The sequence below is a fragment of the Falco cherrug genome, unplaced genomic scaffold, assembly GCF_023634085.1.
Source record: "Falco cherrug isolate bFalChe1 unplaced genomic scaffold, bFalChe1.pri scaffold_32, whole genome shotgun sequence".
NCBI classification, from domain to species: Eukaryota; Metazoa; Chordata; class Aves; order Falconiformes; family Falconidae; genus Falco; species Falco cherrug.
In genome coordinates, this window is record NW_026599478.1 from 750,499 (window position 1) to 886,586 (window position 136,088).

Genomic DNA, 136,088 nt, shown 5'->3' on the forward strand with positions numbered 1-136,088 from the left:
GTGGTGGGTTGTGGTGAGCTAGAACGGGTTGTGGTGGGCTGGGACGGGCTATAGTGGGCTGGGACGGGATTGTGGTGGGCTGGGACGGGCTCTGATGGTCTGCGGCGGCCGTGGTGGGCTGGGACGGGCTGTGGTGGGCTGGGACGGGCTGGGAAGGGCTGTGGTGGGTTGTGGTGAGCTGGGACGACCTCTGGTGGGCTGGGACGGGCTGTGACGGGCTGTGGTGGGCTGTGGTAAGCTGGGACGGGCTCAGGTGGGTTGGGGCAGGCTGTGGTGCGCTGTGGTTGGCTGGGACGGGCTGTGGTGGGCGGGGACGGGCTTTGGTGGGTTAGTGGTGGGCTGGGACGACCTCTTGTGGTCTGGGACGGGCTGTGGTGGGCTGTGGTGAGCTGGGACGGGCTCTGGTGGGTTGGCACGGGGCGTGGTGGGCTGTGGTGGGCTGGGACAGGCTGTGGTGGGCTGGGACGGGCTCTGGTGGTCTGGGACATACTGTGGTGGGCTGGGACGGGCTGGGACGGGCTGTGGTGCTCTGTGGTGGGCTGGGACGTGCTGTGGTGGACCGTGGTGGGCTTGGATGGGCCGTGGTGGGCTTGGATGGGTTGTGGTGGGCTGTGGTCTGCCGTGGTGGGCTGTGGTCGGCCGTGGTGGGCTGTGGTGGGCTGTGGTCGGTTGTGGTGGGCTGGGACGGGCTGTGGTGGGCTGAGATGGGATGTGGTGGTCTGGGACAGGCTGTAATGGGCTGGGATGGGCTGTGTTGCGCCTTGGTGGGCTGTGTTGGTCCCGGATGGGCTGTGGTGGGCCGTGGTGGGCTGGGACGGGCCGTGGTGGGCTGGGACGGGCAGTGGTGGGCTGTGGTGTGATGGGACGGGCTGTGGTGGGCTGGGATCGGCTGGGATAGGCTGTGGTTGGTTATGGTGGGCTGGGAAGAGCTGTGGTGGTCTGGGACAAGCTGTGGTGGGCTGTGGTGGGCTGGGACGGGCTGTGGTGGGCTGGGACGGGCTGTAGTGGGCTGAGGCGGGCTGTGGTGGGCTTCACGGGCTGTGGTGGGCTGTGGTGGGCTTTGGTGGCCTGGGACGTGCTGTGGTGGGCTGTTGTGGGTTCTGAAGGGCTGTGGTGGGCTGTGGTGGGTTGGGACACGCTGTGGTGGGTAGGGACGGGCTGTGGTGGGCTGTGGTGTGTTGTGACGGTTTTGCACGGGCTGGGACGGGCCGTGGTGGGCTGGGATGGGCTGCGGTGGGCTGTGGTGGCTGTGGTGGGCTGGGACGGGCTGTGGTGGGTTGGGACGGGCGGGGACGGGCTGGGACTGGCAGTGGTGGGCTGGGACGGGCTGTTGTGGGCTGGGACGTTCTGTGGTGGGCTGGGACGGTCTGGTGAGGGCTGTGGTAAGCTGGGACGGGCTGTGGTGGGCTGTGATGGGCTGTGGTGGGCTTTGGTGGGCTGGGACGGGCTTTGGTGGGCTGTGTTGGGCTGTGGTGTGTTGTGACGGGTTGGCACGGGCTGGGACGGGCCGTGGTGGGCTGGGATGGGCTGCGGTGGTCTGTGGTGGGCTGTGGTGGGCTGGGACGGGCTGTGGTGGGTTGGGACGGGCTGGGACGGGCTGGGACGGGCAGTGGTGGGCTGGGACGGGCAGTGGTTGGCTGGGACGGGCTGTTGTGGGCTGGGACGGTCTGTGGTGGGCTGGGACGGTCTAGTGTGGGCTGTGGTAAGCTGGGACGGGCTGTGGTGGGCTGTGATGGGCTGGGACAGGTCGTGGTGAGCTGGGACGGGCCGTGCTGGGCTGTGGTGGGTCGTGGTTCGCTGTGGTGGGCTGGGAGAGCCCGCGGTGGGCTGTGGTGGGCCGTGGTGGTCTGAGACGGCCTATGGTGGGGTGTGGTGGGTTCTGGTGAGCTTGAGACGGGCTGTGGTTGGCTGGGACGGGCTGGGATGAGCTCTGGTGGTCTGGGACGGGCTGTGGTGGGCTCGGACGGGCTGGGACGGGCCGTAGTGGGCCGTGGTGGGCTGGGACGGGCCGTGGTGGGCTGGGACGTGCTGGGATGGACTGGGACGGGCTGTGGTGCGCTGGGACGGGCTGTGGTGAGCTGGGACGGGCTGTGGTGGACCGTGGTTGACCGTGGTGGGCCGGCACAGGCCGTGGTTAGCCGTGCTGGGCTGAAACAGGCTGGGACCATCTCTGGTGGGCTGGGACGGGCTGTGGTGGGCTGGGACGGGCTGTGGTGGGTTGTGGTGGTCTGAGACGGGTTGTGGTGGGCTGGGACGGGCTGTGGTGGGCTGGGACGGGTTGTGGTGGGCTGGGATGGGCTGTGATAAGCTGTAACCCGCTGTGGTGGGCTGTGGTGGTCTGGGACGGGTTTTGGTGGGCTGAGACGGGTTGTGGTGGGCTGGGACGGGCTGTGGTGGGCTGGGACGAGTTGTTGTGGGCTGGGATGTGCTGTGATAAGCTGTTACCGGCTGTGGTGGCCTGTGGTGGGCTGGGACGGGCTCTGGTGGGCTGTGGTGGGCTGGGACAGGCTGTGGTCGTCTGGGACGGGTTGTGGTGAGCTGAGACGGGCCGTGGTAGGCTGGAACGGGCTGGTACTTGCTATGGTGGGTTGTTACGGGCTGTGGTGTGCTGTGACAGGCTGTGGTGGGCTGGGACGGGCTGTGGTGGGCTGGGACGGGCTGTGGTGGGCCGTAGTGGGCTGTGGTGGGCTGGGACGGGCTGTGGTGGTCTGCGACAAGCTCTTGTGGGCTGTGGTGGGCTGGGACGGGCTCTGGTGGGCTGGGACAGGCTGTGGTGGGCTGGGACGTGCCGTAGTACGCCGGGAAGGGCCGTGGTGGGCCGGGACGGGCCGTGGTGGGTTGTTACAGGCCATGGTGGGCTGGGACAGGCTGCGGTGCGCTGTGGTGGACCGTGGTGGGGTGTGATGGGCTGTGGTAAGCTGGGACGGGATGTGGTAAGCTGGGATGGGCTGTGGTGGGCTGTGGTGGGACGGGACGGGCTGTGGTGGGCTGGGACGGGCTGTGGTGGGCTGGGACGGGCTGTGGTGGGCTGTGGTGGGACGGGACGGGCTGTGGTGAGCCAGGACGGGCTGTGGTGTGCTGAGACGGGCTCTGGTGGGACGGGACGGGCTGTGGTGGGACGGGACAGGCTGTGGTGGGACGGGATGGGCTGTGGTGTGCCGGGACGGGCTGTGGTGGGCTGGGACGCGCTGTGGTGCACTGGGACGAATTGTGGTGGGCTGGGACGGGCTGTGGTGAGCCGTGGTGGGCCGTTGGGGGCTGGGACGGGCCGTCGTGAACTGTGGTGGGTTGGGACGGGCTGTGGGGGGCTGGGTCGGGCTAAGACGGGCTGTGGTGGGCTGGGACGGGTCGCAGTGGGCTGGGACGGGCTGTGGTGGGCTGGGATGGGCTATGGTGGGCCGGGACAAGCTGTGGTAGGTTGGGACGGGCTCTGGTGGACTGGAACGGCCTCTGCTGGGCTGGAACAGGCCGTGGTGGGCTGGGATGGGCTGTGGTGGGGTGTGGTGAGCTGAGACGGTCTGGGAGGGGCTGAAACGGGCTGGGCCGGCTCTGGGGGTCTGGGAGGGGCTGGGAAGGCCTGTGGTGGGCTGGGACGAGCTGGGACGGGCTGGGACGGGCAGTGGTGGGCTGGGACGGGCAGTGGTGGGCTGGGACGGGCTGTGGTGGGCTGGGACGGGCTGAGGTGGGCCGCGGTGGGCCGGGACGGACCATGGTGGGCTGGGACGGGCGGTGATGGGCCTGGACGGGCCGTGGTGGACCGTAGTGGGCTGGGACAGGCTTTGGTGGGCCGGGACGTGCTGTTGTAGGCTGTGGTGGGCTGGGACGGGCTGTGGTGGGCTGGGACGGGCTGTGGTGGGCTGGGACGCGCTGTGGTGGGCTGGGACGGGCTGTGGTGGGCTGGGACGGGCTGTGGTGGGCTGGGACGCGCTGTGGTGGGCCAGGACCGGTCTTGGTTGGCTGGGACGGGCCGTGTCGGGCTGGGAAGGGCCGTAGTGGGTGGGGACAAGTTGTGGTGGGCGGGGACAAGTTGTGGTGGGCCGGGACGGGCCGTTGTGGGCTGGGACAGGCCGTGGTGAACTGTGGTGGGTTGGGACGGGCTGTGGGGGGCTGGGTCGGGCTAAGACGGGCTGTGGTGGGCTGGGACGGGTCGCAGTGGGCTGGGACGGGCTGTGGTGGGCTGGGACGGGCTATGGTGGGCCGGGACAAGCTGTGGTAGGTTGTGACGGGCTCTGGTGGACTGGAACGGCCTCTGCTGGGCTGGAACAGGCCGTGGTGGGCTGGGATGGGCTGTGGTGGGGTGTGGTGAGCTGAGACGGTCTGGGAGGGTCTGAAACAGGCTGGGCCGGCTCTGGGGGACTGGGAGGGGCTGGGAAGGCCTGTGGTGGGCTGGGACGAGCTGGGACGGGCTGGGACGGGCAGTGGTGGGCTGGGACGGGCAGTGGTGGGCTGGGACGGGCTGTGGTGGGCTGGGACGGGCTGAGGTGGGCCGCGGTGGGCCGGGACGGACCATGGTGGGCCGGGACGGGCAGTGATGGGCCTGGACGGGCCGTGGTGGACCGTAGTGGGCTGGGACAGGCTTTGGTGGGCCGGGACGTGCTGTTGTAGGCTGTGGTGGGCTGGGACGGGCTGTGGTGGGCTGGGACGGGCTGTGGTGGGCTGTTGTAAGCTGTGGTGTGCTGGGACGGGCTGTGGTGGGCTGGGACGGGCTGTGGTGGGCTGGGACGCGCTGTGGTGGGCCAGGACCGGTCTTGGTTGGCTGGGACGGGCCGTGGTGGGCTGGGAAGGGCCGTAGTGGGTGGGGACAAGTTGTGGTGGGCCGGGCCGGGCCGTAGTGGGCGGGGAGAAGTTGTGGTGAGCGGGGACAGGCTGTTGTGAGCAGGGACGGGCTGTGGTGGCCTGGGACGGGCTGTGGTGGGCTGGGGTGGGCTGCGGTGGGCCGGGACGGACCATGGTGGGCCGGGACGGGCGGTGATGGGCCTGGACGGGCCGTGGTGGACCGTAGTGGGCTGGGACGGGCTTTGGTGGGCCGGGACGTGCTGTTGTAAGCTGTGGTGTGCTGGGACGGGCTGTGGTGGGCTTGGACGGGCTGTGGTAGGCTGTGGTGGGACGGGACGGGCTGTGGTGAGCCAGGACGGGCTGTGGTGTGCTGACACGGGCTCTGGTGGGCCGGGACGGGCTGTGGTGTGCCGTGACGGGCTGTGGTGTGCCGGGACGGGCTGTGGTGTGCCGGGACGGGCTGTGGTGGGCTGGGACGGGCTGTGGTGGGCTGGGACGCGCTGTGGTGCACTGGGACGAATTGTGGTGGGCTGGGACGGGCTGTGGTGGGCCGTGGTGGGCCGTTGGGGGCTGGGACGGGCCTTGGTGAACTGTGGTGGGTTGGGACGGGCTGTGGGGGGCTGGGTCGGGCTAAGATGGGCTGTGGTGGGCTGGGACGGGCCGCAGTGGGCTGGGACGGGTTGTGGTGGGCTGGGACGAGCTATGGTGGGCCGGGACAAGCTGTGGTAGGTTGGGACGGGCTCTGGTGGACTGGGACGGGCTCTGGTGGGCTGGGACAGGCCGTGGTGGGCTGGGATGGGCTGTGGTGGGCTGGGACGGGCTGGGACGGGCTGGGACGGGCTGTGGTGGGCTGGGACGGGCTGTGGTGGGTTGGGACGGGCTGTGGTGGGCTGAGGTGGGCCGTGGTGGGTTGGGACCACCCGTGGTGGACCGTGTTAGGTGGGGACGGACCGTGGTGGGCTGGGACGGGCCCTGGTGGGTTGTGGTGAGCTGGGAAGGGCTGTGGTGGGGTGTGGTAAACTGGGACGGGCTTTGGTGGGCTGGGACGGTCGGTGGTGGGCTGTGGTGGGCCGGGACGGGCTGTGGTGTGCTGGGACAAGCTGTGGTGGGCTGGGACTGGCTGTGGTGGACTGTGGTGGGCTTGGACAGGCTGTGGTGGGCTGGGATGGGCTGTGGTGGGCTGGGATGGGCTGTGGTGGGCTATGGTCGTGTGGAACGGGCTGGGACAGGCTGGGACGTGCTGTGGTGGGCTGAGACGTGCTGTGGTGGGCTGAGACGTACTGTGGTGGGCTGGGATGGGCTGTGGTGGGCTGTGGAGGGCTGGGACAGGCTGTGGTGGTCTGTGGTGGGCTGGGACGGGCTCTGGCGGGCTGGGATGGTCTGTGTTGAACTGTGGTGGGCTGGGACGGGCTGTGGTGGGCTGGGACAAGCTGTGGTGGGCTCTGGTGGGATGGGACGGGTTGTGGTGGGCTGTGGTGGGCTGGGACGGGCTGTAGTGGGCTGGGAAGGGCTGTGGTGGGCTGGGACAGGCTGGCACGGGCTGTGGTGGGCTGGTATTGGCTGGCACGGGCTGGGGTGGGCCGTGGTGGGCTGGGACGGGCCGTGGTGGGCTGGGACGGGCCGTGGTGGGCTGGGACGGGCCGTGGTGGGCTGGGACGGGCCGTGGTGGGCTGGGACGGGCCGTGGTTGGCTGGGACGGGCCGTGGTGTGCTGGGACGGGCCTTGGTGCGCTGGGACGAATTGTGGTGGGCTAGGACGAGATGTCGTGGTCCAGGTCGGGCTGTGGTTGGCTGGGACGGGCTGTGGTGGGCTGGGACGCGCTGTGGTGTGCTGGGACGAGTTGTGGTGGGCTGGGACGGGATGTCGTGATCCGGGTCGGGTTTTGGTGGGCTGGGACGGGCTGTGGTGGGTTGTGGTGGGCTGTTGTCGGCTGGGACGGGCCGTGGTGAACTGTGGTGGGCTGGGACGGGCTTTGGGGGGCTGGGTCAGGCTAAGACGGGCTGTGGTGGGCTGGGACGGGCTGTGGTGGGATGTGGTGAGCTGGGACAGGCTAGAACGGGCTGTGGTGGGCTGGGACAGGCTGGGTCAGGCTGTGGTGGGCTGGGACATGCTCTGGTGGGTTGGAACGGGCCGTGGTGGGCTGGGACGGGCTGTGGTGGGCTGGGACGGGCTATGGTGGGCCGGGAGAAGCTGTGGTAGCTTGGGATGGGCTCTGGTGGACTGGGACGGGCTCTGGTGGGCTGGAACAGGCCGTGGTGGGCTGGGACGCGCTGTGGTGGGCTGGGAAGGGCTGGGACGGGCTGTGGTGGGCTGGGATGGGCTGTGGTGGGCTGGGACGGGCTGTGGTGGGCTGGGACGGGCTCTGGTGGTCCAGGACGGGCTCTGGTGGGCTGTGGTGGGCTGGGACGGGCTGGGACGAGCTCTGGTGGTCTGGGACGGGCTGTGGTGGGCTGGGACGGGCCGTGTTTTGCTGGGATGGGCTGTGGTTGGCTGGGATGGGCTGTGGTGGGCTGAAAAGGGCTGTGGAGGGCTGGGACAAGTTGTGGTGGGCTGTGGTGGTCTGAGACGGGCTGTGGTGGTCTGTGGTAGGCTGTGGTGTGCTGTAGTGGCCTGTGGTGGGCTGGGACGGGCTGTGGTGGGCTGGGACGGGCTGTGGTGGGCCGTGTTTGGCTGTGGTAGGTTGTGGTGGGCTGGGACAGGCTGTGGTGGGTTGGGACGGGCTGTGGTGGGCTGGGCCGGGCTGTGGTGGGCTGGGCCGGGCTGTGGTGGGTTGGGACGGGCTCTGGTGCGCTGTGTTGGGTTGTGATGAGCTGAGACAGTCTGTGGTGGGTTGGGACGGGCTGTGGTGAACTGTGGTGGGTTGGGACGGGCTGTGGTGGACCGTGACTGGCTGTGGTGGGCCGGGACTGGCTGTGGTGGGCCGGGACGGGCTCTGGTGTGCCGGGACGGGCTGTGGTGGGCTGAGACGTGCTGTGGTGCACTGTGGTGGGCTGGGACGGGCTGTGGTGGGCTGGGATGGCTGTGGTGGGCTGGGATGGCTGTGGGTGGGCCGTGGTGGGCTGTGGTGGGCTGCGACGTGCTGTGGTGGGTAGGGACGAGCTGTGGTGGGCTGTGCTGGGCTGGGACGGGCTGTGCTGGGCTGGGACGGGCTGTGCTGGGCTGGGACGGGCTGTGGTGGGCTGGGATGGGCTGCGGTGGGCTGGGACGGGCTGGGACATGCTGTGGTGGTCGGGGACGGGCTGTGGTGGGCTGGGACGGGCTCTGGTGGTCCGGGACGGTCTGGGGTGGGCTTCGACGGGCTGTGGTGGGCTTAGACGGGCTGTGGTGGGCTGTGGTTGGATGGGACGGACCGGGAAGAGCTGTGGTGGGCTGGGAAGGGCTGTGGTGGGCTGGGACAGGCTGGGACGGGCTGTGGTGGGCCGTGGTGGGATGGGACGGGCCGTGGTGGGCTGGGACGGGCCGTGGTGGGCCGGGACGGGCCGTGTTGGGCCATGGTGGTCAGGGACGGGCTGTGGTGGGCTGGGACAGACCGTGGTGGTGCGTTCTGGCCCGTGATGGGCCGGGACGGGACTGTGGTGGGCCGGGACGAGCTGTGGTGGGTCGGGACGGGCTGTGGTGCGCTGTGGTGAGTTGTGGTGGGCTGGGACGGGCTGTGGTGGGCCTGGACTGGCTGTGGTGGGCCGGGCCGGGCTGTGGTTGGCTGGGACGGGCTCTGGTGAGCCGGGACGGGCCGTGGTGGGCTGAGACGTGCTGTGGTGCGCTGTGGTGGGTTGTGGCGAGCTGAGACGGGCTGTGGTGGGCTGGGACAGGCTGTGGTGGGCTGGGACAGGCCATGGTGGGCTGTGGTGGGCTGCGGTGGTCTGGGACGGGCTGGGACGTTCTCTGGTGGTCTGGGACGGGCTGGGACGGGCTGTGGTGGGCTGGGACGGGCTGTGGTGGGCTGGGACGAGCTGAAACGGGCTGTGGTGGGCTGGGACAGGCTATGGTGGGCTGTGGTGGGCTGCGGTGGGCGGGGATGGGCTGTGGTGGGCGGGGACGGACTGGGACGGGCTGGGACGTGCTGGGACAAGCTGCGGTGGGCTGGGACGCGCTGGGACGGGTTGTGGTGAGCCAGGACGGGCTGTGATAAGCTGTAACCGGCTGTGGTGGGCTGTGGTGGTCTGGGACGGGTTGTTGTGAGCTGAGACGGGCCGTGGTGGGCTTTGGTGGGTCGTGGTGGAATTTGGTGGGCCGTGGTGGGCTGGGACGGGCCGTGGTGGGCTGGGACAGGCTGGGACGGGCTGTGGTGGGCTGGGACAGGCTGGGACGGGCTAGGATGGGCCATGGTGGTCAGGGACGGGCTGTGGTGGGCTGGGACGGGCTGTGGTGGGCTGGGACGGGCTGTGGTGGGCTGGGACGGGCTGTGGTGGGCTGGGACGGGCTGTGGTGAGCTGGGACGAGCTGAAACGGGCTGTGGTGGGCTGGGACAGGCTGTGGTGGGCTGGGACAGGCCATGGTGGGCTGTGGTGGGCTGCGGTGGGCGGGGATGGGCGGTGGTGGGCGGGGACGGACTGGGACGGGCTGTGGTGGGCCGGGACTGGCTGTGGTGGGCCGGGACGGGCTCTGGTGTGCCGGGATGGGCTGTGGTGGGCTGAGACGTGCTGTGGTGCACTGTGGTGGGCTGGGACGGGCTGTGGTGGGCTGGGATGGCTGTGGTGGGCTGGGATGGCTGTGGGTGGGCCGTGGTGGGCTGTGGTGGGCTGCGACGTGCTGTGGTGGGTAGGGACGAGCTGTGGTGGGCTGTGCTGGGCTGGGACGGGCTGTGCTGGGCTGGGACGGGCTGTGCTGGGCTGGGACGGGCTGTGGTGGGCTGGGATGGGCTGCGGTGGGCTGGGACGGGCTGGGACATGCTGTGGTGGTCGGGGACGGGCTGTGGTGGGCTGGGACGGGCTCTGGTGGTCCGGGACGGTCTGGGGTGGGCTTCGACGGGCTGTGGTGGGCTTAGACGGGCTGTGGTGGGCTGTGGTTGGATGGGACGGACCGGGAAGAGCTGTGGTGGGCTGGGAAGGGCTGTGGTGGGCTGGGACAGGCTGGGACGGGCTGTGGTGGGCCGTGGTGGGCCGTGGTGGGATGGGACGGGCCGTGGTGGGCTGGGACGGGCCGTGGTGGGCCGGGACGGGCCGTGTTGGGCCATGGTGGTCAGGGACGGGCTGTGGTGGGCTGGGACAGACCGTGGTGGTGCGTTCTGGCCCGTGATGGGCCGGGACGGGACTGTGGTGGGCCGGGACGAGCTGTGGTGGGTCGGGACGGGCTGTGGTGCGCTGTGGTGAGTTGTGGTGGGCTGGGACGGGCTGTGGTGGGCCTGGACTGGCTGTGGTGGGCCGGGCCGGGCTGTGGTTGGCTGGGACGGGCTCTGGTGAGCCGGGACGGGCCGTGGTGGGCTGAGACGTGCTGTGGTGCGCTGTGGTGGGTTGTGGCGAGCTGAGACGGGCTGTGGTGGGCTGGGACAGGCTGTGGTGGGCTGGGACAGGCCATGGTGGGCTGTGGTGGGCTGCGGTGGTCTGGGACGGGCTGGGACGTTCTCTGGTGGTCTGGGACGGGCTGGGACGGGCTGTGGTGGGCTGGGACGGGCTGTGGTGGTCTGGGACGGGCTGTGGTGGGCTGGGACGAGCTGAAACGGGCTGTGGTGGGCTGGGACAGGCTATGGTGGGCTGTGGTGGGCTGCGGTGGGCGGGGATGGGCTGTGGTGGGCGGGGACGGACTGGGACGGGCTGGGACGTGCTGGGACAAGCTGCGGTGGGCTGGGACGCGCTGGGACGGGTTGTGGTGAGCCAGGACGGGCTGTGATAAGCTGTAACCGGCTGTGGTGGGCTGTGGTGGTCTGGGACGGGTTGTTGTGAGCTGAGACGGGCCGTGGTGGGCTTTGGTGGGTCGTGGTGGAATTTGGTGGGCCGTGGTAAGCTGGGACGGGCCGTGGTGGGCTGGGACAGGCTGGTACTTGATGTGGTGGGCTGGGACGGGCTGGGAAGGGCTGTGGTGGTCTGGGACAAGCTGGGAAAAGCTGTGGGGGGCTGGGACGGGCTCTAATGATCTCGGACGGGCTGTGGTGGGCTGGGACGAGCTGTGGTGGGCTGGGACAAGCTCTGGTGGGCTAGGACAAGCTGGGACAGGCGGCAGTTGGCTGGGACAGGCTAGAATGGGCTGTGGTGGGCTGGGGCGGGCTGTGGTGGGCTGGGGCGGGCTGTGGTGGGCTGGGATGGGCTGTGGTGGGCTTTGGTGCACTGGGACGGGCTGTGGTGAGCTGGAACGGGCTAGGACGAGTTGTGGTGGGTGTGGTGTGCTAGGACAGGCTGGGACAAGCTGTGGTGGGCTGGGACGGGCTGTGGTGGGCTGGGACGAGCTGTGGTGGGCCATGGTGGGCCGGGACGGGCCGTGGTGTGCTGTGGTAAGCTGGGACAGGCTGCGGTGGGCTGGGACGGTTTGTGGTTGGCTGTGGTGGGCTGGGATGGGCTGGGACGGGCTGCGGTGGGCTGGGACGGGCTGCGGTGGGCTGGGACGGGCTGCGGTGGGCTGGGATAGGCTGCGGTGGGCTGGGACGGGCTGCGGTGGGCACGGACGGGCTGCGGTGGGCATGGACCGGCTGCGGTGGGCACGGACATGCTGCGGTGGGCTGGGAGGGGCTGCGGTGGGCTGGGACGGGCTGCGGTGGGCTGGGACGGGCTGTGGTTGGCTGGGACGGGCTGGGACGGGCCGTGGTGACCTGGGACGGGCCGTGGTGGGCCGGGACGGGCCGTGGTGGGCTGGGACGGGCCGTGGTGGGCCGGGACGGGCTGTGGTGGGCCGGGACGGGCTGTGGTGGGCCGGGACGGGCCGTGGTGGGCCGGGACGGGCTGTGGTGGGCTGGGACGAACTGTAATGGGCTGTGGTGGGGTGGGACGGGCTGTGGTGGGCTGGGACGGGCTGTGGTGGGCTGGGACGAACTGTGGCGGGCTGGGACGGGCCGTGGCGGGCTGGGACGGGCTGTGGTGGTCCGGGACGGGCTCTGGTGGGCTGTGGTGGGGTGGGACGGGCTGTGGTGGGCCGTGGTGGGCCGTGGTGGGCTGTGGTAAGCTGGGACAGGATGTGGTAAGCTGGGACGGGCTTTCAAGGGCTGGGACGGGCTGTCGTGGGCTGGGACGGGCTGGGACGGGCCGTGGTGGGCTGGGACAGGCTGTGGTGGGCCGGGACGGGCCGTGGTGGGCAGGGACGGGCTGTGGTGGGCCGGGACGGGCCGTGGTGGGCTGGGACGAACTCTGGTGGTCTGGGATGAACTGTGGTGGGCTGTGGTGGGCTGGGACGGGCTGTGGTGGGCTGGGACGGGCTGTGGTGGGCTGGGACGAACTGTGGCGGGCTGGGACGGGCCGTGGCAGGCTGGGACGGGCTGTGGTGGGCTGGGACAGGCTGTGGTGGGCTGTGGTGGGGTGGGACGGGCTGTGGTGGGCCGTGGTGGGCCGTGGTGGGCCGTGGTGGGCTATGGTAAGCTGGGACAGGATGTCGTAAGCTGGGACGGGCTTTCAAGGGCTGGGACGGGCTGTCGTGGGCTGGGACGGGCTGGGACGGGCCGTGGTGGGCTGGGACAGGCTGTGGTGGGCCGGGACGGGCCGTGGTGGGCAGGGACGGGCTGTGGTGGGCCGGGATGGGCCGTGGTGGGCTGGGACGAACTCTGGTGGTCTGGGATGAACTGTGGTGGGCTGTGGTGGGCTGGGACGGGCTGTGGTGGGCTGGGACGGGCTGTGGTGGGCTGGGACGAACTGTGGCGGGCTGGGACGGGCCGTGGCGGGCTGGGACGGGCTGTGGTGGTCCGGGACGGGCTCTGGTGGGCTGTGGTGGGGTGGGACGGGCTGTGGTGCGCTGTGGCGGGTTGTGGTGAGCTGAGACGGGCTGGGACGGGCTGGGATGGGTTGTGGTTCGCTGGGACGGGCTGTGGTGGGCTGGGACTTGCTGTGGTGGGCTGTGGTTTGTCCATCAAACAGCTTCTCTGTTTTTCTGTCTCTCAGGTCAACAGTTTACCGTCTCCTCGGTCTCTGCCCCCTCTTGGCTTCATCGTTTCATTATTGGAAAGAAAGGACAGAACCTGGCCAAAATAACTCAGCAGATGCCAAAGGTATGGGTGAGCTGGTTAGCCTAGCACCCCCCGCGTAGAAAAAGGTTTAGTCCAGATCACTCGTCACGAAAGAGAGAGGTGTATTCTAGCGTGGGTAAACCCAGGGGGAAATGACACAGATCTTTGCTGTTCAAGGGAACCCTCTCTTTTACTGCTGCAAACACTGCTCCTCCTATGTTATTGTCATGGGTTGAGCCCTTCCAAGGAAGCTTTATGTGGTGCTGTTTTGAGAACTGATGTAGTAGGATACCTGGAAATGGCGAGTGCAGCAAGGCTTCTCCCTGGGGAGTTAGACGGTATCTAGATAAAGGCTAAATGAGTAAACTTCTCCAAAGCCCTTGCAGAAACCGGGACGGCACCAGAGCCTTGGGCTCTAGGCACTGCCATATGGCCGAAATTGTTAAGTTTCTGACTTGTAAAATTGTGGGGATTTGGTCTGGGCTTTTGGGGAAGGAGCACATCTCTCAGTGGCAGGGATCGATGGTGTAGGCCTGACCAAAAGCATTGGCCTGGCTTGGATCTTGGCAAATTCTGAAGAGATTCATTGTCCTTCACCTCAAGGTTCACATCAAATTCACTGGAGGAGAGGATAACATCACTTTGGAAGGACCTACAGAAGATGTGCATGTGGCTCAGGAACAGATTGAAGCCATGCTCAAGGAACTGGTGAGCTGCAGTTACTAGTTCCAGTAAGAAACTGGGGAAAGAAGGGGCAACAGAGCAGAGGTGATGAGGTGTTTGTCACATCCATAGGATGTCTTGGCATGCTTAATCGAACTTGCAGGAGACAAATTGTGTGGCAGGTGGATGACACCCCTTGGTTATGAACCTCATCCATAGCATCCTTGAAAAGTCAGCATTAGTTTTTTTGGTGCAGAGAAGGAAGGATTCTCTTGGTTATAGCTGGAGAGGCATAGAAGTGAGTCTTTTCAATGTTTCATGAGCACAATGCTCTCTTCTCAAAGCAGAGGAATGCTTGTGCTCTGCTGAAGAGCAGAAGTGCTTGTAGCTGACCGCTGGCGAGTCAGTGCCAATACTGGCAGTAGGCAGTTACTTAGGGCACGAGACAGAAGCGGTGGCCTGTCCTACCTGGCCCTATATAATATAATATATAATAGTGGACATACATACATATATAGATATAGATATAAAAATATAATTCTTTTTAGATCCACGGGATGGATTACGCAATAATCAAGGCTGACCACCAATTCCACCGACACCTCATTGGCAAGAACGCAGCTAAACGGTAAGTGGAGTGCCTTTCTAGTCCTTCCCATGCTCACACTCTTCGTGTTTAGTAGATGGTATCAGGGGCTCTGTAGCTCACCCAGTGTGCTGTCTCCATCACGTTTCCTCTGCTTTCCTGGAGTGGTGGTGGTACAAGGAGAGAAATGGGCCGTGAGGCCTTGCGATGGCTTTAACGTGTGAAAGTACCTTGGGAGCCTGAACAGTAGTGGAATTACTTTGATGTGTCCTGGAGGAATTTTTTTTTTTTTTTTTCCACACGTTGCTCTGTGCGAATGACATTTTAGCAGCCAGTTGTGGGTGGTGGAAATGTGCTTGGTGAGCTTCTCCTTGTAAAGGAATGAAGGCGGTGGGTTGATTAGCATTGATAACACGCAGCTGTGGCCTTGCCTCAGAGGCAGTGGGTTGATTGACGTGGACGACGTGCAGGTGTAGCTGGTTCCCCCTAAGTGGTTAAATAGCCCTGTGGCTTGTGGGAGAGGGTGTCAGCTGGAGGAGGAGCAGTGTGGTCTGGCCTCTGGAGGAAGGTGCTACAGCACTGGCAGTAGAATATGGCCAACGGTAAAGCCTTGTTGTGGTCTGCTAGTTTGATAGCACTGCAACGTGACCCCAGCCAAGAGTTTGGGGTAGAAAGGAACGATTATCCTCTGCTCTAAATGTGATACTGTTTGGGGAAGAAACACGCCTCGCTCTGACAAGGGAACAATGGGCTCTGTAGATGCCACGGTATTTACTTGGGCAGGCTCTCGTGTGGCACAGGTCTGCTCTCAGTGAACTCCAGGGGGAAGAGGCAATTTCCCCTGGCTCAACCCTACCCCACTGAGCCCTTCCCAGAGGCGGCTTTACTTCTTCAACAGCCTCTGAGCAGTGATAATCAAGGTGCCTTGCTTCCAGGTCTTTGCCTAGCAGACGGCGTCACCACAGTCCTTGCCTCGAAGTGAACAGGATGAAGGATCTGTACAAGGTGTCTGTGCGCATTCCCCCGGACAACGAGAAGAGCAAGCCGATCAGAATGGAAGGAGACCCACAGGGGGTCCCACAGGCCAAGAAAGAGCTGCTGGAACTCGCTTCCCGTATGGTGAGTGGGTAGGACGTGATGTTTGGGAGACTGCAGGGTTTGGGCTCTCGTGTTCCCTTGTAACCTTCTGGTGCGAGTGTGTGCCCCTTGCCCACCGAGCACTTGGATCTCATGACAAGTGCAAGTTCCTCTTCACAAATGTCTTCCCCTGTTCCCTCGGGTAGCCCTTCTCTGTCAACGCAGAGTGAATTTGGTCTGGAGAAAAGAGGGACAGTGCTGGCAAGTAAACCGTCGGGCAGCAAACCGCTAAGTCAAAGTAGATGGCTCTCCGGCTGAACACTCAGTGTGCCCTCTGTTCCCATCAGGAAAATGAACACGCTGCGGACCTAATCGTTGAGCAGAAATTCCACCGGACCATCACTGGGCAGAAGGCTGAGCGGATCTGGGAAATCCGGGAGCAATTCCCAGAGGTAAGGCTTTGTAGGAGAGGAGGAATCCAGAGGGGATATTTCCTACATGGGTAGTAGGCCTGTCGTCACAGAAGTCGTAACTTTAGTGGCTCTGTAGCGCAAGTGTCTGAGAAGATAGTTCTTTTAGCCAGAGGCCGCTAACACGGTTCCCCATTTCTGAATGGGAAAAGGGCATGAGTAGGATCCCCCCAACCTTTGCATGTGTCTGACACAAGGGTTCTTGCTTTTGCTTGAGCTAACTAGAAATGACCGCTCCTGCAGGTTATCATCAGCTTCCCAGACCCTGCACACAAGAGTGACATCGTCCAACTCCGAGGTCCCAAAAACGAGGTGGAGAAGTGCACCGAGTACATGCAAAAGATGGTGGCAGACCTGGTAAGGAGGTCTTCTGCCTGCTCTTCCCTCCTACGTGCCTGGATAACCCTGGGGCAAAGCAGAGCTCTACTGGCTTGGGTAGAGCTAAAACACCTCAAGAGGAAGGAGCTGTCGGCGCTGTTTTGGCTGAATGGAGGCAGGGGGATAATACCTGTTATGGGAAGGCTATAGGGGAACGTCCTTGCCTTTGTTTAGTCTTACAAAAGTCCCTCGTATAGAGAACTTCCTTGGGTCTAAGCCTGTTTTCAAAAGCTCGTTTATCAGAGCTCCTGAAGTCGGGCCTCCCTTGCCACGACAGTGTAAACTTCATGTCTCCCTTCCTTTCTCCCTTAGGTTGAAAACAGCTTTTCTATTTCTGTCCCCATCTGCAAACAGTTCCACAAGAACATCATAGCGAAAGGAGGTGCCAAAATCAAGAAGGTGAGATACTGTTCCTAACACAGGTGAGCCGGGACGGGCCGCGGTGGGCCGGGACGGGCTGGGACAGGCTGTAACCGGCTGTGGTGTGCTGTGGTGGGCTGGGACGGGCCGGGGTGGGCTGGGACAGGCCGGTACTTGATGTGGTGGGCTGGGACGGGCCGTGGTGGGCTGTGGTGTGCCGTGATGGGCTGGGACGGGCCGTGGTGGGCTGTGGTGTGCCGTGGTGGGCTGTGGTGTGCCGTGGTGGGCTGTGGTGTGCCGTGGTGGGCTGTGGTGTGCCGTGGTGGGCTGGGACGGGCCGTGGTGGGCTGTGGTGTGCCGTGATGGGCTGGGACGGGCCGTGGTGGGCTGTGGTGGGACAGGGACGGACTGTGGTGGGCAGGGACGGGCCGTGGTTGGTTGTGGTGGGCTGGTACGGGCTGTGGTTGGCTGGGACGGACTGTGATGAACTGAGACGGGCTGCGGTGGGCCGTGTTGGGATGGGACAGGCCCTGGTGGGCTGTGGAGTGCTGGGACGTGCTGTGGTGTGCTGGGACGGGCTGCGGTGGGCTGGGACGGGCTGCGGTGGGCTGTGGTGGGCTGGGACGTGCTGTGGTGTGCTCGGACGGGCTGTGGTGGGCTGGGACGGGCTGTGGTGGGCTGTGGTGGTCTGGGACGGGCCATGGTGGGCTGTGGTGGGTTCTGCTGAGCTTGAGACGGGCTGTGGTGGGCTGGGACGGGCTGAGACGAGTTCTGGTTGTCTGGAACAAGCTGGGACGGGCTGTGATGGGCTGGGACGGGCCGTGGTGGGCGGGGACGGGCTGTGGTAGGCTGGGACGGGCTGCGGCAGGCTGCGACGGGCTGAGACGGGCTATGCTGGTCTGTGGTGGGCGGGGACGGGCTGTGGTGGGCGGGGACGGGCTGTGGTGGGCTGGGACGGGCTGTGGTGGGCTAGGGACGGGCTGTGGTGTGCTGGGACGGGCTGTGGTGGGCTGGGACGGGCTGTGGTGGTCTGGAACAGGCTGTGGTGGGTTGGGACAGGCTGGGACATGCTGGGACGGTGTGTGGTGGACTGGGATGGTCTGTGGTGGGGTGTGGTGGGCTGGGACGGGCCGTGGTGAACCGTGGTGGGCTGTGGTGGGCCGTGGTGGGCCGTTTTGAGCCGGTATGGGAAGGGATGGGCTGTGGTGGGCCGTGGTGGGCTGGGACAGGTCATGGTGGTCTGAGATGGCCCGTGGTGAACTGTGGTGGGCTGTGGTGGGCCGTGGTGGGCTGGGATGGGCCGTGGTGGGCCGTGGTGGTCTGCGACAGGCTGTGGTGGGCTGTGGTGGGTTCTGGTGAGCTTGAGACGGGCTCTGGTGGGCTGGGACGGGCTCTGGTGGGCTGGGACGGGCTGTGGTGGGCTGGGACGGGCTGTGGTGTCCTGGGACGGGCTGTGGTGGGCTGGGACGGGCTGTGGTGGGCTGGGACGGGACGGGATGGGACGGGCTGGGACGGGACGGGCTGTGGTTGGCTGGGACAGGCTGGGACGGGCTGTGGTGGTCTGGGACGGGCTGTGGTGGGCTGTGGTGAGCTGGGAAAGGCTCTGGTGGGTTGGGACAGGGCGTGGTGGGCTGTGGTGTGCTGGCACGGGCTGTGGTGTGCTGGCACGGGCTGTGGTGTGCTGGGACGGGCTGTGGTGGGCTGGGACGGGCTGTGGTGGGCTGGGACGGGCTGTGGTGTGCTGGGACGGGCTGTGGTGTGCTGGGACGGGCTGTGGTGTTGGGGGACGGGCTGGGATGGGCTGTGGTGGGCGGGGACGGGCTGTGGTGGGCTGGGACAGGCTGTGGTGGGCTGTGGTGGGGCGTGGTGGGCTGGGACGGGCCGTGGTGGGCTGTGGTGGGCCGTCGTGGGCGGTTTTGGGCCGGTATGGGAAGGGATGGTCTGTGTTGGGCCGTGGTGGGCTGGGACAGGTCATGGTGGGCTGAGACGGCCCGTGGTGAACTGTGGTAGGCTGTGGTGGGCCGTGGTTGGCTGGGACGGGCCGTGGTGGGCTGTGGTGGGCCGTGGTGGTCTGGGACAGGCTGTGGTGGGCTTTGGTGGGTTCTTGTGAGCTTGAGATGGGTTGTGGTGGGCTGGGACGGGCTGGGACGGGCTGTGGTGGGCTGGGACGGGCTGTGGTGGGCTGGAACGGGCTGTGATGGGATGGGATGGGCTGGGACATGCTGGGACGGTCTGTGGTGGACTGGGACGGTCTGTGGTGTGCTGGGATGGGCTGTGACGGGCTGTGGTGGGCTGGGACGTGCTGTGGTGTGCTCGGACGGGCTGTGGTGGGCTGGGACGGGCTGTGGTGGGCTGTGGTGGTCTGGGACGGGCCATGGTGGGCTGTGGTGGGTTCTGCTGAGCTTGAGACGGGCTGTGGTGGGCTGGGACGGGCTGAGACGAGTTCTGGTTGTCTGGAACAAGCTGGGACGGGCTGTGATGGGCTGGGACGGGCCGTGGTGGGCGGGGACGGGCTGTGGTAGGCTGGGACGGGCTGCGGCAGGCTGCGACGGGCTGAGACGGGCTATGCTGGTCTGTGGTGGGCGGGGACGGGCTGTGGTGGGCGGGGACGGGCTGTGGTGGGCTGGGACGGGCTGTGGTGGGCTAGGGACGGGCTGTGGTGTGCTGGGACGGGCTGTGGTGGGCTGGGACGGGCTGTGGTGGTCTGGAACAGGCTGTGGTGGGTTGGGACAGGCTGGGACATGCTGGGACGGTGTGTGGTGGACTGGGATGGTCTGTGGTGGGGTGTGGTGGGCTGGGACGGGCCGTGGTGAACCGTGGTGGGCTGTGGTGGGCCGTGGTGGGCCGTTTTGAGCCGGTATGGGAAGGGATGGGCTGTGGTGGGCCGTGGTGGGCTGGGACAGGTCATGGTGGTCTGAGATGGCCCGTGGTGAACTGTGGTGGGCTGTGGTGGGCCGTGGTGGGCTGGGATGGGCCGTGGTGGGCCGTGGTGGTCTGCGACAGGCTGTGGTGGGCTGTGGTGGGTTCTGGTGAGCTTGAGACGGGCTCTGGTGGGCTGGGACGGGCTCTGGTGGGCTGGGACGGGCTGTGGTGGGCTGGGACGGGCTGTGGTGTCCTGGGACGGGCTGTGGTGGGCTGGGACGGGCTGTGGTGGGCTGGGACGGGACGGGATGGGACGGGCTGGGACGGGACGGGCTGTGGTTGGCTGGGACAGGCTGGGACGGGCTGTGGTGGTCTGGGACGGGCTGTGGTGGGCTGTGGTGAGCTGGGAAAGGCTCTGGTGGGTTGGGACAGGGCGTGGTGGGCTGTGGTGTGCTGGCACGGGCTGTGGTGTGCTGGCACGGGCTGTGGTGTGCTGGGACGGGCTGTGGTGGGCTGGGACGGGCTGTGGTGGGCTGGGACGGGCTGTGGTGTGCTGGGACGGGCTGTGGTGTGCTGGGACGGGCTGTGGTGTTGGGGGACGGGCTGGGATGGGCTGTGGTGGGCGGGGACGGGCTGTGGTGGGCTGGGACAGGCTGTGGTGGGCTGTGGTGGGGCGTGGTGGGCTGGGACGGGCCGTGGTGGGCTGTGGTGGGCCGTCGTGGGCGGTTTTGGGCCGGTATGGGAAGGGATGGTCTGTGTTGGGCCGTGGTGGGCTGGGACAGGTCATGGTGGGCTGAGACGGCCCGTGGTGAACTGTGGTAGGCTGTGGTGGGCCGTGGTTGGCTGGGACGGGCCGTGGTGGGCTGTGGTGGGCCGTGGTGGTCTGGGACAGGCTGTGGTGGGCTTTGGTGGGTTCTTGTGAGCTTGAGATGGGTTGTGGTGGGCTGGGACGGGCTGGGACGGGCTGTGGTGGGCTGGGACGGGCTGGGACGGGCTGTGGTGGGCTGTGATGGGCTGTGGTGTGCTGGGACGGGCTGTGGTGGGCTGGGACTGGCTGTGGTGGGCTGGGACGGGCTGTGGTGGGCCGGGACGGGCCGTGGTGAACCGTGGTGGGCCGGGATGGGAAGGGGTGGGCTGTGGTGGGCTGGGACAGGTCGTGGTGAGCTGGGACGGGCCGTGGTGGGCTGTGGTGGGCCGTGGTCGTCTTGGACAGGCTGTGGTGGGCTTTGGTGGGTTCTTGTGAGCTTGAGATGGGCTGTGGTGGCCTGGGACGGGATCTGATGATCTGGAACGAGCTGTGATGTGCTGCAATGGGCTGTGGTGGGCTGGGACGGGCTGTGGTGGGCTGGGACGGGCTGTGGTGGGCTGTGGTGGGCTGGGACGGGATGTGGTGGGATGGGACATGCTATGGTGTGCTGGGACGAGCTGTCGTGGGCTGGGACGGGCTGGGACGAGTTGTAGTGTGCTGGGACGGCCTGGGGAGGGCGGGGACGGGCTGTGGTGTGCTGGGACGGGCTGTGGTGTGCTGGGACGGGCTGTGGTGGGCGGGGACGGGCTGTGGTGGGCTGGGACGGGCTGTGGTGGGCGGGGACGGGCTGTGGTGGGCTGGGAGGGGCTGTGGTGGGCTGTGGGGGGCCGTGGTGGGCTGGGATGGGTCCTGATGGACTGGGACGGGCCGTGGTGGGCTGGGACGGGCCGTAGTGGACTGGGACGGGCTGTGGTGGGCTGGGACGGGCTCTGGTGGGCTGTGGTGTGATGGGATGGGCTTTGGTGAGCTGGGACGGGCTGTGGTGAACCATGGTGGGGTGTGCTGGGCCGTGGTGGGCTGGGACGGGCTGTGGTGAACTGTGGTGGGCTGTGGTGGGCCGTGGTGTGCTGGGACGGGCCGTTGTGGGCTGTGGTGGGCCGTGGTGGTCTGGGACGGGCTGTGGTAAACTGGGACGGGCTGGGACTGGCTGTGGTGGGCTGGGAAGGGCTGGGACGGGCTGTGGTGGGCTGGGACTGGCTGTGGTGGGCTGGGACGGGCTGTGCTGAGCTGGGACTGGCTGGGACGGGCTGGGATGGGCTGGGACGGGCTGTGGTGGGCCGTGGTGGGCGGGGACGGGCTGTGGTGAACCGTGGTTGGCCGTGGTGGGCTGTGGTGGGCCGTGGTGGGCTGTGGTGGGCCGTGGTGGGCTGTGGTGGGCCGTGGTGGGCAGGGACGGGCCGTGGTGGGCTGTGGTGGGCCGTGGTGGGCTTGGTCGGGCCGTGGTTGCCTGGGACGGGCCGTGGTGGCCTGGGATGGGCTGTGGTGGGCTGGGACGGGATGTGGTGGGCCGTGGTGTGCTGTGGCGGGCCGTGGTGGGCTAGGACGGGACGTGGTGGGCTGTGGTGGGCCGTGGTGGTCTGGGACGGGCTGTGGTGGGCTGTGGTGGTTTCTGGTGAGCTTGAGACGGGCTGTGGTGGTCTGGGACGGGCTGTGGTGGGCTGTAATGGGCAGGGACGGCCTGTGGTGGGCTCGGACGGGCTTGGACGGGCTGTGGTGGGCTGGGACGGGCTGTGGTGGGCTGAGACGGGCCGTGGTGGGCTGGGATGGGCCGTGGTGAACTGTGGTGGGCTGTGGTGGGCAGTGGTGGGCTGGGACGGGCTGTGGTGGGCTGTGGTGGGATGTGGTGGGTTTTGGTGATCTTGAGTCGGGCTGTGGTGGGCTGGGACGGGCTGGGACGGGTTTTTGTGGTCTGGGACGGGCTGTGGTGGGCAGGGACGGGCTGTTGTGGCCTGTGACGGGCTGGGACGGGCTGTGGTGGGCTAGGATGGGCTGTGGTGGGCTAGGATGGGCTGTGGTGGGCTAGGATGGGCTGTGGTGGGCTGGGCCGTACTGGGACGGGCTGTGGTGGGCTGGGACGGGCTGTGGTGGGCTGGGACGGGCTGTGGTGGGCTGGGACGGGCTGTGGTATGCTGGGACGGGCTGTGACGGGCGGTCGTTGGCTGGGACGGGCTGGGACAGGCTGTGGTGGGCTGTGGTGGGCTGGGACGGGCTGTGGTGGGCTGGGACGGGCTGTGGTGGGCTGGGATGGGCTGTGGTGGGCTGGGACGGGCTGTGGTGGGCTGGGACGGGCTGGTACGTGCTGTGGTGTGCTGGGACGGGCTGTGGTGGGCTGGGACGGGCTGTGGTGGGCTGTGGTGGGTTCTGCTGAGCTTGAGACGGGCTGTGGTGGGCTGGGACGGGCTGAGACGAGTTCTGGTTGTCTGGAACGAGCTGGGACGGGCTGTGATGGGCTGGGACGGGCTGTGGTGGGCTGTGGTGGGCTGGGACCGGCTGCGGTTGGCTGTGGTGGGTTGTGGTGAGCTGGGATAGGCTGTGGTGGGCTGGAATGGGCTGGGACGGGCTGTGGTGGGTGTGGTGGACTGGGACGCGCTGTAGTGAGCTGAGACGGGCTGTGGTGGGCTGGGATTTACTGGGACGGCTGGGACGGGCTGTGGTGGGCGGGGACGGGCTGTGGTGGGCTGGGACGGGCTGTGTTTGGCTGGGACGGGCTGTGGAGGATTGGACCGGGCTATGGAGAGCTGTGGAGAGCCGTGGTGGGCTGGGACGGGCCGTGTTGGGCAGGGACGGGCCGTGGTGGGCTGGGACGGGCTCTGGTGGTGAGCAGAGACGGCCTGTGTTGGGCTGGGACGGGCTGTGATAAGCTGTAACCGGCTGTGGTGGGTCGTGGTGGGCTGGGACGGGTCGTGGTGGGCTGGGACGGGTCGTGGTGGGCTGGGACGGGCCGTGGTGGGCTGGGGCGGGTTGGGACGGGCTGGGACTGGCTGTGGAGGGCTGTGGTGGGCCGTGGTGGGCTGGGACGGGCCGTGTTGGGTTGTTATGGTCCGTGGTGGGCTGGGACGGGCCGTGGTGGGCTGGGACGGGCCGGGACAGGCTGTGGTGGGCTATGGTGGGTTCTGCTGAGCTTGAGACGGGCTGTGGTGGGCTGGGACGGGCTGAGACGAGTTCTGGTGGTCTGGAACGAGCTGGGACGTGCTGTGGTGGCCTGGAACGAGCTGTGGTGGGCGGGGACGGGCTGTGGTCGTCTGGAATGGTGTGTGGTGGGCTGGAACGGTCTGTAGTGGGCTTGGACGGGCTGCGGCAGGCTGCGACGGTCTGGGACGGGCTGTGGTGTGCTGGGACGGGCTGTGGTGTGCTGGGACGGGCTGTGGTGGGCTGGGACGGGCTGTGGTGGGCTGGGACGGGCTGTGGTGGGCTAGGGACGGGCTGTGGTGTGCTGGGAAGGGCTGTGGTGGGCTGGGACGGGCTGTGGTGGTCTGGAACAGGCTGTGGTGGGTTGGGACAGGCTGGGACATGCTGGGACGGTGTGTGGTGGACTGGGATGGTCTGTGGTGTGCTGGGACGGGCTGTGGTGGGCAGGGACGGGCTGTGGTGGGGCGTGGTGGGCTGGGACGGGCCGTGGTGAACCGTGGTGGGCTATGGTGGGCCGTGGTGAGCCGTTTTGAGCCGGTATGGGAAGGGATGGGCTGTGGTGGGCCGTGGTGGGCTGGGACAGGTCATGGTGGTCTGAGATGGCCCGTGGTGGGCTGTGGTGGGCCGTGGTGGGCTGGGATGGGCTGTGGTGGGCCGTGATGGTCTGGGACAGGCTGTGGTGGGCTGTGGTGGGTTCTGGTGAGCTTGAGACGGGCTGTGGTGGTCTGGGACGGGCTGGGACGGGCTCTGGTGGGCTGGGATGGGGTGTGGTGGGCTGGGACGAGCTGTGGTGGGCTGGGACGGGCTGTGGTGGGCTGGGACGGGCTGTGGTGGGCTGGGACGGGCTGTGGTGGGCTGGGACGGGCTGTGGTGGGCTGGGACGCGCTGTGGTGGGCTGGGACGCGCTGTGGTGGGCTGGGACGCGCTGTGGTGGGCTGGGACGGGCTGTGGTGGGCTGGGACGCGCTGTGGTGGGCTGGGACGGGCTGTGGTGGGCTTCTATGGGCTGTTACTTTATGTGGTGAGCTGGGACGGGCTGTGACGGGCTGTGGTCGGCTGGTATGAGCTCTGACAAGCTGTGGTGGGCCGGGACGGGCTGTGGTGAGCTGGGACGGGCTGTAGTGAGCTGGGACGGGCTGTGGTGGTTTGTGGTGGGCTGGGACGGGCTGTGGTGGTCTGGGATGGGCTGGGACAGGCTGTGGTGGGCCGTGGTAAGCCATGGTCGGCTGTGGTGGGCTGGGACGGGCTGTGGTGGGCTGTGGTGTGCCATGGTGGGCTGGGACAGGCTGCGGTGGGCTGGAAAGGGCTGTGGTGGGCTGGGACAGGCTGTGGTGGGACGGGGACGGGCTGTGGTTGGTTGTGGTGGGCTGGGACGGGCTGGGACGTCTTGGAAGGGCTGTGGTGGGCGGTGACGGGTTCTGGTGTTCTGTGACGGGCTGGGACTTTCTGTGGTGAGCTGCGACGGTCTGTGGTGGTCTGGAACGGGCTGTGGTAGGCCGGGACGGGCCGTGGTGGGCCGGGACGGGCCGTGGTGGGCCGGGACGGGCCGTGGTGCGCCGGGACGGGCCGTGGCGGGCCGGGCCGGGCCGTGCTGGGCTGGGACGGGCTGTGGCGAGCTGGGACGGGTTGTGGCGGGCTGGGACGAACTGTGGTGGTCTGTGGTGGGCTGGGACGGGCCGTGGTGGGCTGGGACGGGCTCTGGTGGTATGGACCGGGCTGTGGTGGGCTGGGAAGGGCTGGAATGGGCTGTGGTGGGTTGGGATGGGCTGTGGTGGGCGGGGACGGTCTGTGGTGGGCTGGGACAGGCTGTGGTGGGCTTGGACCTGCTGTGGTGGTTGGGGACGGGTTGTGGTAGGTCCGGGACGGGCTGTCGTATTCCGGGACGGGCTGTGGTGGGCTGGGAAGGCCTGGGACGGGCTGGGACGGGCTGTGGTGGGCGGGGACGGGCTGTGGTGGGCTGGGACGGGCTCTGGTGGTCTCAAACCGGCTGTGGTGGGTTGGGAAGGGCTGGAATGGGCTTTGGTGGGTTGGGACAGGCTGTGGAGGGCTGGGACGGGCTGTGGTGGGCTTAACCTGCTGTGGTGGTCAGGGACGGGTTCTGGTAGGTCCGGGACAGGCTGTGGTGGGCTGGGACGGTCTGTGGTGGGCTGTGACGGGCTGTGGTGGGCTTCTATGGGCTGGTACTTTATGTGGTGGGCTGGGACGGGCTGTGACGGGCTGTGGTCGGCTGGTATGAGCTGGGACAAGCTTTGGTGGGCCGGGACGGGCTCTGTTGGGCTGGGACGGGCTGTGGTGAGCTGGGACGGGCTGTGGTGGCCTGTGGTGAGCTGCGACGGTCTGTGGTGGTCTGTAACGAGCTGTGGTGGGCCGGGACGGGCCGTGGTGGGCCGGGACGGGCTGTGGCGAGCTGGGACGGGTTGTGGTGGGCTGGGACTGGTTGTGGCGGACTGGGACGAACTGTGGTGGTCTGTGGTGGCCTGGGACGTGCCGTGGTGGCCTGGGACGGGCCGTGGTGGCCTGGGACGGGCCGTGGTGGGCCGGGACGGGCCGTGGTGGGCTGGGACGGGTTGTGGCGGGCTGGGACGAACTGTGGTGGTCTGTGGTGGGCTGGGACGGGCCGTGGTGGGCTGGGACGGGCTCTGCTGGTATGGACCGGGCTGTGGTGGGCTGGGAAGGGCTGGAATGGGCTGTGGTGGGTTGGCATGGGCTATGGTGGGCTGGCACGGTGTGTGGTGGGCTGGCACAGGCTGTGGTGGGCTTGGACCTGCTGTGGTGGTCGGGGACGGGTTGTGGTAGGTCCGGGATGGGCTGTCGTGGTCCGGGACGGGCTGTGGTGGGCTGGGAAGGCCTGGGACGAGCTGGGACGGGCTGTGGTGGGCGGGGACGGGCTGTGGTGGGCGGGGACGGGCTCTGGTGGTCTCAAACCGGCTGTGGTGGGTTGGGAAGGGCTGGAATGGGCTGTGGTGGGTTGGGACAGGCTGTGGTGGGCTGGGACGGGCTGTGGTGGGCTTGGACCTGCTGTGGTGGTCAGGGACGGGTTCTGGTAGGTCCGGGACGGGCTGTGGTGGGCTGGGATGGGCTGTGATAAGCTGTAACCGGCTGTGGTGGGCTGTGGTGGTCTGGTACGGGTTGTGGTGAGCTGAGATGGGCTGTGGTGGGCTTTGGTGGGCTGGGGTGGGCTCGGACGGGCCGTGGTGGGCTGGGACGGGCTGTGGTGGGCTTCTATGGGCTGGTACTTTATGTGGTGGGCTGGGACGGGCTGTGACGGGCTGTGGTGGTCTGGGATTGGCTGGGACAGGCTGTGGTGGGCCGTGGTAAGCCATGGTGGGCTGTGGTGGGCTGTGGTGTGCCATGGTGGGCTGGGACAGGCTGCGGTGGGCTGGAAAGGGCTGTGGTGGACTGGGACAGGCTGTGGTGGGATGGGGACGGGCTGTGGTTGGTTGTGGTGGGCTGGGACGGGCTGTGGTGGGCTGGGACAGGCTGTGGTGGGCTGGGACGAGCCGTAGTAGGCTGGGACGGGCCGTGGTGGGCTGGGACAGGCTGTGTTTGGCTGGGACAGGCTGTGGTGAGCTGGGACGGGCCGTGGTGGGCCGGGACGGGCCGTGGTGGGCCGGGATGGGCCGTGGCGGGCTGGGACAAACTGTGGTGGGCTGGGATGAACTGTGGTGGTCTGTGGTGGGCTGGGACGAGCTGTGGTGATCCGGGACGGGCTGTGGTAGGCTGGGACAAACTGTGGCGGGCTGGGACGGGCCGTGGCGGGCTGGGACGGGCCGTGGCGGGCTGGGACGGGCCGTGGTGGGCTGGGACGGGCCGTGGCGGGCTGGGACGGGTCGTGGCAGGCTGGGACAGGCTGTGGCGGGCTGGGACGGGCTGTGGTGGGCTGGGATGGGCTGTGATAAGCTGTAACCGGCTGTGGTGGGCTGTGGTGGTCTGGTACGGGTTGTGGTGAGCTGAGATGGGCTGTGGTGGGCTTTGGTGGGCCGTGGTGGGCTGGGACGGGCTGTGGTGGGCTTCTATGGGCTGGTACTTTATGTGGTGGGCTGGGACGGGCTGTGACGGGCTGTGGTTGTCTGGGATGGCCTGGGACAGGCTGTGGTGGGCCGTGGTAAGCCATGGTCGGCTGTGGTGGTCTGGGACGGGCTGTGGTGGGCTGTGGTGGGCTGGGACGGGCTGTGGTGGGCTGGGGCGGGCTGTGGTGGGCTGGGACGGGCTGTGGTGGGCTGGGACGAGCTGTGATGAGCTGAGACGGGCTGTGATGTGCCGGGGTGGGCCGGGACAGGCTCTGGTGGGCTGTGGAGGGCTGGGACGGGGTCTGGTGGGCTGGGACGGACTTGGACGCACTGTGGTGGGCTGGGACGGGCTGGGACGGCCTGTGTAGGGCTGGGAGGGGCTGTGGTGGGCAGTGGGGGGCTGGGAAGGGCTGTGGTGGGCTGGGACGGGCTAGAACAGCTATGGTGGGCTGGGACGGGCTGTGGTGGGCTTGGATGGGCTGTGCTGTGCTGGAACGGTCTGGGACGAGTTGTAGTGAGTGTGGTGGGCTGGGACGGGCTGGGACGGACTGTGTTTAACTGGGACGGGCTGTGGTGGGCCGTGGTGGGCTGGGACAGGCTGTGGTGAGCTGAGACGGGCTGTGGTGGGCTGTGTCGGGCTGGGACGAGCTGTGACGGGGTGGGACGGGCTGTGGTGGTCTGCGTTAGGCTGTGGTGTGCTGTAGTGGCCTGTGATGGGCTGGGTGGGGCTGTGGTGGGCTGGGACGGGCTGTGGTGGGCTGGGACGGGCTGTGGTGGGCTGGGATAAGCTGTGTTGGGCTGGGACGGGCTGTGTTAGGCTGGGACAGGCTGTGGAGGATTGGGACGGGCTATGGAGAGCTGTGGAGAGCTGGGACGGTCTGTGGTGGGCTGGGACAGGCTGTGGTGGGCTTGGACCTGCTGTGGTGGTCGGGGACGGGTTGTGGTAGGTCCGGGACGGGCTGTCGTGGTCCGGGATGGGCTGTGGTGGGCTGGGAAGGCCTGGGACGGGCTGGGACGAGCTGGGACGGGCTGTGGTGGGCGGGGACGGGCTGTGGTGGGCGGGGATGGGCTGGGACGAGCTGGGACGGGCTGTGGTGGATTGCGGTAGGCTGTGGTGCTCTGTAGTGGTCTGTGGTGTTCTGTAGTGGTCTGTGGTGGGCTGGGACGGGCTGTGGTGGGCTGGGCTGGGCTGTCGTGGGCTGGGAAGGGCTGTCGTGGGCTGTGGGGGCCTGGGACATGCTGGGGTGGGCTGTGGCGGCCTGGGACGTGCTGTGACGAGCTGGGACGAGCTGTGACGGGCTGGGGTGTGTTGTAGTGGCCTGTGGTATGCTGTAGTGGCCTGTGGTGGGTTGGGACAAACTGTGGTGGGCTGTGGTGGGCTGGGATGAGCTGGGACAGGCTGGGACGGGCTGAGACGGGCTGTGGTGGGCTGGGACGGGCTGTGGTGGGCTGGGACGGGCTGTAGTGGGCTGTGGTGGGCTGTGGAGGGCTGGGACGGGCTGTAGTGTGCCATGGTGGGCTGGGACGGGCCGGGTGGGCTGGGATGGGCTGGGACGGGCTGTGGTGGGCTGGGGCGGGCTGTGGTGGGCTGGGACGGGCTGTGGTGGGCTGGGACGAGCTGTGATGAGCTGAGACGGGCTGTGATGGGCCGGGGTGGGCCGGGACAGGCTCTGGTGGGCTGTGGAGGGCTGGGACGGGCTCTGGTGGGCTGGGACGGACTTGGACGCACTGTGGTGGGCTGGGACGGGCTGGGACGGCCTGTGTAGGGCTGGGAGGGGCTGTGGTGGGCAGTGGGGGGCTGGGAAGGGCTGTGGTGGGCTGGGACGGGCTAGAACAGCTATGGTGGGCTGGGACGGGCTGTGGTGGGCTTGGATGGGCTGTGCTGTGCTGGAACGGTCTGGGACGAGTTGTGGTGAGTGTGGTGGGCTGGGACGGGCTGGGACGGACTGTGTTTAGCTGGGACGGGCTGTGGTGGGCCGTGGTGGGCTGGGACAGGCTGTGGTGAGCTGAGACGGGCTGTGGTGGGCTGTGTCGGGCTGGGACGAGCTGTGACGGGGTGGGACGGGCTGTGGTGGTCTGCGCTAGGCTGTGGTGTGCTGTAGTGGCCTGTGATGGGCTGGGTGGGGCTGTGGTGGGCTGGGACGGGCTGTGGTGGGCTGGGACGGGCTGTGGTGGGCTGGGACGGGCTGTGGTGGGCTGGGATAAGCTGTGTTGGGCTGGGACGGGCTGTGTTAGGCTGGGACAGGCTGTGGAGGATTGGGACGGGCTATGGAGAGCTGTGGAGAGCTGGGACGGTCTGTGGTGGGCTGGGACAGGCTGTGGTGGGCTTGGACCTGCTGTGGTGGTCGGGGACGGGTTTTGGTAGGTCCGGGACGGGCTGTCGTGGTCCGGGACGGGCTGTGGTGGGCTGGGAAGGCCTGGGACGGGCTGGGACGAGCTGGGACGGGCTGTGGTGGGCGGGGATGGGCTGTGGTGGGCGGGGACGGGCTGTGGTGGGCGGGGATGGGCTGGGACGAGCTGGGACGGGCTGTGGTGGATTGCGGTAGGCTGTGGTGCTCTGTAGTGGTCTGTGGTGTTCTGTAGTGGTCTGTGGTGGGCTGGGACGGGCTGTGGTGGGCTGGGATGGGCTGTCGTGGGCTGGGAAGGGCTGTCGTGGGCTGTGGGGGCCTGGGACATGCTGGGGTGGGCTGTGGTGGGCTGGGACGTGCTGTGACGAGCTGGGACGAGCTGTGACGGGCTGTGGTGTGTTGTAGTGGCCTGTGGTATGCTGTAGTGGCCTGTGGTGGGCTGGGACGGGCTGTGGTGGGTTGGGACAAACTGTGGTGGGCTGGGATGAGCTGGGACAGGCTGGGACGGGCTGGGACGGGCTGTGGTGGGCTGGGACGGGCTGTGGTGGGCTGGGACGGGCTGTAGTGGGCTGTGGTGGGCTGTGGAGGGCTGGGACGGGCTGTAGTGTGCCGTGGTGGGCTGGGACGGGCCGGGTGGGCTGGGATGGGCTGGGACGGGCTGTGGTGGGCTGGGGCGGGCTGGGGCGGGCTGTGGTGGGCTGGGACGGGCTGGGACGGGCCGTGGTGAGCTGGGACGGGCTCTGGTGGGCTTGGACAGGCTGTGGTGGGCTGGGACGAGCCGTTGTAAGCTGGGACGGGCCGTGATGGGCCGCGACGGACCGTGGTGGGTTGTTATGGGCCGTGGTGTGCTGGGACGGGCTGTGGTGGGCTGTGGTGGACCGTGGTGGGCTGTGATGGGCTGTGGTAAGCTGGGACGGGATGTGGTAAGCTGGGACGGGCTTTCATGGGCTGGGATGGGTTGTCGTGAGCTGTGCTGGGCTAGGACAGGCTGTGGTGAGCTGGGACGGGCCGTGGTGGGCCGGGACGGGCTGTGGCGGGCTGGGACGAACTGTGGTGGGCTGGGATGAACTGTGGTGGTCTGTGGTGGGCTGGGACGGGCTTTGGTGATCTGGGACGGGCTGTGGTAGGCTGGGACAAACTGTGGCGGGCTGGGACGGGCCGTGGCGGGCTGGGACGGGCCGTGGCGGGTTGGGACGGGCCATGGCGGGCTGGGACGGGCCGTGGTGGGCTGGGACGGGCCGTGGCGGGCTGGGACGGGTCGTGTTGGGCTGGGACAGGCTGTGGTGGGCTGGGATGGGCTGTGATAAGCTGTAACTGGCTGTGGTGGGCTGTGGTGGTCTGGTACGGGTTGTGGTGAGCTGAGATGGGCTGTGGTGGGCTTTGGTGGGCTGGGGTGGGCTCGGACGGACCGTGGTGGGCTGGGACGGGCTGTGGTGGGCTTCTATGGGCTGGTACTTTATGTGGTGGGCTGGGACGGGCTGTGACGGGCTGTGGTGGTCTGGGATGGCCTGGGACAGGCTGTGGTGGGCCGTGGTAAGCCATGGTGGGCTGTGGTGGTCTGGGACGGGCTGTGGTGGGCTGTGGTGTGCCATGGTGGGCTGGGACAGGCTGCGGTGGGCTGGAAAGGGCTGTGGTGGGCTGGAATGGGCTGTGGTGGGCTGGGACAGGCTGTGGTGGGATGGGGACGGGCTGTGGTTGGTTGTGGTGGGCTGGGACAGGCTGTGGTGGGCTGAGACGGGCTGTGGTGGGCTGGGACGAGCTGTGACGGGGTGGGACGGGCTGTGGTGGTCTGCGCTAGGCTGTGGTGTGCTGTAGTGGCCTGTGATGGGCTGGGTGGGGCTGTGGTGGGCTGGGACGGGCTGTGGTGGGCTGGGACGGGCTGTGGTGGGCTGGGATAAGCTGTGTTGGGCTGGGACGGGCTGTGTTAGGCTGGGACAGGCTGTGGAGGATTGGGACGGGCTATGGAGAGCTGTGGAGAGCTGGGACGGTCTGTGGTGGGCTGGCACAGGCTGTGGTGAGCTTGGACCTGCTGTGGTGGTCGGGGACGGGTTGTGGTAGGTCCGGGACGGGCTGTGGTGGGCCGGGACGGGCCGTGGTGGGCTGGGACGGGCTGGGACGAGCTGGGACGGGCTGTGGTGGATTGCGGTAGGCTGTGGTGCTCTGTAGTGGTCTGTGGTGTTCTGTAGTGGTCTGTGGTGGGCTGGGATGGGCTGTCGTGGGCTGGGATGGGCTGTCGTGGGCTGTGGGGGCCTGGGACATGCTGGGGTGGGCTTTGGTGGGCTGGGACGTGCTGTGACGAGCTGGGACGAGCTGTGACGGGCTGGGGTGTGTTGTAGTGGCCTGTGGTGGGCTGGGACGGGCTGTGGTGGGCTGGGACAGGCTGGGGTGGGCTGGAACGGGCTGTGGTAGGCTGGGACAGGCTGTGGTGGGATGGGGACGGGCTGTGGTTGGTTGTGGTGGGCTGGGACGGGCTGTGGTGGGCTGGGACGGGCTGTGGTGGGCTGGGACGAGCTGTGATGAGCTGAGACGGGCTGTGATGGGCCGGGGTGGGCCGGGACAGACTCTGGTGGGCTGGGACGGACTTGGACGCACTGTGGTGGGCTGGGACGGGCTGGGACGGCCTGTGTAGGGCTGGGAGGGGCTGTGGTGGGCTGTGGGGGGCTGGGAAGGGCTGTGGTGGGCTGGGACGGGCTAGAACAGCTATGGTGGGCTGGGACGGGCTGTGGTGGGCTTGGATGGGCTGTGCTGTGCTGGAACGGTCTGGGACGAGTTGTGGTGAGTGTGATGGGCTGGGACGGGCTGGGACGGGCTGTGGTGGGCCGTGGTGGGCTGGGACAGGCTGTGGTGAGCTGAGACGGGCTGTGGTGGGCTGTGTCGGGCTGGGACGAGCTGTGACGGGGTGGGACGGGCTGTGGTGGTCTGCGCTAGGCTGTGGTGTGCTGTAGTGGCCTGTGATGGGCTGGGTGGGGCTGTGGTGGGCTGGGACGGGCTGTGGTGGGCTGGGACGGGCTGTGGTGGGCTGGGACGGGCTGTGGTGGGTAGGCACGGGCTGTGGTGGGCTGGGACGGGCTGGGACGGGTTGGCACGGGCTGGGACGGGCTGTGACGGGCTGTGGTGGGCTGGGACGGGCTGTGGTGGGCTAGGACGGGCTGTGGTGTGCTGGGACAAGTTGTGGTGGGTTGTGGTGCGCCGTGGTGGGCCGGACAGGGCTGTGGTGGGCCGGGACGGGCTGTGGTGGGCTGGGAAGGCCTGGGACAGGCTGGGACGAGCTGTGCTGGGCGGGGACGGGCTCTGCTGGGCGGGGACGGGCTGTGGTGGGTTGTGGTGAGCTGGGACGGTCTGGGACGGGCTGACACGGGCTGTGGTGGGCTGGGATGGACAGGTACGACCTGTGGTGGGCTTGGACGTGTTGTGGTGGGCTGGGACTGGCTCTGGTTGGCTGGGACGGGCTGTGGTGGGCTGGGATGGATAGGTACGACCTGTGGTGGGCTTGGACGGGTTGTGGTGGGCTGGGACTGCTTCTGGTTGGCTGGGACGGGCTGTGGTGGGCTGTGGTGGGCTGGGATGGACAGGCACGAGCTGTGGTGGGCTGGGACTGGTTATGGTGGGCTGGGACGGGCTGTGGTTCGCTGGGACAGGCCGTGGTGGGCTGGGACGGGCCGTGGTGAATTGGGACGGGCTGTGGTGGGCTGGGACGGGCTGTGGTGGGCTGAGGTGGGCTGGGACGGGCCGTGGTGGGCTGGGACGGGCCGTGGTGGGCTGGGACAGGCTGTGGTGGGCCGTAATGGGCTGTGGTCGGCCGTGTTGGGACGGGACGAGCTGTGGTGAGCCGGGACGGGCTGTGGTGGGCTGGGACGGGCTGGGACGGGTTGCGGTGGGCTGGGACGGGCTGCGCTGGGCTGGGACGGGCTGCGTTGGGCTGGGACGGGCTGCGTTGGGCTGGGACGGGCTGCGGTGGGCTGGGACGGGCTGCGGTGGGCTGGGACATGCTGGGACGGGCTGTGGTAGGCTGAGACAGGCTGGTACGTGCTGTGGTGAGCAGAGACGGGCCGTGGTGGGCTGGGACAAGCCGTGGTGGGCTAGGACGGACTGGTACTTGATGTGGTGGGCTGGTACGGGCTGTGGTGGGCTGGGAGGGGCTGTGGTGGGCTGGGACGGGCTGGGACTGGCTGTTGTGGGCTGGGACGGGCTGCGGTGGGCTGGGACGGGCTGTGACGGGCTGTCGTGGGCTGGGATGGGCTGGGATGGTCTGGGACGGGCTGTGGTGGGCTGTGGTGGTTTGTGGTGAGCTGTGGTGGGCTGGGATGGGCTGTGGTGGGCGGGGAGAGATTTTGCTGGGCGGGGACAGGCTGTGGTGGGCGAGGACAGTTTATGGTGGGCGGAGACGGGCTGGGACGGGCTGTGGTGGGCTGTGGTGGGCTGGGACAGGCTGTGGTGTGCTGGGACGAGCTGTGGTGTGCTGGGACGGGCTGTGGTGGGCTGGCACGGGCTGTGGTGGGCTGGGACGGGCTGCGCTGGGCTGGGACGGGCTGTGGTGGGCTGGGACGGGCTGTGGTGGGCTGGGATGGGCTGTAGTGGGTGTGGTGGACTGGGACGCGCTGTGGTGAGCTGAGACGGGCTATGGTGGGCTGGGATTTGCTGGGACGGCTTGGACGGGCTGCGGTGGGCTGGGACGGGCTTCGGTGGGCTGGGACGGGCTGCGGTGGGCTGGGACGGGCTGCGGTGGGCTTGGACGGGCTGTGGTGGGCTGAGACGGGCTGTGGTGGGCTGGGACGGGCTGTGGTGGGCTGGGACAGGCTGGGACCAGCTGTGGTGGGCTGGGACGAGCTGGGACGGGCTGTGGTGGGCTGGGACGAGCTGGGACGGGCTGTGGTGGGCTGGGACGAGCTGGGACGGGCTGTGGTGGGCTGGGACGGGCTGTGGTGGGCTGGGACGAGCTGGGACGGGCTGGCACGGGCTGTGGTGGGCTGGTACGGTCTGACACTGGCTGGGACGGGCTGTGGTGGGCTGGGACGGGCTGTGGTGGGCTTGGACGGGCTGTGGTGGCCTGGGAAGAGCTGTTTTGGATTGAGGCGGGTTCTGGTGGGCTGGGACAGGCTGTGGTGGGCTGCGGTGGGCTGTGGTGGGCTGGGACGGGCTGTGGTGGGCTGGGATGGGCTGTGGTGGGCTGGGAAGGGCCGTGGTGGGCTGAGGTGGGCCATGGTCGGCTGCGACGGACCGTGGTTGGCCGGGACGGACCGCTGTGGGCCGTGGTGGGCCGCGACGGGCTGTGGTGGGCCGCTACGAGCCGTGGTGGGCTTGTTCGGGCCGTGGTGGGCTTGGTCGGGCCGTGGTGGGCTGGGACGGGCCGTGGTGGGCTGTGGTGGGCCGTGGTGGTCTGGGACGGGCTGTGGTGGGCTGTGGTAGGTTCTGGTGAGCTTGAGACGGGCTGTGGTGGTCTGGGACGGGCTGGGATGGGCTGTAATGGGCGGGGACGGCCTGTGGTGGGCTGGGACGGGCTGTGGTGGGCTGGGACGGGCTGGGACGGGCCGTGGTGGGCTGGGACGGGCTAGTGGTGGGCTGGGACGGGCCGTGGTGGGCTGAGACGGGCCGTGGTGGGCTGGGACGGGCCGTGGTGGGCTGGGACGGGCCGTGGTGGGCTGGGACGGGCCGTGGTGGGCGGGGACGGGCTGTGGTGGGCGGGGACGGGCCGTGGTGGGCTGGGACGGGCCGTGGTGGGCTGGGACGGGCCGTGGTGGGCTGGGACGGGCTGTGGTGCTCAGGGACGGGCTGTGGTGGGCTGGGATGGGCTGTGGTGGGCTGTGGTGGGCTGGGACGAGTTGTACTGGGCTGGGACAGACTGTGGTGGGCTGTGGTGGGCTGTGAAGAGCTGTGGTGGTTTGGGACGGGCTGTGGTGGTCTGTGGTGGGCTGGGACGGGCTGTGGTGGGCTGGGACGGGCCGTGGTGGGCTGGGACGGCCTGTGGTCAGTTGTCGTGGGCTGGGACGGGCCGTGGTGGCTTGGGACGGACTCTGGTGGGCCGGGACAAGCTCTGGTGGCCTCTGAAGGGCTGTGACGGGCTGTGGTGTGCTGTATTGGGCTGTGGTGGGCTGGGACGGCCTCTGGTGGGCTGGGAAGGGCTGGGTGGGCTGTGGTGGCCTGTGGTGGGCTAGGACGAGTTGTAGTGGGCCGGGACGGGCTGTGGTGGGCTGAGACGGGCTGTGGTGGGCTGTGGTAAGCTGGGACGGGCTCTGGTGGGCTGGGACGGGCTGTGGTGTGCTGTGGTGGGCTGAGACGGGCTGTGGTGGGCTGAGACGGGCTGCGGTGGGCTGTGGTGGGCTGGGACAAGCTGGGACGGGCTGTGGTGGGCTGGGACGGGCTGTGGTGGGCTGGGACGAGCTGGGACGGGCTGGCACGGGCTGTGGTGGGCTGGTACGGTCTGACACTGGCTGGGACGGGCTGTGGTGGGCTGGGACGGGCTGTGGTGGGCTTGGACGGGCTGTGGTGGCCTGGGAAGAGCTGTTTTGGGTTGAGGCGGGTTCTGGTGGGCTGGGATAGGCTGTGGTGGGTTGTGGTGGGCTGGGACAGGCTGTGGTGGGCTGGGACGGGCTGTGGTGGGCTGTCACGGGCTGGGACGGGCTGTGGTGTGCTGGGAAGGGCCGTGGTGGGCTGAGGTGGGCCATGGTGGGCTGCGACGGACCGTGGTTGGCCGGGACGGACCGCTGTGGGCCGTGGTGGGCTGCGACGGGCTGTGGTGGGCCGCTACGAGCCGTGGTGGGCTTGTTCGGGCCGTGGTGGGCTTGTTCGGGCCGTGCTGGGCTTGTTCGGGCCGTGCTGGGCTTGTTCGGGCCGTGGTGGGCTGTTTCGGGCCGTGGTGGGCTGGGACGGGCCGTGGTGGGCTGGGACGGGCCGTTGTGGGCTGAGACGGGCCGTGGTGGGCTGGGACGGGCTGTGGTCGACGGGGACTGGCTGTGGTGGGCTGGGACGAGCTGGGATGGGCTGTGGTGGGCTGGGACGAGCTGGGACGGGCTGTGGTGGGCTGGGAAGAGCTGGGACGGGCTGTGGTGGGCTGGGACGAGCTGGGACGGGCTGTGGTGGGCTGGGACGAGCTGGGACGGGCTGTGGTGGGCTGGGACGAGCTGGGACGGGCTGGCACGGGCTGTGGTGGACTGGTACGGTCTGACACTGGCTGGGGCGGGCTGTGGTGGGCTGTGACGGGCTGTGGTGGGCTTGGACGGGCTGTGGTGGCCTGGGAAGAGCTGTTTTGGGTTGAGGCGGGTTCTGGTGGGCTGGGACAGGCTGCGGTGGGCTGTGGTGGGCTGCGGTGGGCTGTGGTGGGCTGGGACGGGCTGTGGTGGGCTGGGACGGGCTGTGGTGGGCTGGGAAGGGCCGTGGTGGGCTGAGGCGGGCCATGGTCGGCTGCGACGGACCGTGGTTGGCCGGGACGGACCGCTGTGGGCCGTGGTGGGCCGCGACGGGCTGTGGTGGGCCGCTACGAGCCGTGGTGGGCTTGTTCGGGCCGTGGTGGGCTTGGTCGGGCCGTGGTGGGCTGGGACGGGCCGTGGTGGGCTGTGGTGGGCCGTGGTGGTCTGGGACGGGCTGTGGTGGGCTGTGGTAGGTTCTGGTGAGCTTGAGACGGGCTGTGGTGGTCTGGGACGGGCTGTGGTGGGCTGTGGTGGGCTGTGGTGGTCTGTGGTGGGCTGGGACGGGCTGTGGTGGGCTGGGACGGGCTGTGGTGCTCAGGGACGGGCTGTGGTGGGCTGTGGTAGGTTCTGGTGGGCTGGGATGCGCTGTGGTGGGCTGGGACGGGCTGTGGTGGGCTGTGGTGGGCTGTGGTGGTCTGTGGTGGGCTGGGACGGGCTGTGGTGGGCTGGGACGGGCTGTGGTGCTCAGGGACGGGCTGTGGTGGGCCGGGACGGGCTGTGGTGGGCTGTGGTGGGCTGGGACGAGTTGTAGTGGGCCGGGACGGGCTGTGGTGGGCTGGGACGGGCTGTGGTGGTTTGGGACGGGCTGTGGTGGGCTGTGGTGGGCTGGGATGGGCTGTGGTGGTCTGTGACGGGTTGTGGTGGGCTGGGACGGGCTGTGGTGAGCTGGGACGGGCTGAGGTGGGCCGGGACAGGCTGTGGTGGGCTGTGGTGGGCTGGGACGAGTTGTAGTGGGCCGGGACGGGCTGTGGTGGGCTGTGGTGTGCTGGGATTGTCTGTGGGGGGCTGGGACGGGCCGTGGTGGGCTGAGATGGGCCGTGGTGGGCTGGGATGGGCCGTGGTGGGCTGGGACGGGCCGTGGTGGGCAGGGACGGGCCGTGGTGGGCGGGGACGGGCCGTGGTGGGCTGGGATGGGCCGTGGTGGGCTGGGACGGGCCGTGGTGGGCTGGGACGGGCTGTTGTGCTCAGGGACGGGCTGTGGTGGGCTGGGATGGGCTGTGGTGGGCTGTGGTGGGCTGGGACGAGTTGTACTGGGCCGGGACAGAGTGTGGTGGGCTGTGTTGGGCTGGGAAGGGCTGTGGTGGTTTGGGACGGGCTGTGGTGGTCTGTGGTGGGCTGGGACGGGCTGTGGTGGGCTGGGACGGGCCGTGGTGGGCTGGGACGGCCTGTGGTCAGTTATCGTGGGCTGGGACGGGCCGTGGTGGCTTGGGACGGACTCTGGTGGGCCGGGACAAGCTCTGGTGGCCTCTGACGGGCTGTGACGGGCTGTGGTGTGCTGTATTGGGCTGTGGTGGGCTGGGACGGCCTCTGGTGGGCTGGGAAGGGCTGGGTGGGCTGTGGTGGCCTGTGGTGGGCTGGGACGAGTTGTAGTGGGCCGGGACGGGCTGTGGTGGGCTGAGACGGGCTGTGGTGGGCTGTGGTGGGCTGGGACGGGCTGTGGTGTGCTGTGGTTGGCTGAGACGGGCTGTGGTGGGCTGAGACGGGCTGCGGTGGGCTGTGGTGGGCTGGGACGGGCTGTGGTGGGCTGGGACGGGCTGTGGTGGGCTGGGATGGGCCGTGGTGGGCTGGGACGGGCTGTGGTGCTCAGGGACGGGCTGTGGTGGGCTGGGACGGGCTGTGGTGGGCTGTGGTGGGCTGGGACGAGTTGTAGTGGGCCGGGACGGGCTGTGGTGGGCTGTGGTGGGCTGGGACGGGCTGTGGTGGTTTGGGACGGGCTGTGGTGGTCTGTGGTGGGCTGGGACGGGCTGTGGTGGTCTGGGACGGGTTGTGGTGGGCTGGGACGGGCTGTGGTGAGCTGGGACGGGCTGTGGTGGGTCGGGACGTGCTGTGGTGGGCTGTGGTGGGCTGGGACGAGTTGTAGTGGGCCGGGACGGGCTGTGGTGGGCTGTGGTAAGCTGGGATGGGCTGTGGTGTGCTGGGATTGTCTGTGTGGGGCTGGGAGGGGCTGTGGTGGGCTGGGACGGGCTGTGGTGGGCTGGGACGGGCTGTGGTGTGCTGGGACGGGCTGTGGTGTGCTGGGACGAGCTGTGGTGTGCAGGGACAGGCTGGGACGGGCTGGGACGTGCTGGGACGGGCTGTGGTGGGCTGGGACTCGGTGTGGTGGAATGGGACGGGCTGGGACAGGCTGTGGTGGGCTGGGACGGGCTGGGACGAGCTGTGACGGGCTGTGGTGAGCTGGGACGGGCTGTGGTGGGCTTTGGTGAGCTGGGACCGGCTGCAGTGGGCTGGGACCGGCTGTGGTGGGCGGGGACGGGCTGTGGTGGGCAGGGACGGGCTGTGGTTGGCGGGGACGGGCTGTGGTGGGCTAGGCCGGGCTGGGCCGGGCTGGGACGGGCTATGGTGGGTTGTGGTGAGCTTGGACGGGCTATGGTGGGCTGGGACAAGCTGTGGTGGGCTGGGACGAGCTGGGACGTGCTGTGATGGGCTGTGGAGGGCTGGGACAGGCTGGGATGCACTGTGTTGGGCTGTGGTGGGCTGTGGTGGGCTGTGGTCGGCGGGGACGTGCTGTGGTGGGCAGGGACGTGCTGTGGTGGGCTTGGACGGGCTGTGGTGGGCTGGGACGGGCTGTGGTCAGCCGTGGTGGGCTGGGACGGGCCGTTGTGGCTCCGGACGGGCTCTGGTGGGTTGGGACGGGCTGTGGTGGGCTGTGGTGGGCTGTGGCGGTCTTTGTTTGGCTAGGATGGGCTGGGAAGGATTGGGACGGTCTGGGACGTGCTGTGGTGGGCTGTGGCTGGCTGGGGTGGGCTGGGATGGGCTGCGGTGGGCTGTGGCTGGCTGGGACGGGCTGTGCTGTGCTGGGACAAGCTGTGGTGGGCTCGGACGGTCTGTGGTGGTCTGGGATGGGCTGTGGTGGGCTGGGACAGGCCGTGGTGAACTGGGACGGGCCGTGGTGGGCTGCGGTGGTCCGTGGTGGGCTGGGAAGGGCCGTGGTGAACTGTGATGGGCTGTGGTGGGCCGTGGTGGCCTGGCACGGGCTGTGGTCAGCCGTGGTGGGCTGGCACGGGCTGTGGTGGGCTGGGACGAGCTGTGGTGGGCTGGGACAGGCTGTGATGTGCTGGGACGGGCTGTGGTGGGCCGTGGTGGGCCGGGACCGGCCGTGGTGGGCTGGGACGGGCTCTGGTGGGCTGTGGTGGGCTGGCACCGGCTGTAGTGGGCTGGGACAGGCTGTGGTCAGCCATGGTGGGCTGGGACGGGCTGTGGTGGCTTGGGGCGGGCTCTGGTGGGCCGGGACGGGCTCTGGTGGGCTGTGGTGGGCTGTGGTGGGCTGTGCCGGGCTGTGGTGGGCTAGGACGGGCTGGGAAGGGCTGGGACAGGCTGGGACGGTCTGTGGTGGGCCTTGCCGGGCTGTGGTGGGCTGTGCCGAGCTGGGACGGGCTATGCCGGGCTAGGATGGCTGGGACGGGCTGTGCCAGGCTGTGGTGGGCTGTGATGGGCTGTTGTGGGCCGGGACGGGCTGTGGTGGGCCGGGACGGCCTGTGGTGGGCTGGGACGAGTTGTGGTGGGCCGGGACGGGCTGTGGTGGGCTGTGGTGGGTTATGGTGAGCTTAGACGGGCTGTGGGGGGTTGGGACGGTCTGTGGTGGGTTGTGGTGGGCTGGGACGGGCTGTTGTGGTCAGGGACGGGCTGTGGTGGACCGGGACGGGCTGTGGTGGGCTGTGACAGGCTGTGGTGGGCTGGGTCGGGCTGTGGCAGGCTGGGATGGGCTTTGGCGGGCCAGGACAGTCTGTGGCGGGCTGTGGCGGGCCGTCGTTGGCCGTGGTGGGCTGTAGTGGGCCGTGGTGAGCCGTGGTGGGCTGTGGTAGGCTGGGACAGGCTGTGGTGGGCTGGGACGGGCTGTGGTGGGCTGTGGAGGGCTGGGACGGGCAGTGGTGGGCTCGACGGGCTGTGGTTGGCTGGGACCGTCTGTTTTGGGCTGGGATGGCCTGCGGTGGCCTGTGGTGGGCTGTGGTGGGCTGGGACGGGCTGGGACGGGCTGGGACGGGCAGTGGTGGGCTGGGACGGGCAGTGGTGGGCTGGGACGGGCTGTGGTGGGCTGCGACGGGCTGTGGTGGGCTGGGACGGTCTGTGGTGGGCTGGGACGGTCTGTGGTGGGCTGTGGTAAGCTGGGACAGGCTGTGGTGTGCTGGGACGGGCTGTGGTGGGCCGGGACGGGCCGTGGTGGGCTGTGGTGCGCCGTGTTTATCTGGGACGAGCTGTGGTGGGCCATGGCGGGCCGTGGTGGGCTGGGACGGGCCGTGGTTTGCCGTGGTGGGCTGAAACAGGCTGTGGTGACCTGTGGTGGGCTGTGGTGACCGGTGGTGGGCTGTGGTGACCTGTGGTGGGCTGTGGTGGGCTGGGACGGGTTGCGGTGGGCTGGGACGGGTTTCGGTGGGCTAGGACGGGCTGCGGTGGGCTGGGATAAGCTGTGTTGGGCTGCGACGGGCTGTGGTAGGCTGGGATGAGCTGTGGAGGGTTGGGACGGGCTGTGGAGGGTTGTGGAGGGCTGTGCTGGGCTTGGACAGGCTGTGGTGGGCTGAGATGGGCCGTGGTGGTCCGTGGTGGGCTGGGACGGGCCGTGCTGGGCTAGGACGGGCTGTGGTGAACTGCGGTGGGCTGGGACGGGCCGTGGTGGGCTGGGACGGGCCGTGGTGGGCTCGACGAGCTGTGGTTGGCTGGGACCGGCTGTTTTGAGCTGGGATGGCCTACGGTGGCCTGTGGTGGGCTGTGGTGGGCTGGGACGGGCTGTGGTGGGTTGGGACGGGCTGGGACGGGCAGTGGTGGGTTGGGACGGGCAGTGGTGGGCTGGGACGGGCTGTGGTGGGCTGTGGTGGGCTGTGGTGGGCTTTCGTGGTCCGTGGTGGGCTGGGACGGGCTGTGACGGGCTGTGGTGGGCTGCGACGGGCTCTGGGGGTCTGGGCCAGGCTTGGACGAGCTGGGACAGGCTGGGACAGGCTGTGGTGGGCTGAGACGGGCTGGGAGGGGCTGGGACGGGCTGTGGTGGGCTGGGACGGTCTGTGGTGGGCTGTGGTAAGCTGGGACGGGCTGTGGTGGGCTGACACGGGCTGGGAGGGGCTGGGACGGGCTGTGGTGGGCCGGGACGGGCTGTGGTGGGCTGTGGTGGGCTGGGACGAGTTGTAGTGGGCCGGGACGGGCTGTGGTGGGCTGTGGTAAGCTGGGACGGGCTGTGGTGTGCTGGGATTGTCTGTGGGGGGCTGGGAGGGGCTGTGGTGGGCTGGGACGGGCTGTGGTGTGCTGGGACGGGCTGTGGTGGGCTGGGACTCGGTGTGGTGGAATGGGACGGGCTGGGACAGGCTGTGGTGGGCTGGGACGGGCTGTGACGGGCTGGGACGGGCTGTGACGGGCTGTGGTGAGCTGGGACGGGCTGTGGTGAGCTGGGACGGGCTGTGGTGGGCTGTGGTGAGCTGGGACCGGCTGTGGTGGGCTGGGACGGGCTGTGGTGGGCTGTGGTGGGCTGGCAGCGGCTGTAGTTGGCTGGGACAGGCTGTGGTCAGCCATGGTGGGCTGGGACTGGCCGTGGTGGCTTGGGGCGGGCTCTGGTGGGCCGGGACGGGCTCTGGTGGGCTGTGGTGGGCTGTGGTGGGCTGTGCCGGGCTGTGGTGGGCTAGGACGGGCTGGGAAGGGCTGGGACAGGCTGGGACGGTCTGTGGTGGGCCTTGCCGGGCTGTGGTGGGCTGTGCCAAGCTCTGACGGGCTATGCCGGGCTAGGACGGGCTGGGACGGTCTGTGCCAGGCTGTGGTGGGCTGTGACGGGCTGTTGTGGGCCGGGACGGGCTGTGGTGGGCCGGGACGGCCTGTGGTGGGCTGGGACGAGTTGTGGTGGGCCGGGATGGGCTGTGGTGGGCTGTGGTGGGTTATGGTGAGCTTAGACGGGCTGTGGTGGGTTGGGACGGTCTGTGGTGGGTTGTGGTGGGCTGGGACGGGCTGTTGTGGTCAGGGACGGGCTGTGGTGGACTGGGACGGGCTGTGGTGGGCTGTGACAGGCTGTGGTGGGCTGGGTCGGGCTGTGGCAGGCTGGGATGGGCTTTGGCGGGCCAGGACAGTCTGTGGCGGGCTGTGGCGGGCCGTCGTTGGCCGTGGTGGGCTGTAGTGGGCCGTGGTGAGCCGTGGTGGGCTGTGGTAGGCTGGGACGGGCTGTGGTGACCTGGGACGGGCTGTGGTGGGCTGTGGAGGGCTGGGACGGGCTGTGGTGGGCTCGACGGGCTGTGGTTGGCTGGGACCGTCTGTTTTGGGCTGGGATGGCCTGCGGTGGCCTGTGGTGGGCTGGGACGGGCTGTGGTGGGTTGGGACGGGCTGGGACGGGCTGGGACGGGCAGTGGCGGGTTGGGACGGGCAGTGGTGGGCTGGGACGGGCTGTGGTGGGCTGCGACGGGCTGTGGTGGGCTGGGACGGTCTGTGGTGGGCTGGGACGGTCTGTGGTGGGCTGTGGTAAGCTGGGACAGGCTGTGGTGGGCTGGGACAGGCTGTGGTGGGCTGGGACGGGCTGTGACGGGCTGGGACGGGCTGTGGTGAGCTGGGACGGGCTGTGGTGGGCTGTGGTGAGCTGGGACCGGCTGTGGTGGGCTTGGACCGGCTGTGGTGGGCGGGGACGGGCTGTGGTGGGCGGGGACGGGCTGTGGTTGGCGGGGACGGGCTGTGGTGGGCTAGGCCGGGCTGGGCCGGGCTGGGCCGGGCTATGGTGGGTTGTGGTGAGCTGGTACGGGCTATGGTGGGCTGGGACAAGCTGTGGTGGGCTGGGACGAGCTGGGACGTGCTGTGATGGGCTGTGATGGGCTGGGACAGGCTGGGATGCACTGTGGTGGGCTGTGGTGGGCTGTGGTGGGCTGTGGTCGGCGGGGACGTGCTGTGGTGGGCTTGGACGGGCTGTGGTGGGCTGGGACGGGCTGTGGTCAGCCGTGGTGGGCTGGGACGGGCCGTTGTGGCTCCGGACGGGCTCTGGTGGGTTGGGACGGGCTGTGGTGGGCTGTGGTGGGCTGTGGCGGTCTTTGTTGGGCTAGGACGGGCTGGGAAGGATTGGGACGGTCTGGGACGTGCTGTGGTGGGCTGTGGTGGGCTGTGGCTGGCTGGGGTGGGCTGGGATGGGCTGCGGTGGGCTATGGCTGGCTGGGACGGGCTGTGATGTGCTGGGACAAGCTGTGGTGGGCTGGGACGGTCTGTGGTGGTCTGGGATGGGCCGTGGTGAACTGGGACGGGCCGTGGTGGGCTGCGGTGGTCCGTGGTGGGCTGGGACGGGCTCTGGTGGGCTGTGGTGGGCTGGCAGCGGCTGTAGTGGGCTGGGACAGGCTGTGGTCAGCCATGGTGGGCTGGGACGGGCCGTGGTGGCTCGGGGCGGGCTCTAGTGGGCCGGGACGGGCTCTGGTGGGCTGTGGTGGGCTGTGGTGGGCTGTGCCGGGCTGTGGTGGTCTAGGACGGGCTGGGAAGGGCTGGGACAGGCTGGGACGGTCTGTGGTGGGCCTTGCCGGGCTGTGGTGGGCTGTGCCGAGCTGGGACGGGCTAGGACGGGCTGGGACGGGCTGTGGTGGGCTGTGGTGGGCTGTGACGGGCTGTTGTGGGCCGGCATGGGCTGTGGTGGGCCGGGACGGCCTGTGGTGGGCTGGGACGAGTTGTGGTGGGCCGGGACGGGCTGTGGTGGGCTGGGACGGGCTGTGGTGGGCTCGACGGGCTGTGGTGGGCGGGGACGGGCTTTGGTGGGCTGGGACGGGCTCTAGTGGTCTGGAACGGGCTGTACTGGGCTGGGACGGGCTGGGACGTGTTGGGACGGGCTGAGGTGGGCCGTGGTGGGCTATGGTGGGCCGTGGTGGGCTGGGATGGGCTGTGGTGGCCTGGGACGGGCTGTGGTGGCCTGGGACGGGCTGTGGTGGAGTGTGGTGGGCTGGGACGGGCTATCGTGGGCTGGAACGGGCTGTGGTGGGCCGGCATGGGCCGTGGTTGGCCAGGATGGACCGTGGTGGGCCGTGGTGGGCCGGGACAAGCCCTGGTGGGTGGGGACGGGCCGTGGTGGGTCGTGGTGGGCTGGGACAGGCTGTTATGGGTCGGAACGTGCTGTGGTGGGCCGGGACGGGCTCTGGTGGGCTGGGAACGGCACTTGTGGGCCGGGACGGGCTGTGGTGGGCTGTGGTGACCTGGGACGGGCTGTGGTGGGTTGTGGTGAGTTGAGACGGGCTATGGTGGGCTGTGGTGGGCTGGGACGGGCTGTGGTGGGCTGAAACGGGTGGTGGGCCGGGACGGTCTTTGGGGGGCCTAGACGGGCCATGGTGGGCCGGGACGGGCCGTGGTGGGCTGTGGCGGTCTGGGACGGGCTATGGTCACTGGGACAGGCTGTGGTGGACTGTGGTGTGCTGGGACGGGCTGAGACGGGCTGGGACGAGCTGTGGCGGGCGGGGACGGGCTGTGGTGGTCGGGGAAGGGCTGTGCTGGGCGGGGACGGGCTGTGGTGTGCTGGGACGGGCTGTGGTGTGCTGGGACGGGATGGGACGGGCTGTGGTGGGCGGGGACAGTCTGTGGTGGGCTGTGGTGTGCTGGGACTGGCTGTGATGGGCTGGGACGGGCTGTGGTGGGCCGGGACGGGCTGTGGTGGGCCAGGACGGGCTGTGGTGGGCCGTGGTGGGCAGGGACGGGCCGTGGTGGGCTCTGGTGGGCCGTTTTGGGCCTGGATGGGAAGGGGTGGGCTGTGGTGGGCGGAGACAGCCTGGGACGGGCTGTGGTGGGCTGGGACGGGCTGGGAGGAGCAGGGACGGGGTGTGGTGGGCTGGGACAGGCTGTGGTGGGCGGTGACGGGCTGTGGTGGGCGGTGACGGTCTGTGGTGAGCTGGGACAGGCTGGGAAGGGCTGCGGTGGCTGTGGTGGTCTGGAACGGGCTGTGGTGGTCTGGAACGGGCTGTGATGGGCTGGGATGGGCTGGGACATGCTGGGACGGTCTGTGGTGGACTGGGACGGTCTGTGGTGTGCTGGGACGGGCTGGGATGGGCTGCGACGGGCTGGGATGGGCTGGGACGGGCTGGGCTGGACTGTGGTGTGCTGGGACGGGCTGTGGTGGGCTGTGACGGGCTGTGGTGGGCTGTGGTGGACAGGGACGGTCTGTGGTGTGCTGGGACAGGCTGTGGTGGGCTGTGACGGGCTGCGATGGGCTGGGACGGGCTGGGACGTGCTGTGGTGTGCTGGGACGGGCTGGGACGGGCTGTGGTGGGCTGTGGTGGGCTGGGACGGGCTGTGGTGGGCTGGGACAGGCTGGGATAGGCTGAGACAGGCTGTGGTGGCCTGGGACATTCTGTGGTGGGCTGGGACGGGCTCTGGTGGTCTGGAACGGGCTGTGGTGGGCTGGGACGGGCTGTGGTGGGCTGTGACGGTCTGTGGTGGGCTGGGACAGGCTGTGGTGGGCTGGGACATTCTGTGGTGGGCTGGGACGAACTCTGGTGGGCTGGGACGGTCTGTGGTGGGCTGGGACAGTCTATGGTGGGCTGGGACGGGCTGTGGTGATCTGGACGGGCTGTGGTAGGCTGGGACAAACTGTGGCGGGCTGGGACGGGCTGGTGGGCCGGGACGGGCCGTGGTGGGCCGGGAAAGGCTGTGTTTGGCTGGGACAGGCTGTATTTGGCTGGGACAGGCTGTGGTGGGCTGGGACGGGCCGTGGTGGGCCGGGACGGGCCGTGGTGGGTCGGGACGGGCCGTCGTGGGCTGGGACGGGCCGTGGCGGGCTGGGACGGGTTGTGGAGGACTGGGACGAACTGTGGTGGGCTGTGGTGGACCGTGGTGGGCTGTGATGGGCTGTGGTAAGCTGGGACGGGATGTGGTAAGCTGGGACGGGCTTTCGTGGGCTGGGACGGGTTGTCGTGGGCTGGGACGGGCTGGGACGGGCCGTGGTGAGCTGGGACGGGCCGTGGTCGGCTGGGACAGCCCGTGGCGGGCTGGGACAGGCTGTGGTGAGCTGGGACGGGCCGTGGTGGGCCGGGACGGGCCGTGGCGGGTTGGGACGGGCCGTGGCGGGCTGGGACGGGCTGTGGTGGGCTGGGACGAGCTGTGGTGGGCTGGGCTCGCCCGTGGCAAGCCGTGGTGGGCAGTGGTGGGCTGGGTCGGACTGTGGTGTGATGGGACGGGCTGTGGTGGGCTGGGACGGGCTGTGGTGGGCTGGGACGGGCTGTGGTGGGCTGGGACGGGCTGGGGTGGGCTGGGACGGGCCGTGGTGGGCTGTGATGGGCTGTGGTAAGCTGGGACGGGATGTGGTAAGCTGGGACGGGCTTTCATGGGCTGGGACGGGCTGTCGTGGGCTGGGACGGGCTGGGACGAGCTGTGATGGGCTGGGACGGGCTGCGGTGGGCTGGGAAGGCCTGGGACGGGACGGGACGAGCTGGGACGGGACGGGACAGGCTGGGACGGGCTGTTCTGGGACGGGACGGGACGGGCTGGGACGGGACGGGACAGGCTGGGATGGGTAGGGACTGGCTCTTTTGGGCCGTGATGGGCCGGGACGGGCCAGGACAGGCCGTGGTGGTTGTAGTCCGCTGGGAAGAGCTGTGGTGAGCTGAGACGGGCTGTGGTGGGCTGCGATGGAAAAGATGGTGGCAGACCTGGTAAGGAGGTCTGCCTGCTCTTCCCTTCTACGTGCCTGGATAACCCTGGGGCAAAGCAGAGCTCTACTGGCTTGGGTAGAGCTAAAACGCCTCAAGAGGAGGGAGCTGTCGGCACTGTTTTGGCTGAATGGAGGCAGGGGCTAGTGCCTGTTATGGGAAGGCTATAGGGGAACGTCCTTGCCTTTGTTTAGTCTTACAAAAGTCCCTCGTATAGAGAACTTCCTTGAGTCTGTTTTCAAAAGCTCGTTTATCAGAGCTCCTGAAGACGGGCCTCCCTTGCCACGACAGTGTAATCTTCAGTTCTCCCTTCCTTTCTCCCTTAGGTTGAAAAGAGCTTTTCTATTTCTGTCCCCATCTGCAAACAGTTCCACAAGAACATCGTAGGGAAAGGAGGTGCCAACATGAAGAAGGTGAGATATTCTTCCTAACACAGGTGGGCTGGGACGGGCTGTGGTGGGCCGGGCCGGTCCCTGGTGGGCCGCGGTGGTCCGGGACGGGCCGCGGTGGTCCGGGACGGGCTGTCGTGGGCTGGGACGGGCCGCGGTGGTCCGGGACGGGCCGCGGTGGTCCGGGACGGGCCGCGGTGGTCCGGGACGGGCTGTGGTGGGCTGTGACGGGCTGTGGTGGGCTGGGACGGGCTGTGGTGGGCTGGGACGGGCTGTGGTGGGCTGGGACAGGCTGTGGTGGGCTGGGACGGGCTGTCGTGGTCCGGGACGGGCTGTGGTGGGCTGGGATGGGCTGTCGTGGGCTGGGATGGGCTGTGGTGTTCTGGGAAGGGCTGTCGTGGTCCGGGACGGGCTGTGGTGTGCTGGGACGGGCTGTGGTGGGCGGGGACGGTCTGTGGTGGGCTGGGTCGGGCTGTGGTGGGCTGGGACAGGCTGTGGTGGGCGGGGAGGGGTTTTGTTGGGTGAGGACGGGCTGTGGTGGGCGGGGACGGGCTTTGGTGGGCTGGGACGGGCTCTAGTGGTCTGGAACGGGCTGTACTGGGCTGGGACGGGCTGGGACGTGTTGGGACGGGCTGAGGTGGGCCGTGGTGGGCTATGGTGGGCCGTGGTGGGCTGGGACGGGCTGTGGTGGCCTGGGACGGGCTGTGGTGGCCTGGGACGGGCTGTGGTGGAGTGTGGTGGGCTGGGACGGGCTATCGTGGGCTGGAACGGGCTGTGGTGGGCCGGGATGGGCCGTGGTTGGCCAGGATGGACCGTGGTGGGCCGTGGTGGGACGGGACGGGCCCTGGTGGTTGGGGACGGGCCGTGGTGGGTCGTGGTGGGCTGGGACAGGCTGTTATGGGTCGGAACATGCTGTGGTGGGCCGGGACGGGCTCTGGTGGGCTGGGAACGGCACTTGTGGGCCGGGACGGGCTGTGGTGGGCTGTGGTGACCTGGGACGGGCTGTGGTGTGCTGTGGTGGGTTGTGGTGAGTTGAGACGGGCTATGGTGGGCTGTGGTGGGCCGGGACGGGCTGTGGTGGGCTGAAACGGGTGGTGGGCCGGGACGGTCTTTGGGGGGCCTAGACGGGCCATGGTGGGCCGGGACGGGCCGTGGTGGGCTGTGGTGGGCTGTGGCGGTCTGGGACGGGCTATGGTCACTGGGACAGGCTGTGGTGGACTGTGGTGTGCTGGGACGGGCTGAGACGGGCTGGGACGAGCTGTGGTGGGCGGGGACGGGCTGTGGTGGTCGGGGAAGGGCTGTGCTGGGCGGGGACGGGCTGTGGTGTGCTGGGACGGGCTGTGGTGTGCTGGGACGGGATGGGACGGGCTGTGGTGGGCGGGGACAGTCTGTGGTGGGCTGTGGTGTGCTGGGACTGGCTGTGGCGGGCGGGGACGGGCTGTGGTGGTCGGGGAAGGGCTGTGCTGGGCGGGGACGGGCTGTGGTGTGCTGGGACGGGCTGTGGTGTGCTGGGACGGGCTGTGGTGTGCTGGGACGGGATGGGACGGGCTGTGGTGGGCTGTGGTGTGCTGGGACGGGCTGTGATGGGCTGGGACGGGCTGTGGTGGGCCGGGACGGGCTGTGGTGGGCTTGGACGGGCTGTGGTGGGCTGTGGTGGGCTGTGGTGGGCTGTGGTGGGCTGAGACGGGCCGTGACGGGCTGTGACGGGCTGTGAGAGACTGTGGTGGTCTGGGATGAGCTGGGACGGGCTGTGGTGGGCTGGGACGGGCTGTGGTGGGCTGGGAACCGCACTTGTGGGCCGGGACGGGCTGTGGTGGGCTGTGGTGACCTGGGACGGGCTGTGGTGTGCTGTGGTGGGTTGTGGTGAGTTGAGACGGGCTATGGTGGGCTGTGGTGGGCCGGGACGGGCTGTGGTGGGCTGAAACGGGTGGTGGGCCGGGACGGGCTGTGGTGGGCTTGGACGGGCTGTGGTGGGCCGGGACGGGCTGTGGTGGGCCGTGACGGGCTGTGACAGGCTGTGACGGGCTGTGACGGGCTGTTAGAGGCTGTGGTGGTCTGGGACGAGCTGGGACGGGCTGTGGTGGGCTGGGACGGGCTGTGGTGGGCTGGGATGGGCTGTGGCAAGCTGGGACGGGCTGTGGTGTTCTGGGACGGGCTGTGGTGTGCTGGGACGAGCTGTGGTGTGCAGGGACAGGCTGTGGTGAGCTGGGACGGGCTGGGACGTGCTGGGACGTGCTGTGGTGTGCTGGGGCGGGCTGTGGTGGAATGGGACAGTCTGGGACAGGCTGTGATGGGCTGGGACAGGCTGTGGTGGGCTGGGACGGGCTGTGACGGGCTGTGACGGGCTGTGGTGGGTTGGGAAGGGCTGTGGTGAGCTGGGACGGGCTGTGGTGTGCTGTGGTGTGCTGTGGTGGGCTGTGGTGTGCTGTGGTGGGCTGTGGTGGGCTGGGACGGGCTGTGGTGGGCTGGGACGGGCTGTGGTGGGTTTGGACGGGCTGTGGTGGGCTTGGACGGGCTGTGGTGGGCTGTGGTGGGCTGTGGTGGGCTGTGGTGGGCTGAGACGGGCCGTGACGGGCTGTGACGGGCTGTGAGAGGCTGTGGTGGTCTGCGATGAGCTGGGACGGGCTGTGGTGGGCTGGGACGGGCTGTGGTGGGCTGGGACGGGCTGTGGTGGGCCGTAGTGGGCTGTGGTGGGCTGGGACGGGCTGTGGTGGGCTGGGACGGGCTGTGGTGGTCTGTGACAAGCTCTTGTGGGCTGGGATGGGCTAGGACGGGCTGTGGTGTGCTGGGGCAGGCTGTGGTGGGCTGGGACGGGCTGGGACTGGCTGTGGTGGGCTGTGGTGGGCTGGGACGCGCTGTGGTGGGCTGCGACAAGCTGGGACGGGCCGTGGTGGGATGGGACGGGCTGTGGTGGGCTGGTACGGGCTGTGGCGGGCTGGAGCGGGCTGTGGTGGGTTGTGGTGAGCTGGGACGGGCTGACACGGGCTGTGGTGGGCTGTGGTAAGCTGGGACGGGTTGTGGTTGGCTGGGATGGGCTGGGACTTTCTGTGGTGAGCTGCGACGGTCTGTGGTGGGCTGGAACGGGCTGTGGTGGGCCGGGACGGGCCGTGGTGGGCCGGGACGGGCCGTGGTGGGCCGGGACGGGGCGTAGTGGGCTGGGACGGGCCGTGGTGGGCCGGGACGGGCCATGGTGGGCTGGGACGGGCCGTGGCGGTTTGGGACGGGTTGTGGCGGGCTGGGACGAACTGTGGTGGTCTGTTGTGGGCTGGGACAGGCCGTGGTGGGCTGGGACGGGCTGGGACGAGCTGTGACGGGCTGCGACGAGCTGTGACGGGCTGGGACGGGCTGTTGTGGCCTGCGGTAGGCTGTGGTGTGCTGTAGTGGTCTGTTGTGGGCTGGGACGGGCTGTCGTGGGATGGGACGGGCTGTCGTGGGATGGGACGGGCTGTCGTGGGCTGTGGGGGCCTGGGACATGCTGTGGTGGGCTGGGAAGGGCTGGGACGAGCTGTGACGGGCTGGGGCGAGCTGTGATGGGCTGTGGTCTGTTGTAGTGGCCTGTGGTGGGCTGGGACGGGCTGTGGTGGGCTGGGACGAGCCGTAGTAGGCCGGGACGGGCTGTGGTGGGCCGGGACAGGCCATGGTGGGTTGTTATGGGCCATGGTGGGCTGGGACAGGCTGTGGTGGGCTGTGGTGGACCGTGGTGGGCTGTGATGGGCTGTGGTAAGCTGGGACGGGCTTTCACGGGCTGGGACGGGCTGGGACGGGCCGTGGTGAGCTGGGACGGGCCGTGGTGGGCTGGGACAGCCCGCGGTGGGCTGTGACAGGCTGTGGTTGGCCGGGACGGGACGTGGTGGGCTGGGACGGGCTGTGGTGGGCCGGGCCGGGCCGTGGCGGGCTGGGACGAACTGTGGTGGGCTGGGATGAACTGTGGTGGTCAGTGGTGGGCTGGGACGGTCTGTGGTGAGCTGGGACGGGCTGTGGTGGGCTGGGACGGGCCGTGGCGGGCTGGGACGGGCCGTGGCGAGCTGGGACGGGCCGTGGTGGGCTGGGACGGGCCGTGGTGGGCTGGGACGGGCCGTGGCGAGCTGGGACGGGCCGTGGTGGGCTGGGACGGGCCGTGGTGGGCTGGGACGGGCCGTGGTGGGCTGGGACGGGCCGTGGTGGGTTGTGGTGGGCTGGGGCAGGCTGTGGTGGGCCGTAGTGGGCTGTGGTCGGCCGTGTTGGGCCGGGACGAGCTGTGGTGAGCTGGGACGGGCTGTGGTGGGCTGGGACGGGCTGGGACGGGTTGCGGTGGGCTGGGACGGGCTGCGGTGGGCTGGGACGGGCTGCGCTGGGCTGGGACGGGCTTTGCTGGGCTGGGACGGGCTGCGGTGGGCTGGGACGGGCTGCGGTGGGCTGGGACATGCTGGGACGGGCTGTGGTAGGCTGAGACAGGCTGGTACGTGCTGTGGTGAGTGGAGACGGGCCGTGGTGGGCTTGGACGGGCCGTGGTGGGCTAGGACGGACTGGTACTTGATGTGGTGGGCTGGTACGGGCTGTGGTGGTCTGGGACAAGCTGGGACTGGCTGTTGTGGGCTGGGACGGGCTGTGGTGGGCTGGGACGGGCTGGGACGGGCTGTCATGGGCTGGGATGGTCTGGGACGGGCTGTAGTGGGCTGTGGTAATTTGTGGTGAGCTGTGGTGGGCTGGTATTGGCTTTGGTGGGCGGGGAGAGATTTTGCTGGGCGGGGACAGGCTGTGGTGGGCGAGGACAGGTTGTGGTGGGCGTAGACGGGCTGTGGTGGGCTGTGGTGGGCTGGGACGGGCTGTGGTGGGCTGTGGTGGGCTGGGACGGGCTGTGGTGGGCTGTGGTGAGCTGGGACGGTCTGGGACGGGCTGACACGGGCTATGGTGGGCTGGGATGGATAGGTATGACCTGTGGTGGGCTTGGACGTGTTGTGGTGGGCTGGGACTGGCTCTGGTTGGATGGGACGGGCTGTGGTGGGCTGGGATGGATAGGTACGATTTGTGGTGGGCTTGGACGGGTTGTGGTGGGCTGGGACTGCTTCTGGTTGGCTGGGACGGGCTGTGGTGGGCTGTGGTGGGCTGGGATGGACAGGCACGAGCTGTGGTGGGCTTGGACGGGCTGTGGTGGGCTGGGACTGGCTATGGTGGGCTGTGGTGGGCTGGGACGGGCTGTGGTGGGCTGAGGTGGGCTGGGACGGGCCGTGGTGGGCTGGGACGGGCCGTGGTGGGCTGGGACGGGCTGTGGTGGGCTTCTATGGGCTTGTACTTTATATGGTGGGCTGGGACGGGCCGTGGGGGGCTGTGGTGGGCCGTGGTTGGCTGGGACGGGCTGTGGTGGGCTGGGATGGGCCGTGGCAAGCCGTGGTGGGCCGTGGTAAGCTGTGACGGGCCGTGGTGGGCTGGGACGGACTCTGGTGTGGTGGGACGGGCTGTGGTGAGCTGGGACGGGCTGCGGTGGGCTGTGGTGGGCTGGGACTGGCTGCGGTGGGCTGTGGTGAGCTGGGACGAGCTGTGGTGGGCTGGAATGGGCTGGGATGGGCTGTGGTGGGTGTGGTGGACTGGGACGCGCTGTGGTGAACTGAGACGGGCTATGGTGGGCTGGGATTTGCTGGGACGGCTTGGACGGGCTGCGGTGGGCTGGGACGGGCTGCGGTGGGCTGGGACGGGCTGCGGTGGGCTGGGACGGGCTGTGGTGGGCTGGGACAGGCTGGGACCAGCTGTGGTGGGCTGGGACGAGCTGGGACGGGCTGTGGTGGGCTGGGACGAGCTGGGACGGGCTGGCACGGGCTGTGGTGGGCTGGTACGGTCTGACACTGGTTGGGACGGGCTGTGGTGGGCTGGGACGGGCTGTGGTGGCCTGGGAAGAGCTGTTTTGGGTTGAGGCGGGTTCTGGTGGGCTGGGACAGGCTGTGGTGGGTTGTGGTGGGCTGGGACGGGCTGTGGTGGGCTGGGACGGGCTGGAACGGGCTGTGGTGGGCTGGGAAGGGCCGTGGTGGGCTGAGGTGGGCCATGGTGGGCTGCGACGGACCGTGGTTGGCCGGGACGGACCGCTGTGGGCCGTGGTGGGCCGCGACGGGCTGTGGTGGGCCGCTACGAGCCGTGGTGGGCTTGTTCGGGCCGTGGTGGGCTTGTTCGGGCCGTGGTGGGCTTGGTCGGGCCGTGGTGGGCTGGGACGGGCCGTGGTGGGCTGTGGTGGGCCGTGGTGGTCTGGGACGGGCTGTGGTGGGCTGTGGTAGGTTCTGGTGAGCTTGAGACGGGCTGTGGTGGTCTGGGACGGGCTGGGATGGGCTGTAATGGGCGGGGACAGCCTGTGGTGGGCTGGGACGGGCTGTGGTGGGCTGGGACGGGCTGGGACGGGCTGTGGTGGGCTGGGACGGGCTAGTGGTGGGCTGAGACGGGCCGTGGTGGGCTGAGACGGGCCGTGGTGGTCTGGGATGGGCTGTGGTGGGCTGGGACGGGCCGTGGTGAACTGGGACGGGCCGTGGTGGGCTGCGGTGGTCCGTGGTGGGCTGGGAAGGGCCGTGGTGAACTGTGGTGGGCTGTGGTGGGCCGTGGTGGCCTGGCACGGGCTGTGGTCAGCCGTGGTGGGCTGGGACAGGCTGTGATGTGCTGGGACGGGCTGTGGTGGGCCGTGGTGGGCCGGGACCGGCCGTGGTGGGCTGGGACGGGCTCTGGTGGGCTGTGGTGGGCTGGCAGCGGCTGTAGTGGGCTGGGACAGGCTGTGGTCAGCCGTGGTGGGCTGGGACGGGCCGTGGTGCCTCGGGGCGGGCTCTGGTGGGCCGGGACGGGCTCTGGTGGGCTGTGGTGGGCTGTGCCGGGCTGTGGTGGGCTAGGACACGCTGGGAAGAGCTGGGACAGGCTGGGACGGTCTGTGGTGGGCCTTGCCGGGCTGTGGTGGGCTGTGCCGAGCTGGGACGTGCTATGCCGGGCTAGGACGGGCTGGGACGGTCTGTGCCAGGCTGTGGTGGGCTGTGACGGGCTGTGGTGGGCTGTGATGGGCTGTGGTGGGCTGTGGTGTGCTGGGACGGGCTGTGGTGGGCCGGGACGGGCCGTGGTGGGTTGTGGTGCGCCGTGTTTATCTGGGACGAGCTGTGGTGGGCCATGGCGGGCCGTGGTGGGCTGGGACGGGCCGTGGTTTGCCGTGGTGGGCTGAAACAGGCTGTGGTGACCTGTGGTGGGCTGTGTTGACCGGTGGTGGGCTGTGGTGACCGGTGGTGGGCTGTGGTGGGCTGGGACGGGTTGCAGTGGGCTGGGACGGGTTGCGGTGGGCTAGGACGGGCTGCGGTGGGCTGGGACGGGCTGCAGTGGGCTGGGATAAGCTGTGTTGGGCTGCGACGGGCTGTGGTAGGCTGGGATGAGCTGTGGAGGGTTGGGACGGGCTGTGGAGGGTTGTGGAGGGCTGTGCTGGGCTTGGACAGGCTGTGGTGGGCTGAGATGGGCCGTGGTGGTCCGTGGTGGGCTGGGACGGGCCGTACTGGGCTAGGACGGGCTGTGGTGAACTGTGGTGGGCTGTGATGGGCCGTGGTGTGCTGGGACGGGCTGTGGTGGGCCGGGACGGGCCGTGGTGGGTTGTGGTGCGCCGTGTTTATCTGGGACGAGCTGTGGTGGGCCATGGCGGGCCGTGGTGGGCTGGGACGGGCCGTGGTTTGCCGTGGTGGGCTGAAACAGGCTGTGGTGACCTGTGGTGGGCTGTGTTGACCGGTGGTGGGCTGTGGTGACCGGTGGTGGGCTGTGGTGGGCTGGGACGGGTTGCAGTGGGCTGGGACGGGTTGCGGTGGGCTAGGACGGGCTGCGGTGGGCTGGGACGGGCTGCGGTGGGCTGGGATAAGCTGTGTTGGGCTTCGACGGGCTGTGGTAGGCTGGGATGAGCTGTGGAGGGTTGGGACGGGCTGTGGAGGGTTGTGGAGGGCTGTGCTGGGCTTGGACAGGCTGTGGTGGGCTGAGATGGGCCGTGGTGGTCCGTGGTGGGCTGGGACGGGCCGTACTGGGCTAGGACGGGCTGTGGTGAACTGTGGTGGGCTGTGATGGGCCGTGGTGGGCTGGGACGGGCCGTGGTGGGCTCGACGGGCCGTGGTGGGCTGGGACTGTCTGTTCTGGGCTGGGATGGCCTGCGGTGGCCTGTGGTGGGCTGGGACGGGCTGTGGTGGGTTGGGACGGGCTGGGACGGGCAGTGGTGGGCTGGGACGGGCAGTGGTGGGCTGGGACGGGCTGTGGTGGGCTGGGACGGTCTATGGTGGGCTGTGGTAAGCTGGGACGGGCTTTGGTGGGCTGTGATGGGCTGTGGTGGGCTGTGGTGTGCTGGGACGGGCTTTGGTGGGTTGGGACAGGCTGAGACGGGCTGGGACGGGCAGTGGTGGGCTGGGACGGGCCGTGGTGGGCTGTGAGAGGCTGTGGTGGGCTGGGACGGTCTGTGGTGGGCTGTGGTGGGCTGTGGTGTGCTGGGATGGGCTGTGGTGGGCCGGGACGGGCCGTGGTTAGCCGTGGTGGGCTGAAACAGGCTGTGACGGGCTCTGGTGGGCTGGGACGGGATGTGGTGGGCTGGGACGGGCTGGGACGGGCTGTGGTGGGCTGGGATGGGCCGTGGTGGGCTGGGACGGGCTGTGGTGGGCTATGGTGGGCTGGGACGGGCTGTGGTCGTCTGGGACGGGTTGTGGTGAGCTGAGACGGTCCGTGGTGGGCTGAGACGGGCCATGGTGGGCTGGGACGGGCTGGTACTTGCTGTGGTGGGCTGTTACGGGCTGTGGTGTGCTGTGAGAGGCTGTGGTGGTCTGGGACGAGCTGGGACGGGCTGCGGTGGGCTGGGACGGGCTGTGGTGGGCTGGGACGGGCTGTGGTGGGCTGGGACGGGCTGTGGTGGGCTGGGACGGGCTGTCGTGGGCTGGGACGGGCTGGGACGGGCCGTGGTGGGCTGGGACGGGCCGTGGTGGGCTGGGACGGGCCGTGGTGGGCTGGGACGGGTTGGGATAGGCTGCGGTGGGCCGTGGTGTGCTGTGGTGGGCCGTGGTGGGCTGGGATAGGCTGTGGTGAGCTGAGACGGGCTCTGGAGGTCTGTGGTCGACTAGGACGGCTTGTGGTGGGCTGGGACGGGCTGTGGTGGGCTGTGGTGGGCTTTCGTGGGCCGTGGTGGGCTGGGACGGGCTGTGGTGGGCTGGGACGGGCTGCGGTGGTTTGTGGAGAGCTGGGACGGGCTGGGACGGGCTGTGGTGGGCTGCGACGGGCTCTGGGGGTCTGGGACAGGCTTGGACGAGCTGGGACAGGCTGGGACAGGCTGTGGTGGGCTGAGACGGGCTGGGAGGGGCTGGGACGGGCTGTGGTGGGCTGTGACGGTCTGTGGTGGGCTGTGGTGTGATGGGACGGGCTGTGGTGGGCCGGGACGGGCCGTGGTGGGCTGTGGTGCGCCGTGTTTATCTGGGACGAGCTGTGGTGGGCCATGGCGGGCCGTGGTGGGCTGGGACGGGCCGTGGTTTGCCGTGGTGGGCTGAAACAGGCTGTGGTGACCTGTGGTGGGCTGTGGTGACCGGTGGTGGGCTGTGGTGACCGGTGGTGGGCTGTTGTGACCTGTGGTGGGCTGTGGTGGGCTGGGACGGGTTGCGGTGGGCTGGGACGGGTTTCGGTGGGCTGGGATAAGCTGTGTTGGGCTGCGACGGGCTGTGGTAGGCTGGGATGAGCTGTGGATGGTTGGGACAGGCTGTGGAGAGTTGTGGAGGGCTGTGCTGGGCTTGGACAGGCTGTGGTGGGCTGAGATGGGCCGTGGTGGTCCGTGGTGGGCTGGGACGGGCCGTGCTGGGCTAGGACGGACTGTGGTGAACTGTGGTGGGCTGTGATGGGCCGTGGTGGGCTGCGACGGGCCGTGGTGGGCTGGGACGGGCCGTGGTGGGCTGGGACGGGCCGTGGTGGGCTGGGGTGGGCCGTGGTGGGCTGGGACGGGCCGTGGTGGGCTGGGACGGGCCGTGGTGGGCTGTGGTGGACTGGGAAGGGCCGTGGTGGGCCGTGGTGTGCTCTGGTGGGCCATGGTGGACCGTGGTTGGCCGTGGTGGGCCGGGACAGGCCGTGGTTAGCCGTGGTGGGCTGAAACAGGCTGGGACGGGCTGTGGTGGGCTGGGACGGGCCGTGGTGGGCTGGGACGGGCTGTGGTGCTCAGGGACGGGCTGTGGTGGGCTGGGATGGGCTGTGGTGGGCTGTGGTGGGCTGGGACGAGTTGTACTGGGCTGGGATAGACTGTGGTGGGCTGTGGTGGGCTGGGACGGGCTGTGGTGGTTTGGGACGGGCTGTGGTGGGCTGGGACGGCCTGTGGTCAGTCGTCGTGGGCTGGGACGGGCCGTGGTGGCTTGGGACGGACTCTGGTTGGCCGGGACAAGCTCTGGTGGCCTCTGACGGGCTGTGACGGGCTGTGGTGGGCTAGGACGGGCTGTGGTGGGCTGGGACGGCCTCTGGTGGGCTGGGAGGGGCTGGGTGGGCTGTGGTGGCCTGTGGTGGGCTGGGACGAGTTGTAGTGGGCCGGGACGGGCTGTGGTGGGCTGAGACGGGCTGTGGTGGGCTGTGGTAAGCTGGGACGGGCTCTGGTGGGCTGGGACGGTCTGTGGTGGGCTGTGGTGGGCTGAGACGGGCTGTGGTGGGCTGAGACGGGCTGTGGTGGGCTGTGGTGGGCTGGGGCGGGCTGTGACGGGCTCTCGTGGGCTGGGATGCGCTGGGATGGTCTGGGACGGGCTGTGGTGGGCTGTGGTGGTTTGTGGTGAGCTGTGGTGAGCTGGGATGGGCTGTGGTGGGCGGGGAGAGATTTTACTGGGCGGGGACAGGCTGTGGTGGGCGAGGACAGGTTGTGGTGGGCGGAGACGGGCTGGGACGGGCTGTGGTGGGCTGTGGTGGGCTGGGACGGGCTGTGGTGGGCTGTGGTGGGCTGGGACGGGCTGTGGTGGGCTGGGACGAGCTGTGGTGGGCTGGCACGGGCTGTGGTGGGCTGGGACGGGCTGCGCTGGGCTGGGACGGGCTGCGCTGGGCTGGGACGGGCTGCGCTGGGCTGGGACGGGCTGCGGTGGGCGGGGACGGGCTGTGGTACGATGAGACAGGCTGGTACGTGCTGTGGTGAGTGGAGACAGGCCGTGGTACGCTGGGACGGGCCGTGGTGGTCTGGGACGGGCCGTGGTGCGCTGGGACGGACTGGTACTTGATGTGGTGGGCTGGTACGGGCTGTGGTGGGCTGGTACGGGCTGTGGTGGTCTGGGACAAGCTGGGACTGGCTGTGGTGGGCTGTGACGGGCTGTGACGGGCTGTCGTGGGCTGGGATGGGCTGGGACAGGTTGTGGTGGGCTGTGGTGGGCTGGGACAAGCTGTGACTGGCTGCGGTGGGCTGGGACGGGCTGTGGTAGGCTGGGCCGTGGTGGGACGGGTTATGGTGGTCTGGGACGGGCTGTGGTGGGTTGTGGTGGTCTGGGACGGGTTGTGGTGGGCTGAGACGGGTTGTGGTGGGCTGGGACGGGCTGTGGTGGGCTGGGACGGGTTGTGGTGGGCTGGGATGGGCTGTGATAAGCTGTAACCGGCTGTGGTGGGCTGTGGTGGTCTGGGACGGGCCGTGGTGGGCTGGGACGGGCTGTGGTGGTCTTCTATGGGCTTGTACTTTATATGGTGGGCTGGGACGGGCTGTGACGGGCTCTGGTGGGCTGGGACGGGCTGTGGTGGGCTGGGACGGGCTGTGGTGGCCTGTGGTGGGCTGGGACGGGCTGGGATGGGCTGGGACTGGCTGTGGTGGGCTGTGACGGGCTGTGGTGGGCTGAGACAGGCTGTGGTGGGCTGGGAAGGGCTGGGACAAGCTGTGGTGGGCTGGGACGGGCTGCGACGGGCTGGGACGGGCTGTGGTGGGCTGGGACGGGCTGTGGTGGGTTGGGACGGGCTGTGGTGGGCTGGGTCGGGCTGTGGTGGGCCGTGGTGGGCTGGGACGGGCTGGGACGGGCCGTGGCGAGCTGGGACGGGCTGGGACGGGCCGTGGCGGGCTGGGACCGGCCGTGGGGGGCTGTGGTGGGCCGTGGTTGGCTGGGACGGGCTGTGGTGGGCTGGGATGGGCCGTGGCAAGCCGTGGTGGGCCGTGGTAAGCTGTGACGGGCCGTGGTGGGCTGGGACGGACTCTGGTGTGGTGGGACAGGCTGTGGTGAGCTGGGACGGGCTGCGGTGGGCTGTGGTGGGCTGGGACGGGCTGTGGTGGGCTGGAATGGGCTGGGATGGGCTGTGGTGGGTGTGGTGGACTGGGACGCGCTGTGGTGAACTGAGACGGGCTATGGTGGGCTGGGATTTGCTGGGACGGCTTGGACGGGCTGCGGTGGGCTGGGACGGGCTGCGGTGGGCTGGGACGGGCTGCGGTGGGCTGGGACGGGCTGGGACGGGCTCTGGTGGGCTGGGACGGACATGGACTCACTGTGGTGGGATGGGACGGGCTCAGACGGCCTGTGTAGGGCTTGGAGGGGCTGTGGGGGGCTGGGACGGGCTGTGGTGGGCTATGGTGGGCTGGGACGGGCTGTGGTGGGCTTGGATGGGCTGTGCTGTGCTGGAACAGTCTGGGACGAGTTGTGGTGAGTGTGGTGGGCTGGGACGGGCTGGGACGGACTGTGTTTAGCTGGGACGGGCTGTGGTGGGCCGTGGTGGGCTGGGACAGGCTGTGGTGAGCTGAGACGGGCTGTGGTGGGCTGTGTCGGGCTGGTACAAGCTGTGACGGGGTGGGACGGGCTGTGGTGGTCTGCGGTAGGCTGTGGTGTGCTGTAGTGGCCTGTGATGGGCTGGGTGGGGCTGTGGTGGGCTGGGACGGGCTGTGGTGGGCTGGGACGGGCTGTGGTGGGCTGGGACGGGCTGTGGTGGGCTGGGACAGGCTGTGGTGGGCTGGGACGGGCTGTGTTAGGCTGGGACAGGCTGTGGAGGATTGGGACGGGCTATGGAGAGCTGTGGAGAGCTGGGACGGTCTGTGGTGGGCTGGGACAGGCTGTGGTGGGCTTGGACCTGCTGTGGTGGTCGGGGACGGGTTGTGGTAGGTCCGGGACGGGCTGTCGTGGTCCGGGACGGGCTGTGGTGGGCTGGGAAGGCCTGGGACGGGCTGGGACGAGCTGGGACGGGCTGTGGTGGGCGGGGACGGGCTGTGGTGTGCGGGGACGGGCTGTGGTGGGCGGGGATGGGCTGGGACGAGCTGGGACGGGCTGTGGTGGATTGTGGTAGGCTGTGGTGCTCTGTAGTGGTCTGTGGTGTTCTGTAGTGGTCTGTGGTGGTCTGGGACGGGCTGTGGTGGGCTGTGGTGGGCTGGGAAGGGCTGTCGTGGGCTGTGGGGGCCTGGGACATGCTGGGGTGGGCTGTGGTGGCCTGGGACGTGCTGTGACGAGCTGGGACGAGCTGTGACGGGCTGTGGTGTGTTGTAGTGGCCTGTGGTATGCTGTAGTGGCCTGTGGTGGGCTGGGACGGGCTGTGGTGGGCTGGGACAAACTGTGGTGGGCTATGGTGGGCTGGGATGAGCTGGGACAGGCTGGGACGGGTTGTGGTGGGCTGTGGTGGGCTGGGACGGGCTGTGGTGCACTGGGATGGGCTGTAGTGGGCTGTGGTGTGCTGTGGAGGGCTGGGACGGGCCGTGGTGGGCCGGGACGGGCCATGGTGGGCTGGGACGGGCCGTGGCGGTTTGGGACGGGTTGTGGCGGGCTGGGACGAACTGTGGTGGTCTGTTGTGGGCTGGGACAGGCCGTGGTGGGCTGGGACGGGCTGGGACAAGCTGTGACGGGCTGGGACGAGCTGTGACGGGCTGGGACGGGCTGTGGTGGGCTGCGGTAGGCTGTGGTGTGCTGTAGTGGTCTGTTGTGGGCTGGGACGGGCTGTGGTGGGCTGGGACGCGCTGTCGTGGGCTGGGACGGGCTGTCGTGGGCTGTGGGGGCCTGGGACATGCTGTGGTGGGCTGGGAAGGGCTGGGACGAGCTGTGACGGGCTGGGGCGAGCTGTGATGGGCTGTGGTCTGTTGTAGTGGCCTGTGGTGGGCTGGGGTAGGCTGTGGTGGGCTGGGACGAGCCGTAGTAGGCCGGGACGGGCTGTGCTGGGCCGGGACGGGCTGTGGTGGGCTGGGACGGACATGGACGCACTGTGGTGGGATGGGACGGGCTCAGACGGCCTGTGTAGGGCTTGGAGGGGCTGTGGGGGGCTGGGACGGGCTGTGGTGGGCTATGGTGGGCTGGGACGGGCTGTGGTGGGCTTGGATGGGCTGTGCTGTGCTGGAACAGTCTGGGACGAGTTGTGGTGAGTGTGGTGGGCTGGGACGGGCTGGGACGGACTGTGTTTAGCTGGGACGGGCTGTGGTGGGCCGTGGTGGGCTGGGACAGGCTGTGGTGAGCTGAGACGGGCTGTGGTGGGCTGTGTCGGGCTGGTACAAGCTGTGACGGGGTGGGACGGGCTGTGGTGGTCTGCGGTAGGCTGTGGTGTGCTGTAGTGGCCTGTGATGGGCTGGGTGGGGCTGTGGTGGGCTGGGACGGGCTGTGGTGGGCTGGGACGGGCTGTGGTGGGCTGGGACGGGCTGTGGTGGGCTGGGACAGGCTGTGGTGGGCTGGGACGGGCTGTGTTAGGCTGGGACAGGCTGTGGAGGATTGGGACGGGCTATGGAGAGCTGTGGAGAGCTGGGACGGTCTGTGGTGGGCTGGGACAGGCTGTGGTGGGCTTGGACCTGCTGTGGTGGTCGGGGACGGGTTGTGGTAGGTCCGGGACGGGCTGTCGTGGTCCGGGACGGGCTGTGGTGGGCTGGGAAGGCCTGGGACGGGCTGGGACGAGCTGGGACGGGCTGTGGTGGGCGGGGACGGGCTGTGGTGTGCGGGGACGGGCTGTGGTGGGCGGGGATGGGCTGGGACGAGCTGGGACGGGCTGTGGTGGATTGTGGTAGGCTGTGGTGCTCTGTAGTGGTCTGTGGTGTTCTGTAGTGGTCTGTGGTGGTCTGGGACGGGCTGTGGTGGGCTGTGGTGGGCTGGGAAGGGCTGTCGTGGGCTGTGGGGGCCTGGGACATGCTGGGGTGGGCTGTGGTGGCCTGGGACGTGCTGTGACGAGCTGGGACGAGCTGTGACGGGCTGTGGTGTGTTGTAGTGGCCTGTGGTATGCTGTAGTGGCCTGTGGTGGGCTGGGACGGGCTGTGGTGGGCTGGGACAAACTGTGGTGGGCTATGGTGGGCTGGGATGAGCTGGGACAGGCTGGGACGGGTTGTGGTGGGCTGTGGTGGGCTGGGACGGGCTGTGGTGCACTGGGATGGGCTGTAGTGGGCTGTGGTGTGCTGTGGAGGGCTGGGACGGGCCGTGGTGGGCCGGGACGGGCCATGGTGGGCTGGGACGGGCCGTGGCGGTTTGGGACGGGTTGTGGCGGGCTGGGACGAACTGTGGTGGTCTGTTGTGGGCTGGGACAGGCCGTGGTGGGCTGGGACGGGCTGGGACAAGCTGTGACGGGCTGGGACGAGCTGTGACGGGCTGGGACGGGCTGTGGTGGGCTGCGGTAGGCTGTGGTGTGCTGTAGTGGTCTGTTGTGGGCTGGGACGGGCTGTGGTGGGCTGGGACGCGCTGTCGTGGGCTGGGACGGGCTGTCGTGGGCTGTGGGGGCCTGGGACATGCTGTGGTGGGCTGGGAAGGGCTGGGACGAGCTGTGACGGGCTGGGGCGAGCTGTGATGGGCTGTGGTCTGTTGTAGTGGCCTGTGGTGGGCTGGGGTAGGCTGTGGTGGGCTGGGACGAGCCGTAGTAGGCCGGGACGGGCTGTGCTGGGCCGGGACGGGCTGTGGTGGGCTGGGACGGGCTGGGACGGGTTGCGGTGGTCTGGGACGGGCTGCGCTGGGCTGGGACGGGCTGTGCTGGGCTGGGACGGGCTGTGCTGGGCTGGGACGGGCTGCGGTGGGCGGGGACGGGCTGTGGTGGGCTGGGACATGCTGGGACTGGCTGTTGTGGGCTGGGACGGGCTGTGGTGGGCTGGGACGGGCTGTGACGGGCTGTCGTGGGCTGGGATGGGCTGGGATGGTCTGGGACGGGCTGTAGTGGGCTGTGGTGGTTTGTGGTGAGCTGTGGTGGGCTGGGATTGGCTTTGGTGGGCGGGGAGAGATTTTGCTGGGCGGGGACAGGCTGTGGTGGGCGAGGACAGGTTGTGGTGGGCGGAGACGGGCTGTGGTGGGCTGTGGTGGGCTGGGACGGGCTGTGGTGGGCTGGGACGGGCTGTGGTGGGCTGGGACGGGCTGTGGTGGGCTAGGACGGGCTGTGGTGGGTAGGCACGGGCTGTGGTGGGCTGGGACGGGCTGGGACGGGTTGGCACGGGCTGGGACGGGCTGGGACGGGCTGTGGTGAGCTGGGAGGGGCTGTGGTGGGCTGGGACGGGCTGTGGTGTGCTGGGACAAGTTGTGGTGGGTTGTGGTGCGCCGTGGTGGGCCGGACAGGGCTGTGGTGGGCCGGGACGGGCTGTGGTGGGCTGGGAAGGCCTGGGACAGGCTGGGACGAGCTGTGCTGGGCGGGGACGGGCTCTGCTGGGCGGGGACGGGCTCTGCTGGGCGGGGACGGGCTGTGGTGAGCTGGGACGGTCTGGGACGGGCTGACACGGGCTGTGGTGGGCTGGGATGGACAGGTACGACCTGTGGTGGGCTTGGACGTGTTGTGGTGGGCTGGGACTGGCTCTGGTTGGCTGGGACGGGCTGTGGTGGGCTGTGGTGGGCTGGGATGGATAGGTACGACCTGTGGTGGGCTTGGATGGGTTGTGGTGGGCTGGGACTGCTTCTGGTTGGCTGGGACAGGCTGTGGTGGGCTGTGGTGGGCTGGGATGGACAGGCACGAGCTGTGGTGGGCTTGGACGGGCTGTGGTGGGCTGGGACTGGCTATGGTGGGCTGTGGTGGGCTGGGACGGGCTGTGGTTCGCTGGGACGGGCCGTGGTGGGCTGGGACGGGCCGTGGTGAATTGGGACGGGCTGTGGTGGGCTGGGACGGGCTGTGGTGGGCTGAGGTGGGCTGGGACGGGCCGTGGTGGGCTGTGGTGGGCTGGGATGGACAGGCACGAGCTGTGGTGGGCTTGGACGGGCTGTGGTGGGCTGGGACTGGCTATGGTGGGCTGTGGTGGGCTGGGACGGGCTGTGGTTCGCTGGGACGGGCCGTGGTGGGCTGGGACGGGCCGTGGTGAATTGGGACGGGCTGTGGTGGGCTGGGACAGGCTGTGGTGGGCCGTAATGGGCTGTGGTCGGCCGTGTTGGGACGGGACGAGCTGTGGTGAGCCGGGACGGGCTGTGGTGGGCTGGGACGGGCTGGGACGGGTTGCGGTGGGCTGGGACGGGCTGCGCTGGGCTGGGACGGGCTGCGCTGGGCTGGGACGGGCTGCGGTGGGCTGGGACGGGCTGCGGTGGGCTGGGACATGCTGGGACGGGCTGTGGTAGGCTGAGACAGGCTGGTACGTGCTGTGGTGAGCAGAGACGGGCCGTGGTGGGCTGGGACGGGCCGTGGTGGGCTAGGACGGAGTGGTACTTGATGTGGTGGGCTGGTACGGGCTGTGGTGGGCTGGGACGGGCTGTGGTGGGCTGGGACGGGCTGGGACTGGCTGTTGTGGGCTGGGACGGGCTGTGACGGGCTGTTGTGGGCTGGGATGGTCTGGGACGGGCTGTGGTGGGCTGTGGTGGTTTGTGGTGAGCTGTGGTGGGCTGGGATGGGCTGTGGTGGGCGGGGAGAGATTTTGCTGGGCGGGGACAGGCTGTGGTGGGCGAGGACAGTTTGTGGTGGGCGGAGACACGCTGGGACGGGCTGTGGTGGGCTGTGGTGGGCTGGGACGGGCTGTGGTGTGCTGGGACGAGCTGTGGTGTGCTGGCACGGGCTGTGGTGGGCTGGCACGGGCTGCGCTGGGCTGGGACGGGCTGCGCTGGGCTGGGACAGGCTGCGCTGGGCTGGGACAAGCTGCGCTGGGCTGTGGTAGGCTGCGGTGGGCGGGGACGGGCTGTGGTAGGCTGAGACAGGCTGGTACGTGCTGTGGTGAGTGGAGACAGGCCGTGGTGCGCTGGGACGGGCCGTGGTGGTCTGGGACGGGCCGTGGTGCGCTGGGACGGACTGGTACTTGATGTGGTGGGCTGGTACGGGCTGTGGTGGGCTGGGATGGGCTGTGGTGGTCTGGGACAAGCTGGGACTGGCTGTGGTGGGCTGTGACGGGCTGTGACGGGCTGTCGTGGGCTGGGATCGGCTGGGACAGGTTGTGGTGGGCTGTGGTGGGCTGGGACAAGCTGTGACTGGCTGCGGTGGGCTGGGACGGGCTGGGACGGGTTGTGGTGGGCTGGGACGGGCTGTGGTGGGCTGTGGTGGTCTGGGATGGGCCGTGGTGGGCTGGGACGGGCTGTGGTGGGCTTCTATGGGCTTCCACTTTATATGGTGGGCTGGGACGGGCTGTGACGGGCTCTGGTGGGCTGGGACGGGCTGTGGTGTGCTGGGACGGGCTGTGGTGGCCTGTGGTGGGCTGGGACGGGCTGTGGTGGTCTGGGATGGGCTGGGACGGGCTGTGGTGGGCTGGGACGGGCTGTGACGGGCTGTCGTGGGCTGGGATGGGCTGGGATGGTCTAGGACGGGCTCTAGTGGGCTGTGGTGGTTTGTGGTGAGCTGTGGTGGGCTGGGATTGGCTTTGGTGGGCGGGGAGAGAGTTTGCTGGGCGGGGACAGGCTGTGGTGGGCGAGGACAGGTTGTGGTGGGTGGAGACGGGCTGTGGTGGGCTGTGGTGGGCTGGGACGGGCTGTGGTGGGCTGTGGTGGGCTGGGACGGGCTGTGGTGGGCTGGGACGGGCTGTGGTGGGCTAGGACGGGCTGTGGTGGATAGGCACGGGCTGTGGTGTGCTGTGACGGGCTGCGGTGGGCTGGGACGGGCTGCGGTGGGCTGGGACGGGCTGCGGTGGGCTGGGACATGCTGGGACGGGCTGTGGTAGGCTGAGACAGGCTGGTACGTGCTGTGGTGAGCAGAGACGGGCCGTGGTGGGCTGGGACGGGCCGTGGTGGGCTAGGACGGACTGGTACTTGATGTGGTGTGCTGGGACGGGCTGTGGTGTGCTGGGACGGGCTGTGGTGTGCTGGGACGGGCTGGGACTGGCTCTTGTGGGCTGGGACGGGCTGCGGTGGGCTGGGACGGGCTGTGACGGGCTGTCGTGGGCTGGGATGGGCTGGGATGGTCTGGGACGGGCTGTGGTGGGCTGTGGTGGTTTCTGGTGAGCTGTGGTGGGCTGGGATGGGCTGTGGTGGGCGGGGAGAGATTTTGCTGGGCGGGGACAGGCTGTGGTGGGCGAGGACAGTTTGTGGTGGGCGGAGACGGGCTGGGACGGGCTGTGGTTGGCTGTGGTGGGCTGGGACGGGCTGTGGTGTGCTGGGACGAGCTGTGGTGTGCTGGCACGGGCTGTGGTGGGCTGGCACGGGCTGCGCTGGGCTGGGACGGGCTGCGCTGGGCTGGGACGGGCTGCGGTGGGCGGGGACGGGCTGTGGTAGGCTGAGACAGGCTGGTACGTGCTGTGGTGAGTGGAGACAGGCCGTGGTGGGATGGGACGGCCCGTGGTGGTCTGGGACGGGCCGTGGTGCGCTGGGACGGACTGGTACTTGATGTGGTGGGCTGGTACGGGCTGTGGTGGGCTGGGACGGGCTGTGGTGGTCTGGGACAAGCTGGGACTGGCTGTGGTGGGCTGTGACGGGCTGTGACGGGCTGTCGTGGGCTGGGATGGGCTGGGACAGGTTGTGGTGGGCTGTGGTGGGCTGGGACAAGCTGTGACTGGCTGCGGTGGGCTGGGCCGTGGTGGGACGGGTTGTGGTGGTCTGGGACGGGCTGTGGTGGGCTGTGGTGGTCTGGGACGGGCCGTGGTGGGCTGGGACGGGCTGTGGTGGGCTTCTATGGGCTTGTACTTTATATGGTGGGCTGGGGCGGGCTGTGACGGGCTCTGGTGGGCTGGGACGGGCTGTGGTGTGCTGGGACGGGCTGTGGTGGCCTGTGGTGGGCTGGGACGGGCTGTGGTGGTCTGGGATGGGCTGGGACGGGCTGTGGTGGGCTGGGACGGGCTGTGACGGGCTGTCGTGGGCTGGGATGGGCTGGGATGGTCTGGGACGGGCTGTAGTGGGCTGTGGTGGTTTGTGGTGAGCTGTGGTGGGCTGGGATTGGCTTTGGTGGGCGGGGAGAGATTTTGCTGGGCGGGGACAGGCTGTGGTGGGCGAGGACAGGTTGTGGTGGGTGGAGACGGGCTGTGGTGGGCTGTGGTGGGCTGGGACGGGCTGTGGTGGGCTGTGGTGGGCTGGGACGGGCTGTGGTGGGCTGGGACGGGCTGTGGTGGGCTGGGACGGGCTGTGGTGGATAGGCACGGGCTGTGGTGGGCTGGGACGGGCTGCGGTGGGCTAGGACGGGCTGCGGTGGGCTGGGACGGGCTGCGGTGGGCTGGGACATGCTGGGACGGGCTGTGGTAGGCTGAGACAGGCTGGTACGTGCTGTGGTGAGCAGAGACGGGCCGTGGTGGGCTGGGACGGGCCGTGGTGGGCTGAGGTGGGCCATGGTGGGCTGCGACAGACCGTGGTTTGCCGGGACGGACCGCTGTGGGCCGTGGTGGACCGCGACGGGCTGTGGTGGGCCGCTACGAGCCGTGGTGGGCTTGTTCGGGCCGTGGTGGGCTTGTTCGGGCTGTGGTGGATAGGCACGGGCTGTGGTGGGCTGGGACGGGCTGCGGAGGGCTGGGACGGGCTGCGGTGGGCTGGGACGGGCTGCGGTGGGCTGGGACATGCTGGGACGGGCTGTGGTAGGCTGAGACAGGCTGGTACGTGCTGTGGTGAGCAGAGACGGGCCGTGGTGGGCTGGGACGGGCTGTGGTGGGCTGGGACGGGCTGTGGTGGGCTGGGACAGGCTGGGACGGGCTGGGACGGGCTGTGGTGGGCTGGGAAGGGCCGTGGTGGGCTGAGGTGGGCCATGGTGGGCTGCGACAGACCGTGGTTTGCCGGGACGGACCGCTGTGGGCCGTGGTGGACCGCGACGGGCTGTGGTGGGCCGCTACGAGCCGTGGTGGGCTTGTTCGGGCCGTGGTGGGCTTGTTCGGGCCATGGTGGGCTTGGTCGGGCCGTGGTGGGCTGGGACGGGCCGTGGTGGGCTGTGGTGGGCTGTGGTGGTCTGGGACGGGCTGTGGTGGGCTGTGGAAGTTCTGGTGAGCTTGAGACGGGCTGTGGTGGTCTGGGACGGGCTGGGACGGGCTGTGGTGGGCTGGGACGGGCTGTGGTGGGCTGGGACGAGCTGGGACGGGCTGGCACGGGCTGTGGTGGGCTGGTACGGTCTGACACTGGCTGGGACGGGCTGTGGTGGGCTGGGACGGGCTGTGGTGGGCTGGGACGGGCTGTGGTGGCCTGGGAGGAGCTGTTTTGGGTTGAGGCGGGTTCTGGTGGGCTGGGACAGGCTGTGGTGGGTTGTGGTGGGCTGGGACGGGCTGTGGTGGGCTGGGACGGGCTGTGGTGGGCTGGGACGGGCTGTGGTGGGCTGGGACGGGCTGGGAAGGGCTGTGGTGGGCTGGGAAGGGCCGTGGTGGGCTGAGGTGGGCCGTGGTGGGCTGCGACGGACCGTGGTTGGCCGGGACGGACCGCTGTGGGCCGTGGTGGGCCGCGACGGGCTGTGGTGGGCCGCTACGAGCCGTGGTGGGCTTGTTCGGGCCGTGGTGGGCTTGTTCGGGCCGTGGTGGGCTTGTTCGGGCCGTGGTGGGCTTGTTCGGGCCGTGCTGGGCTTGTTCGGGCCGTGGTGGGCTGTTTCGGGCCGTGGTGGGCTGGGACGGGCCGTGGTGGGCTGGGACGGGCCGTTGTGGGCTGAGACGGGCCGTGGTGGGCTGGGACGGGCTGTGGTCGACGGGGACTGGCTGTGGTGAGCTGGGACGGGCTGTGGTGGGCTGGGACGAGCTGGGACGGGCTGTGGTGGGCTGGGACGAGCTGGGACGGGCTGTGGTGGGCTGGGACGAGCTGGGACGGGCTTGTTCGGGCCGTGGTGGGCTTGTTCGGGCCGTGGTGGGCTTGGTCTGGCCGTGGTGGGCTGGGACGGGCCGTGGTGGGCTGTGGTGGGCCGTGGTTGTCTGGGACGGGCTGTGGTGGGCTGTGGTAGGTTCTGGTGAGCTTGAGACGGGCTGTGGTGGTCTGGGACGGGCTGGGATGGGCTGTAATGGGCGGGGACAGCCTGTGGTGGGCTGGGACGGGCTGTGGTGGGCTGGGACGGGCTGGGACGGGCTGTGGTGGGCTGGGACGGGCTAGTGGTGGGCTGTGGTGGGCCGTGGTGGGCTGAGACGGGCCGTGGTGGGCTGGGACGGGCTGTGGTCGACGGGGACTGGCTGTGGTGAGCTGGGACAGGCTGGGACGGGCTAGTGGTGGGCTGGGACGAGCTGGGACGGGCTGTGGTGGGCTGGGACGAGCTGGGACGGGCTGTGGTGGGCTGGGACGGGCTGGGACGGGCTGTGGTGGGCTGGGACGAGCTGGGACGGGCTGGCACGGGCTGTGGTGGGCTGGTACGGTCTGACACTGGCTGGGACGTGCTGTGGTGGGCTGGGACGGGCTGTGGTGGCCTGGGACGGGCTGTGGTGGCCTGGGAAGAGCTGTTTTGGGTTGAGGCGGGTTCTGGTGGGCTGGGACAGGCTGTGGTGGGCTGTGGTGGGCTGGGACGGGCTGTGGTGGGCTGGGACGGGCTGGGACGGGCTGTGGTGGGCTGGGAAGGGCCGTGGTGGGCTGAGGTGGGCCATGGTGGGCTGCGACGGACCGTGGTTGGCCGGGACGGACCGCTGTGGGCCGTGGTGGACCGCGACGGGCTGTGGTGGGCCGCTACGAGCCGTGGTGGGCTTGTTCGGGCCGTGGTGGGCTTGTTCGGGCCGTGGTGGGCTTGGTCGGGCCGTGGTGGGCTGGGACGGGCCGTGGTGGGCTGTGGTGGGCCGTGGTGGTCTGGGACGGGCTGTGGTGGGCTGTGGTAGGTTCTGGTGAGCTTGAGACGGGCTGTGGTGGTCTGGGATGGGCTGTAATGGGCGGGGACAGCCTGTGGTGGGCTGGGACGGGCTGTGGTGGGCTGGGACGGGCTGGGACGGGCTGTGGTGGGCTGGGACGGGCTAGTGGTGGGCTGTGGTGGGCCGTGGTGGGCTGAGACGGGCCGTGGTGGGCTGGGCTGGGCCGTGGTGGGCTGGGACTGGCCGTGGTGGGCTGGGACGGGCTGTGGTGGGCAGGGACGGGCCGTGGTGGGCTGGGATGGGCTGTGGTGGGCTGGGACAGGCCGTGGTGGGCTGGGACGGGCTGTGGTGCTCAGGGACGGGCTGCGGTGGGCTGGGATGGGCTGTGGTGGGCTGTGGTGGGCTGGGACGAGTTGTACTGGGCTGGGACAGACTGTGGTGGGCTGTGGTGGGCTGGGAAGGGCTGTGGTGGTTTGGGACGGGCTGTGGTGGTCTGTGGTGGGATGGGACGGGCTGTGGTGGGCTGGGACGGGCCGTGGTGGGCTGGGACGGCCTGTGGTCAGTTGTCGTGGGCTGGGACGGGCCGTGGTGGCTTGGGACGGACTCTGGTGGGCCGGGACAAGCTCTGGTGGCCTCTAACGGGCTGTGACGGGCTGTGGTGTGCTGTATTGGGCTGTGGTGGGCTGGGACGGCCTGTGGTGGGCTGGGACGGGCTGGATGGGCTGTGGTGGCCTGTGGTGGGCTGGGACGAGTTGTAGTGGGCCGGGACGGGCTGTGGTGGGCTGAGACGGGCTGTGGTGTGCTGTGGTGGGCTTAGACGGGCTGTGGTGGGCTGAGACGGGCTGTGGTGGGCTGAGACGGGCTGTGGTGGGCTGTGGTGGGCTGGGACGGGCTGTGGTGGGCTGGGATGGGCCGTGGTGGGCTGGGACGGGCTGTGGTGCTCAGGGACGGGCTGTGGTGGGCTGGGACAGGCTGTGGTGGGCTGTGGTGGGCTGGGACGAGTTGTAGTGGGCCGGGACGGACTGTGGTGGGCTGTGGTGGGCTGGGACGGGCTGTTGTGGTTTGGGACGGGCTGTGGTGGGCTGTGGTGGTCTGTGGTGGATTGGGCCGGGTTGTGGTGGGCTGGGACGGGCTGTGGTGAGTTGGGACGGGCTGTGGTTGGCCGGGACGGGCTGTGGTGGGCTGTGGTGGGCTGGGACGACTTGTAGTGGGCCAGGACGGGCTGTGGTGGGCTGTGGTAAGCTGGGACGGGCTGTGGTGTGCTGGGACTCGGTGTGGTGGAATGGGACGGGCTGGGACAGGCTGTGGTGGGCTGGGACAGGCTGTGGTGGGCTGGGACGGGCTTGGACGGGCTGTGACGGGCTGTGGTGAGCTGGGACGGGTTTTGGTGGGCTGTGGTGAGCTGGGACGGGCTGTGGTGGGCGGGGACGGGCTGTGGTGGGCGGGGACGGGCTGTGGTGGGCGGGGACGGGCTGTGGTGGGCGGGGACGGGCTGTGGTGGGCGGGGACGGGCTGTGGTGGGCGGGGACGGGCTGTGGTGGGTGGGGACGGGCTGTGGTTGGCGGGGACGGGCTGTGGTGGGCTAGGCCGGGCTGGGACAGGCTGGGACGGGCTATGGTGGGTTGTGGTGAGCTGGGACGGGCTATGGTGGGCTGGGACAAGCTGTGGTGGGCTGGGACGAGCTGGGACGTGCTGTGATGGGCTGTGGTGGGCTGGGACAGGCTGGGATGCACTGTGTTGGGCTGTGGTGGGCTGTGGTGGGCTGTGGTCGGCGGGGACGTGCTGTGGTGGGCAGGGACGTGCTGTCGTGGGCTTGGACGGGCTGTGGTGGGCTGGGACGGCCTGTGGTGGGCTGGGACGGGCTGGATGGGCTGTGGTGGCCTGTGGTGGGCTGGGACGAGTTGTAGTGGGCCGGGAGGGGCTGTGGTGGGCTGAGACGGGCTGTGGTGTGCTGTGGTGGGCTGAGACGGGCTGTGGTGGGCTGAGACGGGCTGTGGTGGGCTGAGACGGGCTGTGGTGGGCTGTGGTGGTTTGGGACGGGCTGTGGTGGGCTGGGATGGGCCGTGGTGGGCTGGGACGGGCTGTGGTGCTCAGGGACGGGCTGTGGTGGGCTGGGACAGGCTGTGGTGGGCTGTGGTGGGCTGGGACGAGTTGTAGTGGGCCGGGACAAACTGTGGTGGGCTGTGGTGGGCTGGGACGGGCTGTTGTGGTTTGGGACGGGCTGTGGTGGTCTGTGGTGGGCTGTGGTGGTCTGTGGTGGATTGGGCCGGGTTGTGGTGGGCTGGGACGGGCTGTGGTGAGTTGGGACGGGCTGTGGTTGGCCGGGACGGGCTGTGGTGGGCTGTGGTGGGCTGGGACGACTTGTAGTGGGCCAGGACGGGCTGTGGTGGGCTGTGGTAAGCTGGGACGGGCTGTGGTGTGCTGGGACTCGGTGTGGTGGAATGGGACGGGCTGGGACAGGCTGTGGTGGGCTGGGACAGGCTGTGGTGGGCTGGGACGGGCTTGGACGGGCTGTGACGGGCTGTGGTGAGCTGGGACGGGTTTTGGTGGGCTGTGGTGAGCTGGGACCGGCTGTGGTGGGCTGGGACCGGCTGTGGTGGGCGGGGACGGGCTGTGGTGGGTGGGGACGGGCTGTGGTGGGTGGGGACGGGCTGTGGTTGGCGGGGACGGGCTGTGGTGGGCTAGGCCGGGCTGGGACAGGCTGGGACGGGCTATGGTGGGTTGTGGTGAGCTGGGACGGGCTATGGTGGGCTGGGACAAGCTGTGGTGGGCTGGGACGAGCTGGGACGTGCTGTGATGGGCTGTGGTGGGCTGGGACAGGCTGGGATGCACTGTGTTGGGCTGTGGTGGGCTGTGGTCGGCGGGGACGTGCTGTGGTGGGCAGGGACGTGCTGTCGTGGGCTTGGACGGGCTGTGGTGGGCTGGGACGGGCTGTGGTCAGCCGTGGTGGGCTGGGACGGGCCGTTGTGGCTCCGGACGGGCTCTGGTGGGTTGGGACGGGCTGTGGTGGGCTGTGGCGGTCTTTGTTGGGCTAGGACGGGCTGGGAAGGATTGGGACAGTCTGGGACGTGCTGTGGTGGGCTGTGGTGGGCTGGAACGGGCTATGTCTGGCTGGGATGAGCTGGGACGGGCTGTGGTGGGCTGGGACGGGCTGTGGTGGGCTGGGACGGGCTGTGGTGGGCTGTGGTGGGCTGTGGTAAGCTGGGACGGGCTGTGGTGTGCTGGGACTCGGTGTGGTGGAATGGGACGGGCTGGGACAGGCTGTGGTGGGCTGGGACAGGCTGTGGTGGGCTGGGACGGGCTTGGACGGGCTGTGACGGGCTGTGGTGAGCTGGGACGGGTTTTGGTGGGCTGTGGTGAGCTGGGACCGGCTGTGGTGGGCGGGGACGGGCTGTGGTGGGCGGGGACGGGCTGTGGTGGGTGGGGACGGGCTGTGGTTGGCGGGGACGGGCTGTGGTGGGCTAGGCCGGGCTGGGACAGGCTGGGACGGGCTATGGTGGGTTGTGGTGAGCTGGGACGGGCTATGGTGGGCTGGGACAAGCTGTGGTGGGCTGGGACGAGCTGGGACGTGCTGTGATGGGCTGTGGTGGGCTGGGACAGGCTGGGATGCACTGTGTTGGGCTGTGTTGGGCTGTGGTGGGCTGTGGTCGGCGGGGACGTGCTGTGGTGGGCAGGGACGTGCTGTGGTGGGCTTGGACGGGCTGTGGTGGGCTGGGACGGCCTGTGGTGGGCTGGGACGGGCTGGATGGGCTGTGGTGGCCTGTGGTGGGCTGGGACGAGTTGTAGTGGGCCGGGAGGGGCTGTGGTGGGCTGAGACGGGCTGTGGTGTGCTGTGGTGGGCTGAGACGGGCTGTGGTGGGCTGAGACGGGCTGTGGTGGGCTGAGACGGGCTGTGGTGGGCTGTGGTGGTTTGGGACGGGCTGTGGTGGGCTGGGATGGGCCGTGGTGGGCTGGGACGGGCTGTGGTGCTCAGGGACGGGCTGTGGTGGGCTGGGACAGGCTGTGGTGGGCTGTGGTGGGCTGGGACGAGTTGTAGTGGGCCGGGACAAACTGTGGTGGGCTGTGGTGGGCTGGGACGGGCTGTTGTGGTTTGGGACGGGCTGTGGTGGTCTGTGGTGGGCTGTGGTGGATTGGGCCGGGTTGTGGTGGGCTGGGACGGGCTGTGGTGAGTTGGGACGGGCTGTGGTTGGCCGGGACGGGCTGTGGTGGGCTGTGGTGGGCTGGGACGACTTGTAGTGGGCCAGGACGGGCTGTGGTGGGCTGTGGTAAGCTGGGACGGGCTGTGGTGTGCTGGGACTCGGTGTGGTGGAATGGGACGGGCTGGGACAGGCTGTGGTGGGCTGGGACAGGCTGTGGTGGGCTGGGACGGGCTTGGACGGGCTGTGACGGGCTGTGGTGAGCTGGGACGGGTTTTGGTGGGCTGTGGTGAGCTGGGACCGGCTGTGGTGGGCTGGGACCGGCTGTGGTGGGCGGGGACGGGCTGTGGTGGGCGGGGACGGGCTGTGGTGGGTGGGGACGGGCTGTGGTTGGCGGGGACGGGCTGTGGTGGGCTAGGCCGGGCTGGGACAGGCTGGGACGGGCTATGGTGGGTTGTGGTGAGCTGGGACGGGCTATGGTGGGCTGGGACAAGCTGTGGTGGGCTGGGACGAGCTGGGACGTGCTGTGATGGGCTGTGGTGGGCTGGGACAGGCTGGGATGCACTGTGTTGGGCTGTGGTGGGCTGTGGTCGTCGGGGACGTGCTGTGGTGGGCAGGGACGTGCTGTCGTGGGCTTGGACGGGCTGTGGTGGGCTGGGACGGGCTGTGTTCAGCCGTGGTGGGCTGGGACGGGCCGTTGTGGCTCCGGACGGGCTCTGGTGGGTTGGGACGGGCTGTGGTGGGCTGTGGCGGTCTTTGTTGGGCTAGGACGGGCTGGGAAGGATTGGGACGGTCTGGGACGTGCTGTGGTGGGCTGTGGTGGGCTGTGGCTGGCTGGGGTGGGCTGGGATGGGCTGCGGTGGGCTGTGGCTGGCTGGGACGGGCTGTGCTGTGCTGGGACAAGCTGTGGTGGGCTCGGACGGTCTGTGGTGGTCTGGGATGGGCTGTGGTGGGCTGGGACAGGCCGTGGTGAACTGGGACGGGCCGTGGTGGGCTGCGGTGGTCCGTGGTGGGCTGGGAAGGGCCGTGGTGAACTGTGATGGGCTGTGGTGGGCCGTGGTGGCCTGGCACGGGCTGTGGTCAGCCGTGGTGGGCTGGCACGGGCTGTGGTGGGCTGGGACGAGCTGTGGTGGGCTGGGACAGGCTGTGATGTGCTGGGACGGGCTGTGGTGGGCCGTGGTGGGCCGGGACCGGCTGTGGTGGGCTGGGATGGGCTCTGGTGGGCTGTGGTGGGCTGCGACGGGCTGTAGTGGGCTGGGACAGGCTGTGGTCAGCCGTGGTGGGCTGGGACTGGCCGTGGTGGCTCGGGGCGGGCTCTGGTGGGCCGGGACGGGCTCTGGTGGGCTGTGGTGGGCTGTGGTGGGCTGTGCCGGGCTGTGGTGGGCTAGGACGGGCTGGGAAGGGCTGGGACAGGCTGGGACGGTCTGTGGTGGGCCTTGCCGGGCTGTGGTGGGCTGTGCCGAGCTGGGACGGGCTATGCCAGGCTAGGACGGGCTGGGACGGGCTGTGCCAGGCTGTGGTGGGCTGTGACGGGCTGTTGTGGGCCGGGACGGGCTGTGGTGGGCTGTGGTGGGTTATGGTGAGCTTAGACGGGCTGTGCTGGGTTGGGACGGTCTGTGGTGGGTTGGGACGGGCTGGGACGTGCTGTTGTGGGCTGGGACGGGCTGTGGTGGGCTGTGGTGGGTTATGGTGAGCTTAGACGGGCTGTGGTGGGTTGGGACGGTCTGTGGTGGGTTGGGACGGTCTGTGGTGGGTTGTGGTGGGCAGGGACGGGCTGTGGTGGGCTGTGATGGGCTGTTGTGGGCTCGGTCGGGCTGTGGCAGGCTGGGATGGGCTTTGGCGGGCCGGGACAGTTTGTGGCGGGCTGTGGCGAGCCGTCGTTGGCCGTGGTGGGCCGTAGTGGGCCGTGGTGAGCCGTGGTGGGCTGTGGTAGGCTGGGACGGGCTGTGGTGACCTGGGACGGGCTGTGGTGGGCTGTGGAGGGCTGGAACGGGCTGTGGAGGGCTGGGACGGGCTGTGGTGAGCAGAGACGGGCCGTGGTGGGCTGGGACGGGCCGTGGTGGGCTAGGACGGACTGGTACTTGATGTGGCGTGCTGGGACGGGCTGTGGTGGGCTGGGACGGGCTGTGGTGGGCTGGGAGGGGCTGGGACTGGCTGTTGTGGGCTGGGACGGGCTGCGGTGGGCTGGGACGGGCTGTGACGGGCTGTCGTGGGCTGGGATGGGCTGGGATGGTCTGGGACGGGCTGTGGTGGGCTGTGGTGGTTTGTGGTGAGCTGTGGTGGGCTGGGATGGGCTGTGGTGGGCGGGGAGCGATTTTGCTGGGCGGGGACAGGCTGTGGTGGGCGAGGACAGTTTGTGGTGGGCGGAGACGGGCTGTGGTGGGCTGTGGTGGGCTGGGACGGGTTGTGGTGGGCTGGGATGGGCTGTGATAAGCTGTAACCGGCTGTGGTGGGCTGTGGTGGTCTGGGACGAGCTGTGGTGGGCTCTGGTGGGCTCTGGTGGGCTGGGACGGGCTGTGGTGGGCTGGGACGGGCTGTCGTGCGCTGGGACGGACTGGGACGGGCCGTGGTGGGCTGGGACGGGCCGTGGTGGGCTGGGACGGGCTGGGACGGGCTGTGGTGGGTTGTGGTGTGCTGTGGTGGGCCGTGGTGGGCTGGGATAGGCTGTGGTGGGCTGGGACGGGCTCTGGAGGTCTGTGGTGGGCTAGGACGGCTTGTGGTGGGCTGGGACGGGCTGTGGTGGGCCGTGGTGGGCTGTGGTGGGCTTTTGTGGGCCGTGGTGGGCTGGGACGGGCTGTGGTGGGCTGGGACGGGCTGCGGTGGGTTGTGGAGAGCTGGGACGGGCTGTGACAGGCTGTGGTGGGCCGGGACGGGCTGTGGTGGGCTGTGGTGCGCCGTGTTTATCTGGGACGAGCTGTGGTGGGCCATGGCGGGCCGTGGTGGGCTGGGACGGGCTGTGGTTTGCCGTGGTGGGCTGAAACAGGCTGTGTGACCTGTGGTGGGCTGTGGTGACCGGTGGTGGGCTGTGGTGGGCTGGGGCGGGCTGTGGTGGGCTGGGACGGGTTGCGGTGGGCTGGGATGGGCTGTGGTGTGATGGGACGGGCTGTGGTGGGCTGGGATCGGCTGGGATAGGCTGTGGTTGGTTATGGTGCGCTGGGAAGAGCTGTGGTGGTCTGGGACAAGCTGTGGTGGGCTGTGGTGGGCTGGGACGGGCTGTGGTGGGCTGGGACGGGCTGTAGTGGGCTGAGGCGGGCTGTGGTGGGCTGGCACGGGCTGTGGTGGGCTGTGGTGGTCTGTGGTGGCCTGGGACGTGCTGTGGTGGGCTGGGACGGGCTGTGGTGGGCTGTGGTGGGTTCTGAAGGGCTAGTGGTGGGCTGTGGTGGGTTGGGATACGCTGTGGTGGGTAGGGACGGGCTGTGGTGGGCTGTGGTGTGTTGTGACGGGTTGGCACGGGCTGGGACGGGCCGTGGTGGGCTGGGCTGGGCTGCGGTGGGCTGTGGTGGGCTGTGGTGGGCTGGGACGGGCTGTGGTGGGTTGGGACGGGCTGGGACGGGCTGGGACGGGCAGTGGTGGGCTGTGACGGGCAGTGGTGGGCTGGAACGGGCTGTGGTGGGCTGGGACGGGCAGTGGTGGGCTGGAACGGGCTGTGGTGGGCTGGGACGGGCTGTGGTGGGCTGGGACGGTCTGGTGTGGGTTGTGGTAAGCTGGGACGGGCTGTGGTGGGCTGTGATGGGCTGTGGTGGGCTGTGGTGTGCTGGGACGGGCTTTGGAGGGTTGGGACGGGCTGGGATGGGCTGGGACGGGCAGTGGTGGGCTGGGACGGGCAGTGGTGGGCTGGGACGGCTGTGGTGGGCTGGGACGGTCTGTGGTGGGCTGGGACGGTCTGTGGTGGGCTGTGGTAAGCTGGGACGGGCTGTGGTGGGCCGGGACGGGCTGTGGTGGGCTGTGGTGCGCCTTGTTTATCTGGGACGAGCTGTGGTGGGCCATGGCGGGCCGTGGTGGGCTGGGACGGGCCGTGGTTTGCCGTGGTGGGCTGAAACAGGCTGTGGTGACCTGTGGTGGGCTGTGGTGACCGGTGGTGGGCTGTGGTGACCGGTGGTGGGCTGTGGTGACCTGTGGTGGGCTGTGGTGGGCTGGGACGGGTTGCGGTGGGCTGGGACGGGTTGCGGTGGGCTAGGACGGGCTGCGGTGGGCTGGGACGGGCTGCGGTGGGCTGGGATAAGCTGTGTTGGGCTGCGACGGGCTGTGGTAGGCTGGGATGAGCTGTGGAGGGTTGGGACGGGCTGTGGAGGGTTGTGGAGGGCTGTGCTGGGCTTGGACAGGCTGTGGTGGGCTGAGATGGGCCGTGGTGGTCCGTGGTGCGCTGGGACGGGCCGTGCTGGGCTAGGACGGGCTGTGGTGAACTGTGGTGGGCTGTGATGGGCCGTGGTGGGCTGGGACGGGCCGTGGTGGGCTGCGACGGGCCGTGGTTTGCCGTGGTGGGCTGAAACAGGCTGTGGTGACCTGTGGTGGGCTGTGGTGACCGGTGGTGGGCTGTGGTGACCGGTGGTGGGCTGTGGTGACCTGTGGTGGGCTGTGGTGGGCTGGGACGGGTTGCGGTGGGCTGGGACGGGTTTCGGTGGGCTAGGACGGGCTGCGGTGGGCTGGGACGGGCTGCGGTGGGCTGGGATAAGCTGTGTTGGGCTGCGACGGGCTGTGGTAGGCTGGGATGAGCTGTGGAGGGTTGGGACGGGCTGTGGAGGGTTGTGGAGGGCTGTGCTGGGCTTGGACAGGCTGTGGTGGGCTGAGATGGGCCGTGGTGGTCCGTGGTGGGCTGGGACGGGCCGTGCTGGGCTAGGATGGGCTGTGGTGAACTGTGGTGGGCTGGGACGGGCCGTGGTGGGGTGCGACGGGCCGTGGTGGGGTGCGACGGGCCGTGGTGGGCTGCGACGGGCCGTGGTGGGCTGGGACGGGCCGTGGTGGGCTGGGACAGGCTGTGGTGGGCTGTGGTGGACTGGGAAGGGCCGTGGTGGGCCGTGGTGTGCTCTGGTGGGCCATGGTGGACCGTGGTTGGCCGTGGTGGGCCGGGACAGGCCGTGGTTAGCCGTGGTGGGCTGAAACAGGCTGGGACGGGCTCTGGTGGGCTGGGACGGGATGTGGTGGGCTGGGACGGGCCGTGGTGGGCTGGGACGGGCTGTGGTGGGCTGTGGTGGGCTGGGACGGGCTGTGGTGGGCTGGGACGGGTTGTGGTGAGCTGAGACGGGCCGTGGTGGGCTGAGACGGGCCGTGGTGGGCTGGGACGGGCTGGTACTTGCTGTGGTGGGCTGTTACGGGCTGTGATGTGCTGTGAGAGGCTGTGGTGGTCTGGGACGAGCTGGGACGGGCTGTGGTGGGCTGGGACGGGCCGTGGTGGGCTGGGACGGGCCGTGGTGGGCTGGGACGGGCTGTCGTGGGCTGGGACGGGCTGTGGTGGGCGGAGATGGGCTGTGGTCGGCGGAGACGGCCTGGGACGGTCTGTGGTGGGCTGGGAAATCCTGTGGTGGGCTGGGACAGGCTGGGAGGAGCAGGGACGGGCTGTGGTGGGCGGTGACGCGCTGTGGTGGGCTGGGACGGGCTAGGATAGGCTGAGACAGGCTGTGGTGGCCTGGGACATTCTGTGGTGGGCTGGGACGGGCTCTGGTGGTCTGGGACATACTGTGGTGGGCCGGGACGGGCTGTGGTGGGCCGGGACGGGCTGTCGTGGGCCGGGATGGGCTGTGGTGGGCGGGGATGAGCTGTGGTGGGCGGGGATGGTCTGTGGTGGGCGGAGACGGGTTGTGGTGGGCTGGGGCGGGCTGTGATGGGCTGTGGTGGTCCTGGATGGGCTGTGGTGGGCCGGGACGGGCTGTGGTGTGCCGGGGCGGGCTGTGGTGGGCTGGGACATTCTGTGGTGGGCTGGGACGGGCTGGGACGGGCTGTGTTGGGCTGGGACGGGCTGTGTTGTGCGGGGACGGGCTGTGGCTGGCGGTGATGGGCTGTGGTGCGCTGGGACAGGCTGTGAAGGTCTGTGGTGTGCGGTGACGGTCTGTAGTGAGCTGGGACAGGCTGGGAAGGGCTGTGGTGGGCTGGAACGGTTTGTGGTGATCTGGAACGGGCTGTGATGGGCTGGGACGGTCTGGGACGGTCTGGGACGGGCTGTGGTGTGCTGGGAAGGGCTGTGGTGGGCTGGGACGGGCTTGGACAGGCTGGGACGGGCTGTGGTGGGCTGGGACGGGCTGCGGTGTGCTGGGACGGGCTGTGGTTTGCTGGGGTCATGTGTGAATGGCTGGGACGGGCTGTGGTGGACTGCGATAAGCTGTGGTGCGCTGGGACGGGCTGTGGTGGGCTGGGACGGGCTGTGGTGGGCTGGGACGGGCTGCGGTAGGCTGGGACGGGCTGTGGTTTGCTGGGATCATCTGTGATGGGCTGGGACGGGCTGTGGTGGGCTGTAGTAGGCTGAGACGGGCCGTGGTGGCCTGTGGTGGGCTGTGGTGGTCTGTGACGGGCTGTGGTGTGCTGGGATAAGCTGTGGTAGGCTGGGTTGGGCTGTGGAGGGCTGTGGAGGGCTGTGGCGGGCTGTGGTGGGGTGTCGTGACCTGTGGTGAGCTGTGGTGGGCTGTGAAAGGCTGTGGTGGTCTGTGATGGGCTGCGGTGGGCTGGGACGGGTTGCGGTGGGCTGGGACGGGTTGTGGTGGGCTGGGACGGGCTGCGGTGGGCTGGGACGGGCTGCGGTGGCCTGGGACGGGCTGTGGTGAGCGGGGACGGGCTGCGATGGGCTGGGACGGGTTGCGGTGGGCTGGGACGGGCTGGGACCGGCTGCGGTGGGCTGGGACGGGCTGCGGTGGGTTGGGACGGTCTGTGGTGGGCTGTGGCAGGCTGGGATGGGCTGTGGTGCGCTGGGACGGGCTGTGGTATGCGGGGATGGGCTGTGGTGTGCTGGGACGGGCTGTGGTGGGCAAGGACGCACGGTGGGGGCCGGGACGGGCTGTGGTGGGCTATGGTGAGCTGGGACGGGCTGTGGTGGGCTGAGATGGTCTGTGGCGGGCTGTGGAGGGCTGGGACATGCTGTGTTGGTCTGGAAGGGGCTGTGGTGGGCTGTGGTGGGCTGTGGGTGGCCGTGGTGGGCTGTGGGTGGCGGTGGTGGGCTGTGGTGGGCTGGGATGGGCTGGGACGGGCTGTGCTGGGCTGGGACGGGCTGTGCTGGGCTGGGACGGACTGCGGTGGGCTGTGGTGGGCCGTGGTGGGCCGGGATGGTCTGTGGTGGGCTGGGAAAGGCTGGGACGGGCTGTGGTGGGCTGGGACGGGCTGTGGTTGGCTGGGATGGGCTGTGGTGGGCTGGGACGGGCTGGGAGAGGCCGTGGTTGGCTGTGGTGGGCTGTGGTAAGCTGGGACGGGCTCTGGTGGGCTGGGACGGTCTGTGGTGAGCTGTGGTGGGCTGGAACGGGCTGTGGTGGTCTGGGACAAGCTGTGGTGGGCTGTGGTGGGCTGGGACGGGTTGTGGTGGGCTGTGGTGGGCTGGAACGCGCTGTAGTGGGCTGGGACAGGCTGGCACGGGCTGTGGTGGACTGGTATTGGCTGGCACGGGCTGGGACGGGCCGTGGTGGGCTGGGACGGGCTGTGGTGGGCTGGGACGGGCCGTGGTGGGCTGGGACGGGCCGTGGTGGGCTGGGACGGGCTGGAACGGGCTGGGACAGGCTGGGATAGGCTGAGACATTCTGTGGTGGGCTGTGGTGGGCTCTGGTCGTCTGGAACGGGCTGTGGTTGGGCTGGGACGGGCTGCGGTGGGGTGTGGTGGGCTGGGACCGGCTGCGGTGGGGTGTGGTGGGCTGGGACCGGGCTGCGGTGGGCTTTGGTGGGCTGGATTGGGCTGGGACGGGCTGTGGTGGGTGTGGTGGACTGGGACGCGCTGTGGTGAACTGAGACGGGCTATGGTGGGCTGGGATTTGCTGGGACAGCTGGAAGGGGCTGTGGTTGGCTGGGACGGGCTGCGGTGGACTGGGACGGGCTGCGGTGGGCTGGGACGGGCTGGGACGGGCTGTGGTGGGCTGGGACGGGCTGTGGTGGGCTGGGACGAGCTAAGGTGGGCTGGGACGGGCTGCGGTGGGCTGCGGTGGGCTGGGACGGGCTGCGATGGGTTGGGACGGGCTGCGGTGGTCTGGGACGAGCTAAGGTGGGCGGGGACGGGCTGTGGTGGGCGGGGACGGGCTGCGGTGGGCGGGGACGGGCTGCGGTGGGCGGGGACGGGCTGCGGTGGGCGGGGACGGGCTGTGGTGCGCGGGGAAGGGCTGCGGTGGGCGGGGAAGGGCTGCGGTGGGCGGGGAAGGGATGTGGTGGCGGGGACGGGCTGCGGTGGGCGGGGACGGGCTACGGTGGGCTGGGACGGGCTGGGGTGGGCTGGGAAGGCCTGGGACGGGCTTGGACGAGCTGTGACGGGCTGGGACGGGCTGCGGTGGGCTGGGAAGGCCTGGGACGGGACGGGACGAGCTGGGACGGGCTGTGGTTGGCGGGGACGGGCTGTGGTGGGAAGGGACGGGACGGGTTGTGGTGGGTTGGGACGGGACGGGCTGTTCTGGGACGGGACGGGACGAGCTGGGACGGGACGAGACGGGCTGGGATAGGCCGGGACTGGCTCTGGTGGGCCGTGGTGGGCCGGGACGGACCGGGACGGGCCGTGGGGGGCTGGGATGGGCCGTGGTGGGGTGGGACGGGCTGTGGTGGGCTGGTACGGGCTGGGACGGGCTGTCGTGGTCCAGGACGGGCTGTCGTGGTCCAGGACGGGCTGGGACAAGCTGTGTTGGGCGGGGACGGGCTGTGGTGGGCTGGGACGGGCTGTGTTGGGCTGGGATGGGCTGGGACGCCTTGGAAGGGCTGTGGTGGTCTGTGGTGAGCTGCGACGGTCTGTGGTGAGCTGCGACGGTCTGTGGTGGGCTGGGACAGGCTGTGGTGGGCTGGGACAGGCTGTGGCGGGCCGGGACGGGCTGTGGCAAGCCGGGCCGGGCCGTGGCGGGCCGGGCCGGGCCGGGCCGTGGCGGGCTGGGATGAACTGTGGTTGTCTGTGGTGGGCTTGGACGGGCCGTGGTGGGCTGGGACGGGCTTGGACGAGCTGTGACGGGCTGGGACGGGCTGCGGTGGGCTGGGAAGGCCTGGGACGGGACGGGACGAGCTGGGACGGGACGGGACAGGCTGGGACGGGCTGTGCTGGGAAGGGACGGGACGGGTTGTGGTGGGCTGGGACGGGACGGGCTGTTCTGGGACGGGACGGGACGGGACGGGCTGGGATGGGCCGGGACTGGCTCTGGTGGGCCGTGGTGGCCGGGACGGGCCGTGGGGGGCTGGGATGGGCCGTGGTGGGGTGGGACGGGCTGTGGTGGGCTGGTACGGGCTGGGACGGGCTGTGGTGGGTGTGGAGGGCTGGGAAGGGCTGTGGTGAGCTGAGACGGGCTGTGGTGGGCTGCGATGGAAAAGATGGTGGCAGACCTGGTAAGGAGGTCTGCCTGCTCTTCCCTGCTACGTGCCTGGATAACCCTGGGGCAAAGCAGAGCTCTACTGGCTTGGGTAGAGCTAAAACACCTCAAGAGGAGGGAGCTGTCGGCGCTGTTTTGGCTGAATGGAGGCAGGGGGTAGTACCTATTATGGGAAGGCTATAGGGGAACGTCCTTGCCTTTGTTTAGTCTTACAAAAGTCCCTCGTATAGAGAACTTCCTTGGGTCTAAGCCTGTTTTCAAAAGCTCGTTTATCAGAGCTCCTGAAGTCGGGCCTCCCTTGCCACGACAGTGTAATCTTCAGTTCTCCCTTCCTTTCTCCCTTAGGTTGAAAACAGCTTTTCTATTTCTGTCCCCATCTGCAAACAGTTCCACAAGAACATCATAGTGAAAGGAGGTGCCAAAATCAAGAAGGTGAGATACTGTTCCTAACACAGGTGGGCCGGGACGGGCCGCGGTGGGCCGGGACGGGCTGGGACAGGCTGTAACCGGCTGTGGTGGGCTGTGGTGGGCTGTCGTGAGCCATGGTGGGCTGGGGCGGGCTGTGGTGGGTGGGGACGGGCTGTGGTGGGCGGGGACGGGCTGTGGTGTCCTGGGACGGGCTGTGGTGGGCTGGGACGGACTGTGGTGGGCTGGGACAAGCTGTGGTGGGCTGTGGTGGTCTGGGACGGGCTGTGGTGGGCTGGGACGGGCTCTGGTGGGCTGGGACAAGCTGTGGTGGGCTGTGGTGGGCTGGGATGCGCTGTGGTGGGCTGGGAAGGGCTGTGGTGGGCTGGGATGCGCTGTGGTGGGCTGGGACGTGCTGTGGTGGGCTGGGAAGGGCTGGGACGGGCTGTGGTGGGCTGGGACGGGCTGTGGTTGGCTGGGATGGGCTGTGGTGGGCTGGGACTGGCTCTGGTGGGCCGGGACGTGCTGTGGTAGGCTGTGGTGTGCTGGGATGGGCTGTGGTGGGCTGGGACGGGCTGTGGTGGGCTGGGACGGGCTGGGACGGGCTGGGAAGGGCTGGGACGGGCTGTGGTGTGCTGGGGTAGGCTGTGGTGGGCTGGGACGGACTGTGGTGGGCTGGGACAAGCTGTGGTGGGCTGTGGTGGTCTGGGACGGGCTGTGGTGGGCTGGGACGGGCTCTGGTGGGCTGGGACAAGCTGTGGTGGGCTGTGGTGGGCTGGGATGCGCTGTGGTGGGCTGGGAAGGGCTGTGGTGGGCTGGGATGCGCTGTGGTGGGCTGGGACGTGCTGTGGTGGGCTGGGAAGGGCTGGGACGGGCTGTGGTGGGCTGGGATGGGCTGTGGTTGGCTGGGATGGGCTGTGGTGGGCTGGGACTGGCTCTGGTGGGCCGGGACGTGCTGTGGTAGGCTGTGGTGTGCTGGGATGGGCTGTGGTGGGCTGGGACGGGCTGTGGTGGGCTGGGACGGGCTGTGGTGGGCTGGGACGGGCTGTGGTGGGCTGGGAAGGGCTGGGACGGGCTGTGGTGTGCTGGGGTAGGCTGTGGTGGGCTGGGACGGACTGTGGTGGGCTGGGACAAGCTGTGGTGGGCTGTGGTGGGCTGAGACGGGCTGTGGAGGGCTGGGACGGGCTGTGGTGGGCTGGGACGGGCTGTGGTGGGCTGGGACGGGATGCGGTGGGCCGTGGTGGGCTGGGACAGGCTGTGGTGGGCTATGACGTGCCGTGGTGTGCCGTGGTGAACTGTGGTGGGCTGTGGTAAGCCGTGGTGGGTTGTGGTGGGCCGTGGTGGGCCGGGCCGGGCTGTAGTGGGCGGGGACAAGTTGTGGTGGGCGGGGACAGGCTGTGGTGAGCAGGGAAGGGCTGTGGTGGCCTGGGACGGGCTGGGACGGGCTGTGGTGGGCTGGGACGGGCTGGGACGGGCTGTGGTGGGCTGTGGTGGGCTGGGACGAGCTGTGGTGGTCTATGGTGGGATGGGACGGGCTGGGACGGGATGTGGTGGGCCGCAATGGACTGGGACAGGCTGGGACGGGCTGTGGTGGGCTGGGACGAGTTGTGGTGGGCTGGGATGGGCTGACATGGGCTGGGACGGGTTGGGACGCCTTGGACGGGTTTTGGTGGGCGGTGACGGGTTGTGGTGGGCGGGGACGGGCTTTGGTGGGCGGGGACGGGCTTTGGTGGGCTGGGACGGGCTGGAACGGGCTTTGGTGGGCTGGGACGGGCTGTGGTGGGCTGGGACGAGCTGTGGTGGGCTGGGACGAGTTCTGGTGGGCTGGGACGGGCTGAGATGGGCTGGGACGGGCTGGGACGCCTTGGACGGGCTGTGGTGGGTGGTGACGGGTTGTGGTGGGCTGGGACGGGTTGTGGTGGGCTGGGACGGGCTTGGGTGTGCTGTGGTGGGTGGGCACGGTCTGTGGTGGGCTGGAACAGGCTGTGGTGGGTTGGGACGGGCTGTGGTAAGCTGTAATGGGCTGTGGTGGGTTGTGGTGGGCTGGGCTGGGCCGTGGTGTTTTGGGACGTGCCATGGTGGGCCGGGACCGGTCTTGGTTGGCTGGGACGGGCCGGGAAGGGCCGTAGTGGGTGGGGACAAGTTGTTGTGGGCGGGGACAAGTTGTGGTGGGCAGGGACGGGCTGTGGTGGGCGGGGACGGGGTGTTGTGAGCGGGGACGGGCTTTGGTGGGCTGTGGTGGGCTGGGACGGGCTGTGGTGGGCTGGGACGGACTGTGGTGTCCTGGGACGGGCTGTGGTGGGCTGGGACGGACTGTGGTGGGCTGGGACAAGCTGTGGTGGGCTGTGGTGGTCTGGGACGGGCTGTGGTGGTCTGGGACGGGCTCTGGTGGGCTGGGACGGGCTGTGGTGGGCTGTGGTGGGCTGGGATGCGCTGTGGTGGGCTGGGAAGGGCTGTGGTGGGCTGGGATGCGCTGTGGTGGGCTGGGACGTGCTGTGGTGGGCTGGGAAGGGCTGGGACGGGCTGTGGTGGGCTGGGACGGGCTGTGGTTGGCTGGGATGGGCTGTGGTGGGCTGGGACTGGCTCTGGTGGGCCGGGACGTGCTGTGGTAGGCTGTGGTGTGCTGGGATGGGCTGTGGTGGGCTGGGACGGGCTGTGGTGGGCTGGGACGGGCTGTGGTGGGCTGGGACGGGCTGGGACGGGCTGGGAAGGGCTGTGGTGTGCTGGGGTAGGCTGTGGTGGGCTGGGACGGACTGTGGTGGGCTGGGACAAGCTGTGGTGGGCTGTGGTGGGCTGAGACGGGCTGTGGAGGGCTGGGACGGGCTGTGGTGGGCTGGGACGGGCTGTGGTGGGCTGGGACGGGATGCGGTGGGCCGTGGTGGGCTGGGACAGGCTGTGGTGGGCTATGACGTGCCGTGGTGTGCCGTGGTGAACTGTGGTGGGCTGTGGTAAGCCGTGGTGGGTTGTGGTGGGCCGTGGTGGGCCGGGCCGGGCTGTAGTGGGCGGGGACAAGTTGTGGTGGGCGGGGACAGGCTGTGGTGAGCAGGGAAGGGCTGTGGTGGCCTGGGACGGGCTGGGACGGGCTGTGGTGGGCTGGGACGGGCTGGGACGGGCTGTGGTGGGCTGTGGTGGGCTGGGACGAGCTGTGGTGGTCTATGGTGGGATGGGACGGGCTGGGACGGGATGTGGTGGGCCGCAATGGACTGGGACAGGCTGGGACGGGCTGTGGTGGGCTGGGACGAGTTGTGGTGGGCTGGGATGGGCTGACATGGGCTGGGACGGGTTGGGACGCCTTGGACGGGTTTTGGTGGGCGGTGACGGGTTGTGGTGGGCGGGGACGGGCTTTGGTGGGCGGGGACGGGCTTTGGTGGGCTGGGACGGGCTGGAACGGGCTTTGGTGGGCTGGGACGGGCTGTGGTGGGCTGGGACGAGCTGTGGTGGGCTGGGACGAGTTCTGGTGGGCTGGGACGGGCTGAGATGGGCTGGGACGGGCTGGGACGCCTTGGACGGGCTGTGGTGGGTGGTGACGGGTTGTGGTGGGCTGGGACGGGTTGTGGTGGGCTGGGACGGGCTTGGGTGTGCTGTGGTGGGTGGGCACGGTCTGTGGTGGGCTGGAACAGGCTGTGGTGGGTTGGGACGGGCTGTGGTAAGCTGTAATGGGCTGTGGTGGGTTGTGGTGGGCTGGGCTGGGCCGTGGTGTTTTGGGACGTGCCATGGTGGGCCGGGACCGGTCTTGGTTGGCTGGGACGGGCCGGGAAGGGCCGTAGTGGGTGGGGACAAGTTGTTGTGGGCGGGGACAAGTTGTGGTGGGCAGGGACGGGCTGTGGTGGGCGGGGACGGGGTGTTGTGAGCGGGGACGGGCTTTGGTGGGCTGTGGTGGGCTGGGACGGGCTGTGGTGGGCTGGGACGGACTGTGGTGTCCTGGGACGGGCTGTGGTGGGCTGGGACGGACTGTGGTGGGCTGGGACAAGCTGTGGTGGGCTGTGGTGGTCTGGGACGGGCTGTGGTGGGCTGGGACGGGCTCTGGTGGGCTGGGACGGGCTGTGGTGGGCTGTGGTGGGCTGGGATGCGCTGTGGTGGGCTGGGAAGGGCTGTGGTGGGCTGGGATGCGCTGTGGTGGGCTGGGACGTGCTGTGGTGGGCTGGGAAGGGCTGGGACGGGCTGTGGTGGGCTGGGACGGGCTGTGGTTGGCTGGGATGGGCTGTGGTGGGCTGGGACTGGCTCTGGTGGGCCGGGACGTGCTGTGGTAGGCTGTGGTGTGCTGGGATGGGCTGTGGTGGGCTGGGACGGGCTGTGGTGGGCTGGGACGGGCTGTGGTGGGCTGGGACGGGCTGGGACGGGCTGGGAAGGGCTGGGACGGGCTGTGGTGTGCTGGGGTAGGCTGTGGTGGGCTGGGACAAGCTGTGGTGGGCTGGGACGGGCCGTGGTGGGCTGTGGTGGGCTGAGACGGGCTGTGGAGGGCTGGGACGGGCTGTGGTGGGCTGGGACGGGCTGTGGTGGGCTGGAACGGGATGCGGTGGGCCGTGGTGGGCTGGGACAGGCTGTGGTGGGCTATGACGTGCCGTGGTGTGCCGTGGTGAACTGTGGTGGGCTGTGGTAAGCCGTGGTGGGTTGTGGTGGGCCGTGGTGGGCCGGGCCGGGCTGTAGTGGGCGGGGACAAGTTGTGGTGGGCGGGGACAGGCTGTGGTGAGCAGGGAAGGGCTGTGGTGGCCTGGGACGGGCTGGGACGGGCTGTGGTGAGCGGGGACGGGCTTTGGTGGGCTCTGGTGGGCTGGAACGGGCTCTGGTAGGCTGGGACGGGCTGTGGTAAGCTGTAATGGGCTGTGGTGGGCTTGGACAGGCTGTGGTGGGTTGTGGTGGGACGGGACAGGCTGTGGTGGGCTGGGACGGGCTGTGGTGGTCTACGGTAGCCTGTGGTGTGCTGTAGTGGCCTGTGGTGGGCTGGGACGTGCTGGGACGGGCTGTGGTGGGCTGTGGTGGGACGGGACAGGCTGTGGTGGGCTGGGACGGGCTGTGGTGGTCTACGGTAGCCTGTGGTGTGCTGTAGTGGCCTGTGGTGGGCTGGGACGGGCTGTGGTGGGCTGGGACGGGCTGTGGTGGGCTGTGGTTGGACGGGACGGGCTGCGGTGAGCCAGGATAGGTTGTGGTGTGCTGAGACGGGCTGTGGTGGGCCGGGACGGGCTGTGGTGGGCCGGGATGGGCTATGGTGGGCCGGGACAAGCTGTGGTAGGTTGGGACGGGCTCTGGTGGACTGGGACGGGCTCTGGTGGGCTGGAACACGCCGTGGTGGGCTGGGATGGGCTGTGGTGGGGTGTGGTGAGCTGAGACGGTCTGGGAGGGGCTGAAACGGGATGGGCCGGCTCTGGGGGTCTGGGAGGGGCTGGGAAGGCCTGTGGTGGGCTGGGACGAGCTGGGACGGGCTGGGACGGGCTGTGGTGGGCTGGGACGGGCTGTGGTGGGCTGGGACGGGCTGTGGTGGGCTGGGACGGGCTGTGGTGGGCTGGGACGCGCTGTGGTGTGCTGGGACGCGCTGTGGTGGGCTGGGACGCGCTGCGGTGGGCTGGGAAGGGCTGGGACGGGCTGTGGTGGGCCAGGACCAGCCTTGGTTGGCCATGCCGGGCCGGGCTGCAGTGGGCAGGGACAAGTTGTGGTGGGCGGGGACAGGCTGTGGTGAGCAGGGAAGGGCTGTGGTGGCCTGGGACGGGCCGTGGTGGGCCGGGACGGGCTGTAGTGGGCGGGGACAAGTTGTGGTGGGCGGGGACGGGCTGTGGTGAGCAGGGAAGGGCTGTGGTCGCCTGGGACGGGCTGGGACGGGCTGTGGTGAGCGGGGACGGGCTGTGGTGGGCGGGGACGGGCTTTGGTGGGCTCTGGTGGGCTGGAACGGGGTCTGGTGGGCTGGGACGGGCTGTGGTAAGCTGTAATGGGCTGTGGTGGGCTTGGACGGGCTGTGGTGGGTTGTGGTGAGCTGAGACGGGCTGTGGCGGGCTGTTTTGGGCTGTGGTGGGCTGTATTGGGCTGTGGCGGGCTGGGACGGGCTGTGGCAGGCTGGGACGGGCTGTGGTGGGCTGTGGTGGGACGGGACGGGCTGTGGTGGGCTGGGACGGGCTGTGGTGGTCTACGGTAGCCTGTGGTGTGCTGTAGTGGCCTGTGGTGGGCTGGGACGGGCTGTGGTGGGACGGGACGGGCTGTGGTGTGCTGAGACGAGCTGTGGTGTGCTGAGACGGGCTGTGGTGGGCTGGGACGGGCTGTGGTGGGATGGGACGGGCTGTGGTGGGACGGGACGGGCTGTGGTGGGACGGGACGGGCTGTGTTGGGACGGGACGGGCTGTGGTAGGCTGTGGTGTGCCGGGACGGGCTGTGGTGTGCCGGGACGGGCTGTGGTGGGCTGGGACGCGCTGTGGTGCACTGGGAAGAATTGTGGTGGGCTGGGACGGGCTGTGGTGAGCCGTGGTGGGCCGTTGTGGGCTGGGACGGACCGTGGTGAACTGTGGTGGGTTGGGACGGGCTGTGGGGGGCTGGGTCTGGCTAAGACGGGCTGTGGTGGGCTGGGACGGGTCGCAGTGGGCTGGGACGGGCTGTGGTGGGCTGGAACGGGCTATGGTGGGCCGGGACAAGCTGTGGTAGGTTGGGACGGGCTCTGGTGGACTGGAACGGCCTCTGCTGGGCTGGAACAGGCCGTGGTGGGCTGGGATGGGCTGTGGTGGGGTGTGGTGAGCTGAGACGGTCTGGGAGGGGCTGAAACGGGCTGGGCCGGCTCTGGGGGTCTGGGAGGGGCTGGGAAGGCCTGTGGTGGGCTGGGACGAGCTGGGACGGGCTGGGACGGGCAGTGGTGGGCTGGGACGGGCAGTGGTGGGCTGGGACTGGCTGTGGTGGGCTGAGGTGGGCCGCGGTGGGCCGGGACGGACCATGGTGGGCCGGGACGGGCGGTGATGGGCCTGGACGGGCCGTGGTGGACCGTAGTGGGCTGGGACGGGCTTTGGTGGGCCGGGACGTGCTGTTGTAGGCTGTGGTGTGCTGGGACGGGCTGTGGTGGGCTGGGACGCGCTGTGGTGGGCTGGGACGGGCTGTGGTGGGCTGGGACGGGCTGTGGTGGGCTGGGACGGGCTGTGGTGGGCTGGGACTGGCTGTGGTGGGCTGAGGCGGGCCGCGGTGGGCCGGGACGGACCATGGTGGGCCGGGACGGGAGGTGATGGGCCTGGACGGGCCGTGGTGGACCGTAGTGGGCTGGGACGGGCTTTGGTGGGCCGGGACGTGCTGTTGTAGGCTGTGGTGTGCTGGGACGGGCTGTGGTGGGCTAGGACGCGCTGTGGTGGGCTGGGACGGGCTGTGGTGGGCTGGGACGGGCTGTGGTGGGCTGGGACGGGCTAGGGTGGGCTGGGACGCGCTGTGGTGGTCTGGGAAGGTCTGGGACGGGCTGTGGTGGGCTGGGACGCGCTGTGGTGGGCTGGGACGCGCTGTGGTGGGCTGGAACGGGCTGTGGTGGGCTGGGACGGGCTGTGGAGGGCTGGGACGGGATGCGGTGGGCCGTGGTGGGCTGTGGTGGGCCGTGGTGGGCTGGGACAGGCTGTGGTGGGCTATGACGTGCTGTGGTGTGCCGTGGTGAACTGTGGTGGGCTGTGGTAAGCCGTGGTGGGTTGTGGTGGGCCGTGGTGGGCTGTGGTCGGACGTGGTGGGCTGGGACAAGCTGTGGTGGGCTAGGACGGGCCGTGGTGGGCCAGGACTGGCCTTGGTTGGCTGTGACGGGCCGTGGTGGGCCGCGCCGGGCTGTAGTGGGCCGGGTCAAGTTGTGGTGGGCGGGGACAGGCTGTGGTGAGCAGGGAAGGGCTGTGGTGGCCTGGGACGGGCTGTGGTGAGCGGGGACGGGCTGTGTTGGGCGGGGACGGGCTTTGGTGGGCTCTGGTGGGCTGGAACGGGCTCTGCTGGGCTGGAACGGGCTGGAACGAGCTGTAATGGGCTGTGGTGGGCTTGGACGGGTTGTGGTGGGTTGTGGTGAGCTGAGATGGGCTGGGACGGGCTGTGGTGGGCTGTATTGGGCTATGGTGGGCTGTGGTGGGCTGGGACGGGCTGTGGCGGGCTGGGACGGGCTGTGGTGGGCCGCGGTGGGACGGGACGGGCTGTGGTGGGCTGGGACGGGCTGTGGTGGTCTACGGTAGCCTGTGGTGTGCTGTAGTGGCCTGTGGTGGGCTGGGACGGGCTGTGGTGGGCTGGGACGGGCTGTGGTAGGCTGTGGTGGGACGGGACGGGCTGTGGTGAGCCGGGACCGGCTGTGGTGTGCTGAGACGGGCTCTGGTGGGCCGGGATGGGCTGTGGTGTGCCGGGACGGGCTGTGGTGGGACGGGACGGGCTGTGGTGTGCCGGGACGGGCTGTGGTGTGCCGGGACGGGCTGTGGTGTGCCGGCACGGGCTGTGGTGTGCCGGGACGGGCTGTGGTAGGCTGGGACGGGCTGTGGTGGGCTGGGACGCGCTGTGGTGCACTGGGACGAATTGTGGTGGACTGGAACGGCCTCTGCTGGGCTGGAACAGGCCGTGGTGGGCTGGGATGGGCTGTGGTGGGGTGTGGTGAGCTGAGACGGTCTGGGAGGGGCTGAAACGGGCTGGGCCGGCTCTGGGGGTCTGGGAGGGGCTGGGAAGGCCTGTGGTGGGCTGGGACGAGCTGGGACGGGCTGGGACGGGCTGTGGTGGGCTGGGACGGGCAGTGGTGGGCTGGGACTGGCTGTGGTGGGCTGAGGTGGGCCACGGTGGGCCGGGACGGACCATGGTGGGCCGGGACGGGCGGTGATGGGCCTGGACAGGTTGTGGTGGACCGTAGTGGGCTGGGACGGGCTTTGGTGGGCCGGGACGTGCTGTTGTAGGCTGTGGTGTGCTGGGACGGGCTGTGGTGGGCTGGGACGGGCTGTGGTGGGCTGAGGTGGGCTGTGGAGGGCTGGGACGGGCTGTGGTGGGCTGGGACGGGATGTGGTGGTCTGCGGTAGGCTGTGGTGTGCTGTAGTGTCCTGTGGTGGGCTGGGACAAGCTGTGGTGGGCTGGGACGGGCTGTGGTGGGCCGTGTTTGGCTGTGGTGGGTTGTGGTGGCCTGGGACAGGCTGTGGTGAGTTGGGACACGATGTGGTGGGCTGGGCCGGGCTGTGGTGGGTTGGGACGGGCTCTGGTGCGCTGTGTTGGGTTGTGATGAGCTGAGACAGTCTGTGGTGGGTTGGGACGGGCTGTGGAGAGCTGTGGAGGGCTGTGGTGGGCTTGGACAGGCTGTGGTGGGTTGAGATCTGTCGTGGTGGGCCGTGGTGGGCTGGGACGGGCCGTGGTGTGCTGGGATGGGCCGTGGTGGGCTGGGATGGGCCTTGGTGGGCCGGGACGGGCCGTGGTGGGCCGGGACTGGCCGTGGTGGGCCGGGACGGGCTGTGGTAATCAGGGACGGGCCGTGGTGGGCTGGGACGGGCCGTGATGGTCTGGGACGAGCTGTGACGGGCTGGGACGGGCTGTGGTGGGCTGGAACGGGCTGTGGTGGGCTGGGACGGGCTGTGGTGGGCTGGGACGGGATGCGGTGGGCCGTGGTAGGCTGTGGTGGGCCGTGGTGGGCTGGGACAGGCTGTGGTGGGCTATGACGTGCCGTGGTGTGCCGTGGTGAACTGTGGTGGGCTGTGGTAAGCCGTGGTGGGTTGTGGTGGGCCGTGGTGGGCTGTGGTCGGACGTGGTGAGCTGGGACAAGCTGTGGTGGGCTGGGACGGGCCGTGGTGGGCCAGGACTGGCCTTGGTTGGCCGTGACGGGCCGTGGTGGGCCGGGCCGGGCTGTAGTGGGCCGGGTCAAGTTGTGGTGGGCGGGGACAGGCTGTGGTGAGCAGGGAAGGGCTGTGGTGGCCTGGGACGGGCTGTGGTGAGCGGGGACGGGCTGTGTTGGGCGGGGACGGGCTTTGGTGGGCTCTGGTGGGCTGGAACGGGCTCTGCTGGGCTGGAACGGGCTGGAACGAGCTGTAATGGGCTGTGGTGGGCTTGGACGGGTTGTGGTGAATTGTGGTGAGCTGAGATGGGCTGGGACGGGCTGTGGTGGGCTGTATTGGGCTATGGTGGGCTGTGGTGGGCTGGGACGGGCTGTGGCGGGCTGGGACGGGCTGTGGTGGGCTGTGGTGGGACGGGACAGGCTGTGGTGGGCTGGGACGGGCTGTGGTGGTCTACGGTAGCCTGTGGTGTGCTGTAGTGGCCTGTGGTGGGCTGGGACGGGCTGTGGCGGGCTGGGACGGGCTGTGGTGGGCTGTGGTGGGACGGGACAGGCTGTGGTGGGCTGCGACGGGCTGTGGTGGTCTACGGTAGCCTGTGGTGTGCTGTAGTGGCCTGTGGTGGGCTGGGACGGGCTGTGGTGGGCTGGGACGGGCTGTGGTAGGCTGTGGTGTGCCGGGACGGGCTGTGGTGGGACGGGACGAGCTGTGGTGTGCCGGGACGGGCTGTGGTGGGACAGGACGGGCTGTGGTAGGCTGGGACGGGCTGTGGTGGGCTGGGACGCGCTGTGGTGGGCTATGACGTGCCGTGGTGTGCCGTGGTGAACTGTGGTGGGCTGTGGTAAGCCGTGGTGGGTTGTGGTGGGCCGTGGTGGGCTGTGGTCGGACGTGGTGGGCTGGGACAAGCTGTGGTGGGCTGGGACGGGCCGTGGTGGGCCAGGACTGGCCTTGGTTGGCCGTGACGGGCCGTGGTGGGCCGGGCCGGGCTGTAGTGGGCCGGGTCAAGTTGTGGTGGGCGGGGACAGGCTGTGGTGAGCAGGGAAGGGCTGTGGTGGCCTGGGACGGGCTGTGGTGAGCGGGGACGGGCTGTGTTGGGCAGGGATGGGCTTTGGTGGGCTCTGGTGGGCTGGAACGGGCTCTGCTGGGCTGGAACGGGCTGGAACGAGCTGTAATGGGCTGTGGTGGGCTTGGACGGGTTGTGGTGAATTGTGGTGAGCTGAGATGGGCTGGGACGGGCTGTGGTGGGCTGTATTGGGCTATGGTGGGCTGTGGTGGGCTGGGACGGGCTGTGGCGGGCTGGGACGGGCTGTGGTGGGCTGTGGTGGGACGGGACAGGCTGTGGTGGGCTGGGACGGGCTGTGGTGGTCTACGGTAGCCTGTGGTGTGCTGTAGTGGCCTGTGGTGGGCTGGGACGGGCTGTGGTGGGTTGGGACGGGCTCTGGTGCGCTGTGTTGGGTTGTGATGAGCTGAGACAGTCTGTGGTGGGTTGGGACGGGCTGTGGAGAGCTGTGGAGGGCTGTGGTGGGCTTGGACAGGCTGTGGTGGGTTGAGATCTGTCGTGGTGGGCCGTGGTGGGCTGGGACGGGCCGTGGTGTGCTGGGATGGGCCGTGGTGGGCTGGGATGGGCCTTGGTGGGCCGGGACGGGCCGTGGTGGGCCGGGACTGGCCGTGGTGGGCCGGGACGGGCTGTGGTAATCAGGGACGGGCCGTGGTGGGCTGGGACGGGCCGTGATGGTCTGGGACGAGCTGTGACGGGCTGGGACGGGCTGTGGTGGGCTGGAACGGGCTGTGGTGGGCTGGGACGGGCTGTGGTGGGCTGGGACGGGATGCGGTGGGCCGTGGTAGGCTGTGGTGGGCCGTGGTGGGCTGGGACAGGCTGTGGTGGGCTATGACGTGCCGTGGTGTGCCGTGGTGAACTGTGGTGGGCTGTGGTAAGCCGTGGTGGGTTGTGGTGGGCCGTGGTGGGCTGTGGTCGGACGTGGTGAGCTGGGACAAGCTGTGGTGGGCTGGGACGGGCCGTGGTGGGCCAGGACTGGCCTTGGTTGGCCGTGACGGGCCGTGGTGGGCCGGGCCGGGCTGTCGTGGGCCGGGTCAAGTTGTGGTGGGCGGGGACAGGCTGTGGTGAGCAGGGAAGGGCTGTGGTGGCCTGGGACGGGCTGTGGTGAGCGGGGACGGGCTGTGTTGGGCGGGGACGGGCTTTGGTGGGCTGTGGTGGGCTGGAACGGGCTCTGCTGGGCTGGAACGGGCTGGAACGAGCTGTAATGGGCTGTGGTGGGCTTGGACGGGTTGTGGTGAATTGTGGTGAGCTGAGATGGGCTGGGACGGGCTGTGGTGGGCTGTATTGGGCTATGGTGGGCTGTGGTGGGCTGGGACGGGCTGTGGCGGGCTGGGACGGGCTGTGGTGGGCTGTGGTGGGACGGGACAGGCTGTGGTGGGCTGGGACGGGCTGTGGTGGTCTACGGTAGCCTGTGGTGTGCTGTAGTGGCCTGTGGTGGGCTGGGACGGGCTGTGGCGGGCTGGGACGGGCTGTGGTGGGCTGTGGTGGGACGGGACAGGCTGTGGTGGGCTGCGACGGGCTGTGGTGGTCTACGGTAGCCTGTGGTGTGCTGTAGTGGCCTGTGGTGGGCTGGGACGGGCTGTGGTGGGCTGGGACGGGCTGTGGTAGGCTGTGGTGTGCCGGGACGGGCTGTGGTGGGACGGGACGAGCTGTGGTGTGCCGGGACGGGCTGTGGTGGGACAGGACGGGCTGTGGTAGGCTGGGACGGGCTGTGGTGGGCTGGGACGCGCTGTGGTGGGGCTATGACGTGCCGTGGTGTGCCGTGGTGAACTGTGGTGGGCTGTGGTAAGCCGTGGTGGGTTGTGGTGGGCCGTGGTGGGCTGTGGTCGGACGTGGTGGGCTGGGACAAGCTGTGGTGGGCTGGGACGGGCCGTGGTGGGCCAGGACTGGCCTTGGTTGGCCGTGACGGGCCGTGGTGGGCCGGGCCGGGCTGTAGTGGGCCGGGTCAAGTTGTGGTGGGCGGGGACAGGCTGTGGTGAGCAGGGAAGGGCTGTGGTGGCCTGGGACGGGCTGTGGTGAGCGGGGACGGGCTGTGTTGGGCAGGGATGGGCTTTGGTGGGCTCTGGTGGGCTGGAACGGGCTCTGCTGGGCTGGAACGGGCTGGAACGAGCTGTAATGGGCTGTGGTGGGCTTGGACGGGTTGTGGTGAATTGTGGTGAGCTGAGATGGGCTGGGACGGGCTGTGGTGGGCTGTATTGGGCTATGGTGGGCTGTGGTGGGCTGGGACGGGCTGTGGCGGGCTGGGACGGGCTGTGGTGGGCTGTGGTGGGACGGGACAGGCTGTGGTGGGCTGGGACGGGCTGTGGTGGTCTACGGTAGCCTGTGGTGTGCTGTAGTGGCCTGTGGTGGGCTGGGACGGGCTGTGGCGGGCTGGGACGGGCTGTGGTGGGCTGTGGTGGGACGGGACAGGCTGTGGTGGGCTGCGACGGGCTGTGGTGGTCTACGGTAGCCTGTGGTGTGCTGTAGTGGCCTGTGGTGGGCTGGGACGGGCTGTGGTGGGCTGGGACGGGCTGTGGTAGGCTGTGGTGTGCCGGGACGGGCTGTGGTGGGACGGGACGAGCTGTGGTGTGCCGGGACGGGCTGTGGTGTGCCGGGACGGGCTGTGGTAGGCTGGGACGGGCTGTGGTGGGCTGGGACGCGCTGTGGTGCACTGGGACGAATTGTGGTGGGCTGGGACGGGCTGTGGTGGGCTGTGGTGGGCCGTTGTGGGCTGGGACAGGTTGTGGTGGGCTGGGACGGGCCGCAGTGGGCTGGGACGGGTTGTGGTGGGCTGGGACGGGCTATGGTGAGCCGGGACAAGCTGTGGTAGGTTGGGACGGGCTCTGGTGGGCTGGAACAGGCCGTGGTGGGCTGGGATGGGCTGTGGTGGGGTGTGGTGAGCTGAGACGGTCTGGGCCGGGCTGAAACGGGCTGGGCCGGCTCTGGGGGTCTGGAAGGGGCTGGGAAGGCCTGTGGTGGGCTGGGACGAGCTGGGACGGGCTGGGACGGGCTGTGGTGGGCTGGGACGGGCTGTGGTGGGCTGGGACGGACTGTGGTGGGCTGAGGTGGGCCACGGTGGGCCGGGACGGACCACGGTGGGCCTGGACGGGCCGTGGTGGACCGTAGTTGGCTGGGACAGGCTTTGGTGGGCCGAGACGTGCTGTTGTAGGCTGTGGTGTGCTGGGACGGGCTGTGGTGGGCTGGGACGTGCTGTGGTGGGCTGGGACGCGCTGTGGTGGGCTGGGACGCGCTGTGGTGGGCTGGGACGGGCTGTGGTGGGCTGGGACGGGCTGTGGTGGTCTGGGACGCTCTGTGGTGGGCTGGGACGCGCTGTGGTGGGCATGGACGCGCTGTGGTGGGCTGGGACGGGCTGTGGTGTGCTGGGATGGGCTGTGGTGGGCTGGGACGGGCTGTGGTGGGCCGGTACGTGCTATGGTAGGCTGTGGTGTGCTGGGATGGGCTGTGGTGGGCTGGGAAGGGCTGTGGTGGGCTGGGACGGGCTGTGGTGGGCTGGGATGGGCCGTGGTGGGCTGGGTCGGGCTGTGGTGGGCTGGGACGGGCTGGGACGGGCCGTGGTGGGCTGGGACGGGTCGTGGTGGGCTGGGACGGGCCGTGGTGGGCTGGGACGGGTCGTGGTGGGCTGGGACGGGCTGTGGTGGGTTGTGGTGGGCTGTTGTGGGCTGGGACGGGCCGTGGTGAGCTGTGGTGGGTTGGGACGGGCTGTGGGGGGCTGGGTCGGGCTAAGACGGGCTGTGGTGGGCTGGGACGGGCTGTGGTGGGATGTGGTGAGCTGGGACAGGCTGGGACGGGCTGTGGTGGGCTGGGACAGGCTGGGTCAGGCTGTGGTGGGCTGAGACGTGCTCTGGTGAGTTGGAACGGGCCGTGGTGGGCTGGGACGGGCTGTGGTGTGCTGGGACGGGCTATGGTGGGCCGGGAGAAGCTGTGGTAGCTTGGGACGGGCTCTGGTGGACTGGGACGGTCTCTGGTGGGCTGGAACAGGCCGTGGTGGGCTGGGACGCGCTGTGGTGGGCTGGGAAGTGCTGGGACGGGCTGTGGTGGGCTGGGATGGGCTGTGGTTGGCTGGGATGGGCTGTGGTGGGCTGAAAAGGGCTGTGGAGGGCTGGGACAAGTTGTGGTGGGCTGTGGTGGGCTGAGACGGGCTGTGGTGGTCTGCGGTAGGCTGTGGTTTGCTGTAGTGGCCTGTGGTGGGCTGGGACGGGCTGTGGTGGGCTGGGACGGGCTGTGGTGGGCTGTGGTGTGCTGTGGTGGGCTGGGACGGGCTGTGGTGGGCTGGGACGGGCTGTGGTGGGCTTGGACGGGCTGTGGTCGGCTGGGACGGGCTGTGGTGGGCTGTGACAGGCTGTGGTGGGCTGGGTCGGGCTGTGGTGTGCTGGGATGGGCTTTGGCAGGCCGGGACAGTCTGTGGCGGGCTGTGGCGGGCCGTCATTGGCCGTGGTGGGCCGTAGTGGGCCGTGGTGAGCCGTGGTGGGCTGTTGTAGGCTGGGACGGGCTGTAGTGACCTGGGACGGGCTGTGGTGGGCTGTGGAGGGCTGGGACGGGCTGTGGAGGGCTGGGACGGGCTGTGGTGGGCTCGACGGGCTGTGGTTGGCTGACACCGTCTGTTTTGGGCTGGGATGGCCTGCGGTGGCCTGTGGTGGGCTGTGGTGGGCTGTGGTGGGCTGGGACGGGCTGGGACGGGCTGGGACGGGCAGTGGTGGGCTGGGACGGGCAGTGGTGGGCTGGGACGGGCTGTGGTGGGCTGTGAGAGGCTGTGGTGGGCTGGGACGGTCTGTGGTGGGCTGGGACAGTCTGTGGTGGGCTGTGGTGTGCTGGGACGGGCTGTGGTGGGCTGTGATGGGCTGTGGTGGGCTGTGGTGTGCTGGGATGGGCTGTGGTGGGCCGGGACGGGCCGTGGTGGGCTGTGGTGTGCCGTGTTTATCTGGGACGAGCTGTGGTGGGCCATGGCGGGCCGTGGTGGGCTGGGACGGGCCGTGGTTTGCCGTGGTGGGCTGAAACAGGCTGTGGTGACCGGTGGTGAGCTGTGGTGACCGTTGGTGGGCTGTGGTGACCGGTGGTGGGCTTTGGTGACCTGTGGTGGGCTGTGGTGGGCTGGGACTGGTTGCGGTGGGCTGGGACGGGTTGCGGTGGGCTGGGATAAGCTGTGTTGGGCTGCGACGGGCTGTGGTAGGCTGGGATGAGCTGTGGAGGGTTGGGACGGGCTGTGGAGGGTTGTGGAGGGCTGTGCTGGGCTTGGACAGGCTGTGGTGGGCTGAGATGGGCCGTGGTGGTCCGTGGTGGGCTGGGACGGGCCGTGCTGGGCTAGGACGGGCTGTGGTGAACTGTGGTGGGCTGTGATGGGCCGTGGTGGGCTGGGACGGGCCGTGGTGGGCTGGGACGAGCCGTGGTGGGCTGGGACGGGCCGTGGTGGGCTGGGACGGGCCGTGGTGGGCTGGGACGGGCCGTGGTGGGCTGCGACGGGCCGTGGTGGGCTGGGACGGGCCGTGGTGGGCTGGGACAGGCTGTGGTGGGCTGTGGTGGACTGGGAAGGGCCGTGGTGGACCGTGGTGTGCTCTGGTGGGCCATGGTGGACCGTGGTTGGCCGTGGTGGGCCGGGACAGGCCGTGGTTAGCTGTGGTGGGCTGAAACAGGCTGGGACAGGCTCTGGTGGGCTGGGACGGGCTGTGGTGGGCTGGGACGGACTGTGGTGGGCTGGGACGGGCTGTGGTGGGCTGTGGTGGGCTGGGACGGGCTGTGGTCGTCTGGGACGGGTTGTGGTGAGCTGAGACAGGCCGTGGTGGTCTGAGACGGGCCGTGGTGGGCTGAGACGGGCCCTGGTGGGCTGGGACGGGCTGGTACTTGCTGTGGTGGGCTGTTACGGGCTGTGGTGTGCTGTGAGAGGCTGTGGTGGTCTGGGACGAGCTGGGACGGGCTGTGGTGGGCTGGGACGGGCTGTGGTGGGCTGGGACGGGCTGTGGTGGGTTGGGACGGGCTGTGGTGGGCCGTAGTGGGCTGTGGTGGGCAGGGACGGGCTGTGGTGGGCTGGGACGGGCTGCGGTGGGTTGTGGAGAGCTGGGACGGGCTGTGACGGGCTGTGGTGGGCTGCGACGGTCTCTGGGGGTCTGGGACAGGCTTGGACGAGCTGGGACAGGCTGGGACAGGCTGTGGTGGGCTGAGACGGGCTGGGAGGGGCTGGGACGGGCTGTGGTGGGCTGGGACGGTCTGTGGTGGGCTGTGGTAAGCTGAGACGGGCCGTGGTGGGCTGGGACGGGCTGGTACTTGCTGTGGTGGGCTGTTACGGGCTGTGGTGGGCTGTGGTGGTCTGGGACGAGCTGGGACGGGCTGTGGTGGGCCGGGACGGGCCATGGTGGGCTGTGGTGCGCCGTGTTTATCTGGGACGAGCTGTGGTGGGCCATGGCGGGCCGTGGTGGGCTGGGACGGCCCGTGGTTTGTCGTGGTGGGCTGAAACAGGCTGTGGTGACCTGTGGTGGGCTGTGGTGACCGGTGGTGGGCTGTGGTGGGCTGGGACGGGTTGCGGTGGGCTGGGACGGGTTGCGGTGGGCTGGGATAAGCTGTGTTGGGCTGCGACGGGCTGTGGTAGGCTGGGATGAGCTGTGGAGGGTTGGGACAGGCTGTGGAGGGTTGTGGAGGGCTGTGCTGGGCTTGGACAGGCTGTGGTGGGCTGAGATGGGCCGTGGTGGTCCGTGGTGGGCTGGGACGGGCCGTGCTGGGCTAGGACGGGCTGTGGTGAACTGTGGTGGGCTGTGATGGGCCGTGGTGGGCTGGGACGGGCCGTGGTGGGCTGGGACGGGCCGTGGTAGGCTGGGACGGGCCGTGGTGGGCTGGGACGGGCCGTAGTGGGCTGGGACGGGCTGTGGTGGGCTGGGACGGGCCGTGGTGGGCTGGGACAGGTTGGGATAGGCTGCGGTGGGCCGTGGTGGGCTGGGATAGGCTGTGGTGAGCTGACACGGGCTCTGGAGGTCTGTGGTGGGCTAGGACGGCTTGTGGTGGGCTGGGACGGGCTGTGGTGGGCTGTGGTGGGCTTTCGTGGGCCGTGGTGGTCCGTGGTGGGCTGGGACGGGCCGTGCTGGGCTAGGACGGGCTGTGGTGAACTGTGGTGGGCTGTGATGGGCTGTGGTGGGCTGGGACGGGCCGTGGTGGGCTGGGACGAGCCGTGGTGGGCTGGGACGGGCCGTGGTGGGCTGGGACGGGCCGTGGTGGGCTGGGACAGGCTGTGGTGGGCTGTGGTGGACTGGGAAGGGCCGTGGTGGGCCGTGGTGTGCTCTGGTGGGCCATGGTGGACCGTGGTTGGCCGTGGTGAGCCGGGACAGGCCGTGGTTAGCCGTGGTGGGCTGAAACAGGCTGGGACGGGCTCTGGTGGGCTGGGACGGGCTGTGGTGGGCTGGGACGGGCCGTGGTGGGCTGGGACGGGCTGTGGTGGGCTGTGGTGGGCTGGGACGGGCTGTGGTCGTCTGGGACGGGTTGTGGTGAGCTGAGACGGGCCGTGGTGGGCTGGGACGGGCTGGTACTTGCTGTGGTGGGCTGTTACGGGCTGTGGTGTGCTGTGAGAGGCTGTGGTGGGCTGGGACGAGCTGGGACGGGCTCTGGTGGGTTGGCACGGGGCGTGGTGGGCTGTGGTGGGCTGGGACGGGCTGTGGTGGGCTGGGACGGGCTCTGGTGGTCTGGGACATACTGTGGTGGGATGGGACGGGCTGGGACGGGCTGTGGTGCTCTGTGGTGGGCTGGGACGTGCCGTGGTGGACCGTGGTGGGCTTGGATGGGCCGTGGTGGGCTTGGATGGGCCGTGGTGGGCTGTGGTCGGCCGTGGTGGGTTGTGGTGGGCTGTGGTCGGTTGTGGTGGGCTTGGATGGGCTGTGGTGGGCTGAGATGGGATGTGGTTGTCTGGGACAGGCTGTAATGGGCTGGGATGGGCTGTGGTGCGCCTTGGTGGGCTGTGTTGGGCCTGGATGGGCCGTGGTGGGCTGTGGTGGGCCGTGGTGGGCTGGGACGGGCTGTGGTGGGCTGGCACGGGCCGTGGTTGGCTGGGACGGGCAGTGGTGGGCTGTGGTGTGATGGGACGGGCTGTGGTGGGCTGGGATCAGCTGGGATAGGCTGTGTTTGGTTATGGTGGGCTGGGAAGAGCTGTGGTGGTCTGGGACAAGCTGTGGTGGGCTGTGGTGGGCTGGGACGGGCTGTGGTGGGCTGGGACGGGCTGTAGTGGGCTGAGGCAGGCTGTGGTGGGCTGGCACGGGCTGTGGTGGGCTGTGGTGGTCTGTGGTGGCCTGGGACGTGCTGTGGTGGGCTGGGACGTGCTGTGGTGGGCTGTGGTGGGTTGGGACACGCTGTGGTGGGTAGGGACGGGCTGTGGTGGGCTGTGGTGTGTTGTGACGGGTTGGCACGGGCTGGGACGGGCCGTGGTGGGCTGGGATGGGCTGCGGTGGGCTGTGGTGGGCTGTGGTGGGCTTGGACGGGCCGTGGTGGGCTGGGACAGGCTGTGGTGGGCTGTGGTGGACTGGGAAGGGCCGTGGTGGGCCGTGGTGTGCTCTGGTGGGCCATGGTGGACCGTGGTTGGCCGTGGTGGGCCGGGACAGGCCGTGGTTAGCCGTGCTGGGCTGAAACAGGCTGGGACGGGCTCTGGTGGGCTGGGACGGGATGTGGTGGGCTGGGACGGGCTGTGGTGGGCTGGGACGGGCTGTGGTGGGCTGTGGTGGGCTGGGACGAGCTGTGGTCGTCTGGGACGGGTTGTGGTGAGCTGAGACGGGCCGTGGTGGGCTGAGACGGGCTGGTACTTGCTGTGGTGGGCTGTTACGGGCTGTGGTGTGCTGTGAGAGGCTGTGGTGGTCTGGGACGAGCTGGGACGGGCTGTGGTGGGCTGGGACGGGCTGTGGTGGGCTGGGACGGGCTGTGGTGGGCCGTAGTGGGCTGTGGTGCGCTGGGACGGGCTGTGGTGGGCTGTGCAAGCTCTTGTGGGCTGTGGTGGGCTGGGACGAGCTGTGGTGGGCTCTGGTGGGCTCTGGTGGGCTGGGACGGGCTGTGGTGGGCTGGGACGGGCTGTCGTGGGCCGTGGTGGGCTGGGACGGGCCGTGGTGGGCTGGGACGGGCCGTGGTGGGCTGGGACGGGCCGTGGTGGGCTGGGACGGGTTGGGATAGGCTGCGGTGGGCTGGGACGGGCTGTGGTGGGTTGTGGTGAGCTGAGACGGGCTGTGGTGAAATTGGACAAGCTGTGGTGGGCTGTGGTGTGCTGGGACATGCTGTGGTGAACTGGGAAGGGCTCTGGTGGTCTGGAATGGGCTGTGGTGGGCTGGGACGGGCCGTGGCGGGCTGCGGTGGGCTGGGACGGGCTGTGGTGGGCTGGGACAGGCTCTGGTGGGCCGGGACAGACTCTGGTGCGCTGTGGTGGGCTGTGGTGGGCTATGGTGCGCTGTGGTGGGTTGTGGTGAGCTAGAACGGGTTGTGGTGGGCTGGGACGGGCTATAGTGGGCTGGGACGGGATTGTGGTGGGCTGGGACGGGCTAAGAAGGGCTGTGGTGGGTTGTGGTGAGCTGGGGCGACCTCTGGTGGGCTAGGACGGGCTGTGACGGGCTGTGGTGGGCTGTGGTAAGCTGCGACGGGCTCAGGTGGGTTGGGACGGGCTGTGGTGCGCTGTGGTTGGCTGGGACGGGCTGTGGTGGGCGGGGACGGGCTTTGGTGGGTTAGTGGTGGGCTGGGACGACCTCTTGTGGTCTGGGTCGGGCTGTGGTGGGCTGTGGTGAGCTGGGACGGGCTCTGGTGGGTTGGCACGGGGCGTGGTGGGCTGTGGTGGGCTGGGACGGGCTGTGGTGGGCTGGGACGGGCTCTGGTGGTCTGGGACATACTGTGGTGGGCTGGGACGGGCTGGGACGGGCTGTGGTGCTCTGTGGTGGGCTGGGACGTGCCGGGGTGGACCGTGGTGGGCTTGGATGGGCCGTGGTGGGCTGTGGTCGGTCGTGGTGGGCTGTGGTCGGCCGTGGTGGGCTGTGGTCGGCCGTGGTGGGCTTGGACGGGCTGTGGTGGGCTGAGATGGGATGTGGTGGTCTGGGATAGGCTGTAATGGGCTGGGATGGGCTGTGGTGCGCCTTGGTGGGCTGTGTTGGGCCCGGATGGGCCGTGGTGGGCTGTGGTGGGCCGTGGTGGGCTGGGACGGGCTGTGGTGGGCTGGGACGGGCCGTGGTTGGCTGGGACGGGCAGTGGTGGGCTGTGGAGTGATGGGACGGGCTGTGGTAGGCTGGGATCAGCTGGGATAGGCTGTGGTTGGTTATGGTGGGCTGGGAAGAGCTGTGGTGGTCTGGGAAAAGCTGTGGTGGGCTGTGGTGGGCTGGGACGGGCTGTGGTGGGCTGGGACGGGCCGTGGTGGGCTGGGACGGGCCGTGGTGGGCTGGGACGGGTTGGGATAGGCTGCGGTGGGCCGTGGTGTGCTGTGGTGGGCCGTGTTGGGCTGGGATAGGCTGTGGTGAGCTGAGACGGGCTCTGGAGGTCTGTGGTGGGCTAGGACGGCTTGTGGTGGGCTGGGACGGGCTGTGGTGGGCTGTGGTGGGCTTTCGTGGGCCGTGGTGGGCTGGGACGGGCTGTGGTGGGCTGGGACGGGCTGCGGTGGGTTGTGGAGAGCTGGGACGGGCTGTGACGGGCTGTGGTGGGCCGGGACGGGCCGTGGTTGGCTGTGGTGAGCCGTGGTTTGCCGTGGTGGGCTGAAACAGGCTGTGGTGACCTGTGGTGGGCTGTGGTGACCGGTGGTGGGCTGTGGTGACCTGTGGTGGGCTGCGGTGGGCTGGGACGGGTTGCGGTGGGCTGGGACGGGCTGCGGTGGGTTGTGGAGAGCTGGGACGGGCTGTGACGGGCTGTGGTGGGCCGGGACGGGCCGTGGTTGGCTGTGGTGAGCCGTGGTTTGCCGTGGTGGGCTGAAACAGGCTGTGGTGACCTGTGGTGGGCTGTGGTGACCGGTGGTGGGCTGTGGTGACCTGTGGTGGGCTGCGGTGGGCTGTGGTAGGCTGGGATGAGCTGTGGAGGGTTGGGACGGGCTGTGGAGGGTTGTGGTGGGCTGTGCTGGGCTTGGACAGGCTGTGGTGGGCTGAGATGGGCCGTGGTGGTCCGTGGTGGGCTGGGACGGGCCGTGGTGGGCTAGGACGGGCTGTGGTGAACTGTGGTGGGCTGTGATGGGCCGTGGTGGGCTGGGACGGGCCGTGGTGGGCTGGGACGGGCCGTGGTGGGCTGGGACGGGCCGTGGTGGGCTGGGACAGGCCGTGGTGGGCTGTGGTGGACTGGGAAGGGCCGTGGTGGGCCGTGGTGTGCTCTGGTGGGCCATGGTTGACCGTGGTTGGCCGTGGTGGGCCGGGACAGGCCGTGGTTAGCCGTGGTGGGCTGAAACAGGCTGGGACGGGCTGTGGTGGGCTGGGACGGGCCGTGGTGGGCTGGGACGGGCCGTGGTGGGCTGGGACGGGCTGTGGTGGGCTGGGACGGGCTGTGGTCGTCTGGGACGGGTTGTGGTGAGCTGAGACGGGCCGTGGTGGGCTGAGACGGGCCGTGGTGGGCTGGGACGGGCTGGTACTTGCTGTGGTGGGCTGTTACGGGCTGTGGTGTGCTGTGAGAGGCTGTGGTGGTCTGGGACGAGCTGGGACGGGCTGTGGTGGGCTGGGACGGGCTGTGGTGGGCTGGGACAGGCTGTGGTGGGCCGTAGTGGGCTGTGGTGGGCTGGGACGGGCTGTGGTGTTCTGTGACAAGCTCTTGTGGGCTGTGGTGGGCTGGGACGAGCTGTGGTGGGCTCTGGTGGGCTCTGGTGGGCTGGGACGAGCTGTCGTGGGCTGGGACGGGCTGGGACGGGCCGTGGTGGGCTGGGACGGGCCGTGGTGGGCTGGGACGGGTTGGGATAGGCTGCGGTGGGCTGGGGCGGGCTGTGGTGGGTTGTGGTGAGCTGAGACGGGCTGTGGTGAAATTGGACGGGCTGTGGTGGGCTGTGGTGAACTGGGAAGGGCTCTGGTGGTCTGGAATGGGCTGTGGTGGGCTGGGATGGGCCGTGGCGGGCTGCAGTGGGCTGGGACGGGCTGTGGTGGGCTGGGACAGGCTCTGGTGGGCCGGGACAGACTCTGGTGCGCTGTGGTGGGCTGTGGTGGGCTATGGTGCGCTGTGGTGGGTTGTGGTGAGCTAGAACGGGTTGTGGTGGGCTGGGACGGGCTATAGTGGACTGGGACGGGATTGTGGTGGGCTGGGACGGGCTCTGATGGTCTGCGGCGGCCGTGGTGGGCTGGGACGGGCTGTGGTGGGCTGGGACGGGCTGGGAAGGGCTTTGGTGGGTTGTGGTGAGCTGCGACGACCTCTGGTGGGCTGGGACGGGCTGTGACGGGCTGTGGTGGGCTGTGGTAAGCTGGGACGGGCTCAGTTGGGTTGGGACGGGCTGTGGTGCGCTGTGGTTGGCTGGGACGGGCTGTGGTGGGCGGGGACGGGCTTTGGTGGGTTAGTGGTGGGCTGGGACGACCTCTTGTGGTCTGGGACGGGCTGTGGTGGGCTGTGGTGAGCTGGGACGGGCTCTGGTGGGTTGGCACGGGGCGTGGTGGGCTGTGGTGGGCTGGGACGGGCTGTGGTGGGCTGGGACGGGCTCTGGTGGTCTGGGACATACTGTGGTGGGCTGGGACGAGCTGTGGTGCTCTGTGGTGGGCTGGGACGTGCTGTGGTGGGCTGGGACGGGCCGTGGTGGGCTGGGACGGGCCGTGGTGGGCTGCGACGGGCCGTGGTGGGCTGTGGTGGACTGGGAAGGGCCGTGGTGGGCCGTGGTGTGCTCTGGTGGGCCGTGGTGGACCGTGGTTGGCCGTGGTGGGCCGGGACAGGCCGTGGTTAGCCGTGCTGGGCTGAAACAGGCTGGGACGGACTCTCGTGGGCTGGGACGGGCTGTGGTGAGCTGAGACGGGCCGTGGTGGGCTGGGACGGGCTGTGGTGGGCTGTGGTGGGCTGTGGTGGGCTGTGGTCGTCTGGGACGGGTTGTGGTGAGCTGAGACGGGCCGTGGTGGGCTGGGACGGGCTGGTACTTGCTGTGGTGGGCTGTTACGGGCTGTGGTGTGCTGTGAGAGGCTGTGGTGGTCTGGGACGAGCTGGGACGGGCTGTGGTGGGCTGGGACGGGCTGTGGTGGGCTGGGACGGGCTGTGGTGGGCTGGGACGGGCTGTGGTGGGCCGTAGTGGGCTGTGTTGGGCTGGGCGCGGGCTGTGGTGGTCTGTGACAAGCTCTTGTGGGCTGTGGTGGGCTGGGACGAGCTGTGGTGGGCTCTGGTGGGCTGGGACGGGCTGTCGTGGGCTGGGACGGGCTGTGGTGGGCTGAGACGGGCTGTCGTGGGCTGGGACGGGCTGGGACGGCCCGTGGTGGGCTGGGACGGGCCGTGGTGGGCTGGGACGGGTTGGGATAGGCTGCGGTGGGCCGTGGTGTGCTGTGGTGGGCCGTGGTGGGCTGGGATAGGCTGTGGTGAGCTGAGACGGGCTCTGGAGGTCTGTGGTGGGCTAGGACGGCTTGTGGTGGGCTGGGACGGGCTGTGGTGGGCTGTGGTGGGCTTTCGTGGGCCGTGGTGGGCTGGGACGGGCTGTGGTGGGCTGGGACGGGCTATAGTGGGCTGGGACGGGATTGTGGTGGGCTGGGACGGGCTCTGATGGTCTGCGGCGGCCGTGGTGGGCTGGGACGGGCTGTGGTGGGCTGGGACGGGCTGGGAAGGGCTTTGGTGGATTGTGGTGAGCTGGGACGACCTCTGGTGGGCTGGGACGGGCTGTGACGGGCTGTGGTGGGCTGTGGTAAGCTGGGACGGGCTCAGTTGGGTTGGGACGGGCTGTGGTGCGCTGTGGTTGGCTGGGACGGGCTGTGGTGGGCGGGGACGGGCTTTGGTGGGTTAGTGGTGGGCTGGGACGACCTCTTGTGGTCTGGGACGGGCTGTGGTGGGCTGTGGTGAGCTGGGACGGGCTCTGGTGGGTTGGCACGGGGCGTGGTGGGCTGTGGTGGGCTGGGACGGGCTGTGGTGGGCTGGGACGGGCTCTGGTGGTCTGGGACATACTGTGGTGGGCTGGGACGAGCTGTGGTGCTCTGTGGTGGGCTGGGACGTGCTGTGGTGGACCGTGGTGGGCTTGGATGGGCTGTGGTGGGCTTGGATGGGCCGTGGTGGGCTGTGGTCGGCCGTGGTGGGCTGTGGTCGGCCGTGGTGGGCTGTGGTGGGCTGTGGTCGGTTGTGGTGGGCTGGGATGGGCTGTGGTGGGCTGAGATGGGATGTGGTGGTCTGGGACAGGCTGTAATGGGCTGGGATGGGCTGTGGTGCGCCTTGGTGGGCTGTGTTGGGCCCGGATGGGCCGTGGTGGGCTGTGGTGGGCCGTGGTGGGCTGGGACGGGCTGTGGTGGGCTGGGACGGGCCGTGGTTGGCTGGGACGGGCTGTGGTGGGCTGTGGTGTGATGGGACGGGCTGTGGTGGGCTGGGATCGGCTGGGATAGGCTGTGGTTGGTTAAGGTGGGCTGGGAAGAGCTGTAGTGGTCTGGGACAAGCTGTGGTGGGCTGTGGTGGGCTGGGACGGGATTTGGTGGGCTGGGACGGGCTGTAGTGGGCTGGGACGGGCTGTGGTGGGCTTCACGGGCTGTGGTGGGCTGTGGTGGGTTCTGAAGGGCTGTGGTGGGCTGTGGTGGGTTGGGACACGCTGTGGTGGGTAGGGACGGGCTGTGGTGGGCTCTGGTGTGTTGTGACGGGCTGGGACGGGCTGGGACGGGCCGTGGTGGGCTGGGACGGGCAGTGGTGGACTGTGGTGGGCTGTGGTGGGCTGGGACGGGCTGGGACGGGCTGGGACGGGCCGTGGTGGGCTGGGACGGGCCGTGGTGGGCTGGGACGGGCTGTGGTGGGCTGCGACGGGCCGTGGTGGGCTGGGACGGGCCGTGGTGGGCTGGGACAGGCTGTGGTGGGCTGTGGTGGACTGGGAAGGGCCGTGGTGGGCCGTGGTGTGCTCTGGTGGGCCATGGTGGACCGTGGTTGGCCGTGGTGGGCCGGGACAGGCCGTGGTTAGCCGTGCTGGGCTGAAACAGGCTGGGACGGGCTCTGGTGGGCTGGGACGGGATGTGGTGGGCTGGGACGGGCCGTGGTGGGCTGGAACGGGCTGTGGTGGGCTGTGGTGGGCTGGGACGGGCTGTGGTCGTCTGGGACGGGTTGTGGTGAGCTGAGAAGGGCCGTGGTGGGCTGAGACGGGCCGTGGTGGGCTGGGACGGGCCGTGGTGGGCTGAGACGGGCCGTGGTGGGCTGAGACGGGCCGTGGTGGGCTGGGACGGGCCGTGGTGGGCTGAGACGGGCCGTGGTGGGCTGAGACGGGCCGTGGTGGGCTGGGACGGGCTGGTACTTGCTGTGGTGGGCTGTTACGGGCTGTGGTGTGCTGTGAGAGGCTGTGGTGGTCTGGGACGAGCTGGGACGGGCTGTGGTGGGCTGGGACGGGCTGTGGTGGGCTGGGACGGGCTGTGGTGGGCTGGGACGGGCTGTGGTGGGTCGTAGTGGGCTGTGGTGGGCTGGGACGGGATGTGGTGGTCTGTGACAAGCTCTTGTGGGCTGTGGTGGGCTGGGACGAGCTGTGGTGGGCTCTGGTGGGCTCTGGTGGGCTGGGACGGGCTGTCGTGGGCTGGGACGGGCTGTCGTGGGCTGGGACGGGCTGGGACGGCCCGTGGCGGGCTGGGACGGGCCGTGGTGGGCTGGGACGGGCTGTGGTGGGCTGGGACGGGTTGGGATACGCTGTGGTGGGCTGGGACGGGCTGTGGTGGGTTGTGGTGAGCTGAGACGGGCTGTGGTGAAATTGGACGGGCTGTGGTGGGCTGTGGTGTGCTGGGACATGCTGTGGTGAACTGGGAAGGGCTCTGGTGGTCTGGAATGGGCTTTGGTGGGCTGGGACGGGCCGTGGCGGGCTGCGGTGGGCTGGGACGCGCTGTGGTGGTCTGGGACAAGCTGTGGTGGGCTGTGGTGGGCTGGGACGGGTTGTGGTGGGCTGTGGTATGCGGGGATGGGCTGTGGTGTGCTGGGACGGGCTGTGGTGGGCATGGACGCACGGTGGGGGCCGGGACGGGCTGTGGTGGGCTATGGTGAGCTGGGACGGGCTGTGGTGGGCTGAGATGGTCTGTGGAGGGCTGTGGAGGGCTGGGACATGCTGTGTTGGTCTGGAAGGGGCTGTGGTGGGCCGTGGTGGGCTGTGGGTGGCCGTGGTGGGCTGTGGGTGGCGGTGGTGGGCTGTGGTGGGCTGTGCTGGGCTGGGACGGGCTGTGCTGGGCTGGGACGGGCTGTGCTGGGCTGGGACGGGCTGTGCTGGGCTGGGACGGACTGCGGTGGGCTGTGGTGGGCCGTGGTGGGCCGGGATGGTCTGTGGTGGGCTGGGAAAGGCTGGGACGGGCTGTGGTGGGCTGGGACGGGCTGTGGTTGGCTGGGATGGGCTGTGGTGGGCTGGGACGGGCTGGGAGAGGCCGTGGTGGGCTGTGGTGGGTTGTGGTAATCTGGGACGGGCTCTGGTGGGCTGGGACGGTCTGTGGTGAGCTGTGGTGGGCTGGGACGGGCTGTGGTGGGTTGGGACGGGCTGGGACGGGCTGGGACGGGCAGTGGTGGGCTGGGACGGGCAGTGGTGGGCTGGGACGGGCTGTGGTGGGCTGGGACGGGCTGTGGTGGGCTGTGGTAAGCTGGGACGGGCTGTGGTGGGCTGGGACGGTCTGGTGTGGGCTGTGGTAAGCTGGGACGGGCTGTGGTGGGCCGGGACGGGCCGTGGTGGGCTGTGGTGCGCCGTGTTTATCTGGGACGAGCTGTGGTGGGCCATGGCTGGCCGTGGTGGGCTGGGACGGGCCGTGGTTTGCCGTGGTGGGCTGAAACAGGCTGTGGTGACCTGAGGTGGGCTGTGGTTTGCCGTGGTGGGCTGTGGTGGGCTGGGACAGGTCATGGTGGGCTGGGACGGGTTTCGGTGGGCTAGGACGGGCTGCGGTGGGCTGGGACGGGCTGCGGTGGGCTGGGACGGGCTGCGGTGGGCTGGGATAAGCTGTGTTGGGCTGCGACGGGCTGTGGTAGGCTGGGATGAGCTGTGGAGGGTTGGGAAGGGCTGTGGAGGGTTGTGGAGGGCTGTGCTGGGCTTGGACAGGCTGTGGTGGGCTGAGATGGGCCGTGGTGGTCCGTGGTGGGCTGGGACGGGCCGTGCTGGGCTAGGACGGGCTGTGGTGAACTGTGGTGGGCTGTGATGGGCCGTGGTGGGCTGGGACGGGCCGTGGTGGGCTGGGACGAGCCGTGGTGGGCTGGGGTGGGCCGTGGTGGGCTGGGACGGGCCGTGGTGGGCTGGGACAGGCTGTGGTGGGCTGTGGTGGACTGGGAAGGGCCGTGGTGGGCCGTGGTGTGCTCTGGTGGGCCATGGTGGACCGTGGTTGGCCGTGGTGGGCCGGGACAGGCCGTGGTTAGCCGTGGTGGGCTGAAACAGGTTTGGACAGGCTCTGGTGGGCTGGGACGGGCTGTGGTGAGCTGAGACGGGCCGTGGTGGGCTGGGACGGGCTGTGGTGGGCTGTGGTGGGCTGGGACGGGCTGTGGTCATCTGGGACGGGTTGTGGTGAGCTGAGACGGGCCGTGGTGGGCTGAGACGGGCCGTGGTGGGCTGGGACGGGCTGGTACTTGCTGTGGTGGGCTGTTACGGGCTGTGGTGTGCTGTGAGAGGCTGTGGTGGTCTGGGACGAGCTGGGACGGGCTGTGGTGGGCTGGGACGGGCTGTGGTGGGCTGGGACGGGCTGTGGTGGGCTGGGACGGGCTGTGGTGGGCCGTAGTGGGCTGTGTTGGGCTGGGCGCGGGCTGTGGTGGTCTGTGACAAGCTCTTGTGGGCTGTGGTGGGCTGGGACGAGCTGTGGTGGGCTCTGGTGGGCTCTGGTGGGCTGGGACGGGCTGTCGTGGGCTGGGACGGGCTGCGGTGGGCTGGGACGGGCTGTCGTGGGCTGGGACGGGCTGGGACGGGCCGTGGTGGGCTGGGACGGGCCGTGGTGGGCTGGGACGGGTTGGGATAGGCTGCGGTGGGCCGTGGTGTGCTGTGGTGGGCCGTGGTGGGCTGGGATAGGCTGTGGTGAGCTGAGACGGGCTCTGGAGGTCTGTGGTGGGCTAGGACGGCTTGTGGTGGGCTGGGACGGGCTGTGGTGGGCTGTGGTGGGCTTTCGTGGGCCGTGGTGGGCTGGGACGGGCTGTGGTGGGCTGGGACGGGCTATAGTGGGCTGGGACGGGATTGTGGTGGGCTGGGACGGGCTCTGATGGTCTGCGGCGGCCGTGGTGGGCTGGGACGGGCTGTGGTGGGCTGGGACGGGCTGGGAAGGGCTTTGGTGGGTTGTGGTGAGCTGGGACGACCTCTGGTGGGCTGGGACGGGCTGTGACGGGCTGTGGTGGGCTGTGGTAAGCTGGGACGGGCTCAGTTGGGTTGGGACGGGCTGTGGTGCGCTGTGGTTGGCTGGGACGGGCTGTGGTGGGCGGGGACGGGCTTTGGTGGGTTAGTGGTGGGCTGGGACGACCTCTTGTGGTCTGGGACGGGCTGTGGTGGGCTGTGGTGAGCTGGGACGGGCTCTGGTGGGTTGGCACGGGGCGTGGTGGGCTGTGGTGGGCTGGGACGGGCTGTGGTGGGCTGGGACGGGCTCTGGTGGTCTGGGACATACTGTGGTGGGCTGGGACGAGCTGTGGTGCTCTGTGGTGGGCTGGGACGTGCTGTGGTGGACCGTGGTGGGCTTGGATGGGCCGTGGTGGGCTTGGATGGGCCCTGGTGGGCTGTGGTCGGCCGTGGTGGGCTGTGGTCGGCCGTGGTGGGCTGTGGTGGGCTGTGGTCGGTTGTGGTGGGCTGGGACGGGCTGTGGTGGGCTGAGATGGGATGTGGTGGTCTGGGACAGGCTGTAATGGGCTGGGATGGGCTGTGGTGCGCCTTGGTGGGCTGTGTTGGGCCCGGATGGGCCGTGGTGGGCTGTGGTGGGCCGTGGTGGGCTGGGACGGGCTGTGGTGGGCTGGGACGGGCCGTGGTGTGCTGGGACGGGCTGTGGTGGGCTGTGGTGTGATGGGACGGGCTGTGGTGGGCTGGGATCGGCTGGGATAGGCTGTGGTTGGTTAAGGTGGGCTGGGAAGAGCTGTAGTGGTCTGGGACAAGCTGTGGCGGGCTCTGGTGGGCTGGGACGGGATTTGGTGGGCTGGGACGGGCTGTAGTGGGCTGAGGCGGGCTGTGGTGGGCTTCACGGGCTGTGGTGGGCTGTGGTGGTCTGTGGTGGCCTGGGACGTGCTGTGGTGGGCTGGGACGGGCTGTGGTGGGCTGTGGTGGGTTCTGAAGGGCTGTGGTGGGCTGTGGTGGGTTGGGACACGCTGTGGTGGGTAGGGACGGGCTGTGGTGGGCTGTGGTGTGTTGTGACGGGCTGGGACGGGCTGGGACGGGCCGTGGTGGGCTGGGACGGGCAGTGGTGGACTGTGGTGGGCTGTGGTGGGCTGTGGTGGGCTGTGCTGGGCTGGGACGGGCTGTGCTGGGCTGGGACGGGCTGTGCTGGGCTGGGACGGGCTGTGCTGGGCTGGGACGGACTGCGGTGGGCTGTGGTGGGCCGTGGTGGGCCGGGATGGTCTGTGGTGGGCTGGGAAAGGCTGGGACGGGCTGTGGTGGGCTGGGACGGGCTGTGGTTGGCTGGGATGGGCTGTGGTGGGCTGGGACGGGCTGGGAGAGGCCGTGGTGGGCTGTGGTGGGTTGTGGTAATCTGGGACGGGCTCTGGTGGGCTGGGACGGTCTGTGGTGAGCTGTGGTGGGCTGGGACGGGCTGTGGTGGGTTGGGACGGGCTGGGACGGGCTGGGACGGGCAGTGGTGGGCTGGGACGGGCAGTGGTGGGCTGGGACGGGCTGTGGTGGGCTGGGACGGGCTGTGGTGGGCTGTGGTAAGCTGGGACGGGCTGTGGTGGGCTGGGACGGTCTGGTGTGGGCTGTGGTAAGCTGGGACGGGCTGTGGTGGGCCGGGACGGGCCGTGGTGGGCTGTGGTGCGCCGTGTTTATCTGGGACGAGCTGTGGTGGGCCATGGCGGGCCGTGGTGGGCTGGGACGGGCCGTGGTTTGCCGTGGTGGGCTGAAACAGGCTGTGGTGACCTGAGGTGGGCTGTGGTTTGCCGTGGTGGGCTGTGGTGGGCTGGGACAGGTCATGGTGGGCTGGGACGGGTTTCGGTGGGCTAGGACGGGCTGCGGTGGGCTGGGACGGGCTGCGGTGGGCTGGGATAAGCTGCGGTGGGCTGGGATAAGCTGTGTTGGGCTGCGACGGGCTGTGGTAGGCTGGGATGAGCTGTGGAGGGTTGGGAAGGGCTGTGGAGGGTTGTGGAGGGCTGTGCTGGGCTTGGACAGGCTGTGGTGGGCTGAGATGGGCCGTGGTGGTCCGTGGTGGGCTGGGACGGGCTGTGGTGGGCTAGGACGGGCTGTGGTGGGTAGGCACGGGCTGTGGTGGGCTGGGACGGGCTGGGACGGGTTGGCACGGGCTGGGACGGGCTGTGACGGGCTGTGGTGGGCTGGGACGAGCTGGGACGGGTTGGCACGGGCTGGGACGGGCTGTGACGGGCTGTGGTGGGCTAGGACGGGCTGTGGTGTGCTGGGACAAGTTGTGGTGGGTTGTGGTGCGCCATGGTGGGCCAGACAGGGCTGTGGTGGGCCGGGACGGGCTGTGGTGGGCTGGGAAGGCCTGGGACAGGCTGGGACGAGCTGTGCTGGGCGGGGACGGGCTCTGCTGGGCGGGAACGGGCTCTGCTGGGCGGGGACGGGCTGTGGTGGGTTGTGGTGAGCTGGGACGGTCTGGGACAGGCTGACACGGGCTGTGGTGGGCTGGGATGGACAGGTACGACCTGTGGTGGGCTTGGACGTGTTGTGGTGGGCTGGGACTGGCTCTGGTTGGCTGGGACGGGCTGTGGTTGGCTGTGGTGGGCTGGGATGGATAGGTACGACCTGTGGTGGGCTTGGACGGGTTGTGGTGGGCTGGGACGGGCTGTGGTGGGCTGTGGTGGGCTGGGATGGACAGGCACGAGCTGTGGTGGGCTTGGACGGGCTGTGGTGGGCTGGGACTGGCTATGGTGTGCTGTGGTGGGCTGGGACGGGCTGTGGTTCGCTGGGACAGGCCGTGGTGGGCTGGGACGGGCCGTGGTGAATTGGGACGGGCTGTGGTGGGCTGGGACGGGCTGTGGTGGGCTGGGACGGGCTGTGGTGGGCTGAGGTGGGCTGGGACGGGCCGTGGTGGGCTGGGACGGGCCGTGGTGGGCTGGGACAGGCTGTGGTGGGCCGTAATGGGCTGTGGTCAGCCGTGTTGGGACGGGACGAGCTGTGGTGAGCCGGGACGGGCTGTGGTGGGCTGGGACGGGCTGGGACGGGTTGCGGTGGGCTGGGACGGGCTGCACTGGGCTGTGACGGGCTGCGCTGGGCTGGGAAGGGCTGCGGTGGGCTGGGACGGGCTGCGGTGGGCTGGGACATGCTGGGACGGGCTGTGGTAGGCTGAGACAGGCTGGTACGTGCTGTGGTGAGCAGAGACGGGCCGTGGTGGGCTGGGACAAGCCGTGGTGGGCTAGGACGGACTGGTACTTGATGTGGTGGGCTGGTACGGGCTGTGGTGGGCTGGTACGGGCTGTGGTGGGCTGGGACGGGCTGGGACTGGCTGTTGTGGGCTGGGACGGGCTGCGGTGGGCTGGGACGGGCTGTGACGGGCTGTCGTGGGCTGGGATGGGCTGGGATGGTCTGGGACGGGCTGTGGTGGGCTGTGGTGGTTTGTGGTGAGCTGTGGTGGGCTGGGATGGGCTGTGGTGGGCGGGGAGAGATTTTGCTGGGCGGGGACAGGCTGTGGTGGGCGAGGACAGTTTGTGGTGGGCTGTGGTGGGCTGGGACGGGCTGTGGTGGGCTGTGGTGGGCTGGGACGGGCTGTGGTGTGCTGGGACAAGCTGTGGTGTGCTGGGACGGGCTGTGGTGGGCTGGCACGGGCTGCGCTGGGCTGGGACGGGCTGCGCTGGGCTGGGACGGGCTGTGGTGGGCTGGGACGGGCTGTGGTGGGCTGGGACGGGCTGCGGTGGGCGGGGACGGGCTGTGGTAGGCTGAGACAGGCTGGTACGTGCTGTGGTGAGTGGAGACAGGCCGTGGTGCGCTGGGACGGGCCGTGGTGGTCTGGGACGGGCCGTGGTGCGCTGGGACGGACTGGTACTTGATGTGGTGGGCTGGTACGGGCTGTGGTGGGCTGGGACGGGCTGTGGTGGTCTGGGACTGGCTGTGGTGGGCTGTGACGGGCTGTGACGGGCTGTGGTGGGCTGGGATGGGCTGGGACAGGCTGTGGTGGGCTGTGGTGGGCTGGGACAAGCTGTGACTGGCTGCGGTGGGCTGGGACGGGCTGTGGTAGGCTGGGACGGGTTGTGGTGGGCTGGGACGGGCTGTGGTGGGTTGTGGTGGTCTGGGACGGGCTGTGGTGGGCTGGGACGGGCTGTGGTGGGCTGGGACGGGTTGTGGTGGGCTGGGATGGGCTGTGATAAGCTGTAACCGGCTGTGGTGGGCTGTGGTGGTCTGGGACGGGCCGTGGTGGGCTGGGACGGGCTGTGGTGGGCTGGGACGGGCTGTGGTGGGCTGGGACGGGCTGTCGTGGGCTGGGACGGGCTGTGGTGGGCTGGGACGGGCTGTCGTTGGCTGTGGGGGCCTGGGACATGCTGTGGTGGGCTGTGGTGGGCTGGGAAAAGCTGTGACGGGCTGGGACGAGCTGTGACGGGCTGTGGTGTGCTGTAGTGGCCTGTGGTGTGCTGTAGTGGCCTGTGGTGGGCTGGGACGGGCTGTGGTGGGCTGGGACAAACTGTGGTGGGCTATGGTGGGCTGGGATGAGCTGGGACAGGCTGGGACGGGTTGTGGTGGGCTGTGGTGGGCTGGGACGGGCTGTGGTGCGCTGGGATGGGCTGTAGTGGGCTGTGGTGTGCTGTGGAGGGCTGGGACGGGCTGTGATGTGCCGTGGTGGGCTGGGACGGGCCGTGGTGGGCTGGGATGGGCTAGGACGGGCTGTGGTGGGCTGGGACAAGCTGGGATGGGCTGTGGTAGGCTGAGAAAGGCTGGTACGTGCTGTGGTGAGCAGAGACGGGCCGTGGTGGGCTGGGACAAGCCGTGGTGGGCTAGGACGGACTGGTACTTGATGTGGTGGGCTGGTACGGGCTGTGGTGGGCTGGGACGGGCTGTGGTGGGCTGGGACGGGCTGGGACTGGCTGTTGTGGGCTGGGACGGGCTGCGGTGGGCTGGGACGGGCTGTGACGGGCTGTTGTGGGCTGGGATGGGCTGGGATGGTCTGGGACGGGCTGTGGTGGGCTGTGGTGGTTTGTGGTGAGCTGTGGTGGGCTGGGATGGGCTGTGGTGGGCGGGGAGAGATTTTGCTGGGCGGGGACAGGCTGTGGTGGGCGAGGACAGTTTGTGGTGGGCTGTGGTGGGCTGGGACGGGCTGTGGTGGGCTGTGGTGGGCTGGGACGGGCTGTGGTGTGCTGGGACGAGCTGTGGTGTGCTGGCACGGGCTGTGGTGGGCTGGCACGGGCTGCGCTGGGCTGGGACGGGCTGCGCTGGGCTGGGACGGGCTGCGCTGGGCTGGGACGGGCTGTGGTGGGCTGGGACGGGCTGTGGTGGGCTGGGACGGGCTGCGGTGGGCGGGGACGGGCTGTGGTAGGCTGAGACAGGCTGGTACGTGCTGTGGTGAGTGGAGACAGGCCGTGGTGCGCTGGGACGGGCCGTGGTGGTCTGGGACGGGCCGTGGTGCACTGGGACGGACTGGTACTTGATGTGGTGGGCTGGTACGGGCTGTGGTGGGCTGGGACGGGCTGTGGTGGTCTGGGACAAGCTGGGACTGGCTGTGGTGGGCTGTAACGGGCTGTCGTGGGCTGGGATGGGCTGGGACAGGCTGTGGTGGGCTGTGGTGGGCTGGGACAAGCTGTGACTGGCTGCGGTGGGCTGGGACGGGCTGTGGTAGGCTGGGACGGGTTGTGGTGGGCTGGGACGGGCTGTGGTGGGTTGTGGTGGTCTGGGACGGGCTGTGGTGGGCTGGGACGGGCTGTGGTGGGCTGGGACGGGTTGTGGTGGGCTGGGATGGGCTGTGATAAGCTGTAACCGGCTGTGGTGGGCTGTGGTGGTCTGGGACGGGCCGTGGTGGGCTGGGACGGGCTGTGGTGGGCTGGGACGGGCTGTGGTGGGCTGGGACGGGCTGTCGTGGGCTGGGACGGGCTGTCGTTGGCTGTGGGGGCCTGGGACATGCTGTGGTGGGCTGTGGTGGGCTGGGAAAAGCTGTGACGGGCTGGGACGAGCTGTGACGGGCTGTGGTGTGCTGTAGTGGCCTGTGGTGTGCTGTAGTGGCCTGTGGTGGGCTGGGACGGGCTGTGGTGGGCTGGGACAAACTGTGGTGGGCTATGGTGGGCTGGGATGAGCTGGGACAGGCTGGGACGGGTTGTGGTGGGCTGTGGTGGGCTGGGACGGGCTGTGGTGCGCTGGGATGGGCTGTAGTGGGCTGTGGTGTGCTGTGGAGGGCTGGGACGGGCTGTGATGTGCCGTGGTGGGCTGGGACGGGCCGTGGTGGGCTGGGATGGGCTAGGACGGGCTGTGGTGGGCTGGGACAAGCTGGGATGGGCTGTGGTAGGCTGAGAAAGGCTGGTACGTGCTGTGGTGAGCAGAGACGGGCCGTGGTGGGCTGGGACAAGCCGTGGTGGGCTAGGACGGACTGGTACTTGATGTGGTGGGCTGGTACGGGCTGTGGTGGGCTGGGACGGGCTGGGACTGGCTGTTGTGGGCTGGGACGGGCTGCGGTGGGCTGGGACGGGCTGTGACGGGCTGTTGTGGGCTGGGATGGGCTGGGATGGGCTGGGACGGGCTGTGGTGGGCTGTGGTGGTTTGTGGTGAGCTGTGGTGGGCTGGGATGGGCTGTGGTGGGCGGGGAGAGATTTTGCTGGGCGGGGACAGGCTGTGGTGGGCGAGGACAGTTTGTGGTGGGCTGTGGTGGGCTGGGACGGGCTGTGGTGGGCTGTGGTGGGCTGGGACGGGCTGTGGTGTGCTGGGACGAGCTGTGGTGTGCTGGCACGGGCTGTGGTGGGCTGGCACGGGCTGCGCTGGGCTGGGACGGGCTGCGCTGGGCTGGGACGGGCTGTGGTGGGCTGGGACGGGCTGTGGTGGGCTAGGACGGGCTGCGGTGGGCGGGGACGGGCTGTGGTAGGCTGAGACAGGCTGGTACGTGCTGTGGTGAGTGGAGACAGGCCGTGGTGCGCTGGGACGGGCCGTGGTGGTCTGGGACGGGCCGTGGTGCGCTGCGACGGACTGGTACTTGATGTGGTGGGCTGGTACGGGCTGTGGTGGGCTGGGACGGGCTGTGGTGGTCTGGGACAAGCTGGGACTGGCTGTGGTGGGCTGTGACGGGCTGTCGTGGGCTGGGATGGGCTGGGACAGGCTGTGGTGGGCTGTGGTGGGCTGGGACAAGCTGTGACTGGCTGCGGTGGGCTGGGACGGGCTGTGGTAGGCTGGGACGGGTTGTGGTGGGCTGGGACGGGCTGTGGTGGGTTGTGGTGGTCTGGGACGGGTTGTGGTGGGCTGGGACGGGCTGTGGTGGGCTGGGACGGGTTGTGGTGGGCTGGGATGGGCTGTGATAAGCTGTAACCGGCTGTGGTGGGCTGTGGTGGTCTGGGACGGGCCGTGGTGGGCTGGGACGGGCTGTGGTGGGCTGGGACGGGCTGTCGTGGGCTGGGACGGGCTGTGGTGGGCTGGGACGGGCTGTCGTGGGCTGTGGGGGCCTGGGACATGCTGTGGTGGGCTGTGGTGGGCTGGGAAAAGCTGTGACGGGCTGGGACGAGCTGTGACGGGCTGTGGTGTGCTGTAGTGGCCTGTGGTGTGCTGTAGTGGCCTGTGGTGGGCTGGGACGGGCTGTGGTGGGCTGGGACAAACTGTGGTGGGCTATGGTGGGCTGGGATGAGCTGGGACAGGCTGGGACGGGTTGTGGTGGGCTGTGGTGGGCTGGGACGGGCTGTGGTGCGCTGGGATGGGCTGTAGTGGGCTGTGGTGTGCTGTGGAGGGCTGGGACGGGCTGTGATGTGCCGTGGTGGGCTGGGACGGGCCGTGGTGGGCTGGGATGGGCTAGGACGGGCTGTGGTGGGCTGGGACGGGCTGGGACTGGCTGTGGTTGGCTGTGGTGGGCTGGGACGCGCTGTGTTGGGCTGCGACAAGCTGGCACGGGCCGTGGTGGGATGGCACGGGCTGTGGTGGGCTGGGACGGGCTGTGGTGGGCTGGTACGGGCTGTGGCGGTCTGGAGCGGGCTGTGGTGGGTTGTGGTGAGCTGGGACGGGTTGTGGTGGGCTGGGATGGGCTGGGACTTTCTGTGGTGAGCTGCGACGGTCTGTGGTGGGCTGTGGTGGGCCGGGACAGGCCGTGGTGGGCCGGGACGGGCCGTGGTGGGCCGGGACGGGGCGTAGTGGGCCGGGCCGGGCCGTGGTGGGCCGGGACGGGCCATGGTGGGCTGGGACGGGCCGTGGCGGTTTGGGACGGGTTGTGGCGGGCTGGGACGAACTGTGGTGGTCTGTTGTGGGCTGGGACGGGCCGTGGTGGGCTGGGACGGGCTGGGACGAGCTGTGACGGGCTGGGACGAGCTGTGACGGGCTGGGACGGGCTGTGGTGGGCTGCGGTAGGCTGTGGTGTGCTGTAGTGGTCTGTGGTGGGCTGGGACGGGCTGTCGTGGGGTGTGGGGGCCTGGGACATGCTGTGGTGGGCTGGGAAGGGCTGGGACGAGCTGTGATGGGCTGGGACGGGCTGCGGTGGGCTGGGACATGCTGGGACGGGCTGTGGTAGGCTGAGACAGGCTGGTACGTGCTGTGGTGAGCGGAGACGGGCTGTGGTGGGCTTGGACGGGCCGTGGTGGGCTGGGACGGGCTGTAGTGGTCTGGGACAAGCTGGGACTGGCTGTTGTGGGCTGGGGCGGGCTGTGACCGGCTGTCGTGGGCTGGGATGGGCTGGGATGGTCTGGGACGGGCTGTAGTGGGCTGTGGTGGTTTGTGGTGAGCTGTGGTGGGCTGGGATTGGCTTTGGTGGGCGGGGAGAGATTTTGCTGGGCGGGGACAGGCTGTGGTGGGCGAGGACAAGTTGTGGTGGGCGGAGACGGGCTGTGGTGGGCTGTGGTGGGCTGTGGTGGGCTGGGACGGGCTGTGGTGGGCTGGGACGGGCTGTGGTGGGCTAGGACGGGCTGTGGTGGGTAGGCACGGGCTGTGGTGGGCTGGGACGGGCTGGGACGGGTTGGCACGGGCTGGGACGGGCTGTGACGGGCTGTGGTGGGCTGGGACGGGCTGTGGTGGGCTAGGACGGGCTGTGGTGTGCTGGGACAAGTTGTGGTGGGTTGTGGTGCGCCATGGTGGGCCAGACAGGGCTGTGGTGGGCCGGGACGGGCTGTCGTGGGCTGGGAAGGCCTGGGACAGGCTGGGACGAGCTGTGCTGGGCGGGGACGGGCTCTGCTGGGCGGGAACGGGCTCTGCTGGGCGGGGACGGGCTGTGGTGGGTTGTGGTGAGCTGGGACGGTCTGGGACAGGCTGACACGGGCTGTGGTGGGCTGGGATGGACAGGTACGACCTGTGGTGGGCTTGGACGTGTTGTGGTGGGCTGGGACTGGCTCTGGTTGGCTGGGACGGGCTGTGGTGGGCTGGGATGGATAGGTACGACCTGTGGTGGGCTTGGACGGGTTGTGGTGGGCTGGGACTGCTTCTGGTTGGCTGGGACGGGCTGTGGTGGGCTGTGGTGGGCTGGGATGGACAGGCACGAGCTGTGGTGGGCTTGGACGGGCTGTGGTGGGCTGGGACTGGTTATGGTGGGCTGTGGTGGGCTGGGACGGGCTGTGGTTCGCTGGGACAGGCCGTGGTGGGCTGGGACGGGCCGTGGTGAATTGGGACGGGCTGTGGAGGGCTGGGACGGGCTGTGGTGGGCTGAGGTGGGCTGGGACGGGCCGTGGTGGGCTGGGACGGGCCGTGGTGGGCTGGGACGGGCCGTGGTGGGCTGGGACAGGCTGTGGTGGGCCGTAATGGGCTGTGGTCGGCCGTGTTGGGACGGGACGAGCTGTGGTGAGCCGGGACGGGCTGTGGTGGGCTGGGACGGGCTGGGACGGGTTGCGGTGGGCTGGGACGGGCTGTGGTAGGCTGGGACGGGTTGTGGTGGGCTGGGACGGGCTGTGGTGGGTTGTGGTGGTCTGGGACGGGCTGTGGTGGGCTGGGACGGGCTGTGGTGGGCTGGGACGGGTTGTGGTGGGCTGGGATGGGCTGTGATAAGCTGTAACCGGCTGTGGTGGGCTGTGGTGGTCTGGGACGGGCCGTGGTGGGCTGGGACGGGCTGTGGTGGGCTGGGACGGGCTGTGGTGGGCTGGGACGGGCTGTCGTGGGCTGGGACGGGCTGTGGTGGGCTGGGACGGGCTGTCGTTGGCTGTGGGGGCCTGGGACATGCTGTGGTGGGCTGTGGTGGGCTGGGAAAAGCTGTGACGGGCTGGGACGAGCTGTGACGGGCTGTGGTGTGCTGTAGTGGCCTGTGGTGTGCTGTAGTGGCCTGTGGTGGGCTGGGACGGGCTGTGGTGGGCTGGGACAAACTGTGGTGGGCTATGGTGGGCTGGGATGAGCTGGGACAGGCTGGGACGGGTTGTGGTGGGCTGTGGTGGGCTGGGACGGGCTGTGGTGCGCTGGGATGGGCTGTAGTGGGCTGTGGTGTGCTGTGGAGGGCTGGGACGGGCTGTGATGTGCCGTGGTGGGCTGGGACGGGCCGTGGTGGGCTGGGATGGGCTAGGACGGGCTGTGGTGGGCTGGGACAAGCTGGGATGGGCTGTGGTAGGCTGAGAAAGGCTGGTACGTGCTGTGGTGAGCAGAGACGGGCCGTGGTGGGCTGGGACAAGCCGTGGTGGGCTAGGACGGACTGGTACTTGATGTGGTGGGCTGGTACGGGCTGTGGTGGGCTGGGACGGGCTGTGGTGGGCTGGGACGGGCTGGGACTGGCTGTTGTGGGCTGGGACGGGCTGCGGTGGGCTGGGACGGGCTGTGACGGGCTGTTGTGGGCTGGGATGGGCTGGGATGGTCTGGGACGGGCTGTGGTGGGCTGTGGTGGTTTGTGGTGAGCTGTGGTGGGCTGGGATGGGCTGTGGTGGGCGGGGAGAGATTTTGCTGGGCGGGGACAGGCTGTGGTGGGCGAGGACAGTTTGTGGTGGGCTGTGGTGGGCTGGGACGGGCTGTGGTGGGCTGTGGTGGGCTGGGACGGGCTGTGGTGTGCTGGGACGAGCTGTGGTGTGCTGGCACGGGCTGTGGTGGGCTGGCACGGGCTGCGCTGGGCTGGGACGGGCTGCGCTGGGCTGGGACGGGCTGTGGTGGGCTGGGACGGGCTGTGGTGGGCTGGGACGGGCTGCGGTGGGCGGGGACGGGCTGTGGTAGGCTGAGACAGGCTGGTACGTGCTGTGGTGAGTGGAGACAGGCCGTGGTGCGCTGGGACGGGCCGTGGTGGTCTGGGACGGGCCGTGGTGCACTGGGACGGACTGGTACTTGATGTGGTGGGCTGGTACGGGCTGTGGTGGGCTGGGACGGGCTGTGGTGGTCTGGGACAAGCTGGGACTGGCTGTGGTGGGCTGTAACGGGCTGTCGTGGGCTGGGATGGGCTGGGACAGGCTGTGGTGGGCTGTGGTGGGCTGGGACAAGCTGTGACTGGCTGCGGTGGGCTGGGACGGGCTGTGGTAGGCTGGGACGGGTTGTGGTGGGCTGGGACGGGCTGTGGTGGGTTGTGGTGGTCTGGGACGGGCTGTGGTGGGCTGGGACGGGCTGTGGTGGGCTGGGACGGGTTGTGGTGGGCTGGGATGGGCTGTGATAAGCTGTAACCGGCTGTGGTGGGCTGTGGTGGTCTGGGACGGGCCGTGGTGGGCTGGGACGGGCTGTGGTGGGCTGGGACGGGCTGTGGTGGGCTGGGACGGGCTGTCGTGGGCTGGGACGGGCTGTCGTTGGCTGTGGGGGCCTGGGACATGCTGTGGTGGGCTGTGGTGGGCTGGGAAAAGCTGTGACGGGCTGGGACGAGCTGTGACGGGCTGTGGTGTGCTGTAGTGGCCTGTGGTGTGCTGTAGTGGCCTGTGGTGGGCTGGGACGGGCTGTGGTGGGCTGGGACAAACTGTGGTGGGCTATGGTGGGCTGGGATGAGCTGGGACAGGCTGGGACGGGTTGTGGTGGGCTGTGGTGGGCTGGGACGGGCTGTGGTGCGCTGGGATGGGCTGTAGTGGGCTGTGGTGTGCTGTGGAGGGCTGGGACGGGCTGTGATGTGCCGTGGTGGGCTGGGACGGGCCGTGGTGGGCTGGGATGGGCTAGGACGGGCTGTGGTGGGCTGGGACGGGCTGGGACTGGCTGTGGTTGGCTGTGGTGGGCTGGGACGCGCTGTGTTGGGCTGCGACAAGCTGGCACGGGCCGTGGTGGGATGGCACGGGCTGTGGTGGGCTGGGACGGGCTGTGGTGGGCTGGTACGGGCTGTGGCGGTCTGGAGCGGGCTGTGGTGGGTTGTGGTGAGCTGGGACGGGTTGTGGTGGGCTGGGATGGGCTGGGACTTTCTGTGGTGAGCTGCGACGGTCTGTGGTGGGCTGTGGTGGGCCGGGACAGGCCGTGGTGGGCCGGGACGGGCCGTGGTGGGCCGGGACGGGGCGTAGTGGGCCGGGCCGGGCCGTGGTGGGCCGGGACGGGCCATGGTGGGCTGGGACGGGCCGTGGCGGTTTGGGACGGGTTGTGGCGGGCTGGGACGAACTGTGGTGGTCTGTTGTGGGCTGGGACGGGCCGTGGTGGGCTGGGACGGGCTGGGACGAGCTGTGACGGGCTGGGACGAGCTGTGACGGGCTGGGACGGGCTGTGGTGGGCTGCGGTAGGCTGTGGTGTGCTGTAGTGGTCTGTGGTGGGCTGGGACGGGCTGTCGTGGGGTGTGGGGGCCTGGGACATGCTGTGGTGGGCTGGGAAGGGCTGGGACGAGCTGTGATGGGCTGGGACGGGCTGCGGTGGGCTGGGACATGCTGGGACGGGCTGTGGTAGGCTGAGACAGGCTGGTACGTGCTGTGGTGAGCGGAGACGGGCTGTGGTGGGCTTGGACGGGCCGTGGTGGGCTGGGACGGGCTGTAGTGGTCTGGGACAAGCTGGGACTGGCTGTTGTGGGCTGGGGCGGGCTGTGACCGGCTGTCGTGGGCTGGGATGGGCTGGGATGGTCTGGGACGGGCTGTAGTGGGCTGTGGTGGTTTGTGGTGAGCTGTGGTGGGCTGGGATTGGCTTTGGTGGGCGGGGAGAGATTTTGCTGGGCGGGGACAGGCTGTGGTGGGCGAGGACAAGTTGTGGTGGGCGGAGACGGGCTGTGGTGGGCTGTGGTGGGCTGTGGTGGGCTGGGACGGGCTGTGGTGGGCTGGGACGGGCTGTGGTGGGCTAGGACGGGCTGTGGTGGGTAGGCACGGGCTGTGGTGGGCTGGGACGGGCTGGGACGGGTTGGCACGGGCTGGGACGGGCTGTGACGGGCTGTGGTGGGCTGGGACGGGCTGTGGTGGGCTAGGACGGGCTGTGGTGTGCTGGGACAAGTTGTGGTGGGTTGTGGTGCGCCATGGTGGGCCAGACAGGGCTGTGGTGGGCCGGGACGGGCTGTGGTGGGCTGGGAAGGCCTGGGACAGGCTGGGACGAGCTGTGCTGGGCGGGGACGGGCTCTGCTGGGCGGGAACGGGCTCTGCTGGGCGGGGACGGGCTGTGGTGGGTTGTGGTGAGCTGGGACGGTCTGGGACAGGCTGACACGGGCTGTGGTGGGCTGGGATGGACAGGTACGACCTGTGGTGGGCTTGGACGTGTTGTGGTGGGCTGGGACTGGCTCTGGTTGGCTGGGACGGGCTGTGGTGGGCTGGGATGGATAGGTACGACCTGTGGTGGGCTTGGACGGGTTGTGGTGGGCTGGGACTGCTTCTGGTTGGCTGGGACGGGCTGTGGTGGGCTGTGGTGGGCTGGGATGGACAGGCACGAGCTGTGGTGGGCTTGGACGGGCTGTGGTGGGCTGGGACTGGTTATGGTGGGCTGTGGTGGGCTGGGACGGGCTGTGGTTCGCTGGGACAGGCCGTGGTGGGCTGGGACGGGCCGTGGTGAATTGGGACGGGCTGTGGTGGGCTGGGACGGGCTGTGGTGGGCTGAGGTGGGCTGGGACGGGCCGTGGTGGGCTGGGACGGGCCGTGGTGGGCTGGGACGGGCCGTGGTGGGCTGGGACAGGCTGTGGTGGGCCGTAATGGGCTGTGGTCGGCCGTGTTGGGACGGGACGAGCTGTGGTGAGCCGGGACGGGCTGTGGTGGGCTGGGACGGGCTGGGACGGGTTGCGGTGGGCTGGGACGGGCTGCGCTGGGCTGGGACAGGGTGCGGTGGGCTGGGACGGGCTGCGTTGGGCTGGGACGGGCTGCGGTGGGCTGGGACGGGCTGCGGTGGGCTGGGACATGCTGGGACGGGCTGTGGTAGGCTGAGACAGGCTGGTACGTGCTGTGGTGAGCAGAGACGGGCCGTGGTGGGCTGGGACAAGCCGTGGTGGGCTAGGACGGACTGGTACTTGATGTGGTGGGCTGGTACGGGCTGTGGTGGGCTGGGACGGGCTGTGGTGGGCTGGGACGGGCTGGGACTGGCTGTGGTGGGCTGGGACGGGCTGCGGTGGGCTGGGACGGGCTGTGACGGGCTGTTGTGGGCTGGGATGGGCTGGGATGGTCTGGGACGGGCTGTGGTGGGCTGTGGTGGTTTGTGGTGGGCTGTGCCGGGCTGTGGTGGGCTAGGACGGGCTGGGAAGGGCTGGGACAGGCTGGGACGGTCTGTGGTGGGCCTTGCCGGGCTGTGGTGGGCTGTGCTGGGCGGGGACAGGCTGTGGTGGGCGAGGACAGTTTGTGGTGGGCTGTGGTGGGCTGGGACGGGCTGTGGTGGGCTGTGGTGTGCTGGGACGGGCTGTGGTGTGCTGGGACGAGCTGTGGTGTGCTGGGACGGGCTGTGGTGGGCTGGCACGGGCTGCGCTGGGCTGGGACGGGCTGCGCTGGGCTGGGACGGGCTGTGGTGGGCTGGGACGGGCTGTGGTGGGCTGGAATGGGCTGGGATGGGCTGTGGTGGATGTGGTGGACTGGGACGTGCTGTGGTGAGCTGAGACGGGCTATGGTGGGCTGGGATTTGCTGGAACGGCTTGGACGGGCTGCGGTGGGCTGGGACGGGCTTCGGTGGGCTGGGACGGGCTGCGGTGGGCTGGGACGGGCTGCGGTGGGCTTGGACGGGCTGTGGTGGGCTGGTACGGGCTGTGGTGGGCTGGGACGGGCTGTGGTGGGCTGGGACAGGCTGGGACCAGCTGTGGTGGGCTGGGACGAGCTGGGACGGGCTGTGGTGGGCTGGGACGAGCTGGGACGGGCTGTGGTGGGCTGGGACGAGCTGGGACGGGCTGTGGTGGGCTGGGACGAGCTGGGACGGGCTGTGGTGGGCTGGGACGGGCTGTGGTGGGCTGGGACGAGCTGGGACGGGCTGGCACGGGCTGTGGTGGGCTGGTACGGTCTGACACTGGCTGGGACGGGCTGTGGTGGGCTGGGACGGGCTGTGGTGGGCTGGGACGGGCTGTGGTGGGCTGGGACGGGCTGTGGTGGGCTAGGACGGGCTGTGGTGTGCTGGGAAGGGCCGTGGTGGGCTGAGGTGGGCCATGGTGGGCTGCGACGGACCGTGGTTGGCCGGGACGGACCGCTGTGGGCCGTGGTGGGCCACGATGGGCTGTGGTGGGCCGCTACGAGCCGTGGTGGGCTTGTTCGGGCCGTGCTGGGCTTGTTCGGGCCGTGCTGGGCTTGTTCGGGCCGTGGTGGGCTGTTTCGGGCCGTGGTGGGCTGGGACGGGCCGTGGTGGGCTGGGACGGGCCGTTGTGGGCTGAGACGGGCCGTGGTGGGCTGGGACGGGCTGTGGTCGACGGGGACTGGCTGTGGTGAGCTGGGACGAGCTGGGACGGGCTGTGGTGGGCTGGGACGAGCTGGGACGGGCTGTGGTGGGCTGGGACGAGCTGGGACGGGCTGTGGTGGGCTGGGACGAGCTGGGACGGGCTGTGGTGGGCTGGGACGAGCTGGGACGGGCTGGCACGGGCTGGCACGGGCTGTGGTGGGCTGGTACGGTCTGACACTGGCCGGGACGGGCTGTGGTGGGCTGGGACGGGCTGTGGTGGCCTGGGACGGGCTGTGGTGGCCTGGGAAGAGCTGTTTTGGGTTGAGGCGGGTTCTGGTGGGCTGGGACAGGCTGTGGTGGGCTGCGGTGGGCTGTGGTGGGCTGGGACGGGCTGTGGTGGGCTGGGAAGGGCCGTGGTGGGCTGAGGTGGGCCATGGTCGGCTGCGACGGACCGTGGTTGGCCGGGACGGACCGCTGTGGGCCGTGGTGGGCCGCGACGGGCTGTGGTGGGCCGCTACGAGCCGTGGTGGGCTTGTTCGGGCCGTGGTGGGCTGGGACGGGCCGTGGTGGGCTGTGGTGGACTGGGACAAGCTGGGACGGGCTGTGGTGGGCTGGGACGGGCTGTGGTGGGCTGGGACGAGCTGGGACGGGCTGGCACGGGCTGTGGTGGGCTGGTACGGTCTGACACTGGCTGGGACGGGCTGTGGTGGGCTGGGACGGGCTGTGGTGGGCTTGGACGAGCTGTGGTGGCCTGGGAAGAGCTGTTTTGGGTTGAGGCGGGTTCTGGTGGGCTGGGATAGGCTGTGGTGGGTTGTGGTGGGCTGGGACGGGCTGTGGTGGGCTGGGACGGGCTGGGACGGGCTGTGGTGTGCTGGGAAGGGCCGTGGTGGGCTGAGGTGGGCCATGGTGGGCTGCGACGGACCGTGGTTGGCCGGGACGGACCGCTGTGGGCCGTGGTGGGCTGCGACGGGCTGTGGTGGGCCGCTACGAGCCATGGTGGGCTTGTTCGGGCCGTGCTGGGCTTTTTCGGGCCGTGCTGGGCTTGTTCGGGCCGTGCTGGGCTTGTTCGGGCCGTGGTGGGCTGTTTCGGGCCGTGGTGGGCTGGGACGGGCCGTGGTGGGCTGGGACGGGCCGTTGTGTGCTGAGACGGGCCGTGGTGGGCTGGGACGGGCTGTGGTCGACGGGGACTGGCTGTGGTGGGCTGGGACGAGCTGGGACGGGCTGTGGTGGGCTGGGACGAGCTGGGACGGGCTGTGGTGGGCTGGGACGAGCTGGGACGGGCTGTGGTGGGCTGGGACGAGCTGGGACGGGCTGTGGTGGGCTGGGACGAGCTGGGACGGGCTGTGGTGGGCTGGGACGAGCTGGGACGGGCTGGCACGGGCTGTGGTGGGCTGGTAGGGTCTGACACTGGCTGGGGCGGGCTGTGGTGGGCTGGGACGGGCTGTCGTGGGCTTGGACGGGCTGTGGTGGCCTGGGAAGAGCTGTTTTGGGTTGAGGCGGGTTCTGGTGAGCTGGGACAGGCTGTGGTGGGCTGTGGTGGGCTGCGGTGGGCTGTGGTGGGCTGGGACGGGCTGTGGTGGGCTGGGACGGGCTGTGGTGGGCTGGGAAGGGCCGTGGTGGGCTGAGGTGGGCCATGGTCGGCTGCGACGGACCGTGGTTGGCCGGGACGGACCGCTGTGGGCCGTGGTGGGCCGCGACGGGCTGTGGTGGGCCGCTACAAGCCGTGGTGGGCTTGTTCGGGCCGTGGTGGGCTTGTTCGGGCCGTGGTGGGCTTGTTCGGGCCGTGGTGGGCTTGTTCGGGCCGTGGTGGGCTGGGACGGGCCGTGGTGGGCTGTGGTGGGCCGTGGTGGTCTGGGACGGGCTGTGGTGGGCTGTGGTAGGTTCTGGTGAGCTTGAGACGGGTTGTGGTGGTCTGGGACGGGCTGGGATGGTCTGTAATGGGCGGGGACGGCCTGTGGTGGGCTGGGACGGGCTGTGGTGGGCTGGGACGGGCTGGGACTGGCTGTGGTGGGCTGGGACGGGCTAGTGGTGGGCTGGGACGGGCCGTGGTGGGCTGAGACGGGCCGTGGTGGGCTGGGATGGGCCGTGGTGGGCTGGGACGGGCCGTGGTGGGCTGGGACGGGCTGTGGTGGGCGGGGACGGGCCGTGGTGGGCTGGGATGGGCCGTGGTGGGCTGGGACGGGCCGTGGTGGGCTGGGACGGGCCGTGGTGGGCTGGGACGGGCTGTGGTGCTCAGGGACGGGCTGTGGTGGGCTGGGATGGGCTGTGGTGGGCTGTGGTGGGCTGGGACGAGTTGTACTGGGCTGGGACAGACTGTGGTGGGCTGTGGTGGGCTGGGAAGGGCTGTGGTGGTTTGGGACGGGCTGTGGTGGTCTGTGGTGGGCTGGGACGGGCCGTGGTGGGCTGGGACGGCCTGTGGTCAGTTGTCGTGGGCTGGGACGGGCCGTGGTGGCTTGGGACGGACTCTGGTGGGCCGGGACAAGCTCTGGTGGCCTCTGACGGGCTGTGACGGGCTGTGGTGTGCTGTATTGGGCTGTGGTGGGCTGGGACAGCCTCTGGTGGGCTGGGAAGGGCTGGGTGGGCTGTGGTGGCCTGTGGTGGGCTGGGACGAGTTTTAGTGGGCCGGGACGGGCTGTGGTGGGCTGAGACGGGCTGTGGTGGGCTGTGCTAAGTTGGGACGGGCTCTGGTGGGCTGGGACGGGCTGTGGTGTGCTGTGGTGGGCTGAGACGGGCTGTGGTGGGCTGAGACGGGCTGCGGTGGGCTGTGGTGGGCTGGGACGGGCTGTGGTGGGCTGTTACGGGCTGTGGTGGGCTGGGATGGGCCGTGGTGGGCTGGGACGGGCTCTGGTGCTCAGGGACGGGCTGTGGTGGGCTGGGACGGGCTGTGGTGGGCTGTGGTGGGCTGGGACGAGTTGTAGTGGGCCGGGACGGACTGTGGTGGTCTGTGGTGGGCTGGGACGGGCTGTGGTGGTTTGGGACGGGCTGTGGTGGTCTGTGGTGGGCTGGGATGGGCTGTGGTGGTCTGTGACGGGTTGTGGTGGGCTGGGACGGGCTGTGGTGAGCTGGGACGGGCTGTGGTGGGCCGGGACAGGCTGTGGTGGGCTGTGGTGGGCTGGGACGAGTTGTAGTGGGCCGGGACGGGCTGTGGTGGGCTGTGGTGTGCTGGGATTGTCTGTGGGGGGCTGGGACGGGCCGTGGTGGGCTGAGATGGGCCGTGGTGGGCTGGGATGGGCCGTGGTGGGCTGGGACGGGCCGTGGTGGGCAGGGACGGGCCGTGGTGGGCGGGGACGGGCCGTGGTGGGCTGGGACGGGCCGTGGTGGGCTGGGACGGGCCGTGGTGGGCTGGGACGGGCTGTGGTGCTCAGGGACGGGCTGTGGTGGGCTGGGACGAGCTGTGGTGGGCTGTGGTGGGCTGGGACGAGTTGTACTGGGCTGGGAAAGACTGTGGTGGGCTGTGGTGGGCTGGGAAGGGCTGTGGTGGTTTGGGACGGGCTGTGGTGGTCTGTGGTGGGCTGGGACGGGCCGTGGTGGGCTGGGACGGCCTGTGGTCAGTTGTCGTGGGCTGGGACGGGCCGTGGTGGCTTGGGACGGACTCTGGTGGGCCGGGACAAGCTCTGGTGGCCTCTGACGGGCTGTGACGGGCTGTGGTGTGCTGTATTGGGCTGTGGTGGGCTGGGACAGCCTCTGGTGGGCTGGGAAGGGCTGGGTGGGCTGTGGTGGCCTGTGGTGGGCTGGGACGAGTTTTAGTGGGCCGGGACGGGCTGTGGTGGGCTGAGACGGGCTGTGGTGGGCTGTGCTAAGTTGGGACGGGCTCTGGTGGGCTGGGACGGGCTGTGGTGTGCTGTGGTGGGCTGAGACGGGCTGTGGTGGGCTGAGACGGGCTGCGGTGGGCTGTGGTGGGCTGGGACGGGCTGTGGTGGGCTGTTACGGGCTGTGGTGGGCTGGGATGGGCCGTGGTGGGCTGGGACGGGCTCTGGTGCTCAGGGACGGGCTGTGGTGGGCTGGGACGGGCTGTGGTGGGCTGTGGTGGGCTGGGACGAGTTGTAGTGGGCCGGGACGGACTGTGGTGGTCTGTGGTGGGCTGGGACGGGCTGTGGTGGTTTGGGACGGGCTGTGGTGGTCTGTGGTGGGCTGGGATGGGCTGTGGTGGTCTGTGACGGGTTGTGGTGGGCTGGGACGGGCTGTGGTGAGCTGGGACGGGCTGTGGTGGGCCGGGACAGGCTGTGGTGGGCTGTGGTGGGCTGGGACGAGTTGTAGTGGGCCGGGACGGGCTGTGGTGGGCTGTGGTGTGCTGGGATTGTCTGTGGGGGGCTGGGACGGGCCGTGGTGGGCTGAGATGGGCCGTGGTGGGCTGGGATGGGCCGTGGTGGGCTGGGACGGGCCGTGGTGGGCAGGGACGGGCCGTGGTGGGCGGGGACGGGCCGTGGTGGGCTGGGACGGGCCGTGGTGGGCTGGGACGGGCCGTGGTGGGCTGGGACGGGCTGTGGTGCTCAGGGACGGGCTGTGGTGGGCTGGGACGAGCTGTGGTGGGCTGTGGTGGGCTGGGACGAGTTGTACTGGGCTGGGAAAGACTGTGGTGGGCTGTGTTGGGCTGGGAAGGGCTGTGGTGGTTTGGGACGGGCTGTGGTGGTCTGTGGTGGGCTGGGACGGGCTGTGGTGGGCTGGGACGGGCCGTGGTGGGCTGGGACGGCCTGTGGTCAGTTATCGTGGGCTGGGACGGGCCGTGGTGGCTTGGGACGGACTCTGGTGGGCCGGGACAAGCTCTGGTGGCCTCTGACGGGCTGTGACGGGCTGTGGTGTGCTGTATTGGGCTGTGGTGGGCTGGGACGGCCTCTGGTGGGCTGGGAAGGGCTGGGTGGGCTGTGGTGGCCTGTGGTGGGCTGGGACGAGTTGTAGTGGGCCGGGACGGGCTGTGGTGGGCTGAGACGGCCTGTGGTGGGCTGTGGTGGGCTGGGACGGGCTGTGGTGTGCTGTGGTGGGCTGAGACGGGCTGTGGTGGGCTGAGACGGGCTGCGGTGGGCTGTGGTGGGCTGGGACGGGCTGTGGTGGGCTGGGACGGGCTGTGGTGGGCTGGGATGGGCCGTGGTGGGCTGGGACGGGCTGTGGTGTGCTGTGGTGGGCTGAGACGGGCTGTGGTGGGCTGAGACGGGCTGCGGTGGGCTGTGGTGGGCTGGGACGGGCTGTGGTGGGCTGGGACGGGCTGTGGTGGGCTGGGATGGGCCGTGGTGGGCTGGGACGGGCTGTGGTGATCAGGGACGGGCTGTGGTGGGCCATGGCGGGCCGTGGTGGGCTGTGGTGGGCTGGGACGAGTTGTAGTGGGCCGGGACGGGCTGTGGTGGGTTGTGGTGGGCTGGGACGGGCTGTGGTGGTTTGGGACGGGCTGAGGTGGTCTGTGGTGGGCTGGGACGGGCTGTGGTGGTCTGGGACGGGTTGTGGTGGGCTGGGACGGGCTGTGGTGAGCTGGGACGGGCTGTGGTGGGTCGGGACGGGCTGTGGTGGGCTGTGGTGGGCTGGGACGAGTTGTAGTGGGCCGGGACGGGCTGTGGTGGGCTGTGGTAAGCTGGGATGGGCTGTGGTGTGCTGGGATTGTCTGTGTGGGGCTGGGAGGGGCTGTGGTGGGCTGGGACGGGCTGTGGTGGTCTGGGACGGGCTGTGGTGTGCTGGGACGGGCTGTGGTGTGCTGGGACGAGCTGTGGTGTGCAGGGACAGGCTGGGACGGGCTGGGACGTGCTGGGACGGGCTGTGGTGGGCTGGGACTCGGTGTGGTGGAATGGGACGGGCTGGGACAGGCTGTGGTGGGCTGGGACGGGCTGGGACGAGCTGTGACGGGCTGTGGTGAGCTGGGACGGGCTGTGGTGGGCTTTGGTGAGCTGGGACCGGCTGCGGTGGGCTGGGACCGGCTGTGGTGGGCGGGGACGGGCTGTGGTGGGCAGGGACGGGCTGTGGTTGGCGGGGACGGGCTGTGGTGGGCTAGGCCGGGCTGGGCCGGGCTGGGACGGGCTATGGTGGGTTGTGGTGAGCTTGGACGGGCTATGGTGGGCTGGGACAAGCTGTGGTGGGCTGGGACGAGCTGGGACGTGCTGTGATGGGCTGTGGAGGGCTGGGACAGGCTGGGATGCACTGTGTTGGGCTGTGGTGGGCTGTGGTGGGCTGTGGTCGGTGGGGACGTGCTGTGGTGGGCAGGGACGTGCTGTGGTGGGCTTGGACGGGCTGTGGTGGGCTGGGACGGGCTGTGGTCAGCCGTGGTGGGCTGGGACGGGCCGTTGTGGCTCCGGACGGGCTCTGGTGGGTTGGGACGGGCTGTGGTGGGCTGTGGTGGGCTGTGGCGGTCTTTGTTTGGCTAGGATGGGCTGGGAAGGATTGGGACGGTCTGGGACGTGCTGTGGTGGGCTGTGGTGGGCTGTGGCTGGCTGGGGTGGGCTGGGATGGGCTGCGGTGGGCTGTGGCTGGCTGGGACGGGCTGTGATGTGCTGGGACAAGCTGTGGTGGGCTGGGACGGTCTGTGGTGGTCTGGGATGGGCTGTGGTGGGCTGGGACAGGCCGTGGTGAACTGGGACGGGCCGTGGTGGGCTGCGGTGGTCCGTGGTGGGCTGGGAAGGGCCGTGGTGAACTGTGATGGGCTGTGGTGGGCCGTGGTGGCCTGGTACGGGC